Genomic DNA, 139,594 nt, shown 5'->3' with positions numbered 1-139,594 from the left:
GCTCAGCAGGTCCCTCTGTCCCCACAGACCCCAGTGTGGCTCAGGAGGAGCCATTGGACACCCTGCCCTCATTCCCTCTCACCCAGGGCTCAGCAGGTCCCTCTGTCCCCACAGACCCCAGTGTGGCTCAGGGGGACCCCACCAGCCCCAGGCATGGCAGGACAGGAGCCCCACAAAGCCAGAGCTGCCCTGCAGGGACAGGAGTCCCCGTTGCTGCTGCAGAGAGGGCAGCAGCAGCTCCATCCTCACTGGAGTCCATCTGGGTGCCTCTCACAGGGGCATTGGGATCTTTGCTCCCTGGCTTTTTGAGCAGAGCCCAGGTCCCAGGCAGCTGTGCAGGCAGTGCTGGCGTGCTCCTGCAGGAGCTGCAGTCCCAGTGCACGCACAGAGCAGCCTGGAGCAGATGGACACATGATATAATTACAGCTGACAGCTGACAACCACACTAAGAAGGTGTCAGTCCCACAGCAGAGCCCTGTCCTTTGAAAAACACATTGAAAACTTTAGCTGAAAAATCCATAAACATACTCAAACCCCACACTGTTTGAAGTGTTTGTTTTCCTTCCCTGTCCTGCTCTTCCCATTTTCCTGAGACTCCCTGGTTTCTAATGAGCCACTGCCCAAATGTGAGTTATAAATGCTAAAGATACAACCTTAAGGCTGCACTGGAATCAGATTTTTTCAGGTGCCTTTCTCACTACACAGTCCAAATAGAGGTATAAAACATTTATTTTTTCCAACTTTCCTGCATTCTCCTGCTTTCTCCTGACTCTGCTCACATTAATTCAGCAGCAGGTTCCCAGAGAGGAGCTCTGCCCTCGAGCACCGGTGGTGCCTTTCCCTCTACTCCAACAACATACATCAACATTTTATAAAAGCCATAAAATATGCTGCAGTCTGGTTTTATCTTCTCTCTTTGAACATGCAAATAATTTGACTCCATCTTGCCCAACCACTCAATAACCAGTGATAGGATGAGCAGGGTAATTTACTGCCTGCTGCTGCCAGAGGAGGGGAAAAGGGGTGGGTGGAGATGCTTTCCTGTCTGAGGCACTTTGAGTGAACAGTGCTGCTGCTCCAGGAGTCTCACTTCTTCTCAGCCTTTCATCCCTGTGCACTTTTCATCTTCCCCACATCTGAAAGAAATCCTGAGCTCCAGCTCCAGCTCGTCACTGCACTGCTGTGCCCTGCCCGTGCCAGCCCCTGGTGCCAGCCCCTGGTGCCAGCCCCTGGCTCAGAGCCCCTGCCCAGCTCCTGCCGGGCTCAGGGAACTCCACCAGCAATCCTGGCAGAAACTCCTGCAGCAGGGGCAGCTCTGGGACAGCCTGGGAGCAAAACCCCTGGCAGAAACAGCCTGAACCAGGGCACAGCTCTGGGACAGCCTGGGAGCAAAATCCCTGACAGAAACAGCCTGAACCAGGGCACAGCTCTGGGACAGCCTGGGAGAAAAACCCCTGAGAGAAACAGCCTGAACCAGCTCTGGCACAGCCTGGGAGCAAAACCCCTGGCAGAAACAGCCTGAACCAGCTCTGGGACAGCCTGGGAGCAAAACCCCTGGCAGAAACACCTGCAGCAGAGTGTAACACACAGGGAATATCAGCTGTAACACACGGGGAATAACAACCAGCTGCCCTGGCACTCCGAGTGTCCCCAGGGTGTGCCCAGAGCCCCGAGTGTCCCCAGGGTGTGACACCAGAGCCCCGAGTGTCCCCAGGTGTGACACCAGAGCCCCGAGTGTCCCAGCTGACCCTCACCCAGCATCCCCAGCCCCACACAGTTGTGCTGGCAGCCAGACCAGCCAAAGCAGTGGCACAGGGCAGGGAGGGGCTGGCAGGCTGGAGCACCAGCAGCACTCCGGGCTGGTGTTTTCCACAATTCCTGACTCCCATTGAGCCCTCCCAGCCTCGGCAGCTCGGTGAGAGGGAAGCAGGGTGATCACGAGGAGCCCTTTGCTGCTCTCGGGCCAGCTCTCCCAGTTCTGGGCTGCATTCACAGCCTGGCACATCACCACTGCCTCCCAAAGCCTCCCTGCCCTCCTTCCCAGCCAATTTACACCAATCCGTGGTGCCCTGAGTCCCTCTGTAAACAGAATGTCCTCTTACCTTTGTCAGACAAATGAAACCGTTACTGGAGAAACCAGAAATGCCTCTCATGCTGCACAGGAATTGTTCCATGGAGAAACAGCCCCCCAGGCCCTCTCAGCCCCACGGGCACAGCCCAAAGGCTCCTCTGTCCCCCCACAGCCCCCTACAGACACACAGCAACCCCAGCCTCCACTCCCCATCAGCAGAGCTGGGACGGCTTCTCTGCTGCTGCTTGGTGCTCCCATTCCCAAACACCAAAGCTCGGGAATTTTATCTGAATTTTGGCTTCCCTCTCTCTCTAAGGAGGGCTGCAGCCCTGTCAGCTGAGAGAGCAGAAACTCCCTTCTCTCCCCTGCTGCAGGATCCTTTTCCAGCCCCCATGCACGGCACACAAATGGATGTCCTGATCTGTCTGATAATCAGTATTACTGGAATCTGCTCTGGGGTGCTGTGTCTCCTCAGGGCTGTGAAGAGGAGCTGAGGCTGGAGGAAGGCCATGGCCACTCTGAACAGGCAGAAACCACCTAACAGGGCGGGATGGGAAGGAAATGTTCCGGCACATTTGCAGACAATAATGATGCTACAAAGGAACTTAAACTGCTGGTAAAATTGTACTGTTATTATGTGTTATCATTCAATTACCCATAAAAAGTTCTACTTCAAAACATCTAAGAAACAACAAAATACACATTCTGGCAAACACAAAACGCAAAGACCATGCTGATCAAATGTTCACCTTGAGCATTCCTAGTTCCACTGTTAATTTATCTGTAGAGCTGTGAGCTGGGATGGGAGCTGGCACACCCTGGCCGGGCTCTGCAAGGTTTCCCTGCCCTCTCTGCTGCCTGCTCAGGGCACAGGGAGGGAAGGGGCAGCTCTGTCACAGACATCTTTTTATGGAAAATCCTTTCCTTAGGATTTTCCTCCTGAGAAGCTGAGAGGCCTCAGGAACAAAATGGAACCATTGATTATCTGCTGCTGTGGAATGCAACAGGTGCATCTGGGACTGGCCCATGCTGGATGTTTGTAATTAATGGCCAATCACAGCCCAGCTGGCTCGGAGGGAGAGTCAGAGCCAGAGCCTTTGTTATCATTCCTTTCTATTCTTAGCTTACCTAGCCTTCTGATGAAACCTTTTCTTCTATTGTTTTAGTATAGTTTCAATGTAATATAGATCATAAAATAACAAATCAAGCCTTGTGTACCATGGAGTCAGATCTCTGTCTCTCCCCTCATCCGAAAGCACCTGTGCACACGGTCACAGAGCTCAGCCCCTGCTGCTCGAGCAGCAGCATCAGCACAGGCACAGAGCAGCCCCAGCAGGGTGGGAGACAGGAGCTGGGCCAGGGCAGCTCCCCCTGCAGCCACAGCTCGGCACCCGCCTGGCCAAGGGGCGTTTGGAGCCTCCTTTTGAACCCACACCTGAGAGCATTGGAGAAGGGCTGTGGGACAGCAAATTCCCCTCAGTGACGCTCCAACCCCATCTCCTTCCACCCCCAGCTCAGCCTCACCACATGAGCTCTGGTGGGACATTCCCTCAGCTGTAGAATGCTGCTTCTTCCTCTTCTGCCTTCAAATGAAAGGAAATCAAAATCTGAGGCAGAAAAAGGCAGGGATAGGTGGGACACTGGGAGGAAATTCTTGGCTGTGAAGGTGGTGAGGCCCTGGCACAGGTGCCCAGAGCAGCTGGGGCTGCCCCTGCATCCCTGGCAGTGCCCAAGGCCAGGCTGGACATTGGGGCTGGAGCAGCCTGGGACAGTGGGAGGTGTCCCTGCCATGGCAGGGCTGGCACTGGGTGGGATTTAGGGTCCCTTCCAACCCCAACCAGTCTGGGATTTAGTGAAAATTCCGTTACTGCATTAATAAAATACTGAGACATGCACTCATTTGAAGACCCCCAGGAAGGAGCTGTCTCCAAGCACCTCATGCTGAGCAGGAGCAGAGCACGGGAGCTGCCAGGGCTCAGCTCTGAGCTGCTGCTGGCGCACTGAGATCCCTGTCTGGGAGCTTGGGGCACACTCTGCTCCTCCAGAGCACAGAGCTAAGCCAGGAGAGGGAGCAGAGTCCTGCCATCCAGCCCTCACTGCCTCTCATTTTTTGCTCCACTTCACAAGCAATAACTGTGGGATGATAAGGATTTGCAAAACAAACAGAAAGCTGCACAGTGCTTGTGTTTGGAAGCTCTGAGCATGAAAATCCATTTCAGGCCCTATCTCCCCCCTTGCTGAGATAAACCCCTCCTGAGTGTGCTGCTAAATCTCCTACAGAAACAAACAACCCCAAGCCTGTTATTTTCTTGGCACAGCTGCTCTCAGAGCAGGGGCCTGGGCACCCCATCCAGCCTCGTTTTACATTTGCCCAAATTCTCATCCTCCAAGTTTAAAGCAGGGAAATGGAAATTGCCTCCACAGAGCACAAAACCAAGCTGGACTCACCGAGCAGCCTCTCCCAGCAGGACACCATGGGGGGATCCCACTCCATCCCCTTCTCCTGTCCCTCTGCATGGAGATCATTTCCAACATGCAGGGTGAAATGAGGGTCTTGGGCAGCAGGGCTGGACCCCGCCCAGTTACACCCCGAGCTCTTCATCCAACACCAGCACAAAGCTCTGCTCCAGCCCATCTAGCACAGAGCAGTCGGATTTCTGTTAAACAGGAGTAAAGGGAGCTGGGCAAACACAAAGGAGGGAATTCCATCGGGACCCTGAATGCTCTGCAGGTTTAAAGAGCTGAACCCAGCTGGAGGTGTCTGGGGGGCATGGGGGCCCTGGCTCCCCTCTGTGCCACAGCCACTGCTGGGCAGGGCAGGATGGCACACGGGCCACCTCCCCATCCCTGCACATGCCCCGGCCAGCAGGAGAGGACAATAAAGCTGTCTGCCTTCAAAACTTCACTGCAGAGTTTATATTCAGAACAATACGGTCCCACAGGAGGAAGAAGCAATTTTAACTTAAAATTACACCATTCACTCAGTCTTTACCATTTTTAACAAACACATCGCTCTGTCTCTGCCCCACCAATCCTCAGTTCTCCCTCTACATTTCTAATAGTTCTAGCTAATTAATTTCCCACAATAGCACCTCCCAGGGACAGAGAGCTGGGTAATCCTCAGCCCCTCCTGAAGTTAGCTCCTGTGGGGCTGGGCAGCAATCACTGCTCGTTAGTCCCCTGCCACACACAGCCACAACGGGACTGGGAAATCATTCCCTGCCTTCAACATGGGGCCATGGGGCTGGCAGGAGCATCCCTGGGGAGCCCCAGCTCCTGAGCCCAGCTGCAGAGCAGGATTGCAGCTGGAAAAACATCCAGAAAAGCACTCACAGGGTGAGACTGGCAACCAGCGACACGTGGGGCACAAGGCACAGCTGAAATCAAGTGTTCACTCGCCTTAACTTGGGGAATTCATTTCTTCTCTGATGTCCAGCTCTCTTCAAAATTTACATCTGCTGACTGGATTGCAGCCTTTCATGTTCTGTTTTTGAATTATATGTTGCATATGTTACAGCGCAAGAAATTTGACTTTTCAAATGCCAGCAAATGGCTACAAAATTGGCCCCTTGTGAATAACAGCCCAGCAACATTTCCATGCAATTATTTTGCCCGAGAATTTAATTTGCAAGACATGAAAGTTCTGCTGGCTGAAAGAGCAGCACATAATGATCCCTAAGCACGGGCAGAGGCAGCCCTGCTGCAGACCTGGAGCTGCTGGAGCTCCCTGCCAGAAATCCCTGGAGCCCGGGGTGTCCCTGCCATGCTGGGGTGTCCCTGCCACAGCTGGGGTGTCCCTGCAATACCTGGGGTGTCCCTGCAATGCCCGGGGTGTCCCTGCCATGCCTGGGGTGTCCCTGCCATGCCCGGGTGTCCCTGCAATACCCGGGGTGTCCCTGCTATGCCCTGGTGTCCCTGCCATGCCTGGGGTGTCCCTGCCATGCCTGGGGTGTCCCTGCCATGCCCGGGGTGTTCCTGCCATGCTGGGGTGTCCCTGCCATGGTCTGGGGTGTCCCTGCCATGGTCTGGGGTGTCCCTGCAATACCTGGAGTGTCCCTGCCATGCCCAGGGTGTCCCTGCCATGCCCGGGGTGTCCCTGCCATGCCCGGGGGGAGCTTTGGGGGACAGCAGAGGCGTGGGGGACCCACCTCAGCACCCTGCAGTCACAGCACTGGAGCCACCCAGGCACTGCCAACCACCCACACACGGGCACAGCTCTGCTTCAGAAATCCCAAAAATCACAAAATCCCAGCACGCTCTGGGTGGGAAGGGACCTTCAATCTCATCCCTGCCATGGCCAGGGACGCCTCCACCAGACCAAGCTGCTCAGGTTGCCACCTGCTCTTAGGAAACAAAAGATCCTTTTATCACTTTAAAAGGTAAAACACGGAGTGACATCAGACACTACCAAATAAACCCATGGGGAATCACATCCCACAGCCCCAGAGCCAGCCCACGGTGCCTCTGGGCTCAGGACAGGGGGCTGAGCCCCCCTGTGCCCTCCTCAGCCCCAGCCCTGCCTGTGCTCCCAGCTCCTCATCCCAGGGCTCAGCAGCACTGACTGAGCTGAAAGCAGATGGCATTTGAGACATTTCATATCACTCCAGACAAAGTTCTTACATAACTCTGACATTTAGTGTCTCAAACCAGGGAGAAATTCCCCTTTCTTTGTCCTGTACTCTTGTGCCTTTTTTTTTTCATTTTAAAGATTTCAAGTTAAATGTTGATCTTGTCACTGTGGAGCTAAATTAACTCTTGTAGCCATGAGGAGAAGGCACTCAGGGGTAGGACATGGGCTGTGTGATCACCTGTGTGTCTGTCAGGGCAGGACATGGGCTGTGTGATCACCTGTGTGTCACCTGGGGCAGGGCATGGGCTGTGTGATCACCTGTGTGTCACTCATGGCAGGACATGGGCTGTGTGATCACCTGTGTGTCACCTGGGGCAGGACATGGGCTGTGTGATCACCTGTGTGTCTGTCAGGGCAGGACATGGGCTGTGTGATCACCTGTGTGTCTGTCAGGGCAGGACATGGGCTGTGTGATCACCTGTGTGTCTGTCAGGGCAGGACATGGGCTGTGTGATCACCTGTGTGTCACCTGGGGCAGGACATGGGCTGTGTGATCGCCTGTGTGTCTGTCAGGGCAGGACATGGGCTGTGTGATCACCTGTGTGTCACCTGGGGCAGGACATGGGCTGTGTGATCACCTGTGTGTCACTATGGGCAGGGCATGGGCTGTGTGATCGCCTGTGTGTCACTCATGGCAGGACATGGGCTGTGTGATCACCTGTGTGTCACCTGGGGCAGGACATGGGCTGTGTGATCACCTGTGTGTCACCTGAGGCAGGACATGGGCTGTGTGATCACCTGTGTGTCTGTCAGGGCAGGACATGGGCTGTGTGATCACCTGTGTGTCTGTCAGGGCAGGACATGGGCTGTGTGATCACCTGTGTGTCTGTCAGGGCAGGACATGGGCTGTGTGATCACCTGTGTGTCACCTGGGGCAGGACATGGGCTGTGTGATCACCTGTGTGTCACCTGGGGCAGGACATGGGCTGTGTGATCACCTGTGTGTCACTCATGGCAGGACATGGGCTGTGTGATCACCTGTGTGTCTGTCAGGGCAGGACATGGGCTGTGTGATCGCCTGTGTGTCTGTCAGGGCAGGACATGGGCTGTGTGATCACCTGTGTGTCACTCAGGGCAGGACATGGGCTGTGTGATCACCTGTGTGTCACCTGGGGCAGGACATGGGCTGTGTGATCACCTGTGTGTCACTATGGGCAGGACATGGGCTGTGTGATCACCTGTGTGTCACTATGGGCAGGACATGGGCTGTGTGATCACCTGTGTGTCACCTGGGGCAGGACATGGGCTGTGTGATCACCTGTGTGTCACCTGAGGCAGGACATGGGCTGTGTGATCACCTGTGTGTCACTATGGGCAGGACATGGGCTGTGTGATCACCTGTGTGTCACCTGGGGCAGGACAAGGGCTGTGTGATCACCTGTGTGTCACCTGGGGCAGGACATGGGCTGTGTGATCACCTGTGTGTCACTATGGGCAGGACATGGGCTGTGTGATCACCTGTGTGTCACTATGGGCAGGACATGGGCTGTGTGATCACCTGTGTGTCTGTCAGGGCAGGACATGGGCTGTGTGATCACCTGTGTGTCACCTGGGGCAGGACATGGGCTGTGTGATCACCTGTGTGTCACTATGGGCAGGACATGGGCTGTGTGATCACCTGTGTGTCACTATGGGCAGGACATGGGCTGTGTGATCACCTGTGTGTCACTATGGGCAGGACATGGGCTGTGTGATCACCTCTGTCACGTCACCCTAAAGGGCAGAACCTTCACCAGGACACCCTGACTTGGTCTCACCGTCCAGCTCCACCATTCCAACCCCTTCGGGTTCCCACCACGGGCTCCTCCAAGGTGTGGAATCTCTGCTTTGGTTATCCAGCTCTTCCCAGGAAGAATTTCCTTCTTCTCAAAGAAAAAGTGAAAAAGAGAAAGTCTAGATAAAATCTTCCTGGATTTGGAATTGGGGCACATTTCTATCCAGAACAAATTTTATGTAATATTTGTTTTTGTTAAACTAAGCTCAGCAAAGTGCTTTCTCTAAGGATCCACAAAAGCTGTAGAAAGACAGAAGCAAAGACAAATCATGGGATCATAGATGATGTGTAGGAATAGAACACTGATGAGTATTTGGTTAGCAAGATCATACTGAGCCTTATGGGATCCTGAGACTCCTGGCTAAATCCTGATGAACCCAAATATAAAGTACCAGAAATGAAAGCTTAATGCTGAGCTTAATTTTGACATTTTTGCCTTGGAAACCTTCCAAGGTAGGCTGGATAGCCAGAGACAGCAGCCTTGGAAAAGCTGTGAACCTCCATGAGATCTTCATCAACCGATCTGGATGGGAGTGTCTGAAGGAAAATGTAATCCACATGGAAAAACAAACCAGCCACCCTAGAAAATACCAAATGCCCCTTAAACAAGTTCATGTCTTCCATTCCATCGAATACCCAGGAATACATTTTAAACAAGATTTGTCCCTGTCTACTGCAGAATGCTTTGTCCTCTCATCCTGTGTTACAGAGAATCTCAGTAAATTGTTTTTCACAAACAGTTTCATGGCCATGTTAATCTCAAGGCTGTTTGGGCAGCTGGAGGTGCACAGCAGCAGGTTCCAAACTGGCCAGCGAGCCCTGGGCTGCTGAGGGCAGCAGGGCCCTTTGAACATTGTGTGATGTTTGCTGCAGCCTGGGGGCTTCTGCTGCCCCTCGTTTCCCCTGGAGCACGATTTGCAGGCAGATGAAAACTAATTGGAAAATAGATTGATATCAAGGTGACAAAAGGCACTCATTATCCCAGGGAACCTGGAGCTGAGGAATTCAACTCATTCTGCCCTCCCACTGCTGGTGCTCCTCCAGCTTTGAGCACACACCAGGCTGAGCTGGGCTGGGCACAGGGCAAGGCCACGAGTGCTGCCTGCTCTGCAGGACTGCAAAATCCATTATTTGTCATCCCAGGCTCCTTCCAGGAAGGGTCCCAGCAGCTGCTGCTGCCAGAGCTGAGCTGCAGCTCCCTCAGCCCCAGCAGGAGCCCAGGCATCACCCTGCTCCTCCTGCCCAGGACACCCCACAGGCATCACCCTGCTCCTCCTGCCCAGGACACCCCACAGGCATCACCCTGCTCCTCCTGCCCAGGACAGCCCATGGGCATCACCCTGCTCCTCCTGCCCAGGGCACCTCATGGGCATCACCCTGCTCCTCCTGCCCAGGGCACCCCACAGGCATCACCCTGCTCCTCCTGCCCAGGGCACCCCACAGGCATCACCCTGCTCCTCCTGCCCAGGGCAGCCCATGGGCATCACCCTGCTCCTCCTGCCCAGGGCACCCCATGGGCATCACCCTGCTCCTCCTGCCCAGGGCACCCCACGGGCATCACCCTGCTCCTCCTGCCCAGGGCAGCCCATGGGCATCACCCTGCTCCTCCTGCCCAGGGCACCCCACAGGCATCACCCTGCTCCTCCTGCCCAGGGCACCCCACGGGCATCACCCTGCTCCTCCTGCCCAGGACAGCCCACGGGCATCACCCTGCTCCTCCTGCCCAGGGCACCCCACAGGCATCACCCTGCTCCTCCTGCCCAGGGCACCTCATGGCACCACCCTGCTCCTCCTGCCCAGGACAACCCCATGGGCATCACCCTGCTCCTCCTGCCCAGGGCACCCCACGGGCATCACCCTGCTCCTCCTGCCCAGGGCAGCCCATGGGCATCACCCTGCTCCTCCTGCCCAGGGCAGCCCATGGGCATCACCCTGCTCCTCCTGCCCAGGGCACCCCATGGGCATCACCCTGCTCCTCCTGCCCAGGGCACCCACGGGCATCACCCTGCTCCTCCTGCCCAGGGCACCCCATGGGCATCACCCTTCCCATTCCCAGGACAGCCCATGGGCATCACCCTTCCCATTCCCAGGGCAACCCCATGGGCATCACCCTGCTCCTCCTGTCCAGGGCAGCCCATGGGCATCACCCTGCTCCTCCTGCCCAGGACACCCCATGGGCATCACCCTGCTCCTCCTGCCCAGGGCAGCCCATGGGCATCACCCTGCTCCTACTGCCCAGGGCAGCCCATGGGCATCACCCTGCTCCTCCTGCCCAGGGCACCCCATGGGCATCACCCTGCTCCTCCTGCCCAGGGCACCCCATGGGCATCACCCTTCCCATTCCCAGGGCAGCCCATGGGCATCACCCTTCCCATTCCCAGGGCAACCCCATGGGCATCACCCTGCTCCTCCTGCCCAGGGCAGCCCATGGGCATCACCCTGCTCCTCCTGCCCAGGGCAGCCCATGGGCACAGGATGTCCCTGCTGGGCACTGCACACAGGGCTGTGCCCCCACACAGCACAGCACAGGGCTTGGGACCCCTCTGATTGCTTGGGTTAAGCAGCAGTTACACCAAACGGGCGTGAGCTGAAAATGCAAATAGAAGAGGAGCAGTGGGTCTGTTGGAATGATCTTACCCCTCCTGCAGACGGCCCAGGAGCCGTGCCTTGGGCAGAGAATTGCAGTATTAGTCTCTGTAAACCAGCTATGGGCTATTGGCTAATGGGCTCAATTAGTCTCCGTGAAAAATCACCCGTTTGGCTTTATCATAAGCCTTTGGCCACAGGCTCTGAGGAGATAGAGATCCATTAATTAGTGCTCGTTAGTGCTGCCTCGGGTGGCGTTCCTTCCCCCGGAGCTCCAGCAGCTGGATCCCCAGGGAATTATCCCATGGGATGTTCCTGCCCCACGCCAGGGGCTCCCGCAGCCCCCCAAGGCCAGGCAGGTTTCCTGCTGTTATCTAAGGCTCATTAAGGGTCAGTTTGGGCCATTTCAGGGCAGGACCCTTCATTTCCCCCTGCCCTGTGCCAGTCCCAGCCCCAGCCTGGCCTGTCCTGCCCCCTTCCCTGTCCCCTCACACAGTGACCAGGCTCAGGAGCCCATGGGGTCACACCTGTGCCCAGGTGGGCTCAGTCACCCCCAGCCTGTCCTGCCCCCTCCCTTCCCCGTCCCCTCACACAGTGACCGGGCTCAGGAGCCCATGGGGTCACACCTGTGCCCAGGTGGGCTCAGTCTCCCCCAGCCTGGCCTGTCCTGCCCCCTCCCCGTCCCCTCACACAGTGACCGGGCTCAGGATCCTGTAGGGTCACACCTGTGCCCAGGTGGGCTCAGTCTCCCCCAGCCTGGCCTGTCCTGCCCCCTTCCTCATCCCCTCACACAGTGACCGGGCTCAGGATCCTGTAGGGTCACACCTGTGCCCAGGTGGGCTCAGTCACCCCCAGCCTGTCCTGCCCCCTCCCTTCCCCATCCCCTCACACAGTGACCGGGCTCAGGATCCTGTAGGGTCACACCTGTGCCCAGGTGGGCTCAGTCTCCCCCAGCCTGGCCTGTCCTGCCCCCTTCCCTGTCCCCTCACACAGTGACCAGGCTCAGGAGCCCATGGGGTCACACCTGTGCCCAGGTGGGCTCAGTCACCCCCAGGGCCCTGTCCCACAGCTCTGGGTCACCCTGCAGGACAGCTCCTGGCTGCACCCAAATTACCTGCACTGGGGTGGGCCACCCCAAAACAAAGAGCCCCGTGGAGACAGTGACAGCAACAGCCCCAGTCAGAGCTGCTGGGGAGGAGCGAATCATAAGGCTTGGCAATAAAAAGCTTCTTTAGAAGTTCATGGATATTTTCAGGGGAAAAAAAATGTAATATTAATCCTAAGCACTGAGATAAACTGCCATGCTACATTTAAAAGATGCTCTATTTATTCTAGGGATTTTTTTTTTTAATTATAAAATCAATGAAGTGTTAATGATTTTAAGAATTACTTCAGCTCACTCGGAGTTTCAAAACAACTTTTTTTAGTCTATGGCATAAATTCATAAGCTGCTCAGTTTGACCAATTTGTCAAGACAATTTCCATTAGTAAACATGAATATTTAATGAAAAGGAAAAATGGCATGAGCAACTTCACTTAAGCGACTAATGACTTACTGGAAAACAAGTAAGATACATTAATATGCCACTTCTTTAGGTATTTGCAGAGCACAACCACCTAAATATTCAGCAAGCTCCTTATTTTACCTTGTCTTTATTTATCTATGTATCTGTGTGTCTGCCCTTGCCATTGTTTATAGATGTCAGCAAATCCACTCAAAAATAAACCACTTTTTTGTTTAATCCAGTCACTGCTGCTTGTTTCCACGTGGCTTTCACAAGAGGGCCTCAAAGTCCCTTCTCCTCCTTCATTGCTAAATTGGCCAATTTGTTTGTTTAAGGCAAATCCGGAGGCCTGACGACCTCACAGCCCTTGTTAATGAACTGAAGGAGAGAAAATCAGTGCCAGGCTCTGATTGAGCAGCCCCAGCCCCAGGAGCTGTTGCAGATCCCAAAGCACAGCAGGCTGCCAGGAGCAGCTGGCCGACAGCAGCTCAGCCCCAGCCATTCTCTGCTGTGACATTCCCCCGTGGAAACTCCTCGGGCATTTTGGGGAAAACACCACGGGAGGGCAGAGCCGGTGCTGCCGCCGAGCTGGGAGATGTCTCTGTGCGAGGAGACAGGAGAGTGGTGTGGTACAGATCCCTGTTCCTCCCTGCCCTGACCCGCGCAGGCAGCACCAGCGATGCTCTGCCTTTCCCCCTGCTTGTCCTGGGGTGGTGTGGCCGTGCCACGGTGTCCCCAGTGCCAGGGCACATCCCTCCATCCCATGGGGACACTCTGCTGTGCCATGGGGACACCCCACTGTGCTACAGGGACACCCCTCTGTCCCATGGGGACACTGTGCTGTGCCATGGGGACACTGTGCTGTGCCATGGGGACATCCCTCTGCCCCATGGGCACACCCTGCTGTGCCATGGGGACATCCCTCTGTCCCATGGGGACACTGTGCTGTGCCATGGGCACACCTCACTGTGCTATAGGAACATCCCTCTGTGCCATGGGGACATCCCTCCATCCCATGGGGACACTGTGCTGTGCCATGGGGACACTCTGCTGTGCCATGGGGACATCCCTCTGCCCCATGGGCACAGCCCACTGTGCTATAGGAACATCCCTCTGTCCCGTGGGCACATCCTTCTGTGTTACAGGGACAGCCTGCTGTCCCATTGGCACATCCCTCCATCCCATGGGGACACTCTGCTGTGCCATGGGGACATCCCTCTGTTCTAGAGGGACACCCCTCTGTCCCATGGGGACACTCTGCTGTGCCATGGGGACACTGTGCTGTGCCATGGGGACACTGTGCTGTGCCATGGGGACATCCCTCTGTCCCATGGGGACACTCTGCTGTGCCATGGGGACATCCCTCTGTTCTACAGGGACACCCCTCCGTCCCATGGGGACACTCTGCTGTGCCATGGGGACATCCCTCTGTCCCATGGGGACACTCTGCTGTGCCATGGGGACACCCCTCTGTTCTACAGGGACACTGCGCTGTCCCATGGGGACACTGTGCTGTGCCATGGGGACACCCCTCTGCCCCATGGGCACACTCTGCTGTGCCATGGGGACACTCTGCTGTGCCATGGGGACATCTCTCTGTCCCATGGGCACACCCCACTCTCCCACCGGGCGTCAGGGCTGGTCCCAAAGCAGCGGCCCGGCTGCCCTCCGCAGGCAGGTCCGGGATGCCCGCGGGGCTCGGTCCCGGTTGCTGCCCGGGCTCGGTGCCCGGATGCCCGCGGGGCTCGGTCCCCAGTCCCGGTCGCTGCCCGGGCAGCCGCGGGCACACGGGGCTGTAAGGAGCCGCCACGGGCACGGGCACCGTTGCAGCCGGGAAGGAGCCGCCACAGGCACGGGCAGCGTTGCAGCCGGGAAGGAGCCGCCACGGGCACGGGCACAAGGAGCTGTAAGGAGCCGCCACGGGCACGGGCACGGGCACCGTTGCAGCCGGGAAGGAGCCGCCACGGGCACCGTTGCAGCCGTGCGGGGGAAGCGGCGCTCCGCTGGCAGCCGCTCCCCTCCCCGCTGACCTCGCTCCGCCGCAAATCGCTTCTGACAGGCGCTCACAAATCCTAAAGTGAAAAGCTGTTTCCTTTAGTCACTAGCCCCGTAAAATACACTGACTCTCTTAATTACATGCTTAGTTTTTTTCCAAAGGCTCTACCCATGCATGTAGGCAATAACTCGAGCTGAGAGGCAAGGGACCATGTAATGGAGCAAGAGCAGTGCAGCCTGGTGGAAAACATCCCATCCCAGCGCCAGGGGAGCCCGGCGGGGCCAGCACCGGCTCCCGCTCACACCAGCTGAGCTCCGTGCTGGGGATGCTGCTGTCGCTGTCACTGCAGAGGCACAGCTCAGCCCCCAGCCAGCAGGGTCACACACAGCCCTGGCTCCAGTCACCATGGGTACAACCGAGGACCCAGAGCCCAAATTCCTGCCAGCTGCGGCTGTGCTTTGTGTGAGAGAGCAGCTCCCAGCTGCGGGGGCAGCCCCAGGGCACTCTCTGAGGGTCAGAGAGCCCCGGGGCTCGGCACAGCTTTGTGCTGCTGTGCACTGAGCAGGGGGAACACTCTGTGCCCAGCCTGTGCCTGCTGGTGGCTGTTAGAGAGGAAAAATGGGATAAAGGCTCACAGAATGAAGGGATCCCAGTCCCAGCCTGATCCACTGGGCTCTTCCTCTGTGCTACCAGCAGCAAAATCAGCAGCTCCAGAAGCAGCCAGTGGAGCAGGAGCCCCACAGTTCCCACAGAACACCAGAAAAATCATGAAAAAAACAACATTGCCTTAATCCTCCTTTCAAAATGCAAAACGAGAAAAACCATTGCACTCTCCTATTGCTCTTTACTTCAGTGGAGTGATAAGTGAAGGGCTCAGAACACAAAGAGCTGTGTGGCAGCTCCAGCTCACCCAGAGCAGGCTCCTCTCCCCCAGCACACCCAGCACCTCTGCCAGGGAGCAGGAATGGCCCAGTGCCCCTTCCAGAGCCTGTGTGCCCCACCAGAGGCAATGCCCCAGCCTGGCTGGGGATCCCAGCACCAGGGACAGAAATGGCACAGCCAAGGGGGGCAGAGGGGGCTGCCCTTACCCAGGCACACCGAGAGCAAACAGCTGGGCTTGCTCACAGCGGGGCTTGCCCACAGCTGGGCTTGCCCACAGCTGGCTTTGCCCACAGCTGGGCTTGCTCACAGTGGGGCTTGCCCACAGCTGGGCTTTGCCCACAGCTGGCTTTGCCCACAGCAACACCCGACTGACCCACGAATCCTCACAGAAAATCTTTGCTGAGAGCTTTTTGTACCCTAACTCAAGCACATCAAAAGCATTCCAGCCAACCAATTTTATGTGAATTTGATATGGATTTACTCGTGGCAGAGTTTGTTTGAAGTCTGCAACAAGACACCTTTATGCTCTTCCACCCCAAAGCATCCTTCTTCAAGGTAAACTAGCCAAAAAAAAAGAAAAATCAGAAAGGAAACAAACAACCCAAATCCAAAAATTAAGAAGCAATTAAAAGCTATGTCTCTGAAAAGAGGAAATGATAAGAAAATGCAAGTGATAGAGCCCTGCACCTCCCAAGAGAAGCCCTGGCATCATCCAAGCTCACAGATTCACAGCCCCTTTTGCACAGGACGGGCTCTGGAATGCAGGGGAGCCCCGGAGCTGAGCCCTGCACAGCAGCCTGGGAGCGAGCTCCCCCTGCTCCAGGGCACCGAGCTCAGTGGGCACAGCCCCCAGCACACCCTGCTCAGGACACAAAGTGCCGTGCAAGACTTTCCTGAGCTGCAGAATTCCCTGCTGAGTGCCCAGCAGCCACTGAGGCTGGACACAGAACCAAAGGAAATCAGGATGCAGAGAGGAGCACTGGGGGTTCCTGGGAGGAGGAGGAACAAGGAGGGAAGACCAGTTAGACACAGACTGGACTCACAGGTTTGGAATTCTGTGCCTAACTCTGCCAAAAGTTTTTTCGGTTATTTATCCAGCTCTACCGTGGTGTATTCCAAGTCCATCCCCGCTCAAAGCAACAGAAATAACTACATCCTCACAACTTTTCAGAGAGTTCCCTGCAGTTCTCTGAGTCACAGCCAAAATTCTGTCTGGAGCAGTTATTTTGGGTATGACTTTATCACCAGGGAATGAAGGAATTAAAAAATAACTTCTTTTCTGGTCAAGGAGTTTATTGCCACATCTCACATTTCATTCTGAATTTCATTTTTTCAGTGCATTCCTTTTCTGGAGCAACATTGATGGAGATGATATAAGCAGGGTGCTTGGACAGCAGCTTTCCAGTATAGGGACTTTATTTGGAAGTGCATAAAACCCTAAGAACTAATAAAATATTCTTGACTCCCAAGGCAAAGCATGAGCAAGATAAGAAGGGTCAACACTGAATGGATTATAAACACACAAGTTTCTCCAAATTCCCTTCCCCCACCCAGTTTTTAATACAAAATAAGATAAAATACAGAAATAGCTTTAAGCATGCTTGGGAGTTTAATCCCAGAGTGGGGGAGCAGGGCGCGCTGCTGGGCTGCTTTATCACACAGCCTGGCCTGGGTGTGAGATCAGCACCCAGGGAGGATGGGCTCACTGACAGCATCCCCACACACAGGCTGCAAATCCCACTGCCACCCTCACAACGGGAGCAGCACTGCAGGGAGGACTCATCCCCAGGGCAGCCAGGAAAAATACTGCAATTCATTGCACTTACATAGAGAGATTATATAGATATATAATGTATTAAATATATTATATATATTATATATATAAATTGAATTCATTGCACATTATCTATAGAGATAATATATTTTTATATATTATATATATAAATTGAATTCATTGCACATTTTATACATATATAAATTGAATCCATTACACACACATATATATAAATAAGAAAAGCAGAATCCACTCCACTTACATATAAAAGAGAATTCATTGCACATCTATACCCACACAGGCACTTCAATTTAATGTGCACGAGTAAAGCTTTCATTTCCATTAATTTGCACGATAAACATCTTCACTAATTATACACAGTGCTTACACTAATCACCTGCCTGAAGCCATCAGATTTTATGTGGGGCTCCTGTCAGACCTCATAAAGCAGAGAGGGCCGGATCAGATGCTGGGTGAGAAGCCCCTGCACTGCCATGCTAAAATCAGACTGGCTGCAATTCCTCCTCCTGAGGGGGCAGAGAGCAGCTGGGGCTGCCTCCCCCTGCCCACTGGCTGCCTCCAGACACCCCACAGCCAGGCTCGTGGCTTTTCCTCCTTCCTCCCCCTGCCCTGGAACCCCTCTGCTGCCCCCTGGAACTGCAGATCCCTGCTGGGTTTGTCCTTCCAGCTCCCGTGCCCAAGGTGCGCCTCATCCAGACATGGCCTCATTGCAGGGGCAGCTCTGTGCTTTTGTGATGGAGAGAGAATTACTATAACATCCTTCCCTGGCAGGGTGGGCAGGCCTGGCACAGCTGGGGCCGCCCCTGGATCCCTGGCAGTGCCCCAGGCCAGGCTGGACACTGGGGCTGGGAGCCCCTGGGGCAGTGGGAGGTGCCCCTGCCCTGGCACTGGGGGGATTTGGGGTCTCCCCAGCCCAAGCCACGCTGGGGCTCTGGGGCTGGAGCTGGCAGGAGGGTACAGTGCCAGAACAAGCCTCCTGAGGAGCAGAGCCCAGCACAGCTCAGGTGGAACAGAAACCCTGGCCTTCCTCAGACCACCAGCACTTGTGGTCTCTGGAGGTGACACTCACACTCTGCAAAGGACCAGCAAACAGTGGCCAGTGATTGCTGCAGCCCCCAGCTCACACCCAGACAAACACCACAACCACAGCACAGCTTGGCACAAAGCACCACAGGGTCACCACAGAGGCACCAGGGTCACTGCTCACCCTGAGCCCCCCTCACTGAGAGGCAGCAGCAGCAGCAGCCCCATGACCCCAGAGCTGGTGCCAGCATCCAGCCTTCCCCCCCTGCACCTGCCAAAGCTCTGCCTTGGGAGGAGTTTGGAAAATGTTAATTCCAGCTTTTCCCACTGAAAGTGAGGCTCCCCTTCTCCCCTTCTCAAATGCAAAACATTTATTAAAGCAGCATTGATTTCCCATGCTGTGGTCAGCTCCTGCTTGATCTGGAGGCTTAATAAACTCTTCCTGGCACACAGTGAAACATTGCCGGCTGAATTCAGACGAGAGTTTGCGAGCACTGTCTTTGCTAATTAAAATCAAAACGCTTGCATAGGAGAGGACTGTGCTTGGCATGTGCTGCCAGGGCTGGTGGTGAGCCCGTGGAACAGAGCCCCAGGGGCTGCCAGGCTGGGGGGCTGCCATTTATATATATATTATATATATATAATATACCCCATTATAATGCTCAGATTCACCACATCCGTGGGCTAACATGAAAATAACTACTGTGGGAAGAAACCCCAGCCAGGAAAGTGTCAGAAACACAACACACCAGTATGTGTACTGTAGCCAAAGAAAGGTTAAGAAATAGAAAATTCCAATTCAAGGTATATTTATAATTCATTTTCAGTGGAGGAAAAAATTCTCTAACCTATAGTTGAGCTCTAAATGTTTTTTTTGAAAGCAAGCACAAAAGAAACGGGAATGCAGCAAAGCTGAAGCTTGATTTTTAGTTTGAAAATACTTGAGGGAACAATTTTCCTGCTGCAGCTTCAGGTGGGTTATTTTGACATTAGCCCAGGAACTGGTTTGTTGGGTTTTTTAACGCCTGTGATTGTTCAGCAAATTACAGTGTTTGCAGCTGCCATCCCAGACACCCTGGTGCTGATTTCTGGTTCACTGAACACAAAATTCCTTCCACACCCCACAGAGACCCACTCTGAGCTGCTGCACAGTGTGAGGAGAGGCTCCAGAGGGCACCCAGACCCCAGCACGGCCCAGCCCTGAGACCACTGAGCCCCTGCAGATGGGGGTGTCCTACATCCCCCCTACAAACTGGGGGTGTCCCACTGAGCCCCTAGAAATGGCACTGTCCCCACAGCACCCCCACCGACAGCAAACAGGGGGTGTCCCACTGAGCCCCTACAAACTGGGGGTGTTCCCACAGAACCCCTAAAAATGGCACTGTTCCCACAGAGCCCCTACAAACAGCAAACAGGCACCCTACAAACAGGGGGTGTCCCATAGAACCCCTAAAAATGGCACTGTTCCCACAGAGCCCCTACAAACAGGGGGTGTCCCATAGAGCCCCTACAAAGAGCAAACAGGCACCCTGCAAACAGGGGGTGTCCCACAGCAAGTGACAGCAGTGGCAGTGCCAGCAGGGCACGGGGTGCAGTGCCCAAGGGAAGGGCAGTGCCCAAGGGAAGGGCAGTGCCCAAGGGAAGGGCAGTGCCCAGCGGGGTCTCTGGACAGGTGCCTACACGTCCATGGGTCTCCACTTCCCTTTGCCCACATCCTAGTTCCCTTATGTTGAGTCCCTTCCCTGTTCCACATTGAGGACAGGCTCTGGAGCCTTTCCTGCTTCTCAGTGTCAGGGAAGTTTTTGAAGCTTTGCAGAGAAGATGTAAGATGAATATTATGATCTCACCTTTTTATACTTGCTGAATATTTAAAGGGTTTTAGCTCCCTTAAAATAAATCCTTTCCAAGTGGAAGGACAGAGGGCTACTGTTTCCATAACAACCACTCCTCAGAAAATCTCCTTTTGGTAAATACAGCAGAATTAACTGCATAGTTTTAATATTTAATCGTATCCTGTTAGACACGTATGAAAGAAGGTAAACTTTAGTTCACCTTGCCTCTCTCCCACCTGTCTCATTGAGCAAAACCTTCCAGAGAGTAACAGAGGAGCCCTGTGAGCTCATCCTCTGCGCTGCTGAGCAGCTGATGGGCACCCCTGGAAACAAAACAGGACTGGAACTTGCTGATGCATCTTCCATCATTGCCATTTCCACAAGACTGGGACAAGTCACTCCGGATAAAATCCTGGGATACCAGGGCAAGTGTCTGGGCAATAAACATGAAAAGGCATTCTCTGTTCTGTGTGAGGTGGGGACAAAGGGCAATTGAGGCTCCTGGCAGAAACCCAAAATCAAAGTGAGAATCCCCTGATCTGAACGTGGAGAGAGGCAGCTCAAGGGGTCCCACACCCTGTCCAGAGGCAAGAGGAACATCCCCAGCCCTGGCAGTGTCCAGAGCCAGGCTGGACGGGCTTGGAGCACCCAGGGCAGGGGCTTGGAGCAAGATGAGCTTTGGGACCCCTCCAGGCCAAACCCTGGTGGGATCTGTGGGCTGTTCTGTGTCTCTGCACCCCCAGAGCACTCAGAGGAGCACCAGCAGAGCAGACAAACCCTCCTGGGGAGGGACCCTGCCCACCCTCGCAGAGCCAGCCAGAGATCCTGCCCTGCTAATCAGATCAGAACTGCTCACAGCTCAGATTAACTTCCCACGTACGAATGAACTATGAAATTGAAATTCACAGGTTGAAGGTTTTCACACAAAACTCAGTAAACAGTTTCCATCAACTACACTTGAAAAAAAAATCCCATGTCGTAAATTGATATTCAGCTTTTTCCCCATGCTTTAGACAGACAAAGTCCTTATAAATCTCTGCCCATTTTTAATAAGAGCAGCCCAGTAGACACTGCAATACATGGAGCAGGTAGAATATACTTGCCATTTGTAAATACATTGGTTTGGGCTTTTAATAAAATTCATTTCATTGCTATTGTGGTTGTGTTTCTACTACAAAAGAAGTCCAGCTTCAGCCTCAGGAGAGGTGAAAAGCATCTCCCTCCTTTCCAGGCTGAGTACTGCAGAGTGACCCCAAAGAAAGAACATTACAATTCAGCTGATTTTTAACCTTTCAGAATAATAAAATTGGAGATCTGACTTGCAACCACAACTAAAAAGCTTCTTTGAAGCTCTTGATAAAGAAAACATTTCACAAAGGCCATTTGTGCCTGGCAGTGGCTCGGTAGCACTTGCCCAGCCTGAGACACAATTCAGGTTGTGCCACAGCACCCCTGGACGTCCCCCCAGCCCTCCCTCAAGCAGAGGCTGTTTGTATCCCACTCCCATCACCCATCCTGCTTTTTGCTGTGATTATTCCTTGGACTGAAAGCAGAGGACAGACTAAAGCCATGGGACTTAACATCAAGAAATTGCTGCTGTACTGTGGCTATTCAACACAAACATAAGTACCTGTGAGAACCAGGTGAAGACAAAAAGCACAACACACAGAAACTGGCCTGGGTTAAATCTACCCTGGAACTTTGGTACCCAAGAGGTGAAAGTGGGTTTGCATTTTGTTTTCCAGGCAATCACTGGCATTATTTCAGACAGCATGAAGGAGTGAGGATTTCTCTAGACAGGGAGTGTGCAAAGCAAAGGGATGCCACAAACACAGATGAAGGTTTCATTGAAGAAAAGTACCAGTTTTTATCAAAGGTGGACAAAGTCAAGGCTCTACAGGTCTTGCCCTCGGTGTAGGAGGGGGGAGTTGTTTGCTCTGGTTGACACAGGAGCAATTCCCTGACTGCCCCTAACACACACTGAAATGTAAGAGTTGTGTGTAATCTGAGCATTGTTTACCTGCATTGCACACAAAAGAATAAAAGCTGTCTGGAGAGAACAGAAGATGGCAGCTGGTTCAGGGCATTTCCAGCTTTGGCACGTGGCACTGGGCAGGGAGGATGGGCAAAGCAGGGTCAGGTGAGTGCCAGGGGACAGAGGGCTCCTGCCAGCCTGGCACCGAGGGGCACCGAGGGGCTGGGAAAGCTGCAGAACGCACCACAGAGCGGGGAAAGCAGAGGTTACACATGAGGGTCAGGCATGCACAAAGCCATTCTAATGTGGCTGCCTCTCATGTGGGAGCTCTGAGACACAGCAGGAGGGGACACCACCGCACCCAGAGCCTGCCATCAGAGGAACCCACTCTCCATCCTCGAACACGCCTCAAGAATTGGCTTTCTCCACAACTGATTGCCTGCACTGTTCCCCTTTTTTCAACTCATCTGGGAGGGAAAACGCTGAGAAGAATGAAGGTGTCTTTGACCTTCATCTCCTCGGATGGAGATGGCCCTGCTGCCCGTTTCCTGATTTCCATGGCATTGCACTCTCATTTGGGAAACATGAAAAATATGGTTGAGTCAATCCCTCTGAGTTATTCTGGAGGAGTCAGGCTCCTGGTAAGATGGAAGGTGATTGAAATTCTATGGCTCCACTTTCTAAGATATTGGAAACACAAAACTGCCAGCTGCATGAGCCTGAAAACAGCACGGACGCCTGGCAGAATACATCAGAGCCCAGGATTGTGCTGCTGCTATTTATTGTGCATTTTTAACCCTCCACATTCCCACAGCCAGAAACTGCTCTGCATATCCTGGCCTTAACTGCCTTTGGCTTTACCTTTGCAAAGACCCTGGATAGGTGGCAAAGGGACAGGACCACGAAGTCAGGACTAAGAAACAGGAGGAGCAGCTCTGGTGTCCAAAGCCTTCGGTGCCACAACAGCTTTCAGACATTGCAGGAATCAACTGGAAAACAGGGACAGCTTTGATGCACCCCAAAGTTCATCAGACCTCAGGTGGAATTAATGGAAGATGACTCAGTGCTGATAAATTCCAGCCTGTCCCAGTTTTACAATTAAAAGTTGTCAAGGCGAATTACCACAACCAGGTTTCATTCCTTTCCCTGCATTTCAAGGTGGCCAACTGCCCTGTTGGGTGTTTCCAGCGAGCAGGCAAAGCCATTAAAGAGGGGCTGGTGTAAGAAAGCTCACTGACCAGCAGGCCAGCTCCCAGAATTCACACAAACTCTCTAACACATCTTTTGTAAGCAGGGCCCCAGCTCTGAAGTAATTCTCCCTAAGCACCCACAGCAGACAACCACTGCAGCCCAGAGCTCTGTGCTATCCCTGTTACACCTTCCAAAGGAGCTCTGTGCTATCCCTGTTACCCCTTCCACCCAGGGCTCTGTGCTATCCCTGTTACCCCTTCCACCCAGAGCTCTGTGCTATCCCTGTTACACCTTCCAAAGGAGCTCTGTGCTATCCCTGTTACCCCTTCCACCCAGGGCTCTGTGCTATCCCTGTTACCCCTTCCACCCAGGGCTCTGTGCTATCCTGTGTTACCCCTTCCAGCCAGAGCTCTGTGCTATCCCTGTTACCCCTTCCACCCAGGGCTCTGTGCTATCCTGTGTTACACCTTCCAAAGGAGCTCTGTGCTATCCCTGTTACACCTTCCACCCAGAGCTCTGTGCTATCCCTGTTACACCTTCCACCCAGGGCTCTGTGCTATCCCTGTTACCCCTTCCACCCAGAGCTCTGTGCTATCCTGTGTTACACCTTCCAAAGGAGCTCTGTGCTATCCCTGTTACCCCTTCCACCCAGGGCTCTGTGCTATCCCTGTTACACCTTCCACCCAGGGCTCTGTGCTATCCTGTGTTACCCCTTCCACCCAGGGCTCTGTGCTATCCTGTGTTACACCTTCCACCCAGGGCTCTGTGCTATCCCTGTTACCCCTTCCACCCAGAGCTCTGTGCTATCCCTGTTACCCCTTCCACCCAGAGCTCTGTGCTATCCCTGTTACCCCTTCCACCCAGAGCTCTGTGCTACCCCTGTTACCCCTTCCACCCAGGGCTCTGTGCTATCCCTGTTACACCTTCCACCCAAGGCTCTGTGCTATCCCTGTTACCCCTTCCACCCAGGGCTCTGTGCTATCCCTGTTACACCTTCCAAAGGAGCTCTGTGCTATCCCTGTTACACCTGCCAAAGGAGCTCTGTGCTATCCTGTGTTACCCCTTCCACCCAGGGCTCCCCCAGCCCCATGCAGGCTCTGGCTGCTTGCTCAGATAAACCTGAGCCTGACCTTGAGAGCTGCAGGCCAGAGTGAGCTGTTGTGTAAGCAGTGACAGCCCAAATTAAGCAAACACTGCAGAAGGGGCAGACAGACGAGCAGGAAGGAAAGGTCTGTGCCCAGGGTGGAGAGGCAGCGCTCCCCAGGTGAGCTCTGCTCTTGACTCTACAGATTTGCAATTACAAGTACCAGCGATGTTAACAGTGTGGAATTAAAAAAACCTATTTACTCAATTGTAGGGCTGCCCAAATCTCGTTCAGGCAAACACAAGTTAATGCTAAAACACCAGGAGCCAAGCTGAGGCAGCCTGGATAATGAAGATTCCTGGACTGGGATGAGCACATGTGTTTGAATGTGATTTTCAGGGCTGAACCTGCCGTGATTCATCAGCCGCAACCACGTAAAGACAACATGAAAACAAACTTATTAGCGGCGCTTTTCTGGGAGCTGGAAGCGCTGCGTTCTCCAAGTCAGCAGTTTTCCCAGTCTGCAGGATCCTGTTCACTACTGCTCCACTCCCGCCTCGCTGCTCCGACTCACAAATGCTCACAAATCACCTCAAAAGCGCCGGCAGCAGCGACCCGGGCTGCGGGGAGGGGAGGGCTGGGCAGGAGGGAGCCGAGGGTGGAAGCACCGAGACACGGGACCGGGGGTGCCACACGGGGCTGGGGGGCTCCCACACGGGGCTGGGGGCTCCCACACGGGGCCGGGGGGCTCCCACACGGGGCTGGGGGCGCCACATGGGCCTCGGGGGTCCCACACGGGGCTGGGGGGGTCCCACACGGGGCTGGGGGGGGTCCCACACGGGGCTGGGGGCTCCCACACGGGGCCGAGGGTGCCACACGGGGCCGGGGGGCTCCCACACGGGGCCGGGGGCTCCCACACGGGGCTGGGGGGCTCCCACACGGGGCTGGGGGGCTCCCACACGGGGCTGGGGGCGCCACATGGGCCTCGGGGCTCCCACACGGGGCTGGGGGGCTCCCACACGGGGCCGGGGGCTCCCACACGGGGCTGGGGGGCTCCCACACGGGGCTGGGGGGGGGTCCCACACGGGGCTGGGGGGGGGGGTCCCACACGGGGCTGGGGGGGGGCTCCCACACGGGGCCGGGGGCTGCCACACGGGGCTGGGGGGGGTCCCACACGGGGCTGGGGGCTCCCACACGGGGCCGGGGGCTGCCACACGGGGCCGGGGGGCTCCCACACGGGGCTGGGGGCTCCCACACGGGGCTGGGGGCTGCCACACGGGGCCGGGGGGGTCCCACACGGGGCTGGGGGCTGCCACAGCCATCGGGGAAGCTGCGGGACAAATCTCACTGCCCGATACAGCATCCCTGGATGCATCCCCTGCAGCACCCCTGGCTCCCACAGCATCCCTACAGCAGCACCCCTGCATCATCGCAGGCTCCAGCAGCACCCCAGGCTCCAGCAGCACCCCAGCAGCACCCCTGCATCATCGCAGGCTCCAGCAGCACCCCAGGCTCCAGCAGCACCCCAGCAGCACCCCTGCATCATCCCAGGCTCCAGCAGCCCTGCAGCTTCTCGCACCCCCCGGGCACTGCCTGGCCCCGGTTTCTCTGGAGGCTGCTCCTCATTCAAGCCACGTCCAACCAATCCATTGACAACGTGTCATTAAACACTGTCAGAAGTGTCAAAACAGGCGTCCCATCGTTTTCCATTTCCGTGTTTGTTGTTATTTTTAATGCAACAGATTCAGCACAGAAAATATTCCAGCTGATCTTAGATGTTCCAAATTTCATTAAATTGAACATTTAAATGTCAAGCCAAAGCTGCAGGTTTCGGACCCTGTTTGAGACCCTTTTTGGGAGTACCCAGAAACAGAAACCTCAGTAACACCTTCCCCTTCCTTGCTTGGTGCCACCTGTCCTCTCCATGAATCCCTGCCCTGTGCAGACCCAGCCTGCCCTTAGCCTGCCAACACTCTCTTGGTGCAGCTGAGACCTGAAGGAAGGGATTATTTCCATTAAAAAAAACCCAAAAACCTGCACCTGTACAGTAAGATTTTGAACAGCCATAAAGCCAACAATGAAGAAAAAAACCCAAACCAAAGCTACATACAGCCACCAGCCACCCCAGTCCTGCTCCCCGAGCTACACAGTAAGACTGCTTTGGTCACAGAGGCCACACAGGTTCACATCAAGCTTATTCTGTAATGAAGATTAATGTTTCTCTAACTATAGTTCAGCATTAAAAAAAAATTAAAAAGTTTTACTTGGGGAAAAACCTCATGAACTGCACTCTTCCAGCCTGCCCTAAATTAAAGGGACTTTTTCAAGAGCCTGCTTGCACGATTAAAAGAACATTTGAAATATAAACCTTCCTTCCACAGCTCAAAAGCAAGGCAAAAAAAATGATATTCCATTCTCTGCCAGTAATTGCACAAGGGCTCAATATTAACCTGGTCAATGAAATTCAATCAGCTGAAAAGCACAGGTAGCACTGAGCAGGCCAGGCCGTTCCTTCCTGGGGACATTTTCCCGCGAGTGGAGCCAAGGAGGAGCATTTATCCTGCCTGCAGTCCTGGCTGCCCCAGGAGTGGGGCTGGGGCAGCTCCTGGAGCTGCTGCCCTGAGCCCCCTGCCCTGGCAGGGCCAGCTCTCAGCACCCAGCCTGAGCAGGGCTGGACGGTGGGAAGAGGACAGAGGAATTGCTGTCCCAGCTACAGTGACACCAACAAGCACAATATTCAGTGTAGGATTGCAGCAGCGGGCCGGGAAAGCCCTCTCAGAGCAACCATTCCCCAGCCATGCCACCACTGAACCGTGGCCCCAAGTGCCACCTCCACATTCTGCAAAAACCAAAGGGCAGGGACAGCCCCCACTGTGGGCAGCACCCAGTGAGGAGGGCAAGGCAGCTGTCCCAGTTTGTGTGTCACAACCTGTCCCAGTTTGTGTGTCACAAACTAAACTACCTGCCCCAGTTTGTGTGTCACTGCTCCCCGAGCCCACACGGTCCCACACTGGGATGCTGCAGGGGAAGGTGGGGCTGGCCTGGGGACAGCCCAAGGCACAGCACAGGCTGGGGCACGGGGAGCACAAGCTGTGCCACCCTGGGCTGGTTTTAGGGTGCAGCTGAGCAGCAACTCCCCAGCTCTGGGATGGGCTCTCACAAGGATCAGTAGGGCTGCAGGTTCCTGTTTACAGGTTTGCCAGCTGGTGTCAGACACGTGCTGGGAGGCAGCAGAGGCAAAGCTGGGCTCGGCCTTCCTCAAATCCTCCCTTTGTTCACCTTCGGTTTATCTCCAGCTCCAGCACAACGAGCAGCAGTGGTGGCTGAAAACAGTTTCAGAGCAGCCAGCAGACCCCTCAGGCACAGAGCAGCACAAGGAACCTGCAGAGCTGGGCACTCTCCCAAGTGAGAAATGATGCACAAGGGCCTCCACGGTCACCAAAGCAGCCCCACCCCAGCATCTCCTGCCACCAGGTTTGCCCTCCTGCAACAGGTGCCCCATCCCTTTGATTGGGAGGAAGTGCTTGAACCTCGTTTGTCTGAAAAACGCCACTGAACACTGTTGGGACAGCAGCTGATCCCAAAGGAGCTGAGCCAGGGTCAATAACTATCTAAGGTGCAACTGCAGGAAGCCAAGAGCACAGCCCAGCCTGGGCTCCTGCTCCCCTCAGCCCTGATCCAGCTCTCACCCAGGAGCAGCAGGGCCCCAGGCTGGGGACAGTGCCCAGCCTCATGTAAATACTCCATCGATTTTCTTCCTCCCTCCAGATGGTGCAATTCAGAAAAATTGTTTTTAAATGATGCCTTGCAGAAACAGTGAGCAGCACAGCCAATAACAGGCAGATTTCAGGTAAGCACTGACCTCCTTCCCTCCCCAGCCAGCCGAGGCATCCACAGCCCTGAGACCGTTCTGTACAAATCACCTGCAGCCCATGGACTCCAGCAGATGGCCTCTAATTGGAACTGCAGCCCCTCAGCCTCTTCCCACTCCGCGTTTATGCCTCCAGCAGGACTCAAGGATGGCTGTGGAAAACAACTCTGACTCCTTGCCACAGTCAGTTGGATTCTTTTCCTTCCCTCTAAACCCAAATAACCACACACACCCAGGAAAAATTATTGGGACTGATGAGCCCAGCTTGTTACTGCTTCCAAGCGGTCCAAGCCCTGCAGTGACAGAGGAGAGCCAGCCTGGAGGGGATGGCTCAGGGCGGAGGGACTGGCACAGGACAGAGCCAGCCCCACACCCCAGGGCATGGGCACCCGGGGCAGACACAGGCTCTGGGCAGCAGCACTGAGCAGGGTGGGTTTTATTGCCAGGAGCTGCTGGAGAGCTGGGCAGGCTCCAGGCAGCCAAGGCTGCTGCTCTCTGGCTCCCAGGGGACGCCAGGCTCGGGCTGCATTCACCCCATGCTGCTCCTTACACACAGGCAGCAGCGAGGGCCCAGCCTCAGGAAAATTAAGACTTGACTTTTTGGCAGTTTTCCCAGTACTCATAAAAAAAAGCTGTAAAGTAGGTCACTGCACAATATGGAATTTCCCAGATATTTGCACCTTTTAGTAGAAACACTGGAGGGAACAAATTTACACTGTGGGTGAAAATGGGCTCAGGGTCATTTAAAACATGAAATCCAGCTGTGAGCCCCTGGCCTTCAGGAGCCCCCCTGCTCCTGGAGCTGCCCCACCCCAGCCCCAGAGGGCTGCAAGGCCACCTGGAAACCCCCCCGTGCTCACCCCATCCCTCACCAGCACAGGGTGGGACACAGCCCCCAGCCCTGCACCCCCTCCCTGGCCATGGCAGGGAACCTGCCCAGCCCTCCCCAGGCTGTCCCAGAGCAGAGGCTCCTACCTGGAGCTGGGGGCTGCCCGGAGCCCCTGAGACTGGGAGAGCCCAACCTGAGCTCTGCTCCCTCCTGCCAGGGCTGGGCTGTAATGGGACAGCTGCTCCTTTCCAGCCCAGCCCCTGCAGAGGGTTAAATTGGGAGGTGCTGATGGCCACAAAAGAGGCACCTGAGAGCATCAACCACCCACCCAGCACCAGCACTGCCCTGGGAGCCTGCACCAGGAGGGAACAGCACAGGACCCTCTCCCCTGACCTCCAGAGTGTCACTGGGTGTCCCCTGGCCCAGCTCAGTCTGGGGGAGCAGCTGCCCCTTCCTGCCCCTGCTCCAGCCACACAAACACATCCAGCTCCCCTGGAAGTGAGGTTCATTACCATTCCTTCGATTTTCTGTACAGAAATATTTGCAGAGGCTCTTTATCTTTTTCCTCAGAGCTGCATCTCTCTCCCCACATGCCCAGCCAGCCTGCTTTTTCATCATTAGAAAACGCTGCAGGCTTAAAAAGTCAAACCCAACAAGGTGTAGCAAGAGGAGAAGCATGGCTGGCTCAGGATGCAGTGGAAGTGCCCCGTCCCAGCTCCTCTGTGCTCTGCCTGGCTGGGAAGGGAAGGTTTGCCCAATAATTCCTCCCATGCCCCCAGGAATGTGTTTTCTATTTATGGAGCACAGCCAGCACCACCCCAGGCTGACTGGGCTGCCTGGAGCCCATGGTGGAACCAGGGCACGCTGTGAGGCATCCCTGCCTTCCCTCCAAAGCTGGGGACAGCTCTGAGGGTGGCAGCAGTGCCTGGGGACAGCAGTGAGGGTGCAGCAGTGCCAGGGACAGCTCTGAGGGTGCAGCAGCACTGGGGACAGCTCTGAGGGTGCAGCAGTGCCAGGGACAGCTCTGAGGGTGCAGCAGTGCCAGGGACAGCAGTGAGGGTGGCAGCAGTGCCAGGGACAGCAGTGAGGGTGCAGCAGTGCCAGGGACAGCTCTGAGGGTGCAGCAGTGCCAGGGACAGCTCTGAGGGTGCAGCAGTGCTGGGGACAGCAGTGAGGGTGCAGCAGTGCTGGGGACAGCTCTGAGGGTGCAGCAGTGCCAGGGACAGCAGTGAGGGTGCAGCAGTGCCAGGGACAGCTCTGAGGGTGCAGCAGTGCTGGGGACAGCTCTGAGGGTGCAGCAGCACTGGGGACAGCTCTGAGGGTGCAGCAGTGCCAGGGACAGCAGTGAGGGTGCAGCAGTGCCAGGGACAGCAGTGAGGGTGACAGCAGTGCCAGGGACAGCTCTGAGGGTGCAGCAGTGCTGGGGACAGCTCTGAGGGTGCAGCAGTGCCAGGGACAGCTCTGAGGGTGCAGCAGTGCTGGGGACAGCTCTGAGGGTGCAGCAGTGCCAGGGACAGCAGTGAGGGTGCAGCAGTGCTGGGGACAGCTCTGAGGGTGCAGCAGTGCTGGGGACAGCAGTGAGGGTGCAGCAGCACTGGGGACAGCAGTGAGGGTGGCAGCAGTGCCTGGGGACAGCAGTGAGGGTGGCAGCAGTGCCAGGGACAGCTCTGAGGGTGGCAGCAGTGCCTGGGGACAGCAGTGAGGGTGCAGCAGTGCCAGGGACAGCTCTGAGGGTGACAGCAGTGCCGGGGACAGCTCTGAGGGTGCAGCAGTGCTGGGGACAGCTCTGAGGGTGCAGCAGCACTGGGGACAGCTCTGAGGGTGACAGCAGTGCCGGGGACAGCTCTGAGGGTGGCAGCAGTGCCTGGGGACAGCTCTGAGGGTGCAGCAGGCCGTGCAGCCCAGAGCATCCCTCACAGCACATCCCCCTCACGCCAGGGCCACGCAGCGCCCTCGCCCTGGGTTAAAAGCTTTTCCATTAGCAGCTTCACTGGATGCATTTTGTAGGAAGATAAAGCACCATGAGAAAATAAAGCCTTGTCATTTCCCTCTGCAGATAATTCAGGGCTGTAATGAGGAGGAATCAATCAAGGCAGAGCACTTGGGTAGCAAGGTCTCTCCCGTGGTGTCAGTGGGAAGCTCCTGTGAGGCCCTGGCGCTCTCACAGCCCCGGCCTCATCTCTGCACAGGGCTGAGGGCCCCGGCCGTGCCTCTGCTGGTGCTTACAGCAGGTGAGAGCAGAGTCTGGCCCCAGGGCTGCCTGCTGCCCCCTCCCTGACCAGCAGCCACATGCCAGAGGCTCCCAGGCCCAAACCCTGCCATGCCCGGGCCAGCAGACACAGAGCCCAGGCTCCCAGGGCTGGACCCTGCTGTCCCCCTGGCCCCCAGACCCTGTTCCCATCCCCTGCCCAGCAGACACAGAGCCCAGGCTCTCAGGCTGGACCCTGCTGTCCCCCTGGCCCCAGACCCTGTTCCCATCCCCTGGCCTGCAGCCACACATCCCAGGCTCTCAGGCTGGACCCTGCTGTCCCCCTGGCCCCCAGACCCTGTTCCCATCCCCTGCCATCCCCGGGCCAGCAGACACAGAGCCCAGGCTCCCAGGGCTGGACCCTGCTGTCCCCCTGGCCCCCAGACCCTGTTCCCATCCCCGGGCCAGCAGACACAGAGCCCAGGCTCCCAGGGCTGGACCCTGCTGTCCCCCTGGCCCCCAGACCCTGTTCCCATCCCCTGGCCTGCAGCCACACATCCCAGGCTCCCAGGGCTGGACCCTGCTGTCCCCCTGGCCCCCAGACCCTGTTCCCATCCCCGGGCCAGCAGACACAGATCCCAGGCTCCCAGGGCTGGGGCTCCTGGCTCCCAAGGGAACTGGGACTGCAGCTCTCCAGAGCCCTGGCACCACTTCAAATCCAGCAGCTGGTAAACATGAAAGCAGGTAATGCCCCAGTCCTGCCCCTCCTACTGGAATGTTTGTCCCATTAGCGAGACAGACAGAAACGATTTACAAAACAACAAATAAACGCAGCAAAAATCACACAGAGCTGAGAGCAGGGAACAAGGAGTGTAAATGACGGGTTTAGATCACGGCACAGCTCCCCTGAACTGAATTAATTGGTGCACTCGGAGCTGTCAGCTGCTGCCAGGGTGGCAATGAGCAGCAGGGCTGGGCAGGGCAAACCTCCAGCAGGGCTTTGCTGGGACCAGCAGCACTGGCCAGGCCAGGCTCGGCCTCAGACGGGTCCTGGGCACCCACCCAGCTCCTGCTCCTGCCCCGAGCACAGGGGGACCTTGGCTCTGCAGAACAGGATGGATTTACTGAGCTTTTCCTATTCATAAACTCACTCTGGGGCTGGGGGCAGATACAAATGCTTCCTCACCCTAATTGCAAAATCCAGAGTGATGTGAGACTAAAAATGCCAGTCCCAAAATTATACATAGCAGTTCAAATAGAAGCAATTTGATAATTTCCTCAGGCACACAAAGCAGCAACTCAATAAGAATAAATATGCTAATGAATGTATTTAGTCTTGGCCATTACATTTCGTAAATATTTACTGCTCACCATTCAGAGTCCCAATTCACAAGCATCAGGCACCAACCACAGCTACAAGTGCAGGGAAGTGTTGGGCTCTGCTGGGCCCATTTCCTACAGACCCTGCTGGGGCTCACAGGGACCCTCCCTGCCACGAGGGACCCCAGCACAGCCAGGGCTGGGACAGTGCAGGCACCTCCTGACCTGGGGGTGGCACGGCACCACAAACACCTGTACATCACTAACACATACACCTGTACATCACTAACACATACACCTGTACATCACTAACACACACACCTGTACATCACTAACACATACACCTGTACAGCACCAACACCTGTACAGCACCACACACCTGCTCTGAAGGCCACAAGCAGTGCCTGAGTCCCTCAGTCGCACCTGGAGGGGTCCCTGTGTGCAGGAGCAAGCACCCCCTGACAGCAGGGAGGCCTCCCAGGTGTGCCAGGGCAGTCACCCGTGGGTCAGTCACGCTGGCAGGGTGACAGCTGCTCTTTCTTGCATTTCCTCTGACAGTGCTGCAGACTTCCAGGCCAAAGGGTCTCCAGGAGGCAAAGGGGCAGGAGGGGACTCCATTAGTGAATAAAACAGGAAGGGGCAGGTAAGGTCATTACCTGGTGTCTTTTCAGCAAGGAACAACTAAATCAAAGCCTGATCAAGTAAAGTTCAAGCACAGATCTCAGCCCCAGGAGGCCAGGCTTGAGGGAGCTAAATTTACCCTGCTCAGAGGGCAGGGACGCACCTGCAGTGCAGAGCAAGCCTCAGCTGCCCATTGAACTCTGCCCTCCACGGCTAAAAGCTGCCCTGAGGAGGCACTCAGGCCCTGCAGAGCCATCCTGCCACCCGTGTGCCCACCCAGCTGGGACAGCCCACATGGCCTCAGTGCAGCAACAGCTCCAGGTGACCCCCGGAGTGAGGGCTGGCACTGCCCAGGTGAGCCCACAGTGAGGGGCTGGCACTGACACTGCCCAGGGGAGCCCACAGTGAGGGCTGGCACTGCCCAGGGTGGCAGGGGCTCCAGGGGAACTCAGAGCAGCAGCCCCAGCAGCAGTGATGCCCTGAGCAGCCCCGTGTGCAGCTGGAGTCCCTGCCAGGGGCTGGGCTGGCTCCAGGTGACAGGGACAGGAGCAGTGCCCCCCTGTAGCACACCCCACACCTCCTCGGGGAAGCCCCTGTGTGGTTTCAGCTCGGGTTAGGGGGGCTCAGGGCCAGCAGAGCAGCCTGGGCTGGCTGCAGGGAAGGGGCACCGTGGTCACCACACCAGCACCCCCAGGCCAGCAGAGCCTTTTGTGCTCCCTCTGGACACAGCACCCAGCACCTTTCCTTCTCCTTGTAACCAGGACAAGACACTGTTCAGCTCAGCATTCACTGTTTGAGCTCAAACACCACATCCTGCAGTCAGTTGCCTCCTCCATGTGTTCAAGTCAAGCAAAAGGAGCTTGAAAAGGAAAGCAAGTGCAAATGGTAGAAATGTGGGAGCACTTACAGGGGATAAATAACCTCTCAATATAGCAGGAGTTTCCTCCTGCAAAAGCATTCCTTCTGCTGTGGCCTTACCTTGGCTCAGAACTGCTCCCACAGCTTCTCACCTGGCTGCCCCACCTGGCAGGGAGCTCCTGCCCTGGACATCCACAGCTTAACTCAGCCACGTTGTAATCGAGTTTTAAAAACTTCCACACCCAGCCCTGGCTCACCACTGCCCCTCCTGGGCTGGAAACTCTGCCCAGGCTTGGCCTGCAGACCCCAGAGCCCCCTTTGCCCTCAGCAGGGAGTGATGCTCTCACCAGCAGGTCCAGGCTGGGCTCTGCTGGCAGCTGCATTTACTGGCATTTCTGCTCAGACTCACAAATTATTCACAAAGAAAGTTTTTGGCAATAACGAGGGTGCATATCATTCATCAGCACCTTTTCTGAACAAGCAATAAAAAGTAAATATAAATGCTGTAATTTGCACCCAAATGCACTATGACCTATACCAAAAACCCCAAAGTGGGGCAGGACAACTTTTTCTCATGTATTTTTATTCAGAGCAGGAATAAAGTAAGAGAAATATGACAAATATGAGGAGTTGTGAAATGACACTGGCAGTCCATTGGCATTAAAAAACCCTCACCCCACCCACAGATACAGCTCATGTCTCACAAAAATAATGATTAAATAAATCAGTGCCTTTGGTGTCCTTGAAGAGTTTTACAAAGCATAACTTCTATAAAATACAGATATTTAATCTGGACTGTGTAAATACACGAGCTTTATCATAGCCATGCACAACATTTCATATTCATGCAGTACTTTCTCCTGCTCGTCAAGCAGCTCATCCCTGCTCCATTCCTGCCCCTCACTCTGCTGCTTCCCACGGAGCTCTGACTCCCTTATCTCCGAGCTCTCCAGCAGGTGTGGAGCTGCAGGACCCAGGAGACAGGGAGGGATTGGGGCTGGGCTCTGCCAGCAGCCCCCTCCTGTTCCAGCAGCCCCCTCCTGTTCCAGCAGCCCCCTAGGCCAGGTCTGTCACTAGGACAGGCTCCCTGGGTCGGGTCTGTCAATAGGACAGGCTCCTTGGGTCGGGTCTGTCACTAGGACAGGCTCCCTGGGTCGGGTCTATCAATAGGACAGGCTCCCTGGGCCGGGTCTATCAATAGGACAGGCTCCCTGGGCCGGGTCTGTCACTAGGACAGGCTCCCTGGGCCGGGTCTGTCACTAGGACAGGCTCCTTGGGTCGGGTCTGTCACTAGGACAGGCTCCCTGGGTCGGGTCTGTCACTAGGACAGGCTCCCTGGGCCGGGTCTGTCACTAGGACAGGCTCCCTGGGCCGGGTCTGTCACTAGGACAGGCTCCTTGGGTCGGGTCTGTCACTAGGACAGGCTCCCTGGGTCGGGTCTATCAATAGGACAGGCTCCCTGGGCCGGGTCTGTCACTAGGACAGGCTCCCTGGGCCGGGTCTGTCACTAGGACAGGCTCCTTGGGTCGGGTCTGTCACTAGGACAGGCTCCCTGGGTCGGGTCTATCAATAGGACAGGCTCCCTGGGCCAGGTCTGTCACTAGGACAGGCTCCCTGGGCCGGGTCTGTCACTAGGACAGGCTCCTTGGGTCGGGTCTGTCACTAGGACAGGCTCCCTGGGTCGGGTCTATCAATAGGACAGGCTCCCTGGGCCGGGTCTGTCACTAGGACAGGCTCCCTGGGCCGGGTCTGTCACTAGGACAGGCTCCCTGGGCCGGGTCTGTCACTAGGACAGGCTCCCTGGGCCGGGTCTGTCACTAGGACAGGCTCCCTGGGTCGGGTCTATCAATAGGACAGGTTCCCTGGGTCGGGTTTATCAATAGGACAGGCTCCTTGGGCCGGGTTTATCAATAGGACAGGCTCCCTGGGTCGGGTCTGTCACTAGGACAGGCTCCCTGGGTCAGGTTTATCAATAGGACAGGCTCCCTGGGCCAGGTCTGTCACTAGGACAGGCTCCCTGGAAGGAAAGGCTTTGGAATGCTGGCTTGGAGTCCCTTGGAATCCCTTGGAGTCCCTTGGAATCCCTTGCAATCCCTTGGAATGCTGCTCCTTCGGGTGCTGTGCTGGAATTTTTATCCCTGTTCCTAATCCTGACTGAGACACAACTCCTGAAGTGCCAGAGCTGCTGGGGGGAAGTGGCTGGGGCTGCTGTGAAAACCTCCAGCTGCAAAAACCAGCCAGGGCTGGAGAAAGATGATATAAACTCCCAGGGCCTACTTGTGACTATTTCAGTGTAAAGGTGCTATAGAAGCACAAATTGTTATTACAGTATTAGCTGGTACAATGAGGCATTAGGAAGAAGAACTGCCTCAATGCCTGGGGGAAATCAGGAATGGGAATGAATTACAGAAACTGATACAGTTATACATGCCCTCTTCTAAAATGTATTTGAAACAAAATTATTACCATAATAAAAGTAAATCCATTTCTGTTCTGCTTATTCTCTGTAGACAAAAGAAAGGGTCAAACATTCTTTTCATCAATTAAAAGATGTAAAGAATCAGGACTCAAAACATCAATTTAATTTTGAGCACAGATAATCTGGTGATTTGAAAAAAAAAATAGAATTTAATACAGGGAAGAAATTCAAGTAATAAATGACTTACCTTCGTCACACCTTGTTTCCAAAACTGACTGTGCGAGTTTCCAGCACACAGTCTGTGAGGAGCCTGTCCTAAGAAACAGGGACAGAGCAGAGCACCCCTTCCCTTTTCTGCCTGCTCAGTAAAGACTGGGTAAACTCTGAGTTACAGAGTTGGGGTTTGATCCCTGAGCAGGGCATTCCTCTCTTCAGGTATTTTGTGTGACAACCCCAAAGGCAAACACGAGGAGACAGAGGAACATCAGTGCAAGGAGGGGCAGGGATGTCCCCTCCAGGGCCAGCACGGCCCAGGGTCCAGCAGGACTGTCCCCAGAGGGGACACAGTGAGAGAGGGGGGACAGGGCTGAGAGGGGACAGGGCTCAGAGAGAGGGGACACAGTGAGAGGGGACACAGTGAGAGAGGGGGGACAGAGCTGAGAGGGGACATGGCAGTCAGGGGACATGGCTAAGAGGGGGGACAGGGCAGAGAGAGAGGAAACAGGGCTGACAGGGGACACCCCAAGGCCAGGGCAGCTCACAGGGCTCAGGAGGGGCGCAGCTCCCTGAGCCCAGAGGGACAGCAGCCCAGCCCAACCCACCCAGCTCTGCACCAGCTGCCCTGCCAGCAGCTTGTTTGTTTATTTATTTATCCAGTCCTCAGTGCCACCGTGGCAGGGGACAGAGCAGGGAGGCTCAAGGAAGATATTGACCCCAGATTGATCCCCGGGCAGGCAGCTGGCAGGGCCACAGCAGCACAGCACAGGCACAGGGAGAAGTCTATTAATGAGCTCCAACTACTAAATTATTGACTAGTTAAGTACTGCAAATTTGGTCTAATTGTTTTCATGATGGGAGTTTAATTAAAGTGTCTTTTGTGTAAAAAGTCTAGCAATATCCTTGTTCAGATAGTGTCAGGGAGAGTTTCCAAAGCCTGCCCAGCTTTCAAAACCAAATTAAAAGTTACATCCAGTGCAAAGCTCTTCAAAAGAGGGAGCTTTTGTGTGGGAGAGCACTTTCATTCCCAGTGAATTCCCAGCTCCAGCTCACAAGTCCTGCTCCTTTACCACCTCTCCCCATCTCAGGCTGCACCCTCTGTGCTGTGGGACTGCAGCTCCCAGGGCCAGGGAACCAGGGAGGTGCTGGGCAGCAATGGGAATGGGAGGGAATGGAGGCATGCACAATGAAAAGGGAAGGAAGGCTCCCAGGGAGGAGGGGAAAGCAGTCAAACCAAACCAAAACACCAAGGGACATCAAATGACACCAAAAATTGAGATTGCACACAATGCCCCACTGCAGAAAGACAGGTATCACCTGCCCAGACACACAGGAATCTGCCAGGACACAACCTCAGCACAGATCCAGGCACTCACAGCAGAGTTTGGCCACTGACCTTCCCTTCAGTTTGGGGCTGGGAGCTCTTCCCAGACCCCTCCCTGCACCACGGACCTGCCCAGGTGAGCTCGTCCCCAGCACAGCACAGGTGTTCAGGGCACACACGGGTGCATCACCCAGAAGCTGCCCCTCAGGCAGAGCCAGCACCTGCAAGCAGAGGGGAGCAGCTGGCAGGACAGAGCCTGGTTGGAAATGGCAGCCAGGAGCCGCCCAGGCTGCATCCCCACAGCAGCCCTGAGAGCACTGGGGCAGGAGCTCAGCCAAGACAGCAGCACCGGTGCTCCCTGGCCTCCAGAGGCACAGATCTGCCTCATCATGCCCTTGCCATGGCTTATCATTTATTTATGGTAATGTCTACTTGCTATTAGGTATTTCCAGACATTTATATGCCCTGCTTGGAAGCAGAAGAACTCTTTGCTAGAATATGGAGCAGTTGGCAGCACCACATACACATTTATTTAGGACAAAATAACACCTGCCACAAAGAGGAAGAACTGTGCTGTGGTTAAATTGACTGTTTGGGACCAAGCAAGTGTCACTTCAATTGCCCCAGCTGCATCAGGGACAGCAGGAAGGTCGCAGGCTCCCCTCCCTGATTTGCAGTCCTCTGGCTGAAAATAACAAAGGATGTGACTGTCAGCCTTAAACTGGATAAACTCCCCCAGAGCCACGGGCGGGGCTCTGCCCGATGCCACCGGTCCCTGCAGGGGCGGGATTGGCAGCTTGATTTGTCACTGCTTTGGTCTGCAAGGGCCGGAGCACAGCCCCGAGCCGAGGCAGCTTCAGGGGATTCCTGCGGGCACCGGGGCTGCGGCTGCCGGGGACCGGCACAGGGGCGGGCACAGCCCCGGGCACAGAGCCCCAGGGGTGGGCACAGCCCCGGGCACAGCCCCAGGTGTGGGCACAGCCCCGGGCACAGAGCCCCAGGTGTGGGCACAGCCCCGGGCACAGAGCCCCAGGTGTGGGCACAGCCCCAGGCACAGGCAGCGCCGTCAGCTGGGCACACGCCATGCAGTTGTGGTTGCTTGTTCCTCTCCAGTGCCATTGCACAGCCGCGTGCTGCTGATGCCGCACCCCTCCATCCATCCATCCATCCATCCATCCATCCCTCCCTCCATGAGTGTCACTGGGCGTTGCTCCGGGCTGAAATCTCTCCCCTGTTTGTCCTGGATCCAGGTAGCTCCAGGGACTCCTGGGAGGTGACAGCGCTGTGCTGAGCACACCTGGCCATCCTTGAAGCACCTGGGCAGGGCAGGTGAGTGCCCCCGGTGCCCAGGGCAGCTCTGGAGGCAGCTGGGCCCCACAGGTGTGGGAGCTGCAGCCACAGGTGTGGGAGCTGCAGCCACACCCAGAGACCCACGGGGCCTCTGCCCGTCCCCGTGCAGGTGACACCGACAGGACAGGGACAGCACAGCAGGGACAGGGACCTGCCCCACGGGAACACCTTGGACACAGCGTGAGCCTGACCAGCTGCAGGATTCAACATCTCCACACACCAGCCCAGCACTCACAGTGCACTGCAGCTCTGGGAGCCCAGGGAGGACACAGGGTCCCAGCAAACTTCTGAAACAAAGCAGTTTAAAAAGCCAGAGGAGTGTGTCCAGCATCCCAATGTGGGCTCTCAGAAATGCCTGAGCCACAAGGGATTTAATGTTTTCTGAAGTTACTGGGTTTTTTCTTTAATACCCTCAGAGCTTTCTGAAGTCACATGGCCCTTGCAGGACAGCCCTGCCACACTTCCCAGGGAGCAGCACCAGGCAAAGGCAACGACGAATTACAAGAGACACCAGAACAAAGTAGGAATTAATGGGGTTGACATCAGCTGGAAATAATTTTTTTTTTTTTTTTTAAGGACAGTCACATGTCTCACATACCTGCTCATTTCAAAGCTACAGGGATCAGAAATTCCACTCTGATCCTGCCATAAACGTGCATGCAGACATTTCCGTGTTCCCCTCTGCACCAGGCATGATCTCCAGACCCAGCTCACACCTCTGGGGCACAGCAGACACCCACAGAGGAGAGGAAAGGAAAGGGAATGGTTTGGGGAGGAGCACGCTCCCTGCCAAGGGCTGGCAAGCAGCAGGAGCTGATGATTTTTAAGCTTCTGTCCAAGCATCTGCTGGTGGACACGAGAGCACAGCAGAGGCCCTGCCTCACCTGCTGTGCCGAGCAGCAGGCAGCCTGCTCTGGCTGCAGAGCAGCACAGAAAATTAATTACCAGCAATTATTTGTGCCCTGGCCAAAGAACCCGACCTGGTGTGCGAACCAGCCAGGGGAGAGCTCCAGGACACTACAGCTGTGCTGCAAATGATTCGAGGGCCCAAGAAATCTTAATTAAACCCCTCTCACTCCAAGCACTCAAAAAGCAACAAAAAGCCAATTCTGAGGGTCTGGGCCTGCAGCAGCAGCAGCCCTGAGCAGGCACAGGGGCTGCCCAGAGCCCAGCACTGCCCAGGCTGGGGCTCCAGCTCCCTCCCAGCCCCACAGAGTCCTCACTTGCAGGGGACACGTCCTGTGCCCATGTCAGACAGCGAGTTTGCAGAGCTGCATTTCTTTTCTCCTAGGTCAAGATTCTTTTCCCAAGTAGGTGCCAGGTTAGGGTTAGGTTAACAGCCTGATCTGGGGAATGGAAGAATTATAGCTTTAAACCAAACAAACAAAAAAGAGAGGGTAGACTCAGTTCTCAATGTTTGGGCAGCATTACTGGCCCCAGAGGCAGGACTGAGGATTCTGGAGGGCACATCAGCCCAGTTTTCCCAAACGAGAGCACTCAGCCATCCCCAAGGCCACACCAACACCCCAAGGCAGCTGCTCAGCCCCAGGAGCCCTCCCAGACCCTGCAGCTGCCCTCACCCTGGTGTTCCCACCCTGCACGGGCAGCCAGCCCAGCAGGAAGGGTCACTGGAGCCAATGTCAGAGTCACCTGCAGGGCAGCACCACCCACCCCGAGCAGGCAGCAGGGAAGGGCCCCAGCTCCACAGCAGCTTCTCTAATTCCTTAAAAAAGCCATCTGAGGAAATAGCATCCTCTGGAACAAGAGAAACCACAGCAAAGCATGAAGGTTTTACAACTTGACTAAATTACCTCTCTTACAATTTCAGGAATTACATTCTGGCACATTGCAAGTCTCCATAAGTAATCCCCAAATGCAAACCTGATGAGAGGAGAGAATCAGAAGGGAAGAGTCACAGCAGCATATATTACCATTTTTTAAATAAAAACAAAGAATTGGAAGACTTTACAGCACAGCAAATGTACAAGCAGAAATGCTGGCAAATTACAAAGCACTTGGGGAAGATTTCTTTTTTTTTTTTTTTTTTAAGCATAACCCAGGGCTAGTGCTGCTTTGCCAAAGGGCTGTAATGGGGCTGCCACAGGGCTCAGGAGGGCACCTGCACCCAGCACTGCCAGCCAGGGCCTCACACAGCCCAGGGGACACAGGTGGCACTGCCAGCCCGTGGGGACAGGACCCCCACACAGCCCAGGGGACACAGGTGGCACTGCCAGCCCCGTGGGGACAGGACCCTTCCCACAGTGAGGGGACAAAGGTGGCACTGCCAGCCCCGTGGTGCCCCTGGCACTGCAGCAGTGACAGTGCCAGGCTGTGTGGGGACAGGACCCTTCCCACAGTGAGGGGACAAACACAGCACTGACAGCTCCCATGGGGACAGGACCCCCACACAGCCCAGGGGACACAGGTGGCACTGCCAGCCCCATGGGGACAGGACCCTTCCCACAGTGAGGGGACAAAGGTGGCACTGCCAGCCCCGTGGTGCCCCTGGCACTGCAGCAGTGACAGTGCCAGGCTGTGTGGGGACAGGACCCCTCCCACAGTGAGGAGACAAACACAGCACTGCCAGCCCCATGGGGACAGGACCCTTCCCACAGTGAAGGGACACAGGTGGCACTGAGAGCCCCGTGGGGACAGGACCCCTCCCACAGTGAGGGGACAAACACAGCACTGACAGCTCCCATGGGGACAGGACCCCCACACAGCCCAGGGGACACAGGTGGCACTGCCAGCCCCGTGGGGACAGGACCCCCACACAGCCCAGGGGACACAGGTGGCACTGAGAGCCCCCTCCCTCAGCCCGGGCAGGGTCTGGAGGGACCCCTGGAGCCCCCTGCTCCTGGCTGGGGCCAGAAAAGCTCAGGGGCCTGAGTGGCCAGCCCAGCACCCAGACTGAGCTTTGGTTTCATCATGCCCCACACCAGCTGCTGTTCCCAGGCTCATTCTCTCATTCTCCAGGCAGGCAAACACGCTGTGCACTGGATTTACAGAGCACTCCTGTCTCATCACACATTTTTTTCTATTGAGTTGGACTCGGTGACAAGGACAAAACTATCTATTAGGAAACAAATTACAGTTATTTAGTACTTCTAAAAAACGGCTGGCTTTTAGAATCACTTTGCCTTTTAATATTTAATGACCCAGATCAAGAACAGAACGCTCCCGGAGGAGCAGCCAGCTGGCAGGCAGCCCAGGGGAAAGAATTCTCTGGGATCATGGAGCACCTTCTGGAACAGCTGCCTTTGGTGGGGTCTGGCACAGGAAACTTCATGGGGTCTGGATTCTGAACTGGAACAAACACATCCCGTGGGTAGCATGGAGCATCCCCACACGCAGGAGCTGCCAGGAGAGGAGCAGCAGCTCCCTGCCCTGAAGAGAGGGCAGCACCTCACCAACAGCCACAAACAGCACAGACCTGGCACCAGAAACCACCACCAAACCAAAAGGCTTCTCTAAATGCATGGCAAAGAATTTAGGGGCTAAAACTCTGGGGATTACAGCGTTGGGGACTAAAAATATAATGCCTGAGAGTTGCTGTTTCATCCAAAATGAGCATTTGATTGCAGTTCCTGTAGGAGGAAGAAGGTGGGCTGTTTCCCCCCAGGTCCTACAGCACTTGTTTCCCACGTGGTGCCACAACTGTTAATTCATCCTAGACGTGGGATAGGCTGCTGGAGGGCACCATCCTGTGTAAGAAAAGCATGCACACAGCAGGACTTCTGAGGAAGAACTGTGCTTGGGAGGGTACAAAACCCTGGCTAGGAATGAGGCACAGGAGGGACTGGCTCCCCATTGCAAAAGGCAATCAGCATTCACCTGGATGACAAACGGCACTGTAAAGCACAAGATAATTTAGTGATCCCAGATAGTACCAGAACATTACTGTGACTCCCATACTAATACGAGTGCCAGGCTAAAGAAATACTGCCATCAGCCTGGCACGAAAGAAAACACAAAGCTTTAGGGAAATTGCATTTTAAGGCTAACACAGTTACATAGTACAATTATGATGTGAAATCACACGTGCTCCAAAGCTCTGATATAACAAAATTCTGATGTAAAAGGAATCTCGTGTTCTAAGCTAAAAAGGTCGACAACTCCAGAAAAAAACTGTTCAATAAACCTAGCCCTTCTGTTTTTTCCTGCTGCAGAATACAAGTTGATTGAAAAAGCAGGAGGTTTTCAAGGCCTGTTCTATACCAAAATTGGAGGCTTCTCCAGTGCGTGCTGCTTTGAAATGGCAGTAGTGGCATAATTACATTATCGATGTAACTTGCACTCTCCGAGGCCCAATCGTGTGAAACAAAGAGCCATTTACATAAATCTTTCACTAAATAGCAGGTTCTATTACCCAGTATTTAAATAGAAGTAGACTCAATTTCCCACACGTAACTGTGAAAGCAATAGCATTGCAAGCCTGCAAGCAGCTGTAATAGTGACTGGGAGAGGCGAAGATCCCCAGCACCCGAGCGTGCAGCCAGGCACAGCCTCTGCAAGGTCCCGAAACCCGGGGAGGGATGGACTGTCCCAGCAGCCAGGCACAGCCTCTGCAAGGTCCCGAAACCCGGGGAGGGATGGACTGTCCCAGCAGCCAGGCACAGCCTCCCACAAAGTCCCGTTCCCCTGGGGATGGATGGACTGTCCCAGCTGCCAGGCACAGCCTCCACAAGGTCCTGAAACCCGGGGGATGGATGGACTGTCCCAGCAGCCAGGCACAGCTTCCCACAAGGTCCCGTTCCCCGGGGATGGATGGACTGTCCCAGCAGCCAGGCACAGCCTCCCGCACGGTCCCGAAACCCGGGATGGATGGACTGTCCCAGCACCCGAGCGTGCAGCCAGGCACAGCCTCTGCAAGGTCCCGAAACCCGGGGAGGGATGGACTGTCCCAGCAGCCAGGCACAGCTTCCCACAAGGTCCCGTTCCCCGGGGATGGATGGACTGTCCCAGCAGCCAGGCACAGCCTCCCGCACGGTCCCGAAACCCGGGGATGGATGGACTGTCCCAGCAGCCAGGCACAGCCTCCCGCACAGTCCCGAAATCCGGGGGATGGATGGACTGTCCCAGCAGCCAGGCACAGCCTCCACAAGATCCCGTTCCCCTGGGGATGGATGGACTGTCCCAGCAGCCAGGCACAGCCTCCCGCACGGTCCCGTTCCCCGGGGATGGATGGACTGTCCCAGCACCCGAGCGTGCAGCCAGGCACAGCCTCCCTCACGGTCCCGTACCCCCGGGGATGGATGGACTGTCCCAGCAGCCAGGCACAGCCTCCCGCACGGTCCCGAAACCCGGGATGGATGGACTGTCCCAGCACCCGAGCGTGCAGCCAGGCACAGCCTCCCTCACGGTCCCGTTCCCCTGGGGATGGATGGACTGTCCCAGCAGCCAGGCACAGCTTCCCACAAGGTCCCGTTCCCCGGGGATGGATGGACTGTCCCAGCAGCCAGGCACAGCTTCCCACAAGGTCCCGTTCCCTGGGGAGGGATGGACTGTCCCAGCAGCCAGGCACAGCCTCCCGCACGGTCCCGTTCCCCCGGGGATGGATGGACTGTCCCAGCAGCCAGGCACAGCCTCCCGCACGGTCCCGTTCCCCCGGGGATGGATGGACTGTCCCAGCAGCCAGGCACAGCCTCCCGCACGGTCCCGTTCCCCGGGGCTGGGCTGTCCCCGTGGTCCCCCCGGTCCCGGGAGCTGCGGGGGCAGCGCAGCCCCGTCCCTGGCCGGGCACGGGGGCTGGGGCAGCGGGACCGCAGAGCCCCCGGGGCCTGCTCTGCTAACCCCGGCCCGGCCCCCAGCGCTCCGCACCCCCTGGCCCCGGTGTCTCTCGGTGTCCCTCGGTCCCCGTGTCCCCCGTCCCGCTGTCCGTCTGTCCCTCGGTCCCCCGCACCTCCCGGGCAGTGGCGCCACCGTGTGGCCATCCCCAGAGCCCGCGGGGGGACCCGGGGAGAGACACCTGGGGAGGGGGGGAGAGAGAGAGAAACCTGGGGAGGGAGAGAGACACCTGGGGAGATTGAGACACCTGGGGAGGGAAAGATATCCCAGGCTCAGGGACCCCCGGCCCTCAGCTGTGCCCACGCCATCCCTCAGAATGCCCAAGCCCGGCAGGGACAGGTATCCCCACAAAGCGTGCACACTTCTCCTAAAATCGTTAACGAGCTCCTGTAATGAATTTCTTCCCAGAATGATTTGCTTATTTGACCTCCATCACACTGATGGACATAAAGCAACCACAAAACTGACTTTGCCTGCAGCCCACCCATAGGTCCAAATTATTTTTCCCATCCCACTGTTGGCTCTGAGTGTTTCCAGAATCCCTCAGCACCTCAGCCTGGGGGTCCCAGTGGTTCCAGGGCCATCCCTCACATTGCTCCAAGCAGAACCAGCCATTCCCCACTTGCAAAAACCCAGGAAATAAAACTACACTAAGAATTCCTGTGCTCTCACCCATCATCCAGCAAATGCATGGACAGTTTCCCACTAGCAGCACTGAGCAGAATGGGTCACATTGGCCATTATTCTGAATCCAGGGAGTTGAGAGCCCACGTACCTGTGCTGTCTGGAACCTGAGCCATCCTTTCCAGAGGACACCACGGCGTTTCTCAGAAGTTGTTGCAGGGGAATCACTGGGCTGCACAGAGTTCTGCAGCAGAGACATCACTGCAGCTCACATAGAGCAGTTTGTATAAAATCAAAAGATTTCAAAGCAGTGAAGGGCTGGCTTTACACGTAGATCAAATGTAACTCACATAAATCAAAACGACAGCCTCAAAGACTCGCAAAAATAATAATGTTTAAACTCATAAATATTCTGATTCTTTCTTTTTTAACTGCAGGGAAATAAGGCAGTGATATTGCAAATTCAGCTAAAGCTTTCCAGATTCCTCCACTTGTTTTCTGCTTTGGAAGGGTGGTGGCTGTAAATGAACGTAAATTAAAAACCCACTGCACAGATTAGTCACTGTGATAAAGATTGATAAATACAAAACCCTTTCACATATGGACGTGCATTTTTCAAATACAGATCAATTCATCATACCTGAATAAAGTTTTGTTCCCAGGTCATGGACTCACTTTAAAACAACCCCTGCAATCAATTAAAGGCCACCCAAAAATTCCCAAACCCCACAGTGGCGCTTTCCACTGTCCAAGGGACCTCTGTGCTCCATCCCCATGGACCACAAGGTGCAGCTGATACACAAATCCCCCAGCTGAGCCCACACGTGGCATTTCTGTGGGCCAGGAGGTGTCTTGGCACTAACATGACCTTGAAGAACCCCAAGAGCCTTGGCCCTGGTGTCTCTGAGAGCTCGTCTGGTCACACCTTCCCAGCCTGATTTGCAGCACAGCAACATTCCAGGGCTCCACCTGCAGAGTCACAACAGAGAGAGCCAGGCAGGAGCAGGAGTCAGCTTTAACCAAGGCATTTATTAGTAACTCTGGGAATCGCCCCTGCAATGCCACTGTGTTCTGGGCTGGAGCCATGCAGCACCCTGCACCACCCACAAACAGGATTATTTATCCATTTAACCTCCCATTCTGCGCCCTGCTCAGCTCCAGCCGCCCCTCCTGGGTCACACACAAATGTGGAACATGGAAACAATTCCCTTTGCACCCCTGCTCTGGCTCAAACCCTCCACCACCACCAAGAGCACTGACTCTGCTTCTCCCTTCGCCTGGAACTGCCAAGCACTCAGGGAGGTCAGCGAGAGGAGGCCCTGGCTTCTCTCTCCCGAGTTTGCTCCCAGTTTTCCCCCGCCTTGCAGAGCACATCCATCGCTTGGCCATGGTGTGGCAGCCAACAACAGTCAGTGGATGAGGCTGCCTGAGCTGCCAGACACAGCTCTGCAGTTCTGCAGCGGGGCAAGAGAACAAATGGTTGCTTTTTACTCTGCAGTTTGTTTTTTCTTTAGAGAAACCTTTAAATTCCTTTTTGTGTGCTCCCATTCTAAGGCAAAACAAGAACAGCTGTAGAAAGTTAACAAAAAATATGAGAAATAGACTCCAGACTAAGCATCTTTGCCTGTATTTACTGTTCAAAGTCCTGGCAGTTGCAGAGATATTTGGGGTTTTCCTCTGTAAAAGAATATCACATGCAGGACAGTCTGAGTTTTGGTAACCACCACTCCAGGGGTCTGCTTCTATTATTGAGCCATTAAACACCAGAAAAAAACCCAGGTGCTTAATTAAACCAAACCCACATTTTTTAGAGACTCCTGTATTTCCTCCAGCATTCTCATCAGAGACACTTGAGCTGACCCTGCTGGGATCACATGCAGAGGCTGCTGAGTTCAGCCAGTCCCACGTCATCTTTCCAGGCCTTCAGCAAACAGGAAAAACTTGTTATTTTTCAGCAGAAGCGCAACACGTCATCCTCCACTCCTGCCCCGACCCATGAAGTAATCCAGTTTGTAAAGATCTGACAGTTTTTGGTAAAAGGTCACCCAGCAGAACTCTCTGTCCAGCTGCAGCAGGAGCCAGGGGGGCACTGCCCATCACGAGGAGCCCTGGGCACTGCCTCAGCTGTGCCCATCAAGGCTGGCCATGGCCAGAGCCAGGTCTGTGCCACCTGTGCCGCTGAGCTGGTGACAGAGACCGACAGGGCCGCGCTGGGGCTCAGCTTGTGCCCTCCACCCTGTGCCACCAGCCCAGAGGGGAGGGATGGGGGCTCTGAAGGCAGCAGAAATAACAGCAGCAGCAGGTGACAAGCAGCCCATTGCCTCAGCAGTCTGCTCACCAGGATGCTGCAGGAAAGTTCAAACTTCTGCCGGGTGAAATAAGAGCATTTATTGGGCAAATCAAGCCAGTGTATTACCAAAAATGAAAGGAGTACATTGGAAGCTGGGGAGGCAAATCCCTGCTCTGCTTGGTCCCCAGGACACTGGAGCCTGTGGGATAGGACTGAGCAGGGGCAGAGCTCAGCTCCTGGCTGCAGGCATCACCCCTGTGCCATGCCCACATGATGGGAACTGCTGACACAGCCAGGAGGAGTGACAGCGGTTGAGAAACATCATCATTACCAAAGAACAATAAATATTGATTTTATAAGTGCATATTTGTGTCTAGTTTTATTGTAAACACTATCAGGCAATTTTGCCTGGTTACTTTTTTCTTATCTTAGGCCAGCAAACTCTCCAGCAAGCCCAACAAACTGAGATCAAACAGGTTGCATTTGAGGGAAGGGACCTGCCTGACAGCAATTTCTGATTTGGGAAGTCTCACCTGCCCTCAGTGATACCCCAAGGACAACATTTTCTGACATTGCAGGTATGATATGATGAATGAGGCCGATCAGGTATCTCCTGTAGATTGATGCACTTTTAAAAAAAGAGCCCTCAGTACCCACAGCACAATTTCAGCAGAAGACACATGGAAGTGGAGGAGCTAGAACAGTATTATTTTGAATAATTTCAGTATTGCAGAGAAACCTTGTAACCTACCACAGGAGAAGAGAAACTTGGCCATAAATGACCCTGCCTGGGCTTGCAGCCTCAGCGTGAAGCACACGTGAGCAGCCTCTAACTCATCAGGGTCTCAGAGGTATACAGGAGTTAAGGCTGCTCTGACATCACTCCTGAATATAAAAAGTAATAAGTCAATGCTTTAGAGAAAAAACAGCATTTCCCCTGTTTGCCTCAGGCTCCCACTGCACAGCCCCTGTGCTCTGTGTGCCAGTGGCAGCCTGCAAAGGATCCCCATCGTTGCTTCATCTCACTAATTAGAGTTTACCTGCTGCAGATTACAACATGGGATTAGCATTAAGCAAGAGCTGTGCTGCTCACCCTCAGCCTGGTCCTGAGAAGTGCTGAGCAGCATTTTAATTCAGCCCTTCCTTGTAGGGAGGCTAAAACTTCATAACTTCTATTTAAAATAATAAATACACATACTTTTTTTATACCTCCAGGTTTGGGAAGGGTTTTCAATTCCCACCATAAATCAGACCCCAAAGGAACCCCTGTGTCACTGAAGGAGGTGTGAGAGCAGCAAAACCTCGGGAAATGCTTGTGACCCTGCAGGGCACAGAGAGAGAACTGCAACGGCAGTGCCACTGTTGGTGCCCAGCAGGTTAAACCCAGAGAGGCACTGCTGGGACAAACAGACCTGGGCTGGACTCCACTGGTACCAGCACCCCTGGTACCAGCTGGCACCAGTACTGACTGCAGCTGCACTGGTACAGACTGGTCCCAGCACTGACTGCAGCTGCACTGGTATCACCTGCACACCTGCACTGGTACCAGCTGGCACCAGTACTGACTGCAGCTGCACTGGTACAGACTGGTCCCAGCACTGACTGCAGCCACGGGTACCACCTGCACACCTGACAGGCACTGACACTGCCCCTCTCCTGCTCGGAGGTGCAGCTTCACACCCACAGTGAGACGCGTCCAGAGCGCCTTTCCCCATGGACAGTGTTCCCTATGGACAGAGTGCCTTTCCCTACATACAGAGTGTTCCCCGTGTCCAGAGCTCCTTTCCCCGTGTCCAGAGTGCCTTTCCCTATGTACAGAGTGTCCCCCATGTCCAGAGCGTTCCCCGTGTCCCGAGCACCTTTCCCCCACGGACAGCGTTCCCCATGTCCAAAGCACGCCTTTCCCCGTGTCCCGAGCGCCTTCCCCCGGTGTTAACCCCGTCCCCGCCGCGGGCAGGCCGGGCCCGGCCGGCTCAGGCAGCGCACACCCGGCACGGCTGCAGGCCGCTCTCGTCGCACGCCGGACACCGCAGCGCCCGGTAGGACTCCCGGAATCGGTTGGCCAGCATCGAGAACTTGCTCCCGTGGCACAGGGAGCAGGGAGCGCAGCCCGAGCCCTTGCACTGGGAACAGCCGTGCCCAGCATCGCCCTCCTGCAGCAGACACAGAAAAACACTTATTAGTGGGTGGGAGATACCAAAGTCAGGAGCATTCCTGGGAGAGGGAAGTTCTCTCTCCCAGCCTTTGCCATCACGTTGCTCCTGACACACCACTCTGCCCGTGACAATCAGTTCTCCACAGCAAGGACTTGGACAAAAAGGCTCCCACATGCTTGGGGACAATTTGTGGCTGCTGCTAGAAAATGAGCAGCAGAAAATGAGCAGCATACTCCAAACTCATCTTTCTCCTCTGCACAGCTCCACCCATCCTCCTGCCATTTCTTATCACACCATTTCCACTCTGTAGCCTCAGGTTTGAGCCACACTTCATTTCTTCAGGGATTGCTTGTCACCCTCTCTGCCCAAATCCCTCATCACCAGCATGCACGCTTTCTTTTGAGCTGTGCTTTGTGCCTGCCTCTCTCCCACTGTGCCAGGCAGCCTCTTTCAAATCCCACCTTGAAATTCCTGGGAGCAGAAGGACCGCAGTGACCCACGCTCAGTTCCATGAAACTGTATCAGCTCCACATGACAGCATTAGGTTTTGTGGGATCAAATCATGGTCAGACTAATTGGGATTCTGACCAACAAAGACTCCCCCGTGAGAAAGCAAATGTAAGGCACAACCTTATTTCAACTGATGCTAAAATTTTAGCCTGAAGCAGTCTCAGCCACAGAGCAGCTGTGTTTAGCCTTGTCAGGCTGGAGAAACTCTGGCCTGCTCTTATCCCACTGGGAAGGGTGACCAGGGATGGAGCCCAGCCAAGCCCTGTAAATGCCAGCCATCTCCAGGGGAAGAAATCAGTGGGAGACATGAGCACCTGGAGCCAGCATTGTCCCCAGAGCAGCATCTCAGCAGTGTTGGTCGTTATCTCCCGAGGGAAACAGAAAACATTTGCTTCTTATCCAAACTTAGCTGGGAGCCAGATACAGAGAGGGATGGGGCTCGGATGGTTGGACCAGGGTTGTGGGGAAAAAGCACATTCCATTTTCTCTTACCTGCACATACTGGCTGCAAGTGACCATATTCTCCACATCTTTTTTATGCCCGCCACTAAGGCGCTCTTTCTTCTCCCGGTACACGAATGTCCAGTCATTTATTCCCTCTGTCTGGATGATTCTTCTCATGAGCTCCTTCTGGTCCATCGGGGCACGGATGATTTTCAGGTTATTGGTGTAGATGATGATCTTGCCAAAATCTACAGCTGGGGAAGCCTGAAGAAGGAAGTTGCCAGTGTCTCACCAGGATAAATTCACTCTGCAAACACTGGTGGTCCCTTCCGGAAGAGTGTTCCCTGCCCCAGGCCAGCTCCCCTGACCACCCAGCAAACTGGTGGAGGTACAGCCAGCTGGGTGAATTTGTATTTTTTTCTAGTCATTTTAAAGCTAAACTTGGTCCAACATTTCCCTGAGAGCAGCACTTTGCTGACCTGGTCCCTCCTCCCTGGAGTCATATGGAGTTACTGGGGCCTATTGTTTTACACACTCTTCATATTTCACAGGCATTCTAAGTGTCTGTGTCAGGAAGCCGTGCAAAAGGAGACGTTCTCCTACAAATGCCCTGAGTCACATCAGCTGCTGCGGTGGCTGGTGCTCTCCTGGCAGTGGGCACCTGCTCCCTGTGGGGAGGAGCAGACACGGCTCTGCAAGCACCCAGTGCGTGTGGATGCAGCACAAGCTGGTACTGGACAGCATGGTCACTCCAGGTATCTGTGGCTGGGGACACTGGGGAGGAAGAAGAGCATTACCCAAGAATGCAAAACAAATTAAACGGGCTGGATAAGATCACAGCAGGGCACTGCCCTCGGGCAGGAGAGATGCATCGTGGTCTGATGTTTGCAGGCAAACTGCATGTCCAGTGTGTCAAGTATCAGCCATCTGGGCTTCCCACATGCAGCTTTGATGAGCACCAGGAATTAACAGACTTTCAGTGTGTTCAAATCTAGGCCATAAAAATTATTTACACATATTGTGCATGTACTGCCTCTTTATAAGGATTAAAGAAGCAGTTCTCTATCAGTGGCATTAATAACATGTTAAGAAAATAGCCAGTGAAACTAAGCTGGGATTGTCAAAGTAGCCAAAGAGGAATTCTGGCTGCCAGGGGATGCAGACAGTGATGGCAGCGCTGGCTTCCTGCCAGCCAAAGTCACACAACTTTAATATTTTAAATCTATCTCATTAACTTAACATCCTCCTTACATTTGACTGATCTAGATGCAGTAGGATTCCCATGTACAGATAGCAATAGGTAAGGAAATTCTCTTTTACTCTACCCAATGGACAGATGCAGACCAGACCAGGAGAAGCTGGAGCATCGCTGGCAGATGCTGTTCCCTCTTGCAGACCCTGAGGATCCTGCCACATGTGCCATATTCAGCACACAGAATTCCTGGAACAGTGGCTGGAGATTCACAAGCACCCTTTTCAAGTCCTGGCCTGACAGAAGAGTTTCATGTGGATGAGGCTGAGGTGTGAGGCTCCTGTCAGCACGTTCCCCCAAGCAGGATTTAGGCTGGAGCTGAGCCCAGAGGGGGACAGGCAAGGGCAGCCCTTACCCTGCAGGGGCTGGCAGGGGACAGCCATGGGTGAGGGCAGCCCTTACCCTGCACAGGCTGGCAGGGGACAGCACTTACCCCGCAGAGGCTGGCAGAGGACACGATGGGCAGTATTTCCCCGCACAGGCTGGCAGTGGCACAGCCATGGCCATGGGCAGTATTTCCCCACACAGGCTGTCAGGGCACAGCACTCACGCCACACAGGCTGGCAGTGGCACAGCACTCACCCCACACAGGCTGTCAGGGGACACGGTGGGCAGTATTTCCCCTCACAGGCTGTCAGGGCACAGCACTCACCCCACACAGGCTGTCAGGGCACAGCACTCACCCCACACAGGCTGGCAGGGCACAGCACTCACCCCACACAGGCTGGCAGGGGACACCCATGGACAGCACTCACCCCGCACAGGCTGGCAGGGACACGGTGGGCAGTATTTCCCCTCACAGGCTGGCAGGGCACAGCACTCACCCCGCACAGGCTGTCAGGGGACACGGTGGGCAGTATTTCCCCGCACAGGCTGGCAGGGCACACCCAAGGGCAGCACTCACCCCGCACAGGCTGTCAGGGCACAGCACTCACCCCGCACAGGCTGGCAGGGACACGGTGGGCAGTATTTCCCCTCAGGCTGTCAGGGCACAGCACTCACCCCGCACAGGCTGTCAGAGGACACGGTGGGCAGTATTTCCCCTCACAGGCTGTCAGGGCACAGCACTCACCCCGCACAGGCTGTCGGGGACACGGTGGGCAGTATTTCCCCTCAGGCTGTCAGGGCACAGCACTCACCCCTCACAGGCTGGCAGTGCACAGCACTCACCCCGCACAGGCCCGTCCCTGGGCGGCAGTCGCGGAGCAGGCCCGCACTGCCCAGCAGCCGCTGGTGCTGCTCCTCCCGCAGCACGCTGATCCTGCGGGCGGTCAGGGCCGTGGGCCAGCAGAGGCTGTCGCTGCTCCCCGGCGGCTCCCCGGGCCCGCACAGGGGCTCCCCGGGCTCGAAGCTGTGGCGCAGGAAGCGCCGCGAGCGCTCCTTGGCCGGGGGCTCCAGCTCCTGGCCGTCCTCGTAGACCTGCTTGAGCACGCGGCCGCTGCAGGCCGAGGAGATCCTGAACCTCACCCTGCGGGGCCGCCCCTCGAGCTGCTGCTGCTGCTGGGGCTCCTCCATCACCCGGGCCCAGCTGCAGCTCCCGCAGAGCGGCCCCAGGAGCTCCCGGCCCAACAGAAAACACTTCCAGCCTCCCCCCACACATGATGTATAATTCAAGGTTTCTAGTAGTTCCTCTCATCTTACAGCAAAACTGACTCCACTCTATTAAATATTGATAGGAATTCACAAAGAGAAAATATCACTGGTAGTGAAGTCAAAAGCAGGTTGGTGAGTGGGGGCCAGGCTGGACACCACAGCAAGAAAGGAGTTAACCTGGGAGGAGAGAATTAAATGGGAAACTCTACCCCTGTTTCTGAAACCATGGAAATGCTTCTGCCACGTGCTAAGAACTACCCCAAATACATCATCCCAGTAGCTTTTCATAATTTTCTGACAAGGTAAAAAGTTAAAAAGACAAGTTCAGAGAAAAAGCAATCCAGCCTCACAAATTGCAAATTAAAATGAATAATTCCTCTCCCATTCTCACACTGAAACCCTGAGAGAACAAAGCTCAGTTTCATTTAATCGAATGCATTCCTCTACAGGTTGAGAGATCTAATTGAGATATTCTCTCGTTAGTGCTCAATCCCTATTTGTAATTCTTGATGCCTTTTAGGGCCTTTTGGGCCATTCTGGGTTTGGTTTTCATTTTTAGGAGACAGTCACTCATGCAGCCCCAGCTTCCTTTCCCCAGCACTGCCAAACCTCCATCTCCAGGCAGCCTGGGACCCAGACACATCCCAGGACAGCCCATCCTCGGAGATGCCCCTGTCGGCCAGAGTGGGACCTCACTGGCCTGGTCTCTGTCACTGAGGGTTTGGTTCCTGTGCCCATCCCTGCCTGGGCACCTCGAGCTCCTCTGACCTTTCAAGGGGTAAAATAAAGAGCACGTGTGGTACAAACACATCTACCAGGTAACTGCTGTCTGGGCTTCAAACATCTCCCAACACTTACTTGAACCACGTAGGTCCCCAACAGGAGTTATAATCTCTTTTTTGGGTTTTTTTTTTTGCATTCCAAGATTTTAGTACATATCCACCATTACAATCCAGGGGGATTCCGCCTTGGCAGGATGTAGGCAGAGGGCTTCATTTAACTTCTTTCAGCTCAAATCCAGCACTGTTAAAGCTTAATGCTCTCAATAGGTTAATTCATTATCTTTTAAAAGTTTATTAATGAAATCCTAGGATGACACATTAGAAGCTGCCTGCTGATAATTCCACTGCACAGCCCTTCCACCAACCAAACAGCCACCACGAGCAGTTTCTGTCACTACAGACCCGCTCTGAGGGTCCCCTGGGCTGCGGGAAGCCTCAGCACAAGGACGGTAGAAAACGTTTCCTGCCCCAAGAGAGCAGGTCTGAGCACGCCTGCGAGAGCTCCCGGCCCCGGAGCCGCCCTTGGCACGGCTCAGCCCCGCTGCAGCGCTGCTGCCAGGCTCCTTCCCACCCCACACGACACAACCTCGCTTTGTATGAAAATTCGGATTTGCATGGCCTCAGCCCCGCTGCAGCGCTGCTGCCAGGCTCCTTCCCACCCCACTCGGCACAACCTCGCTCTGTATGAAATCTCGGATTTGCATGAGCCGCACCGGGCTCCTGCTGATTCCCTTGGGAAGGCGGATCCACCCCTTCCCCTGCGAACCCACTGAATCCAGCCTCAGAACTGCTGCTCTTCAAAGGGTCCCCAGCGGCCACAACCCGACACAAATCGCACTGTGAGGTACCTCAATTGGAGCTCATTTTCTTTTGATTGAGGGAACAATCAGGCAGGAAAGGCAGTTCAAAGCAGCAATGAGAGAACAGAGCAGGAGCACCACTGCGAGCCGAGCAAAGCCACGGTGGCAGCACAGTTATCCACAGGTGCTGCCCCGGCTCGGATCCAGACCGTGCTGCTGGCACAGCCCCTGCTCGGCGGGACTCAGCCGGGCACGGCCGGCCCGTGCCTCCTGCTGCCCGTGTCACCCCCGGGCCGGGACACAGCTGCCCGTGTCACCCCTCGCTCCTTTGTGCCCGTGCGCTGGTGACTCTTGCGAAGCGAAGTTCCCCAAACGGCCATTCCGCATTTCTGAGCTGTTCTGAACACCCCGAGTCAGTGCTCCCACATTAAATACCCAAACGGGGACTTGCCGGGTGCTGTTTGAGGAGGCCACCCCCAGCGCCACCCGCAACCCCCGGAGCCCGCAAGGTGCGGGGACAGGCGCTCAGCCTGCGGGGCTGGCACGGGACGGGCGGCTGCGGGAGCCCCGGCACGGGATGGAGGAGCCCTGGCAGGGGCGGCTGCGGGATGCGGGAGCCCCGGCACGGGCGGCTGCGGGATGCGGGAGCCCCGGCACGGGCGGCTGCGGGATGCGGGAGCCCCGGCACGGGCGGCTGCGGGATGCGGGAGCCCCGGCACGGGCGGCTGCGGGATGCGGGAGCCCCGGCACGGGCGGCTGCGGGATGCGGGAGCCCCGGCACGGGCGGCTGCGGGATGCGGGAGCCCCGGCACGGGCGGCTGCGGGATGCGGGAGCCCCGGCACGAGATGCGGGAGCCCCGGCACGGGCGGGTGCGGGATGGAGGAGCCCCCGCCGCCCGCACAGCCCCGCAGCTCCCGGGGCCAGCGGGGGTTTGTTTCCCACAGCCCGCACGAGCCTTACTAAAAATGCAACAAAAATAATTTAGCATTCAACAGTGAAGTCATTAAGCTGCACGACCTAGATGATCACAGCACTATATTTGACTTCAGACTCTGTTCCAGTGCATTTTAATGACATCTGTCTCCCGAGCGTGGGGCCCGTGCTCCCCCCGCAGCAGGGGAGGATGGGGCGGCCGGGGGCTCTGCAGAGCACAGAGCCAGCCCCTGCCCTGAGCAGCACAGCAGCAAAGCTGGGCCCAAAGAGAGCCACAGGCAGCTGGACTTTGAAGACATGTTTCCACCTGCAAGCTTTGCTGGAAAAGGCTTTGTTGTGCTGTTCTTCCTCAGAGCAAGCCCTCCTTGCCCTGCACAGGGAGCAGGATGGGGATGAGCACCAGGCTCTCAGCTGCAGCAGAGCCCTGCTCACATCACCACGAGCTCACAGCACCCGGGAGCCAGGTGCCAGCACACCAGGGACGTGTCCCAACAGCCCATGTGACACAAAGAGCATGGGAGGGCATTCACAGAGAGCCTGCACAGCCATCACTCCCTCTGGCCTGGCAGCCTGCACCTGGATTTCATCATTCCTTGTGCCAGGGGATACTGGCATCTGCAGCTAGAAGTGAACCTCAAAAAACACAAGTGTTCTGCTAACTCCTGCTCAGGAGTTTCCCATTCAGCAGCACTGAGACAGTCTCAGCTGGCACTGTTTTTTTCAAACCTGTCCACGTGAGCCAAGGCAAAGGCCTGCTTCCAGCTGTCTCCAATTGATATCTGCCAGCAGCTCAGAACATCTGTAATCTTTTATCTGACATTAAACAACACATTTTTAAATGAACAACTTTTAAAGGGTGTAGAAGTTTTAAAATAGGATCTGCCCCAGCCAGAGCTGACAGGTCATACAGTGCTCAGGGCTGGCTGTGCCCTGTGCAGGGTTTGGTTTGGGATCCCCAGGGGTACCTAATGCAGTCCCCCCCAGTCAGTCTGGTCAGTGTTCCAGCTCCTACCGAGATGCACTGGATTTGTTTGGATTAGCAGAAAACAGGCACAAAAGAGCAGCACACAGGAGCTGCAGTGGGTGGCACCTGCACAAGCAGCCCTGGCACTCACTGCCCTAACACCACTGTTTCCAAAGCAGGGAAACGCTGCAGGATTGGCTCAGGTGTGAGCTCTGATGTTCAGATCAGGAGGCACTACAGTCTGTCTCCAGCAACCTGACCCACACCGAGCATTTTTGGCATTCCTGGCCACCACCATCCTCTGCCAGGAACTTACACAGACGTGCTTGAAGTACTGGCCAGGTGGGTGGTTCCTGCTGTGGGCAGGCACAGATCCTGTGAAAATCCAAGGAGTGAAGCAGGAGTTTTCTTCCCTCCCAGTGAGAGCACAGCCCTGGCTCCTGCAGAGGGAGGGTGGGTAGAGCCCAGCATCTCTGGGCTGGGGGGTTTGGTGTGTCCCACTCCCCCAGAAGCCCTGCAGCCATCAGTGGCGAGCAGAAGCTGATCGCTCACTGTCAGCATGGGCATTCCCAAACATCCCTCCCGTACCCCAATCCTTGCTCCAAAGAGAGCTGAACACGGCACCCCCAGCCTGCCTTCGGGGCTGGGACACGGCGGGAATGGAGCAGCAGTGCCGTGGAGGGCAGCAGCCCCTGCACACATCAGGCACGGCCGGGACAGGCTGGGCTCAGGGCTGAACCTCTGATGCAAACATCCAGCCCCTCCTCGGGAGTCCTGAGCGCCTAATTAGAGCTGAACTAAGGAGTGATGTCATGCTGCATCACCTGCCTCATGAAGGGGCTGACAGGGCTTCCTTTTGTGCTCAGCCTGCTGTTTTCACAAGCTGCCAAAGTCACGGGTTATTTAAAATTCCGGATGCTTTAACACTCCAGTGTTAAAGCTGGATTCACAAGTCACGAGGGTGCACACACACAGAGCTGCACGCACACACCTTCACACCTGCCGGGAGCCCGCGGGACTCCGTGCTCCAGGAGCCGGGAAGCTCGGGAGGTTTCCCCGTGCCGCAGAAGGCAGGGCCGGCCCGCTGCGCATTCCTGCGGGCTGGAGTCAGCGGGAGCGGAGACGCCCAGCACCGCCGGGAGAGCCGGCAGGCCCGGGATGGCAGCCAGCTCACGCTGCACCTGCCTAAGTAAGCACAAAAATCCTCAAGTCACAAAGAAACAAAGGAGAAAACAGGAAAAAGAGCTTCAAAGAGGGAAATTCCCGGGTGCTGAGTTTTGGCTACAGACACAACTCTGCCTGGGCTTCTCCCGAGAGCAGCAGCACAGCCTGGGACCAAGCCCAGAGAATACGTGTGCAGCGGGCAAGGAGCAGCCCAGGCACTGGCCAGGGCAAGGGGCACTGCCCACCCAGAGCACACGGGCAGGGAAACGGCCCTCGCTGGATAAAGCCAGCTGGTGATGGAAGCGAGCCCCCAGAGCACTGCTCTGCCCTGCAGAATGGAAGGACACTGCTCTGCCAGCACAGGGGCACTCCACCACAAGGGCTTGAGCCCCCTGTGCATTCCCAGTGGCTCAGAAGCAGCCTGGTGCTGCTCCAGACCTCCTCCCACAGGCAGCTCTGCTCTGCAAGCAGGAGCTCTGGGAGAAGCCCACTCAAACAGAGCCCCCAGAGCCAGCAGCTGGCCTAGTCAGTCCCCAGCAGTAAAGCAGCAGCAGCACACCTGCAGTGCTTCGGTCAGCGCTCACCTCTCCAAGCTGCCCCTCCTGCTCTGCACCATCCCCTCCTGGAGCTGGGGGCTCAGGGCAGCAGGATTTATAGCCTGCTCCTGCCTGCAGCACTTACTGGTGGCCAGAAGCACCTGGGGGCCTTGCAAGCAGCAGGGCCATTTCCATGGGTTTAATTAGGTAACTGGAGCCTGTTGTTTTCTGCTGTCAAACCTATGTGGAAACCAGCTTCTGGGGGCCTGTGTTCAGGTCTATACTGCTTGGAAACCCTGAAATCTTGTCTTGGAGGATTAAAACTGCATCCCTGCAGGTTCAGCACTGATGGGCAGATCCCAGAGGAGCAGGATGCTGTTCCGTGGTTCTCTCTGCACTGCAGGGAAAAAGAAGCAGTGTAACAGAAGCCCAGAGCTGGTGGGGGGCGCTGGGCACTCTCTGCTGAGGGCCAGGGGCTCACAGGCAGCTCCAGCTCCCAGCAGAGCAGAGGGGCTGCCCACTGCCCCCCTGTCCGTGTGGGGAGGCTCCAGCCCTGGGCCGTGCAGCTCAGAGGTATCAGAGCTGGTTTGTGTCTGCCCCACGGGCTCACAGCTTCAATCGCCCCCATTCCATTCCTGCCAGGTGCAGGGACCAGGCAGCAGGAGGAGGAAGAGGAGGAGGAGCAGAAGCAGGTGGCCTGGGTGACCTCCCCAGTCACAGGAAGGACATGTCCATCCTCTCTCACTGCTGCTCAGCCTGGTTCCACCGCCAACTACTCCTAATGACACTTCAACAAACACACAACAAGCTGTCTTCATGAAAATCAGTGAATAAATTTAATTTAAAAATACTTTTCTATTTCTGGGCAGGCACCACTCTGCTCCAGCTACTTCAGAATCAGCTGAAGCCTGCACAGTGCCCAACAGCCAGACTGCACAAGGCTGTAATGGCAAAACACAGCATTCAGCCCTCTGTGAGCTTAATTAACAGCTCCCCTCACCCCTCCTCTTTATGAAGTGTAGATGGGGTCTCAGTGTTTGGCTTCCACCCTCCAGCTGATGTGTACGTACCTCGTGAAGGGGAAAAAAGGAAAAGAAAGCCTGAGCCGTGCAGCTGCCCCAGGGTTTGTCCCTGTGGGGCCCCTGGGGCTGTGGGGTGGGCATGGAGCAGGGCAGTGGTGCCCGCTGCTGCTGCTTCCCACACCAGGCATTGGTTTGAGAGGTGGAACATTTCAGAGGCTCTTTCTCTGCTGGCTGCAGGTCCCCCCAGTCTGCACATCCCTGCAGAGTCACGCTGGCCTAATTATGTCTTGAGGCAAACACAAGTTATTTACTGAGAGTGCAGGGCTCTGCCTGGGCACCGCCGTGCGCTCAGAGCCCACAGGCAGCGGGCACTGCCCCCAGGAGCGGCCATCCCATGCCAGGAGGGCACTGCCAGCCTGGCCCTGGGGTCTGCAGACACAGGCAGGGCCTGCCGTCTCCCCTGCCAGCAGCAGCGCTGGGCGCCGTGCTTGTGGGTGGGTGGGAGGGTGAGCTGCCAGCTCAGATCTATAATCTGTAGCAGCTTGTAAGAGGCACCCCCTCTCCCTGCCCTCCGGGAGCTAAAAACAGCCTGAAGGTCCCTCTTCCCCCGGGGAGGAGGCATGTGGCATCCACTTGCACGGTGCAGAGTGGCTGAGGTTTTTATCCGCCCTGGAGGTGCTGCCGTGCTGGGCCCTCAGGGCACGCACAGCCCTGGCTGCTGCAGGGCTGCAGAGGCCACTGAACCCCAGCCCTGTGCCCTGAGCTCCTGGGCATGATGAGGACAAAGCTGCTCCGCTTTGCTTTGGGATCCACTGGATCCATTCACAGTTCTGTGTCCTTTCTCATCTAATCAGATGAAAATACAAACTGAGTGCTAATCACGGAGCACAAATAGGGAAGAGTACGTGAAAAAGAAAAACAACCCTCACCATCTTTGTCTTCAGTAAAGTTTAAGTCATTTTGAACCACTGGCAGAGGAGGTGAAGCTGCTTGCAGCATCCCTCATTGCCAGTGTGAGCCCCACCAGCCCAGCACACACCAGCACAGCACAGGCTGCAAAGCAGCACCAAGCACAAGGAAACTGGAGATGAAACACAGTGGGGTCATTGGCTCCTGGCATTATCCTGAAGATGTTTGTCAACATTTTAGTGTAGCCAAATAGCCACTATACTACAGAAATACAGAAATATTTTGTTTTGACATAATCATAATCTGGGGGGGAGAACTTTTGAAAAAACACATTAACCCTTTCCACACTGTACTTCTGAAGAATCCTGAGAGTAGGGCAGGGACAGCTGCAGCCTGCTGGCATTATCTGAGACATCCTTGCATTTACAGTCTTGTTCTCTAACATTTGTAGTACTCTTATGTTGAAAACACAGGGCTGAAATGCAGCAAGGTTTGTAAGGAAAGTGGTCTTGGGCCTTAACTGCCCCTCCTGCTCTGCTTAGGCAATCCATCAGTATGTGCGAGCAGGCAGTCCCGAGATAGGGATTCAGCTGATAAAGGGAATGCAAATTGCAGGTACCGAGGTGATGCCTGGCCTCCCTGGCCAAAGCCAGTGCCTCGTTGGGCAGGAAGGGGCCCCTGGGACCCCTCTGGCTGTGCTGGGCTCAGGTCCCGCTGGGCTGGGCTCGCACACGGACCCTGAGCTGGCCGTGCTCAGCACCCGGCTGTGCCCCCCTTGCCCGGGCACCAGCGCGCTGCCGGCCGGCCCGGAGCTGGGAGCCCTGGCAGTGCTGGAGCTCAGATGCTCAGAGCACCAGAAGGCGCTCAGAGGGTCAGCCCGGCCCCGCTGGCGCAGTCCCGGTGCCCCTGTGCCAGGGGCGGGCCGGGGTGAGCATCCCCCGATCGCGACAGGAGCGATCGCACCGGGCGCAGGCAGCCGGCTCCGGGCTGGTCCGGCACCCGCAGCAGGCCCGTGCCAGCCCGCACAGGGTGCCAGGGGTGCCAGGGGTGCCAGGGGTGCCCCGTGCCCTCGGTGCACCGCGGCTGAGCTGCGGGAGCTGCAGGCCCGGGCTTGAGCCGCGCCGAGCGCGGCCCCGCAGCCGGAGCCGAACAGGTTGGACGGCTCCGGGCCGTGGGAGGAATAATCGCTCGGGGTTGATTCAGCGAGCTGAGGCGGCCAAACCGGGCGGGGATGTCACTGCGGAGCCAGCCGCGGCACGGCCGGCTACCCCCGGCCAGCGGTGCCGACTGAAGGACTTTTTCCAGAGCCGCGGCGGGGCGGCGTGCGGGTGTGCGGGGTGTGCGGCGTGCAGGTGTGCGGCGTGCAGGTGTGCGGAGTGTGCGCGGGGTGTGCGCGGGGTGTGCGGGGTGTGCGCGGGGTGTGCGCGGAGTGTGAGCGCGGTGTGCGGTGTGCGCGGGGTGTGCGCGGGGTGTGCGCGGGGTGTGCGGGGTGTGCGCGGTGCAGGTGCGCGGGGTGTGCGCGGTGTGTGCGGGGTGTGCGCGGGGTGTGCGGCGTGCAGGTGTGCGGAGTGTGCGCGGGGTGTGCGCGGGGTGTGCGGGGTGTGCGCGGGGTGTGCGCGGGGTGCGCGGGGTGTGCGCGGAGTGTGAGCGCGGTGTGCGGTGTGCGCGGGGTGTGCGCGGGGTGTGCGGGGTGTGCGCGGTGCAGGTGCGCGGGGTGTGCGCGGTGTGTGCGGGGTGTGCGCGGGGTGTGCGGGGTGTGCAGGTGCGCGGGGTGTGCGCGGGGTGTGCGCGGGGTGTGTGCAGGTGTGCGCGGGGTGTGCCGGGTGTGCCGGGTGTGCCAGCGAGCGCCGCCGCAGCCGGAGCCCCGCACCGCAGGTCGGGGCTGATGCTTATCACGGCCTCTCATCTCCCGAGCTGTGGATTTTTCCGTGCCGTGTCAGCCCCGCTGCGCGGAGCGGGAGCGCTGCAGCCTGCCCTGCGCTCCGCTGCCCCTGCCCGGCTCCGGGACCCCTGCCCGGCCAGCAGCCCCTGGGCTCCGGCGCTCAGCCCCGGCCGCAGCCCCGAGCCGTCCCCTGGCTGCAGCTGAGTCAGGGGTGACTCATTTGGAGCGGGCTGCGGGCGCAGCGAGTGCGCTCAGATTGGCTGCGAGCGCAGCTCTGGATGTAGGTGGCTGCGTTACACGCTCCGGCAGCAGCGCAGCTCTGCTCCGCGCTCCCTCCTCCTCCTCCTCGCCCTCCGTGCAGGATTGCTGCCTGAGCCCGGGCTCTGCTTCTCGCGGGAGGGCAGCTCAGGCGGCTCCGGTGGATGCGGGCTGCGGACGGCCCCGGCCCCGCTCCTGAAGGGGCTCTGCGCTGAAGATGGATGATTTGGCTCTCCTTGACCTGTTGGAGTGTCCCGTGTGCTTTGAGAAGCTCGACGCCACAGCAAAGGTGCTGCCGTGCCAGCACACGTTCTGCAAGCCTTGTCTGCAGAGGATCCTGAAATCGCAGAAGGAGCTGCGGTGCCCCGAGTGCAGGACCCTCGTCCTGGGCAGCATTGAGCAGCTGCCCTCCAACCTGCTCCTCATTCGCCTCCTGGATGGAGTCAGGTGCGGACAAAGCGTCAGCAGGTTTGGCTCGGTGCAGAGGTCGGGGGTCCTGTCGTCCCCCGCCTCCATCAGGAGAGTCCCCAGGGGGCTGCAGCTGCACCAGCACCGGCTGGCAACCAATCCCCGGATCCACATGGAGGGGGTAAGGAGGCTCTTACTTCTTTCTTCTGCCTATGAGCGTAGAAAGGTTCCTGCTGTGTGCCCAGAGCCAGGAACCTTCTCTGCTAGCAGCGCTGCAGAGTGCTTGAAGTGAGACTGAGTGTTTTGTGTGCACATTTGGCTGCTGTTTCCGTGTGATATTTGACTCTTTCCAGCTCACTACAGCAGAAAGTGACTCCCAGGCTGAGACAAAGCCAGCCTGCCCTTCTTACAGAAACTTCCCAGCAGCTCTTTTCTCCCAGAGTTTTCAGATGCTTCCTGGCTTTTGAGGGCATTTCGGGTGCTTGGACTTTCAGGCAGTACACTGCTTTTGACTGATAGCCATTAAGTCAGTAATTGCAGAGCTGTAACTGTTAGTGGTGGAGAAGGTATTTCCATAGCTGCACCTCAGTTTCCCCGCACTGGAAGAGAAGGGAGGGGGTGCCCAATGCAGCTGCTGTTGTTCAGTCCAAAGTTATTGGAAGTTCACTAGTTAAGGATTTTAAATTTGACTCACTTATGACTGTACCTAGGGATGATTTACTAGGCTAATTTTAAAATTCTAAGTTCTTTCCATCATTTTCTTTAACAATACAAAAGCTTTTCTTGAATAATGAGGACAGGATATTAGACCTGTTAAAAGAGCTTGGCTCAGTTGGAATTTAGGGAAGAGACTTGTGGCTTCACCTTTCCCACATTATATTCCTGGATTTCCATTTCTCTCACCTGAACTGCTCTGTACATTGCCTCTAAAGCTTTTTAATAACACTCAGCAGCTGGGCTGAAAGGGCTGCTGAGCCCCAGAGCCTGCTCAGAGCTCTGCAGGTCTGGAGGCACAGCACAGGTGTTGTGCCCAGGGAGCCGTGCAGGTGCTGCTGTGTCCTGTGGGTGTGAGCTGGCACAGGCAATCTCTGTGGTGTTGGTGAGGGATCTGATGGATCTCACACCAAACCAGGCATCCCTCAGGAGCTCCTGTCCCTGGTGTTCCCTCTGTGCAGCCTGAGCCCAAGGCACCGTCCAGGGAGCACAGGCAGGGACAGGGGCAGGTCCTTGGCTGGGGGCTCCCTCCGCAGGGCCCTGCTCAGGGTCAGACCCTTGCTGGGAGCCCCCAGCCCTCCGGGAGCTGTTGGGGGACAAACCCTGGTGCAGGGGACAAACCCTGCAACAGTGACAGCCTTCAGGCACTGCCACCCGGGCAGCATTGCAGCTGACAAGGAGAAGGTTGTAGATTGTCCAACTGGACTCTCCTGGCCCTGGATAAAAGAGCACAAATACACTTGTCTGGCTTTCTTCTCTCTCACTCATTTCATGTTTCTTTAACTGGTTCTCAGGACAGGTAGGAACTTGCTGCTGGTATATAATGGCAACATCCATCCATCCATCCATAGCTCCCAAAAGCTTTTAAGACCAAACTTAAGACCAAACTCCTGGGAATCAGCAGAGCCAGTGAGCACTGGGGGAGCTGTGGCTGGCTCCCTGGCACTGGGACAGCCCTCTGAGCTCCTGTGCCTCTCTGGGAAGGGATATAAAACACATTACACTGAAATACTCTTAGACTTAATTAGGTACTTAATTATAAAACACTTTGGAATCCTCTGCTGCGAGGTGAAGAATGCAACTATTAGTCACATTTTGGCTTTAGTGGTTTGAAATACCTGCATTCAGGACCAGACATTGCTTTGGGTACTCCAGTGGGATGTTAATGGGTTTGGAGCCTCCCCTGAGCTGGCACTCAGTGACAGCAGCACATCACCCAGCACAGCAGGGACACATTTGAAAGTGCCCATGCAGTGCAAAGATGAGACAGTGCTGAGGGTGACTTGTCACCACCCTACCCCTGGATGCTTGAGTTCCAGGGTCACCTGAAGGAACCTGGGTAAGCAGAGACCTGCAGATGCTCGTGAACCTCAGAGCAGATTCTCTCTGCCAGGAGTCACAGTGAGAGCAGCTGCCCTGCAGTGCTGCTCACCCCACCACAGCTCTCCCTGGGTACTGGAACTGCAGTGTCCATGTGCTGCTGCAGCACAGGGTCACAGCTCCCCAAACAGACTGCCCCAGCCTGCAAGGGCTGCTGATCACCCACCACCAGTGCTACAAAGCAGACACGACTGGTGTGCTCCACACAGCTCTGCAGCCAGAGCCACCACCCAGCCAGGATGGGGGCCAGCCTTGGCAGCTCTATAAATAAACTTCCTTTACTCCCTGGGGCTGAGAACATCGCAAGTTTGATCAAAGTTTCTCTCTCAGCAGAGAGGTTTCCTTGCCAGCTCTTTGCTCTTCATGCTCACGAGCATCCATGAAGGCAAAAATAAAACCAATCCCTCATCACCCAGCGAGCCAAGAGCTCATCTCCCTGTGAGCAGGAGGAGCCAGCAGGCCCCCGTGGAGCTGCTGGGTTAGCGCAAACACAGCCCTGCTTTGCAGGCAGGAATTTCCCAGAGCCAGCTGTTAAAAACCAGGGAATTTTCTAATTGCAGCCCATCCCAAGCGATTTATTTGCTGGCATTTAAATCCCTTTTGAACGCACTTCCTCCGAGCAGCCGTGGTGTGGGCACGTGCTGGCCGTGTGCACGTGGAGCAGTGCGGGTGCGCCAGGGCCCGGCCTGAGCCCGGCTCTGCCCCTGCTGCTCCTGGCCAGGCCTTCAGCTCTCCAACAGCAGTGCGGGGAGGACTTCGGATTTTCCAAATCTCCACATAAGAAACTGTCTGGAATTTAAGAATAAAGGGACTTGCTGGGAGGTGTATGCGTAAATAAGGCACGCTGGAGCCTTTGAACTCCGAGGAGCCGCCCCTGGCATGTGCCAGGTGTGGTCACAGCCTGTGCTGAGCTCCTCTCACCTGGCTGCAGCCCCAGCCGAGCTGGTGAGCAAGCAGAGCGTGTGTGCTGAGGTGTGCACGAGCCTCCCACGCTCTTCAGGGGGGCAGGATGACCCCTGCAAAACCCATCCAGGCACTGAGCAGCTGCTGGGGTGCTGAACCTGGTCATGCAGCAAACATGGGACACTGAGCCAGAGGAAAAAAGTTCCCAGTGTGACAGCTTGCCTTAGGAAAACACGGACCACGCAGATTTAACTGTGACTTGGGCTATTTTCTCTTTGCATGAACTGAGTGCTCAACACCCCCTTCCAGCATTTCATGGGAGATAGACAGATAACACCTCTATTGGGATAAAAATACTCTGCACTCCAACGTCCCACCTTCACACGGACGTCTATAGATAGTGCCTGCGTCTTGGTATTTTCTTCTCCTCCAGAGTCATCTCCAACTCCTTTCTGCCTTTGACAGACAGGACTTGGATTGCTGGAGCTTCTTGTTCAAAGCAAACTCCATGTTTGCACCTGGCAGAGGCAAGCAAGTTTCCTGGCCCCCTCACTGATCCAACCCCCTTCCCACCCTCCCTAGCCCCCAGCAGTTCCTGTGCAGTCCCAGCAATGACCTCAAAGTGTGTGTCCCATGCTCTGGGCTGGCCAGGAGCTCTGAGGTGTCACACACCCGCGGGTGCTGCCCAGGCCTGGGCTCTGCCTGATGTGCTGCTGCTGGCTCCTTTCCCCCAGAGCATCCTCGCAGCCTGGGGTGGGTGGGGTTGTGCCACAGAGCCCCTCAGCTGGGCACCGAGATGCTCCATGTGGCTGCACAATTCTGGGTGGCCTTACAGCCTTTCTGGAGGCAGGATTTGTCCCAGGTCTCCTCCACCACCGTGTCCCATCTGGGTTTGTCTCATTCCAGCAGAGCAAGGAGCTGCTCCCACAGTGCTGGTGGCACCTTGGACCAGGCATTGGTGTGTTCTCTCCCTCTGCATGCAGTTCTAGCACTTTTATCTACTACAAAGAGAGTCAACGTAGGCTGATGGACAATGCACAGCCCAGAAGCTGCATGAGCACCAGAGCCAGCACAGGCACCCCTGGGTGGTACCTCTGGCTCTGGAAACCCAAGGACCTCCACAGCCAACAGCAGGAGCCAGTTTCCCTGGTTTTACAAAATTAGGTACCAAGCTGCAAACACATAAAAGTGTTTTAATTTGTTTCCAAGGCAATGAGTCAGGCTCAGATGGCGAGTCAGGAATAGCACAGCAGGGCTCCTCTGCAGCTCACCTGCACAGTGCTGTGGTCAGGCAGGAGCCCCGAGGTCTGAGCCCCCCCTCACACCCTGCTGCTCACTGGCCACTGTCCCTGTGTCCATGGGGCCGGTCCCTGGCCCGAGTTTGGGTTTTCCCTCTGCAGGGAGGGCTGGGGAGGAGGCACCGTGCTGTGAGCTCTGCAGGCGCAGGGCTGGAGCCCCAGGGTCCCCACTGAGGGACAGGACAGCTGTCCCTGCTGCCAGCACTGGGCCTGCAGAGCGGCCAGGCCCTGTGCCCACTGGCAGAGCTGCCCACGGTGCCAGGGCTGGCAGTGCTGGCTGAGCAGCCACACCAGCCACACTCCCTTTCCCAGCACAGGAGGCACAGAACCAGCAGGGAGAGGGCTGGGGAGCAGCAGCAGGGAGCAGGATGCAGGTTTCCTCCCTGCACAGCAAACAGCCTCTCCTGAGAGGTGCTGCTGAGGCAGAGCATCGTGACTGGGCACGCCGAGGGCTGGCACCGTTTGCTTGGTGCAGCTCACACCCATGACACACAGCCCAAGCACTGCCCGGGCCTGCTGACAGCAGCGGGGCCCATCTGCTCCTGCAGCAGCCAGCCAAGGGCCTGGAGGGCTGGGTGCCCACTCTGCAGCCCCAGCTGCTGGGACCCAGTGCCAGCCCACCCCTGCCACATCCCCTGTGTCCTGTCCCAGAGCTGTCCCTGCTGTCCCCGTGCCTGCAGCTCTGCCCTCGCCCCACCAAGCCACGCTCAGGCCCAGCTCCAGCCCTGGGCACTGCCCCTGCTCACCTGGATGTCCCCCGTGGCCCACGCAGGCCCAGTGCAGCCCTGGGGCATCCCCAGCACGGGGCCAGGCGTTCCCCTGGGCGCTGGGGGCCAGCAGTGCCACCTCAGCACCTCTCACCCTCCCCATCAGAGAAGCTGCTCTGTGTTTTCTTTAATCATTTCTCGCGTTTTCCATGCCACCTTTGCATTCCAAAGCCAGGCCACGTTCAGAAGTGACATGGGCCTTGATGCTGTGGTACCCAGGGCTGTGAGTGGGCACAGGGGGTAGGAGCTCCCAGTCCCTCTGCACTGCCCCAGCCATGGTGCAGATAGAGCAGCACAAAAGCAGCTAAATCCACTCAATTCACATCCCCAGCACCTCCCCGTGATGGCCCAGGAGCAGGTGGCCACCAGCATTGGCCATGGCCAGGGCTGGGCTCCCATTTGGGCAGGCCCAGGGGGAGTGGGGGAGCTCCAGGGCTGACGTGAGCAGGAGGGACTGGCTCTGTTCTCCCTGGTGCTCACAGTCTACGTGTGCTTGGAAGACAGGAACAGTTCTCCTCAGGGAAGAAATAATGCAGAAACCACCCAACTGTCTGAATCCTCAGAATATAATTATGTGAAGAGATTGAAATGACAAGTTCACTTTTGAAGGTTTTGTTCTCTGTGACAAGGCTGAAGTTATCTCCTCTGCCGAAATGCAGAAAAACAGAATTGTAATGGCAATTAATTTACATTCAAATAGCTCTTTTCATCCACCTGGATCCTGCAGAGCCCTGAACGGTGCTAGCTGAGCACACAGGCAGGTGATGGGGCTCATTCATGCCATGGAGACATGGGCAGGCTGGCAGGAGGCTGGAGCAGCTCTCAGGAGTCAGGATGGATGGAGATGTCATTGATCATCTCCATAGGAGGCAGCGTGTGCCCGTCCTGTGGTGTCAGGGCTGGATAACAGCCGGCTCCAGGGCTCAGTGCCAGTCACAGCTCCTCAGGAGCAGGGGCTGTGCCCTCAGGCCTGTGCTGCAGTCACTGGCTGCCCCAGGGGGAGGCATCCCCTGCCCAGGGCTGTCCTGCACAGAGACCCTCCCTGGGGCAGCTCCCATGGCACCCGGACTGGGGCAGTCCCTTGGCATTGACTGGGGACAGGCACGGGGGCAGCTGCCCCAGGGCATTCCCTGCGTGGGGCTGGCAGAGCCAAAGCTGGGAAAGCAGCACTGCAAGCCCATCTGAGGCCATTCCTCTGGAATTCATGAGTGCCCTGCTGCCAGTCCTGAGGAGTTATTTCAGCTCGTTTCAGACAATCACAGGGTGCATTTCTGTGCTAGGAAGAGATGCCCCACATTGCTTCCTCACACACATATACGTATTTTTAATCCTTGTTTGGTGCAGAGGGAGACTCAGAGGCATTGGATGGCTGCCCAGCACAGCTGATGCCAAATGCCAAAAATAGTGAAAAAAATCAAATCTTTTCTCCCTTATTGGCCTCAAATCCACTGAGAATGGGGACAAGGAGTTGAAGTGCATCTGCCATGACCATCCCTGCTGGCAGAGTGGCCAAGGAGAGAGGTGGTGCTGATGAAAGGGGGGTTCTGCCCCACTCCTGGCATTCCCCGCTGCCTTCTCTCCCCAGGGCTGCCCCATGCTCTCTCCAGGCACCCCAAGGCAAGGAGCACCTGGGGCTTGGCCTCTCTGAGAGCCTGATGTGGCTCCTGGGTCTCACTCAGGCATGATGGGGGAGAAAACAGAGGGGAAAATGAGGCAGCATTGGAACAGTAACAGGCACCCCCAAAATGGGTTTCTTTGCTGTAGTTTCTCTCTCTCTGCTGGGCAGCCATGCTGTACACAAACTTGCAGCACCTTCAGCTGAGTTTTCACAAAGTGAAGCTCCCAGAGTTTTCTCTCTGGGCTGCTCAGACAGATGCCAAGGGTGCCCAAGGGACTGGACCATGTGTGCAATCCTGGGCCGAGCATTTTGCTGCCACCCTGCTAAAATGAAAGGCTGCTTTGGGCTGAGGAGAAGCAGCTGGCCACGCTAACGGGAGAAGGCTCCACCAGAAGAGAGCAGGTCCTGCTCCCCTGCCAGGGCCGTGCTCTGGCCTGGACAGCCTCTCCCTCTGCCCTCAGCCACCTCAGGCACTCCTTGTCTTTATCACGGGTTAATTAGCACGCCAGTTTCTGCCTTTGCAATTAACCTACTTTAAATAAAGCACAACAGATCCCTTGCAGAGGATCTGGGGCAGCCGGAGTGGGCAGGAACCAGCCCGAGCTGAGAGAGGAGAGGCTCGGCTCGGCTCAGCTCGGCTCGGCTTGGCTCAACCCAGCCCAGCTCGGCTCAGCTCGGCTCAGCTCAGCTCAGCTCGGCTCAGCTCAGCTCAGCTCGGCTCAGCTCAGCTCAGCCCGGCTCAGCTCAGCTCAGCTCAGCTCAGCTCAACCCAGCTCGGCTTGGCTCAGCTCAGCTCAGCTCGGCTCGGCTCAGCTCAGCTCAGCTCAGCTCAGCTCAGCTCAGCCCGGCTCAGCTCAGCTCGGCTCGGCTCAGCTCAGCTCAGCCCGGCTCAGCTCAGCTCAGCTCAGCTCAGCTCAACCCAGCTCGGCTTGGCTCAGCTCAGCTCAGCTCAGCTCAGCTCGGCTCGGCTCAGCTCGGCTCGGCTTGGCTCAACCCAGCTCAGCTCGGCTCAGCTCAGCTCAGCCCAGCTCAGCCCAGCTCGGCTCGGCTCGGCTCAGCTCGGCTCGGCTCAGCTCGGCTCGGCTCAACCCAGCTCGGCTCGGCTCAGCCCAGCTCGGCTCGGCTCGGCTCAGCCCGGCTCAGCTCAGCTCGGCTCAGCCCGGCTCGGCTCAGCTCGGCTCGGCTCGGCTCAGCTCGGCTCAGCTCGGCTCGGCTCAGCTCAGCTCAGCTCAGCTCAGCTCAGCTCGGCTCAGCTCGGCTCAGCTCAGCTCAGCTCAGCTCAGCTCAGCTCGGCTCAGCTCGGCTCAGCTCAGCTCGGCTCGGCTCAGTTCGGCTCAGCTCAGCTCCACTCAGCCCAGCTCAGCCCAGCTCGGCTCAGCTCGGCTCAGTTCGGCTCAGCTCAGCTCAGCTCAGCCCAGCTCAGCCCAGCTCGGCTCAGCTCAGCTCAGCTCAGCCCAGCTCAGCTCGGCTCAGCTCAGCTCAGCTCGGCTCAGCTCAGCTCAGCTCAGCTCAGCTCAGCTCAGCTCAGCCCAGCTCAGCTCAGCCCAGCTCAGCTCAGCTCAGCTCAGCTCGGCTCGGCTCAGCTCAGCTCAGCTCGGCTCAGCTCAGCCCAGCTCAGCTCAGCTCGGCTCAGCCCAGCTCAGCTCGGCTCAGCTCAGCTCAGCTCAGCTCAGCTCAGCCCAGCTCAGCTCGGCTCGGCTCGGCTCAGCCCAGCTCAGCTCGGCTCAGCTCAGCTCAGCTCAGCTCGGCTCAGCCCGGCTCAGCTCAGCCCAGCTCGGCTCAGCTCGGTTCAGCTCAGCTCAGCTCGGCTCAGAGCTGCAGCCAGGAGGGAGATGCTGGCCCAGGGTGCCCACCCAGGGGCTCTGCTGCCCGCCCCAGCCCCAGCATCATGGCTGGCCCTGCAGGGGGAAGTTGTTCTTTCCTCCACCCTACAAACACATTAAAAAGCAGGGACTCTGCGTGTCCTCCTGAAATCTTCAGCTTGCAGATTTATTTTGTGACAGGGCACATTAGTTGCTCCCTGTGGGTAGGTAAAGGCTTAGTTTGTGTCCTAAATAAAGTTGGGAAATTGATGGGATATTTTTGGCTCGGCATCTGAGAAGCCAAACAGAATTTATTTTAAAAAATTGGAAGTATCAAAACCTACAGACTTTGGAAAAAACTGACTTGGGTTGGGAGATTTGAAAAGGCAGAGAAGTGTGAGGAAAGGGTTAAAGAGGAGGGGAAGAGATGAAGGTTGTGAGTGTGGTTAGAGGAAAAAGGAGCCCATTCATCCAACCGTGCATGAATGCGAGTGGAGGGATGTGTTCAGCCAGAGCTAACACCACAAACGCACCTGTCCTGTCCCACCTGGGTTCTGGGTATTTGTCCCAGTCTACCCTGCTGTCTCATCCCTTTGCCTGCTGAAGAAAGAATATTCCAGACTCTCAGCCCTCTGTTGCTTGCTCCCTGTTCCCTGGTAGCACCAGGTATGCATTTCATTTCAGAGTTTCTCTTCTTTGTAATACATTTCCATAACTCGTTCATGCTGCCTTTAATGCTCTGCTGTATCCTGCCATTCCCTCGCATCCCAGACGCTGCTGCTCCTCCTTCCCAAGCCCTGTTCTCTGCCTTTGTGAAGGTCCCCTTGTTTTCTGGTTGCTCCTGGGGCAGCCCCTGCCCTGTTCTCCTCGTGCCAGTGGTCCCAGCGTGGTTCTGAAGGAGAGCTGCTGTCCCCAGCCTGTTCCCCTCAAGGCATGCCCACCTGCCCAGGTGTGTGTTTGCAGGGAGTCCCCATGGCCCCACAGAGGTTATCCCTGCTTTTCTGATGGAGACAGCACTGGCCCAAGCCTCCCTTCCCCGTTTCCTTTCTCCCAGAGATGTCAGTGTCACTGAGCCAAGCACATGTGTTCACTCTGAGCACAAATTAAGAGAGAGAATGACTTAATTAGAACTAAACATTAAACTAATTGCTTCCCATTTCAAAGACTTTGAAGTAAAAGCAGTACATGAAATTTTTCTCTTCTTGGTTCCTTTTCCCTAGCAGGCATCAAGGTTTGGGGATGCTGGAAGTGCCCTCTTTCCAAAACCTTAACTATTCCCATGGGAAATTTGATCCTTTCCACACTTCTGGAAACCCAGGAAAAGGCTGGGTTAAACCCACAGTCACACGTGTTACAGCAGGGATGGAGCCAGGGGAGCACAGAACCTGCACTCACCTTGCTCTGCTGCCTTCTCCTGGCAGGTGACAGCCACCAGCTGGGCTGGATGATGGCTGTGACCTCCAGTCCTTCTGAAATACAAATATCTGGGCCATTAGAATAGATATTGTGTTGGAGGAGCCCTTATAGCAGGCAATAAGATCCCATGGGAAGAGCAGTTTAAGGCCTTAACTGTTTCTTAATATTCTTAAACAAGTCCAGCCTGCTTTTCATCTTGATACAAACTTAGCATAAGTATTTGGGAGCTTGTCTTCATTAGTAAAAGCCATCAAGGAAGGATGTGGGTAGTTAATCCTAATAAATGCATGCTTGAGCCTTAGACCTCTGCATTTTTTTCTCATTAATTACGAGTGCTTTTGGGGAGCTCTGTGTGTGTGTGACGAACGCAGGGGCTGTTTCTGGTCCCGCAGGTGCCCCGCGCCAGGGCTCTGTACTCGAACCGCGGGCACAACCCCGGCGAGCTGCGCTTCAACAAGGGCGACACCATCGCGCTGCTGCGGCAGCTGGACGACAACTGGTACCTGGGCGAGCTGAACGGCGCCAGCGGCGTCCTCCCGGCCAGCTCCGTGCAGGTCATCAAGCAGCTGCCCCTGCCGCGCCCTCTCTACGGCCTGGAGCTGCGGGGCCGGGACAAGGCGGACGGCAAGGACATCCTGACCTTCCCCAAGGTACCGCCCGGGCCAGCCGGGCCCCGCAGCTCCCCGGAGCTCCGCTCTGAGGCTCCCCCGGCCCCGACACTGCAGCTCCCCTGCCCCGCCATCCCCCGGCCAGGGCACGCAGGGTGCCACGGGTCCGGAGAGGGACGGCGGCCCCGGCCGGCGCCAGCCCCGCGCTCGGGGCCACGGCTCCAGAGACTTCCCAGCCTCCCCTCCCTGGCAGAATTTTCCTCCAGCCTCCCCTCCCTGGCAGAATTTTCCTTCCAGCCTCCCTTCCCTGGCAGAATTTTCCTTCCAGCCTCCCTTCCCTGGCAGAATTTTCCTCCAGCCTCCCTTCCCTGGCAGAATTTTCCTTCCAACCACCCTTCCCTGGCAGAATTTTCCTTCCAGCCACCCTTCCCTGGCAGAATTTTCCTCCAGCCACCCTTCCCTGGCAGAATTTTCCCTCAGCCTCCCTTCCCTGGCAGAATTTTCCCTCAGCCTCCCCTCCCTGGCAGAATTTTCCTTCCAGCCACCCTTCCCTGGCAGAATTCTGTCAGCACTGGTCTAGACATTAATTGTGTTGTGCACTTTAGCTTGAGATGCAGGGTGTACATGGCACCAGCACCAGTTCCTAGAAATAAAATTAATACTTGTAATGCCCATAATTACAGCAAGCTCTGCTTTGTGGCTGTTTTATAGGAGGACGCAAGCAAAACATCTTATTTGGAGTTCTAATATATTTTTTAATGTCTTTTCATTTAATGAAATCATTTTAGCTTCAGTAATGACTTGTTCAAGTCTGGCAGTGAGAGACACAAGTTAGTTAAGGGACACATACAGCCACCAAGGAATTAGAAATTAATTCTAGAGAAGGCAAAGGTAGGGCTACTGTGGGAGACACGAGGCTCTCCTGGCTCTGACATGCAGTTTGTGCCCCATTTTATCATGTCTTCTGGGACTTAGGCAGAAAAACATTTCCAGTTTGCTGACACACAGAAATGACAGGGTGGCCATGGTACATGTGTAGCTACACACACACTGTGGGCTTTAAGCCTTATTTTGGAGAGGGGAAATGAGAAACCAGCCCCTGTTGTAAAATATCAACATCTGAGAGCCACCTGTACCTCCCCTGCCATGGTCTCCCTGTCCATCCCCAGCATCGAGCACATTGCCTGCCACGAGTGGGTGAGAATCCCAAGTTTTGCAATTCATTAATGTCAGCAGTAAATCATGATTAATTCCTGTGGCAGCCATGGTGGTGAAAAACGCTGTCACCACATGCCCTTTGCTACCAACACCCTGATCAGCAGTTTCCAAGAAGTACTGAGTGAACACTGCCCATATGCAAACTCAGGGCCTGCCCCTCCCTCATCAACCCCAGTCCTTGACAAGCCGGGAGTTTTTCAATGGAAGCAGCACCAAGCCATGCCCTCAGCTGCAAGATGCACCCACGTGTGCCAGCACAGACAGGGAAAGGGTGACGAGTCCAAACATCCCTTCTAATTCAGAGTTAGAGTTATTAAGTGCAGCTCTCCCAGCACCTCTGCCAGCCAAAGCTCTGGACGAGGAGTGTGTGGGGGCAGGACTCATCCTCAGTAGCCCCTTGTCTTAGCACAAGTTTTAAAAACCACTTTTAATTTTGCCGTCAGCTTTGAATCGGGAATTTTACACCCCGAGTTTGTCAGTGACACCAGCTGAGAGAAATGACAGAGCCCCAGGATGTTAAAGATAGCTCGGTAAAGGTAACGCCGCCTGAGCCCCGGCTGCCAGAGGGAAGGGAGCAGAGCATTGGGGGCAGTGCCGGCTGTGGCCCTGAACCCGCGTCCCCTGTTGTCTCTTGCAGCCAAGCGCAGCCCAGCAGCTCCTGCAGGCCACCAAGGGCCACTGGTCGCCCCCGCCCCGGGCCGCGTCCCTGCGCCCGGCCAAGGCCCAGGCGGCGGAGCCGGCGGCGCTGCCCAAGGCTCCGGAGGCGCGGAGGAAGAGCTTGCGGCAGTTCTCGCTCACCACGGCCCTCAACACGCTGAACCGCATGGTGCACGCCGAGCGGCCCGCGCTGCACATCAGCCCCCCCGTGCTCATCAGCTCCAGCAACCCCAGCGTGCCCACCCAGAGCTGCGAGAGCGCCGAGCTGCCCTGCGCCGCCCCGCTCCAGGTGAGGCAGCGCAGCCCCAGCCCGGGCTGGTCCTGAGCACGGGGAGCCTGGCGCTGAGCTCCACACCCAGGCTGACCCTCTGGAACTCAGCCACTCCAGTCTCATTCCTTCTTCCCTCTCCGGCTGAAGATCTGAGCACAGAATCTTCACAGATACCTGATATGGGAGAAAAAGGGGGTTTTTACATTTATATGGCATCTTTCATAGTGAAGGTTGCTCCCACCTTTTCTAGAGCAGTCACCCAGCCCCTGGCAGTCCGTGTCCAGGCAGGAACACCCAGCAGACACTTTGTCCTGGGCACCAGCCTGCAGAGAGCTGGGATGTGATATCCCAGGTTACAGAGGGGAAATGAAACAGGAGTTCCATAATTCAGCTGGAACTGTATCTTGTCTCACACCCCAAAAGGATCTCACCCAAAAGTCTCAGTGTGAACTACTGCCAAGAGCAGCAATGAGAGAGGGGACATGTTATGGTTTGGCCTTAGCAGGGTTGGAAATCTCTTGTTTCCAATCAGCAGTGCTGCTCCCAGAGGTTTGCAGGGGAACCAGTGCCATTTCTGGGCCTGCACAGGACGCAGCTTTCCTTTCCCATCTCTGGGTTTCGATGCAGCTTTCCTTTTCCATCTCTGGGTTTGGGCTGCAATGACTGAGCTGCAATGCTGAGACCCCTTCCCAAGCCCAGGTGGGCCCTGTCAGGGTGGCTGGGAGCCGAGGGAGCAGGGGCTGCACCCCAGGACAGCCAGCAGCAGTCCCTGGACAAGGCAGGGCCCAGGGGCCGTGCCAGCTGCAGGGCTCCCGCCGCGGGACCTGGCATTGCCAGCACCAGCAGCAGGTCGGACTCCTCTCGGCCCATAAAAGGGAATTCCCAGCGCTGCCCCAGCCTCCTCCCCCTCGGCTCCCGCTTCCCCTCGGCTGCCAAGCTCAGCTGGAGCCAGAACCGGTCTGCAGGGCTGCGGTGGCCGTGTCTGTGCATGTGCCTCTTGTGCAAGCGGCCGTGGGGGAGGGCAGCGGGGCACCCACGCCCTCCTCTCACCGCTGGAATCTCCTCCCAGCGCAGCCCAGCCGATTCCCTGTGCTGGCAGTCCTGGCTGGCTCTGACCCAGAGCTGCTGCTGAGCCCCGAGCTCGGGGAGCGAGCGGATGGACCCACAGCTGCCCCCAGCACACCCGGCTCTCCTGAGTCACAAATGTGGAGCTGGCAGGGCCCCGTGCCCAGAGCCCCGTGCTGGGATGGGCAGGGCTCCCCTCACCACCAGGACAGTCCCAGTAGGGCCTTGCCTGCGTCAGCAGTGCCGGGGTCACATTGGTGACACGCTGGAAACGGAGATGGAGCAAGAGAGGGGTTTCAGGAGAGGCAGGGAATTAAACCCTTTGTACTTACAAGGGCTTGCAAGGTACTCGTGGGAGATCAGCAAAAGTGAGTGCTGAAATCAGTTGTACGTGACTCGAAAATATTTCTCCCAATCTTTTTTCCCCCCCGCGTGTTGCAAATGCAAAGGCAGCTTTGAGGATGCTCTAAGTGATGGCTGCTCCTAGGGACAGGGAACACAGGGATGAAAAACGTGGAGCTTTCCACCCAGAAGGGGACATTTCAACACAGTTCCATCAGGAAAAACAGCAAAAGGCTGGTTTTTGTTCCAATGCAGAAAAGGCTGGTCATTTTGTTCCAATGCAGAAAAAAAACAAACTCCAAATATCCAAATTTCAAGAATTTTGATTATGGTAATTAATAAAACAAGATTATAATTTCCAGTCAACTTTATGAGCACCTGGTCCAATCCTGCCTGGACTAGAAAATGAGGAATGCAGAGAAGGTTTGAAGCTGACCTGCTACTCCAGGTCCGAGACAGAAGGTGGAATTGCTGGGGTGTTTTAATTAATTTAATTTACTGGAGAGCACCAGGGCGGGTGAGTCACTTTACTTTTTCCCTAGGTCCTTGCCAAGCCAGTGCTCCAGCACCGCATCACAGACATGACCACTAGAAATTAGATTTGAAACGAACATGAGATTAAAGCCCCGGCTTGCATCATTTAGATGCTGTGGTGGCTGCTGGAGAGCGCAGCTGCCGCCACATCCAAGCGCGGCGCGTTCCGCTGCCCGGAGCTTCTCGGGGCGCCGCTGCTGCTGCCACCAGCGCTCGGAGCTCCGTCCTGGACAGGGACCGCGCTGCCGCTGCCACCAGGGCTCGGAGCTCCGTCCTGGACAGGGACCGCGCTGCTGCTGCTGCCCCCAGGGCTCGGAGCTCCGTCCCGGACAGGGACCGCGCTCCTGCTGCCACCAGGGCTCGGAGCTCCGTCCCGGACAGGGACCGCGCTGCTGCCGCTGCCACCAGGGCTCGGAGCTCCGTCCCGGGCAGGGACCGCGCTGCTGCTGCCACCAGGGCTCGGAGCTCCGTCCTGGACAGGGGCCACGCTGCTGCTGCCACCAGGGCTCGGAGCTCCGTCCTGGACAGGGGCCACGCTGCTGCTGCTGCCACCAGGGCTCGGAGCTCCGTCCTGGACAGGGACCGCGCTGCTGCTGCTGCCACCAGGGCTCGGAGTTCCGTCCTGGACAGGGGCCACGCTGCTGCTGCCACAGGGCGCAGGGCGCAGCAGGGCACGGCCAGGCCCCGCCGCGGCGTCGCCTTGAGCGAGGGCCGGGCTGGTCCGGACGGGAAGGAGCCGCTGCTGGCAGCTGCTCACCCGGGGACGCTTTGAGCTGCAGGAGGGACTGCCCGGCAGGAGGGACAGGAGGGACAGAAGGGACAGAAGGGACAGAAGGGACAGCCCGGCAGCAGGGACAGCCCGGCAGGAGGGACAGAAGGGACAGAAGGGACAGAAGGGACATCACCATCAGCCCAGCGGGGAGATGAGGAGGGACAGGGAGTGGGACCAGCCCAGCGCTGCTCGTGGCCTCAGGGGCACAGCAGGGACAAGGAGCCACCCTCCGGCACAGCGCAAGGCACTGGTCAGGCACAGGTAGCTCAGAATCGGGGCTGCAGTTCCTCCCTGGAACACCAGAGACCCCGAGAGAGCCCGGAGGGGACACTGTGGTGGCTGGTGCCACCCTGCAGGTGCAAAATGACAGTGGGGAAAGGACCAGGTGGGGATCCATCACAGGGGCTCGATGATCCTGGAGGTCTTTGCCAGCCTAAACGATTCTGTGATTCTGAGTCTTCCTCTTGTTGCCTGGTCTTTTTCTAAGTCAAATGCTCCAGACTCTTCCATTTCCTGAAATGTCTCTGATGGCTTTTTGAAGGGTGGGTGAAGCCAGTCAAGTGTTACTGTCCTCCAGTGGCTGAAAGCTGATAACCAGATCAATACTTTGTTTTCTCTGTTTCCTTTCTCCCACAGGTCTACCCCACACCAGCAGCACTTGGACCCCCAGCAGCCATCGTGACCCTTCCCCACCTGCAGCACCACGGGCCAGCTTACCTGTACGTAAGGAAACTGGGATGTTTGGGTGCCATTTGCTGTAGCCTCAGCAGGAGCCAGGCAGGAGGTGCAGACAGAGCAGAGCACAGCTGGGATCCAAGGGCAGATCCATGTGGGAATGTCCCTGGCTGGTCCAAGCCAGGGTGGCAGAGGTACCACAGCTGAGTGCATCTTTCTGCCTCACTGCAGGTTCTGTGGAGAAACAGTTCTGCCTGTTTGCCGACAATATATTTTAGGGTTTTTTAAGCGTAAAGAAACTAATTACTCCTTAAGTGCCTCTAGTTATTTATCCTGAAACCCTCATGGCCACTGGTGTTTTGAACAATCCAATTTCTGAAAACTTTCATGAAGTTAAAATTTGCAGATAACGCTCTATGGTGATTACATCAAGGTAAGATTCACCACCCTGGCATTTAGTAAAGCATCTGAAATAACAGCAGCATCACAACACACTGTTTACACAGCACTCAGCACCCCTGGTGCAGGCCAGGCCGTGGGAATGCTGGTGCATTGACCCACACACACCATCATCAGTCAGCCAAGACTCCAGCACACAAATAATCCAAAGGACAAGACAACTCCCAAGACCTTAAAATAATTTGCAGAAGGACGGTGTGAGAGCGTGGCACCAGCTGCCAGGTGTGCACAGGGGCAGCGTCAGAGCAGCCCCTGCAGGGCCTCCCCTCCTGAGGAGCCTGAGCAGCCTGAGCTGGGCAGTTCCTGAGCACACCCAGAGCCCCTGAGCACACCCAGAGCCCCTGAGCTGGGCAGCTCCTGAGCACTCCCAGAGCCCCTGAGCACTCCCAGAGCTCCTGAGCACTCCCAGAGCCCCTGAGCGCACCCGGAGCTCCTGAGCACTCCCAGAGCCCCTGAGCTGGGCAGCTCCTGAGCACACCCAGAGCTCCTGAGCACTCCCAGAGCCCCTGAGCGCACCCTGAGCACACCCAGAGCCCCTGAGCTGGGCAGTTCCTGAGCACTCCCAGAGCCCCTGAGCACTCCCAGAGCCCCTGAGCACTCCCAGAGCTCCTGAGCACACCCAGAGCCCCTGAGCACACCCAGAGCTCCTGAGCTGGGCAGCTCCTGAGCACTCCCAGAGCCCCTGAGCACTCCCAGAGCCCCTGAGCACTCCCAGAGCCCCTGAGCACACCCAGAGCTCCTGAGCACTCCCAGAGCCCCTGAGCGCACCCTGAGCACACCCAGAGCCCCTGAGCTGGGCAGTTCCTGAGCACACCCAGAGCTCCTGAGCACACCCAGAGCCCCTGAGCACACCCAGAGCTCCTGAGCACACCCAGAGCCCCTGAGCACACCCAGAGCTCCTGAGCTGGGCAGCTCCTGAGCACACCCAGAGCCCCTGAGCACACCCAGAGCCCCTGAGCTGGGCAGTTCCTGAGCACTCCCAGAGCCCCTGAGCACACCCAGAGCCCCTGAGCACACCCAGAGCCCCTGAGCTGGGCAGCTCCTGAGCACACCCAGAGCCCCTGAGCACTCCCAGAGCCCCTGAGCTGGGCAGCTCCTGAGCACACCCAGAGCTCCTGAGCACACCCAGAGCCCCCTGGGCTGTGCCAGCCCCAGGAGCCACCCCTCACACACACTGGCCCAGCAGCTCACACCTTCAGAGGCTTGTGCTGAACCGCAGGGAGAGAGAAACCCTTCTGAGAGTTCTGGGGTAGCCCTGGCTATCCCAACAGCCCATCCATTGTTTGTTTTGTAAATAACACCTGATACTTGTGGTGCTGGGCTGTAACTCATTGATTCTTGGAGCAGATCACGTTCCCCTTGAAAAAAACAACAGTGCAATTAAATGTGTTACACTGCAGACAAATTCAAGTTCTTTAAGGAGCAGATAGGGAAAAGTTTTGAAAAATACACCATTTCTTTTGCTGCTGATTTGCTGTGTGCTCACATGTGGGTCAGAGGGAAGAACGAAGCTTCAGCTCCTGGTCCCAGTCCCAGAATCACAAGAGAGGTCTAGGGGGGACTTCAGACTAATTTCTAGTCTCATTTCCTCACTACCCTGGAGTGGAGCCATGTATCTCCTCCTACCTCCTGCTCTGTCCATTCTCCGTGGCCTCCAGTGGCTGCCACTCCTGTCCTTGTGCTCCAGTCAAGGAGAAGGAGGCAGGGAGGCAGGGAGGGAGGAAGGGAGGCAGGGCAAGAGTGGTGCTCTTCCCTGGGCCTCCAACACCTCCTGGTGATGCTCCAGGCAAGCAGATCCAAGGCCTCTGGTTTCAAAGGCAGAGCTGCCTGATGCTATCTTGAACACGCCACCATAACTGTGCTCTTTCAAGAGCTTTGCCTTAGGATAGGTACTTGTCAGGCCCTGATCCGTGTTTCTGGTGGAGCACTGCTGTGTGAGGTGCAGAGCAGCAGTTTCCTCCTCCCCAGCATTTGTCACCCTGGGCTGGCACTTCTGGGACAGAAACCGTCCTCATGAGCTGCTTTGTTCTCTATTCCTGCTGGCCCTTCTCTTGTCCATGTCCCCTTTGGCCTGAGGCTCCTTCCTCCCTGCGAGTTCTCTCCACAAACGCTCGATGCAGCCCTGGCTGAAGGGCTCAGGAACATCCTCCCCCTGCCCGGTTAAACCAGAGCTCCGCGGGGCTCCAGGCACAGCCAGCGGCCTCCTCCCCTGCCTGGTTAAACTGTGGGGTTCCAGGCACAGCCAGCTTCTCCTCCCCTGCCCGGTTAAACTGAGGAGCTCCAGGCACAGCCAGCTTCTCCTCCCCTGCCCGGTTAAGCTGAGGAGCTCCAGGCACAGCCAGCTTCTCCTCCCCTGCCCGGTTAAACTGAGGAGCTCCAGGCACAGCCAGCAGCCTCCTCCCTGCCCGGTTAAACTGAGGAGCTCCGGGATGCCCCAGGCACAGCCAGCTTCTCCTCCTCTGCCCGGTTAAACTGAGGAGCTCCAGGCACAGCCAGCTTCTCCTCCCCTGCCCGGTTAAACTGAGGAGCTCCAGGCACAGCCAGCTTCTCCTCCCTGCCCGGTTAAACTGAGGAGCTCCGGGATGCTCCAGGCACAGCCAGCTTCTCCTCCCTGCCCGGTTAAGCTGAGGAGCTCCAGGCACAGCCAGCTTCTCCTCCCTGCCCGGTTAAACTGAGGAGCTCCAGGCACAGCCAGCTTCTCCTCCCCTGCCCGGTTAAACTGAGGAGCTCCAGGCACAGCCAGCTTCTCCCCTGCCCGGTTAAACTGAGGAGCTCCGGGATGCCCCAGGCACAGCCAGCTTCTCCTCCCTGCCCGGTTAAGCCGCGGGGCTCCGGGTGCTGCAGCCGCCCTGCCCGGGCAGCTCTGCCTCCCCTCACAGCCTCTCTCCCCAGGTGCGTGGCTCTCCACTCGTACGCGGCGCACGGACCGGACGAGCTGGAGCTGCAGAAGGGAGAAGGGGTCCGTGTCTTCGGCAAGGAGCAGGACGGGTGGCTGCGGGGCATGTCCCTGGTCACCGGCAGGGTCGGCCTCTTCCCCAGCAACTACGTCACCCCCCTCTTCAGGTCTGGCACTTCTTACGTGAAAATGAACGGGGAGAGGGAAGGGTCACGTAGAACTTGGGGTTTTCTTGTTTCCACAGAGAACCCATGGCAAGGCATCCCCCCCGTACTGACAAGGGACCCCCCAGAACTGGGCAGGGCCAGGGGTCCCTCGGCAGGTGGGATGGCACCCGGCAGCCCTCGCCCTTCTTTTCCAACAGGAAATCCAGTCTCTCCGACTCGAAGATGCCTTCCCTGTACACCTCATGGACGCTGTCCACGTCCTCGCTGTCCTCGCAGGGGAGCGTGTCCGAGAGCGGCCCGCGGCAGAGCCGAGCGCTGCGGCCGCTGCTGCTGCCCGTGCCCATCCCCTGCCCCGGCCGGGCTCCGGCCCCGCTGCGCCGCGGCCGCGGCAGCACCAGGAGGAGTGAGTGAGGGGGGGAGCGGGGGGAAATGGGGACACATCCCCTGGAGTGAGTGAGGGGGAGCAGAGGGAGTGGGGACACATCCCCTGGAGTGAGGAGTGAGTGAGTGAGTGAGTGAGTGAGAGCGGGGACACATCCCCTGGAGTGAGTGAGGGGGAGATGGGTGGGGAATGGGGGACACATCCCCCAGAGCACACCAGTGCTGCGGTTCATGGACCCTCAGCCCCGCTTGGCCCCGGCTCTGGGGAATTCGGGAATTCCAGGGATGTGACTCAGCATGGAGAAATTCCTGTAAAGCTTTGTGCAGAGCTCGGTGGTTATATTCTCTACCAGGAGGCCGCACGGTTTATCTTCATCCCATACACCCTGTTTTGTAATACACTTCCAGGAGTATTTGGGGAGCCAGGTGTGCGTTCCCAGCTCTGGCAGCAGAGCAGCTCCCGGAGGCAGCAGTGCCGTGGCAGGGGCCACTGTCGGAGCTTTTACAGCCGGAACCGGTGCCGGGGCACAGGGGCGGGCACGGGGTGGTCCCTGGGAGCCGCAGCCCCACAGCCTGCGGTGAGCGGGGCTGTCGGTGGGGGCTGCCCATAACCGCTGCTCTCTCTGCTCGTTTTGGACTCCTGACTAAACGCCTGTCCGTGGTCCTTGCTCCCCAGACGGATCCCTGCAGAGGCCGGGCCAGGCGGGGACCCCCGTGCAGATCACCGGCTCCCTCAGGCGCCCCACGGCCGCGGGCCGAGCTCAGCACTTCCAGCTCTACCCGCACAGCCCCCCCGGCGCTGGCACGGACGAGACAGCGAAGCCAAACTCCTCCTATGAGGCTGCCCCGGCGCTGCTGGTCAGGGCAGGGGAGAGCCGAAGCCCCTCCGTGTGCAGCTCGGTGATCCTGGACGCCAAAGACCCCTCGGTGAAGAGCGAGGCCGCTCCAAAGCCGCCGGCGTCGGCCCCGCCGTCCATCCTGGTGAAACCAGAAACCTCCCGCAACAGCGCCGAGAAGGTACAGAACCCCCTGCCCCAGAGCGTCCCCGCGGAACCCCAGCGGCAGCCAAAAGTAGCCAGAGCCAAACCCCCGAGGGCTTTGCTCCATCCTCACCCATTTCTTCCAGTAGAAATCGGGGCGATTGACACATGCCTTAGGAAATCGGGTATTGGTGCTGCTGAGCAGCTGTTCAGATTAAGCTCTGAAGAAAGGCAGGACTGCAGGGGCTCTGTCCCTGTCACCAAGCTCAGTCGCAAACAAATCTCGAGACGTTTCTGAGGTCATAAATTGGGCAAAAATCTGTGAATTTGGGAGCAATGCCACAGAACTGGTGTCAGGCAGAGGTTTGCAGAACTCCCCCATCTCCCTCATGTGACTTGGGCTGAGGCACTTAGAATGGGAATTTCTTTCCCTTTTGGCAGCCAGAAAGAAATTTCATAAAGGTAAAATCATTCTGAAAATTGCCCTTGTGACAGCTCCCCTCTCCCACTGTACCCAAAGACGCGCCCAAATCGTTCCACATGCCCCCAGAAGCCCAGCCAGCCCCAGAGCTCCCAGGCAGCTCAGCATCAGCAGAGAGAGCCCGCGGCTCTGCGAGGGCAGCAGCTCCCGGTGCCTCCCGCTCCCAGAGCAGCTCCTTGGTCTGGAGGAGCTGCCGGCACTGCTGAGCTGCTCCCCGGGGCTCTCTGCCACCGACGCGCACCACCCTGGGCTGCTCTGCGGGCCCGCTGAGCCCCGCGGGGCCCGGCCGCCCCCCGAGGGCATCCCCCGGTTCCGCAGGGCAGGGCAGGGCAGGGCAGGGCAGGGCAGGGCAGGGCAGGGCAGGGCGGGCTCCGCAGCGCCCACCTGACCCTGGCCCCTTCTCGCTGCAGCAAGTGAAGACGGTGAGGTTCCAGAACCACAGCCCGCCGCCGCCCAAGCGGCACAGCCTGCAGCCCTCGCCGAGGCTGGCCCGCAGCAGGACAGAGCCCGGCCCCGAGGCGCTCCTGCCCGAGCCCCGCCTGGGCCCCGAGCTGCTGGTGCTGTACTCGCCGCGCCTGGGCTCCAGCCCCCTGCACCCGCGCCGGGCGCTGCACCCCAAGGCGCTGTCGCTGGACCTCTCGGGGCAGCTGACCTTCCCCATCAAGAAGAGCTACAGCAGCATCTCGGCAAACTGAGCGGGCAACGCGCGCCTGCTTCCTCCCCGCTCCTGCTCCTCTCCCTCGGCGCCCGGCCCCGCACCCTCTCCCCGGGCAGGGGCCGCTGCTCCCGCACCGCCGGCACCTCGGGAGCTGCGGGCACCTCTGAAGGACCCCGAGCCCCAGGGCTGCCCGAGCGCGGGGAGAGGTGCCCGAGCAGGGGGAGAGGTGCCCGAGCACGGGGAGAGGTGCTCGAACACGGGGAGAGGTGCCCGAGCAGGGGGAGAGGAGGTGCCCGAGCAGGGGAGAGGAGGTGCCCGAGCGCCAGGAAAGGTGCTCGAACACGGGGAGAGGTGCCCGAGCACGGGAGAGGTGCTCGAACACGGGGAGAGGAGGTGCCCGAGCAGGGGGAGAGGAGGTGCCCGAGCAGGGGGAGAGGTGCCCGAGCAGGGGGAGAGGTGCCTGAACACGGGGAGAGGTGCCTGAACGCGGGGAGAGGTGCCCGAGCAGGGGGATAGGAGGTGCCAGCAGGGGGATAGGAGGTGCCCGAACACGGGGATAGGAGGTGCCCAACGCCGGGAAAGGTGCTCGAACACGGGGAGAGGTGCTGGGCTCCGCGGCCCCCGCAGAACCGACGTTCCCCAGGTCGCTGCCCGCGCTGCAGTCCCCGAGCAGAGGCAGGGCAGGAAGCGTGCAGGTATCGGAGGGAGTCACACTTGCTTTGGTCTCCTCAGGGCTGCAGGAAAGCCCAGAGATCAAACACCGGCTCATTACCTGCCTGCCTCAGGATAAAGAAACCATAAATCAGAATCAGTCAGCTCCCGGCTGATGGTTCATGCTGCCTTTGAGGGGAGGGGGTCGCTCAGATTTTTTGTTAGGGTGGTTGCTTGCTTGCTTTTCTCATTGGTTTTAGCCCAGGAACTTTAACACAGAAGCCTAAAAGGTGATTTGGAAGGCAAAGAGCCAATGGAAGGGGCTTTGCCCTCCCTGCAGTCACCCAGGCTCTGCAGTGAGGGCACTGAACCTCCCTTCTCCTCATTGCTTGTTTTCCTCTGGTCACCTGTCAGCTACCTCCTGCCCATGAGCTCCTTCCAGCCCGTTCCCACCACCCTCCCACTCAGATGTGGCTGTTGTAAATATCTTAAGTGGGATTCATGGGTTTCAGATGCATGAAACACTGTCCATGTAACAGAGAGCAGAACTCAGAGCTCACCATGCCCCAGACCCCCTCTGCCCCCCAGCCCCAGCTCTGGTTTGCAGCTCACCCCAGGCCAAGCATTCTCCTGTGAATCCCAGGGAAGCCAGCAGAGCTCTGCTGGCTCACAGCTGTGCCTGCTCTCTGTCAGTCTGCCCAGCAGAGTTTGGTTTTCATGCTTAGTTTCCATCGCTGGTTTATCATCGGCAGTTCCCAGCCCAGCTGCAGGCACCGGCTGCCCTCTCCTGACAGGAGGAGCTGTGCTCCCTCCAAAACTGCCCTGAAATCCCATCCTCGGTTCCCTGCCGACAAACACGGGGAAGGAACTCCACTGGTCAATGGAGACTCCTCAGAGAAGGACATTTTTTCCTAAAACTACACAAAGGGAATGGATAAAACAATTCACTAGACCACAGCCCCCGGACCTTCCCTCTTGCAGACTTCCCGTGTGTGGAGCAGGGAAGCTGGGCCTGCCTGCGGGGTTTCAGTGGCACAGCGAGCTCCAAGGCACAGCCCTGCTCTCACTCTGTGCCCCCTGCCAGAATCCCTGCAGAAACACCCCGCCAGGCTGAAAGCAGGCTCTGTGCCCAGGTGGGAAAGGTGGCGGCAGCTGCAAGATGAGGGCGAGTCCAGCTCTGCCACGGCACCTCAGAGACAGCTGAATGCCTCGGGGGAGACGAGCTGCCTCTGTGCTCAGGGCTCCTGACATCCTTTTTAAACTGAACCAGAAAGCAGCTGGCTCTGAGACACATCCACATATCCCAGCACAGCATGAACAGAAATGCACAGAATTGCACTCAGTCCACCAGCCCCTCGCTCCCTCCGAGAACTAAGAATGCAAGCACTGGCTCCAAAACCTTTTAGCTGGAAACACGAGCAGCCTGGGACTGTGTAAAATCTCACATTTATCATTCTTAGGAGGTTTATTCACTGCCCAACAATCACTGCAGTTAATTTGTGAAATGGGTGTTGGAAGTGTAATCACACCTCTAGACTTCTCAGGTTGTTATAAACTTCAGGATCTGTCCCATTCAAAAAGCAACACTTCCAAATATTAATGAGATCAGTGTTTAGAACCCCAAACTGTCCATGGAGCCCGTGGGAGCTCCCCAGGCTGATCCCTTTGTATTGTTTCCAATGGGAAGCACTGATGGATCCGAGACTGCCTGGGGACAGCACACGAGGGACCCCAGTGCCAGGCTGGGGAGGACTGTAGGGGAATGAAGGGGGAAAAGATCTCCCTGCACCAAAGCTACAGCCAGAACAGAGCCTACGGGCAGAAGGGGCCAGCAACAGTTCCCTAATCCTTTACATGACCAAGCAGGGAGTTCCATTGTCTACTTTCTGCATCCAGCACAGGGAATGCTCCAATTAAAGGTTACAGCCAGGTCACCATCAGTGAGAAAGCATAAATTACTATTTTTACATATATATCTTAGAAACAGTAGGATGTATAACATTTGCTTAGTTGGTGATGGGTAGGAAGAATAAATAATGTTTAGTTTATTGTTCAGAGACACTTGTACAAATTCAGGGATGCTGAATATTTTTTCCATGAAGTGAAGTTCATTTTTTAAAAAGGTTTTTTCAATTCAAGGCACTATTTGGGAGAAAAGTCAATAAACAAGAAGATACTAGTTTCCTGTTTTGTATTAATCCTCAGGCTATTTATTTTGTATTTCTGTAAAAAAAAAAAAGCAATGTTTAAAGATATTTTAAGTTTTCAGAAGTTTATTCATCTAAGTTTATAGCACTAATGCTTAGCTCTGTAGCCTGTAGATAATTAAATTAATTGGGGCCAAATGGATTACAGCCCCTCATGCACTGCAAGCACTGGGGAGTGCACTGGGGAAAATGGGGCTCAGGAAAGATTTGGCACCCACCGTGTGAGACACCAGCCTGTGGGAGCTGCTGTGGCACCATTAAACCTTTTTGCATGAAAGCATGTTTATTTCCACTTTCTTATTTCAGGTTTTGCCTGTTGGGAACAGATGGCAAGGGGAGGGTGGGAGGGTCACTGGCTGTGGGTTTGAACTGGAATAAAAGCATCCTGAGGCAGTAGCCAGGAGAGAATAAACCATGATCAGACCCTAGACATCCAATGTGCCAGAAGGACTTGGAGGCAGCACAGGTGACACCATCCTGGTCCTTGCCTTGTGTCACACCCGTTCCCACCTGCCAGGGCCACCCCTCTGCCCCACCAGGCTCTTCAGTTAAAGCCTTTGGCTGAACCAGCTTTGGAGGCAGCTGAATGCAGCTGAGAAGCAGCACAGCTCCTTGGAGCAAGGAGTGCAATTCTAAGCATGGCATTCAAATTTGTTCCTGAGACCCTGCCCACAGCTGGAAAAGAAGGGTCTCCAGGATAACTTTCTTTTCAAAAGAAGCCAAAGCACCACAGGAAAATAATTTTATTAAATCCCTGTTTAGAAGAGCAGGGGCAACTCACATGTGAACTCAGGTCGGTTTAGGTGGGCTTTATTTTTTTACAGAACAAATTCTCCCCTTTGTTCAATACAAATGCTTCAAGTCCCTCCAGGAACCCTCTCACTGGATACACGGCAGTTCAATGGACCAGGTAGACAATTGTGTCCCCAATGTCCCTTGTCAGGCCGTTCTCAGTGACACAGACGTGCCTCTGGGCCAGGTCAATGTGGAAGATGGCTTGCTCCAGGATCGGAGTTTTCCCTGCTTCCTCTTTGCCAAGCACTGGAACACGGCGGGGCCCAAGCACGGGATCATCAAACCTCATCAGCTTCACTTTAGAGAGATCTGCACAGAGAGAGCAGCTGGTCAGGCCCTGGGAGCTGCACACAGGCCACAGCACCCAGAGTTAATGACCACAGCAATGCTGAACCCTTGGAACGTCACAGCTGCTCCAAGGAAACACGTTCTCATGGGAATACCTGTCGTGCCAAGGTTTACACCAATACAACAATGTCCTTCAGGGGTTACACAGTGAGTTACCAACAGAAATGGGGATAAACCACACAGAAACACCAGCTCCTAATATCACATTCCAAGCACTGAATTTGCTTTATCTGGCTCAGGAAAGGTCTGAGTAACTGAACAGTTATTCCTCATTTTCTGAGGGATGAACAGTAGAGAGCAGGAGGAAGAGGAGGGTGAGAGTTGATTTCAGTACAGTTCCCTATCAAAAGGCAGACTAATAGGACTGCTAAGCTGACCAAGCAGCCTGAGACCCTTCAGCTAAGCCTTCCTGCAAGTGCAGCCTCCCAGCCCTGTGCCCCACAGCACCCTGACAGCTCCTGGGAAGACAGGCAGGGAGTCCCTGTTTCACCTCCCTCATTCCCAAACCTCCAGCCAGGAGCTGGCACTGACTCCCACCCCTGCACACACAGGGCACGTCCCACGTCTGTCACAGCTGTGAGCACCCCCCAGCAGCTGGCACAGCTGTGCCCTGCACTGGAGGCTACCTTTGATGCCCCTGTCCATCTTCATCAGGCGCCTGATGATGGTCTCTCTGTTGTCTCCTTGCCTGATGTCCATTTTTGTGGAGAAGTGGCCGTTGCAGGGCTGAGGGTTCACCAGGAACACAGACACGCCAGGCTGTGAGACACAACACAGACCTTAGGGGAGAACTGTGCATGTGATCCCTCAGGAGAAACATGGAACTAAACCAAAGAAACAGCTGCTGTTCATGAATCTTCCAGAGGGATAAAATCCCTTTAGAACCTGCCTGCCCGTGCTGGATACCAGCACTGCCCCAACTCTAAAATACAGCCCAAAGTGTAACAATTGTTTAAGATGTAATTAGGGAATGACATTTTTACTTTGCAAGTAGAAATATTCATACATGATAAACATTCATGTCTGATCAAAGTTTTTAAATGGCATATTTAAAAAAACCCAGACAAAAGTAAAGTTTCAATTTAAGTTTTTTAATTAAGTTTTCAGACTTTCAATATCTGAATTTCTGATATTACCTCAGTTCTGAATACAGAAAATGGTTTTCCAGGACAGCAGTCTTCTTTGATTTTATCTTCTGCTTCAGAAGCAAACTTCACCTCAATGTGATCCAGCTGGAAAAGAAGAAATGGGGGAGGAGAGAATAAGCAGGAGTTTAATGGCTTTAGAGGGAACAGCAGAGGCTACAGCCCCATCAAACAGCCGGTGCTCCAGCCATCCCAATAAATGGCAAGTAGTAGGTGCCAAGTCTGTACCAACCTCCAGGGAATTTGTCAAATAGACAATGTTCTCCATGAGCACTGCACGCTCATCGAACTCCAGCTCAAGATCAAGAACACGAGAACCATTTTTCTCCAAGTTTTCCTGTGGGGGGGCAGGGAAAAAGTATTAAAACCCTCCAAAGGCTGCAAGTAAAATGGTGCTTCAAAATGGCAAACTATCCACATTAGTCATGAAAAGAATAGGCTTGTAAATCCAAGAGCTCTCTGCTGGCACAACATTAACATTGGAGCAATAATTTTCTTGTAACAGGGCTTCTTCTTCTGCAGGGAGCTGGTGACACTGATGGGAGGAGTAAGAGCAATTAGAACACATTTTTAATATAGAATTGAAAAGGTGTTTGACATTCACAGTTATTTAAATCCCTACTTAATGTGCAGGTTGAGAATTCACAAAATCAGTCAGCATTTCAGTGGTATTTCACAGCAGGAAACTCAGGCTTATGACCCAGTTTAAAATAAAGGACAAGCCCACAACACCTGGACGTGCTCACAGCGAGTTCTCTGCAGGGAAATAACAACCACTTTGTACGTTAACATAAAAGTAACTTAATTAGTCCAGAAAGCCAGCAGCAACAGTCACAAGAGACACAGTATTAAAGGCAGGATAAAAACCACACTTTTTTTTTTTTTAGCTAAAACAGAACTTCCTCTTTGGAGTTTAATCTGTCCCTGCCTGGCTCTCACATGCTGAGCCAGCTGTCTCCTTTGAAGCTCTGCTTTGTCAGCCTCAGCATGGTTGTGGTTTCCTGGTTTCCTCATCAGTTTAATGTGAAAGATTCCCTTTTAGCATGGAACTGCTTCCCTTTGTAAATCACAGAGGCACTCCTACATTTCAGCCTCCTCTGATGAGGAGGAAGCACAAGCAGAGATGTTCCTTGTACCCTGGAATTGATTAATAATTGGTTTCAGAGAAAGACACTGCTCAGGGGAGTCCGAGCTCAGGTGTTTCCATGTCTCTGTGGGAAACAGGCTGCTGCTCTTTGGAAGCAAAAAGCTGGGTTTGAGGTAAGCCTCAGCTCCTTCCCCACTCGCCCCAGGATCGCTCACTGCTGCCAGACTAAAGACACCAGAACACAGCAATGTTTCAGCCCTACCTCTGAGGACTGAGAGCTTGTCTGACCTTTCCCAGCTGCATCAGAGGATCTAACACATCCTACTGTTCTTACAAACTTAGACAGGGAGCTCCAGAACTGCTCTGTGCTCTCTGCTCCTCTGAGGATTTCCAAGCTCCCATGAAAAGGAACAATCAGAACAACCCCACAGAGAGAGCAAAGAACAGTTCCACTCCTCATGACAAAGCTTACAAAGAGAAGTAATTATTATGTGCATTTCAAAAATCAAGCTAAAGCTTAAGAACAAAAAGTAATTTTTTTTTACACTCATTAAGATTTTTTTCCATTACTAATCCCTCTCAATTTCTACAGATCATGAAAAGTCATTAAAAAGGTTTTAAATCATACACTGCAACCCCCACCCCTCATTTTTAAAAAAATTTGTTAATTCTTTGTTTCTTGGCTCTCCCTAGTTGCATTGAATTTTCATCTGCAACAGCAAACACAAGAAAGTTTCTTTAAAGAAATGGAAGCCAAGATTTTCATAGACTTGCATGACTCAGGGAAAATAATGGACTAACAGCATATTGAGTGATAAGCATTAATAATTACACACAAATTTCAAATTTCCATTCAAGGCTCAGAACAGTCTGTTGTTTCCTCCCTTCCACATACTGCTATCAATCAACTCTTGGCCTTACTCTCAGCTTCCAGTTTCTATGTCTCCAAAGCAACACTCGACTCATTTCAGCATGAAAAACTGGAGAAGTCAAATAGGACACATTTCAAATACAGAGGGATCCAGCTATGTTTGAAGTACAGATTGCATCATCCACAAAACACAGAAAGCACCAAGCCCCAACCAGCTCCAGAGCTCACCTGGGCTAATTCACACAGAGACATTTTTATTATGTAGCTCTTCTAGAGATGTAGAAGATGTTTCTAAACAAACTCTTGAAGATACCAAATAAGCACAGGGCAAGGGGAAGCCACTGCATTCACAAAAGCCTTTCCTGTAGCAGAACTGTCCCTCTGACACTTACCTTAACCATGGCAACAAAGGGCATCACCTTCTTCATATACTTCTTCAGCTCTGGCAAGGTGTTCAGCTCACTGGCAATTACTTTATTATCTGGCAGCTGACCTCCACTGCCCTAAACAGGGATGAACAAACATTAAGGAGAACAGCTATAATGAAAAACTTGCCTTTCAATACCATGTACCTTTCCTGCTTTCCCATAAATACCAGCAAGGTTTGTCAGCATCATTGATTCCACAGACAGTTTTCTCATCCTTCTGAAACCCAAACAGCATTTAACACTAATACAGAAAAAAAGCCTATACAATGCCCAAAGGTGAAAATACCCCCAGGAACAAATCCCACACAAGGAATTCCACAAATTCCACAAGCTGGAATAGTCAGGACTCCCAAATCTATCAGCTACAACCCTGGTGTGTTCAAGCTGAGGATGGTCCATTGGGATCCCAAAAGCCACTCTCAGCAGTTTCCCCATGTCAGAAACATAATCCTTCTGTTTTCTTAATATATTTCTTCTTATACTCACTTATTCCATTTCAGCTATTTCTTGTGACACTGCTGAGTGGTTTACACTTACTCAAGGACTAGAACAAAGCTTTTAGGCCCACTTGTGGAGTAAGGCAGCAGTAGTCTGTCAGTCAACCATGTTTCCTCAAAAACATACTTGTAAAGAATATTTAAAAGCTCACCACTTACAATTGGAAGAAACAACAGAGCACAGGCATGTTTTTTACTCAGATTGTCAAAACCAATGAAATGCAACTGTCAAATCAATGACAGTCCTTGGGACATTTTCATTAAGCATCAAAACTTACTGGACAGTTGTAAAAGCATGAAGAGAATTAATCTACTGAGATAATTTGATAACGAGGTGCAGCTTATAAACTTTCTACAGATGAGCCCCCAGAGAGCTGGCAAGCAGCTGGGGGGCAGAGGAGGGGAGGAGCACCTGGAAGTGCTTGCGCAGGACGGACAGGGTGGTGTGCTGCCAGGGTGGGTAGCTCTTTGCCACGTAGATGGTACAGTGAGAAGGCTTCTGGGAAGGCTCCTTTGTTCCTTTCTGAGGAAATAAAAAAGCCCATCAGGAAGGGGTCCCTAGGCAACACAGACCTATCACAGGTGCACACAAACAGCAGCCTCACCTTTCCCTTCGCAGGGGCCATGTAGCTCTTGAGGCGCAGGCGGAGGTCGTGAGCCGCCTCCATCAGGTACTGGGAGGAGCGGATCAGCACCTCATCCACGGGCCCTGCTGCTGGCCACGAGGCCCTCATGATGGAGTCAGCCTTGGGGCAGAGCAAGACAGCAATGCACTGAGGGACACACCTCAGCTGGGCTCCCAACCAGTACAGCTTCATTGGAAAAGGGAGCTCAGCCAGTCTGGGCCCAGTGAGCCCCTACCCATAACCACCCAAAGGAGGGGGCACACAAACGAGAAGCACTGCGAGTGTGTTCAGGACTACACACACAATCACAACTACCATGTGCCTATGGAATGCCACCTACAAGCAGAGGGCTTAAAAAACATCAAAACCAAGCTTTATGCAGAAGTGTAAGACTACTGCATTGTTACACTAAATTTCAGATCACCTCTTTGTAAGCAGACAATGACAGTGACTGGTACTACTCTTGCACATATCATCACAGCAACAGGCCAGCTCCCTGCAGTCACTGTCCCAGGGACAATGAGCCAGTATGACTTCTTGTGCTCTGACATGTCCTTTCTACTTGTACACAAATATCTGTAACCTGACGTGGGTGTTACTGAAATCCATAAAGCGCAGATGCGAATCAACGACAGAACTGAAACGTCGGTACCTTCCCCAGCAGGGACCAGATGTGCTCACACAGGTGGGGGCAGATGGGAGCCAGCAGCAGAGTCTGCACCTCGATGAACTGGAACACCAGCTCCCTGTGCATGCCCTCGATGGCCAGCTCCCGGTACTTGTCCTTGGCTGCCTGGAACAGGAGCACAGCCATCAGCCCTTGCTGCCAGGGACAAACACACACACACCCCTGCAGGCTCCAACATGCCTTCAGAATGAGAGCAACTTGTCATAATCCATTATTGAGTTCTAGGAACTGTATTTTCCTGAAGCACCCACATGTGAACCTGCCAGTCGGCCACTGGATTTTTGCATTTATGTGGTACTTTAAAAAACTGTTTATTGGCACAAACATAAAAGACAAAAACATCCACAGCTGCATATCAGGTGCTGTCATCCCAAATAACTTACATACTAATAAGAACTAAGAAAAAGGCAATGAATATGATCTATCATTACACATAATTCAGCCTATTTAACCCTGCTCCTGAGTATCTCAAAGCAGCCACATGAAGGAGTGTGTGTAATTCATTAAATGGAGCAGCATGGCTCTGCAGACACTCTGGAGACATGGTTTATGGAGGATATCAAAAAGCACTATGCTTCCAAACAATTTTGTTGATGCATTTTCTGGCTTTCTTAAGAAGAGTCCTTTATCATGAAAGATATAAAGGCAACACTATTTTTAATAGTGTCTTTTTTAAAGCAGCTTCTTGCTCATATTAGATATCAGGACTATTTTGCAGAATTGCGTTTGCTTTCCTCTGGACCTTTGTAAACTGACACAAGCACATTTCTACGATTCCACATTTATTCCCTTGAAGTACTCTGTTTTCTTGACACAATTCTGATTCCAATTCAGCTGTATGATTAAGGATCAGAGACAGAAGGATTAAAAGAAATCCACTAATAACAAATACTAGGTGTCATTTTCTTACATCTCCTACCTGAAACTCAAAGAAGCCAGTTTTCAGAGCTTCCTTAAACATCATCTTCTCATAATTTTGGTCTGTCTTCATTATGCCTGCATTCATCTCACTGGGGAGGGAAGGGAAGTGACAACATCAACACTGCATAGTCTGCCCCATGTAATGGCAACTTTGTAAAACTGTCACCAAGGCAGCCAAACCCCATAACCTAGTCTGGAATGAGATCTGTTTTATGAAATTCATTAATTTTTAGAAAAAAAAATAACTACAGGCTTCCTCCTTGCAAGGAAAAACTTGGTCCAAACTGTATTATTAACCTTCGTACCACACCTGGCAAAGACTCTGTCATTGAAGGTGCTGGCTGGGCCACTCCTCAGGCTGTCTCTGTTTGCAATCATCTCCTTCACCCACTCCACCCACGTGTAGAGACGAAGAATACCAGCATCTGCCATGGCTTCCACAAAGTTGGCATCTTCAACAGTGTCTCCAGCATCAGCCAAGGCCAAACGCATGCCTGAAGAACAGGGATCAGCTGCCAGGGCTGGGTGCCAGCAGGCTGGGTGCCAGCAGCTGCCAATGCCCAGGCGTGCTGTGCCTCCTGCCCCCGTGACAGCTCCCTTCAGCTGCAGCTGACAAATGCCAAGCCAGGTACAAACTGCCTGGCCAGCCAGAGGTGCCTCAAAGGAGGCACTTCCCTGGGAGAGGAGCACTGCCCTCCCTGGGAGGGCACCAGAGACACACCAGAACCAGGAGCCAGCACGGTCCCTGCCCAAAACACAGGAGCATGGCACACATGGATACACAAGGCACACACATGTACACAGCCCAAGCACACCAACAGCATGTCCTGTGCTCTGATCTCTTTAGTGGATGTAGAGAGCCCAAGCAGGCTGCTCCTGGAGAGCTCAGCCCCAGGAGCAGCTCCTGGCTGAACCAGGTGTGCTAACACACATCCCAATCTTCCATGTGGAGTTCAGCTTTTCCACAAGAACAGGTGGTAAGTGGCAGATTTATTGCCATTCAATACTCCAATAAACTTCTTTGAGAGCAAAACACTAATTTTAGTCATTTTGGCATAATTGACAATCAGATGCAGGTCAGAATGCACTCACCATCTGCAGAAAACTTGTCAACAGCTTGAGTGAGGGTGAGGAAGTTGCCTGTCGATTTAGACATCTGAAAGAAAGATAAGAGTGTTTGTTTTCTCACACATCCCCTGTGTTGGTGGATAAGCAAGACAGACCCAGCAAGGATTTGGGCAAACAATTTTCTCATGAATCACAGCAAAAAGCATTTTGGTAAATCTGAATGAGGTCTCACAGTAAAAGCAGACTGAACTCATCTAGGATTATATTTTGTCGCTGCGTGCATGCAATTCCCTAAATTAAACTTAAATACCACTTTAAAACTGGTAGCTTCAGATCACCATGTATTGATTTTTCAAGAGGAACTCCACTAGGGTTTATTTTGGGTTTTTTTGATTAATATCAGACAGTCCCCAAGGCCTAATTCCTGGGTTCACACACTTGAATTCAGTGTCAGAACTTGCACATATTAGCAAGCTATTGCCCCAAACTTTTTCCTCTCATTGCACCTACTCCAATGCTCTAAAAATATAAACTTTACTTAAATAAATAAATATTCTATATTACCCTAAAACTTAACAGAAATCTTCACTGAACTTTTCACTAAAGTGGTGAGACCACACAAGAACTGACTTAAGAGAAAGTGCTACATAAAGTCACACACAAGGCAGGTCTTTACCTCTAATGAATGAAAAACTGGAGGGGAACTAATGAAGAAATGTCACTATTTCCCCTGCTTACATGCCAAGAAGAAGTTTCCAGTCTGGCTAGCAAGTGCCTGTTTTGACAACACAAAAGCCTGTCACACAAAACCTCACCGTACCTTTTCAGAATTGAGCAGCAGATGTCCATTGGCTCTCACAGCTACTGGCCATTTTTCCCTGTTCAAAGGCAAGATAGAAATCTTTTGGCCAAGAAAATACATTTTCTCTTTTTAAAAATAGGAACAAGCACTTTATATTCCAGTTTGAGATGAATGCCTTGAGTGGAATCTTAAAAAAAATACCTAAGGGTTGTCTTAAATATATTAAGGAGTGTCTCTGAAGATGAAAAGAACTACAGTATAAAGGCTAAGGATTATCATTGCTGAAACACAGGGCAGGGAGCAGTGCACCTGCAATTATAGTTCTTTTACATCACCCTCCTCTGGTCAGATATTTTTAATTTAAAGGCCAGTGATTGGCACTGCCCAAGAGCTGGGTCCACATTTCTACCCATGAATAAGGAGATATTGAATTATCCACAATCATCTTTACTATACATCAGAAACACTTTTCCTATGTACAGTTTTATACAACCCCTAAACCAAAATTCAAGGGAATGCAAACAATATCTTCACCATAAAAGCATCATGCAATGGGCAAAGATTCTCAACCAGTCCTGCACAGCCCATGGGAGTACACATGGCTCTTTTAACCATCCTTGAGAAGGAATTAAGGAGACTTAATAATAATGCCAAATAAATTCCAGTGCAGGAATGCAACTCAACACTGGGAAATCCATAGGAGGAGATCATGCAGAAAAACCAGGGGAAATACTGGTAAAAACCCTTTCCATTTCAATCACTTCTGCTATAGACAACTGTATTAAAGCTGCAATATCAAAGAATACATTTTCAACACAATTCTAAATGTTGCACAGTCCAAAGGCCATTAGCAAATGTAACAGAACTGCAGTCTCCAGCTTTACCTGCCCCACATCCCAACTCACCTTTGCTCTGACCACATGGCCACATGATTGTAGAGGTAGTACGACAGGTGATTTGGAACAAGATCCTTGCCAGAAACTCTGAGATCCACAGGATACCAAAATTCAAACTCCTCCTTCAGCTTATCCAACTTCTCCTTTGGAATCTCAGTTTTAGGGAACGGGGCTGTCTTGAAAAAGATGTAATCCCAAACCTCTTTGCTCATTTGATGTGGCCTGCACAGAATCAGTCCCACATTGCACAGTCAGCAAAAGCTCCTCACATTCTAGCACTTTCTGTAAAGCAGCTTAAACCTGTGGCTCCATTCTCACAGCACAGTCCACCTGATAACAAACACAGAGAGAGTGCCCACGGCCTTTATCACCTGAGTTCAGGTGATAGCTCTGTGCTATGCAGAGAGGAAACGCATTCTGGACCCCAAACACTTCCAGTACACATTAAAAAACACCTCAGATGGTGACCTGTACTACCAGTCCAGAAAAAATCCTAGAGGCACAGGCTTGCTGGTTTGGTTCTGGCAGTTCTTGTTCCATGCTCTAAATTCCTGTGCTGTGACTGGGCTTGTGTTTGGTGCCAAATTCATTGTAACTGAAGGTGACTGAAAGGATGGGTCATAAATCCCCTTTTTCTTCACACCACAGAACAAGTATCAGTAAAAAGCATTTTCCAAGGCTTCTAGATGTTATCTACTTGCATAGGAGAGCATTCTAATTGTGCATGCTCAATTACATCAAATCTGTAATTCAGGGACCAGGATGCTCACTTCAAAGCTTGTTTCTAGACACGACTAGCTCGTGCATAGCTTCTCTGTAATTAGAGAGGTTTGAGCCCAAATGACAGCCTTGCCCAGTCTCAGAGGTATTTCTGTAAGAATCAGAATATTTGCTTTGGAAATGGTTTTCAGATTAGTTATAACATAAAGTAAGAAAAGTTTCCATTCCAATATGTAAGCTACTCCAGAAATTAGTCCATAAACCACACAGAATTAGATGATTCAAGGCACAATCTGAAGTGTTTTCTCAACTCCAGACTGAGCTGTACTATCTCATCTCTCTGACCCCTATCACCACACTTCAAAAGCCCCTCCAACCAAGAGGTCACATGCCTCCTCCCCCTTGCTCTGAAGACTTCCACAGACAAGCTGTGGATAAAAGATGGTTCTGAGCTTCCAGGAGAGTGACAGTGACAAAAACCAAGAGCTAAATCCTACTCCCTCTGTACACTGGAGCCTCCAATTTATTGTGGTGCACAGCAGTCTCAGCAAGCAGACACCCAAGCAGCCAATCACCCAAAAACCTGCCAAGGTCCATTTCAAGGCAAGTCAAACAAGTATTGAAAAAGGTGATTTACTCTCCACACAGTTCTTTCAGAGGTGCTTTCAGAAGCATTTTTCCACTCTCTCTTCCTCTCACTGCCTGTCACACTCCTCTCTTTCCTTACCGCCCCTCTGTAAACTGTTCTAACTGAGCTCATGGCAGGTTAAGTTTAATAAAGATGCTTTTTATACAGAAAAGCAAAGACTCAGCCTCCTTGGCAAGTCTTTCTGCAGAGCAATTCAGGAGATAAGCACACCTAATTAAACAAGAGAATTTAATGGTTCACTCTCCTTACCTGATGCCCAGAGGAGACTCTCCTTGGCCCCTGAGGTTCCCCCCCTGCAGCAGGTGAGCCACGGTGTAATAGGCCATGTAGATGGTGGAGTCAGAGAGAGACTCAATCAGCCACTGCTCATCCCAGGGTAAGCGGGTCCCTGCAGGGGAAGGCGGGGTCAGGCACCCAGCACCACCCTGACCCCTCACAGAGCTGCTGATGGTGATTTCATGTGGAACACATACATACATACATCAGGGGAAGGCTGTGTCAGGCACCCAGCACCACCCTGACCCCTCACACACAGCAGCTGATGGTGATTTCATGTGGAACACATACATACATACATACATACATACATACATCAGGGGAAGGCTGTGTCAGGCACCCAGCACCACCCTGAACCCACACACACACAGCAGCTGATGGTGATTTCACGTGGAACACATACACATACATTAGTACTCATGCTAATGGGTTTAAAAAATATTTGGTTTAAAAATTAAACTATGCATTTGAAAATTTTACTCAAGGGTAAACAGTTGCTGATTTTCAACCTATTTCCTGGCACAGCTCAGCTGCAGAACATCTGCTGTGGGTTACAGTGCACATTTAGCAGCTGGCCCATGTCAGGCTACACAAGATGAAGGCTAATCAGGATTCCAGGAAATGGTATAAGCTCCCTTTTCTTTCAAATCAATGGCCCAGCAGAAAGCTACTAAGATGCTACAAGGACTACCTGTAGTAACACAAACATTACCAGCCCCATGCACTTCCAACAAAGCACACCTTCTCTGGGATGCTGGGCCAAGATACAATTGGACAATGCTGCTCCCACACTTCCTGTATCACTGGGGATGTTATATAGCACTTCAGCCTTCCAAAGGAATGAGGAGTACCATCCTTACAAAGAACCAACTGAGAAAGGAATGTTTTGCCTACCTAAGCCATACGTCCTGGAGCACGCATGCTCTTGTAGCCAACCTAAGGTAGCTTCAAAATTTCTCCTAGTCTCTTCACAGAACCTGTAAGAAAGAAGCTCTTACTGCCTTCAGCCCTCTCAGACCCCACCAAGAGCAGCAAAGTCACCCTCCTTTACAGGCACATTCATAACTCACGTCTCCAGATGTTGCAAGCACTCTGACGTCTGTTTCTTCCAGCTCACTTCACCATAATCTAAATACCTACAGCCAGGAGAGGTTTATTGTAATAAAGCAATCCAGAAGTAGTGTACAATTGGAGCAACTTTGTAACTGCAGCTTTGTTTCACTCACCACTGGTCACAAAGGGCCACAACACACTCATCAGCAGATCTCGATATAACTTGTTTCTCAGGCTCCATATAAATCATGGCTTCACCCTAAGATTGAAAGGGCAATGGAAGCTGAGATTTAAGTACTTACCAAAGTACTGAAAATCCTGACAACTTACTAAAAAGCATCCCCTCCATTCTAATTTGGTTTATAGCATTTACTGCACAGCTCTCACCACTGCTGAAGCTCTCTGCCTCAGTATTCCCTCAGGTAAAATGAGGCAAGGCTTGACTCTGTAACTTCTCTAAGGTACCAGCTCACAGCACTTTGTACAAAATGCATGAGGAAAAGGAGGACATAAGCACAAAATATTCCCCACCAACTATGCCCCTGACTGAAACAGCTCCTAGGAAACTCTGGAGGACAGAGGGAGGGGGAAAGGCAAAGGAAAATGGGATGCTGAGCTTCAAATCTACTGCACACATGATGCGTGCTGATGCATTATAATCTGGCCATAACAGTGCCACAACAACAAGGGAATGATGACTAAATGCCTGAAGCCTCCTCTCACTCCCAGTCCTCATCAGGGAGTCTCATTAGAGGGATGCCACAGTCATTGATTGTTTACTGCTGTTTTCTGAAACGGGAGCCCAGCAAGGGGGCATTTGCACATCACACATCTCTTCACTGGCTTGAAAGAGACCTGACAGCCCAGCTCCTACACTTCAGCACCCTCCCAGCTATGCTAAAGAATCAATTGGACAACCAGAACATGTCCTAGGGAGGGTGACAGAATAAGGCAGGGAACAAGAGAACTCTAATGAAGCTGCTCAGCCCACTCAGCCCAAGAACACCAGGTCCCTCTCTCTGCAGCGACCCACAGCACCCCGAGGGCTGCAGAACCACACCAGGGGTGTCTCTGGTGACTCAGCCCTGTGAAAAGGACAAAGCAGACAGTTCAGAAGCAGCTGTGTGCACACTGCCACTTACCTTATCCAACATCAGCTTCTGAATGCGTTTCTTGACATCTTGAACTTTCTGTCCTTTGAATTCATCCACCAGCATCACCTGCAAAGATGGGTCACAGAAGATAATTTTGTTCAAAATTCAGCAAGAAATAGGTGCCATAGGTGTTCAAATCAATATAAGGAAATAGCAGGTGCTGCAATCTTTGACATGCAAAAAATAGGAGTACAGGTATTAGGTTTTTTTCATTATGTGCAGTCATCTTTACCCAAAAACAGTTTGTACACATGTCAGCATCCACACAGATGACAGACTGCAAAGAGTCAGAAATAAAAACTATTGCTTGCTTACAAAAGAACAGCTGAGAAATACACATGGTAAGCTACTGAGGTAAAGACAGGAGAAAAAAAGAAAAAACATAACAAAACAAAACAAACATCAAAAAAACAAAACAACAAAAAACCCCCAACCCAAAAACAACAACAACAACAAAACCTGCAAATAATAACACCTTCTCATTTCATATCAGTTTCCCTATCTATACTTGCAACAAAATGGATCAGCTCCCTAGAAGGTGGTCACTTGTTCAGAGACCAGGTTATAATGCTCAGAAAACACAGCAATGTGTGAGTGCAAACTTTCTCCAATGCTACATCACTCCTTCAACTGCAGAACCCTACTGCAGGAAAAGTCTAAATGAAAAGTCCTTTGGGACTTTTTTGGGAAAACAGGACACTGTCCCTCTTTCTTGAGATTTTTTTTTTTTTAATTCTTTACCAGCCTATTTTTTCTCCTAGTTGAACTCACCAAGAAACCACTTACCAAAATCTTGTATTACTTACTCCTTCATAGAATCCTTTCAGGTACACTCTCTCCTTGGCCTCTGCAAGCTTCTCTCTGTCATTCTGGCTCTGGATTTTGAGCTCATCACAGACAGATGGAGCACAAAGGCTGCCATAGCCTGGGATTTCAATGATGGGCACCTGAGAATTAACAGAGGGCTGTCAAACCCCTCCTGCACCCCAGTACTCACTCCATACATTCACAGCATCCAACACAAGTTACACAGGGCTTACAACAGATTGCTGCAATTGCACTCGTGGCCCAGAAGTCCTGGCAGCCCCCAGGGGGACTCCTGAGCTGCCCAGGTGTGTCCCATGACATGGCACCACCCAGAGCTGTGCCAGGACTGGAGCTGGCCTGTGGAACCAAGGGTACTGCAGAATTCTGGGATGGCTTCACCTGTAACCTGCATTTCCTAATGAACACTGCCTCTGCCTCGAGGCTGTGCTAACAGAGAGGCACTTCAGCTTTTTGCATTGAACAGATACCCTCCTCATCTGGCCATCAGGGCACAAAGTTTTCATCAGCCAACAGGTTATTAGGATAATGATGCATTCCATTTCCCAAAACCATAACTCCTATAAAAATTGATGCTTTCCTTTCTCTCTGAAACATAGCATACAACAACAAATCTTGGATGCAACCCTTAACAGACCAAATGTGACAACTACAGGAAAGGATGAAAACTTTACGTTTTTCAGCTTTCAGCTGAGCAGGACTTTAAAGAGAAACTCTGGCAGAGGTGGCACAGCTCCTGCTTTGTTTCTCATCAGTGAACATAAGATCCTGTGCTCAGTAGATGGACACGTCTGGGTGCACTCACCGGCTCAAACGGCAGGACCATTTCATCTCTGATGCCATACTTCACCCTCAAAGCCTTGAAAGTTGGAAGAAAAAAATCAATAGATAGAAGTCTTCTAGATGTAAAGGTTTTTATCCATTCATAGTGGGGTTTTTTTACATAATGCTTTATTACAAATCAGACAAAGCCACTTCCCTGCCTTCTCACCATTTCTGACACCTGAGCTCAATCTCCATCTCATTTCCAGGTGATTCCTTGCCATAATTGTCTACATTTTTTAAAAGGGCAAAAATTGATATTGCTCTACCCTGAAATGAGTGGGCAAAAATTCAGTAGCCAGGGATAGCTGTTCAGACACTGAGGTACTCCTGCAGTTAGTAACAATCACTTCCAGTCTCATTTGAAATTCATAGAGAATCTTAATCTCATTTTTGGAAGTCATTTCCACAACAGGAATTCATTTCTGTTTCCCTGGTGCTCTTCTCTACCTTACCATGCAGCACAAGTTACATGATTCTCGTCCAAAACTCAGACCTGAAGTCTGGAAAAAACCCATCTGTCCTAGCCCAGTTGGTTTAAACTTCATTTATTTTTAAGTGCTTTGATTTCAAGTTAGAGACGGCAGAATGCCAATTAAAGCAAGTTTCATTTTTCTCACTGGATATTCACTTTTGACCCTTTTCACTAGGAAAAGGAAACAGAAACAATTCAGTTAACAGACTGACCTGCTTCTTTTTCAAGTCTCTCAGTGCTGCAAAGTCATCTGGAGAGTCAGAGGGAACACTTGTCACCACTCCAGTTCCTTGGCAAAGGAGAAGATAAACAGATGAAAGGATTAGTCCCCCATACTACATGCCAGTGCCCATCCAAGAGGCTCTGCTGCAGAATTACCTTTATCCTCCTTGATGGTGAGCATGGGCAGGGCATATATGACCTTGTAGGTGCTGAGGGGTGCTGAAAGTGCAGCACCAAGAATCTCCTGAGCAGGACAAAGGAACAGCATTACAGTAAATCAGGGGCTTTCAGCCTAGTAGAGTAAGCTCTCCTGGCTGATATTCTTCCAATTTTCTGTAAATTTTCCCGACACATTACAAACAAACTAAATACATTTTATGTACAGATGGATAAGGAGGAAGTACATATGAAAACGTGTGGTACTATTTGAGACAGGATATAGGTTATATAATGGTAGGAAAGTCAAATACCAAGAAACTTAAACTACAAGGATGTAGAATTGGGAAAGCATAGGAAGCAGAAGGACAGTTTGCTTCCAAGTATCTGAAGCACAGCAGCACTGAGGCAAAAGTGGCTTAGGAAGCCAGTGTCAAAAGTGACATTAAACAAAGCATATTGTCAAGATAGCCACACACTGACAGGAGGCAGGCAAGATCTAGCAGCTGTCTTCTACCTCACTAATTTGCTTGAATTCACATCATGTCTACTAACAAAGGAAAAAAACACATATTTTCTACTTCATTCTTCAAGGCAAGATCAAGAAAGATGGTGACAAGTTGTAGTGAATGGAGATCAAGGGATGCAAACAGCTGAAGGTGCTTTGTATCAGGATGAATAAACACCACTGATGACACTTGCACAAAGCACACAAGTTAAGGACAGCAAACCCCAAAACCACTGACATTCACTACTCAGCTAAGAAAGCTTCATTCACACAGATGTACTGGAAATGTCAGTACCAACAAAAGCCTTTTCCACATAACCCTTTCTAGCTATTGCTTTTCCCCCTCCCTTTCCATTTAGTCTTCCCAGCAAGAAGAAAAGCTTTACTTAACACTATCCTTTCACCACATCATGCTGAGGGAATAGGAATGCATCTGTCCCCAGCTAAGTGCACGAGGTTATTCTCCCAGCAGCAGCTCTGGCTTGGCTGCCACAGAAGCTGCCTGCTGCTGGCATTGTTTGTCACTGAGGATTTCAGTCACTCCAATGTTCCTGTAATCCCTCCTGTATTTTCTTGCCCATTAGAACTGCACCATCCCTCACCCTTGTGAGCCGCAAGGGGCAGCAGGGCGGGCTGCAGGCTGCTCACCTCTCCCATCAGCTCTAAGGATTTCAGTCACTCCAATGTTCCTGTAATCCCTCCTGTATTTTCTTGCCCATTAGAACTGCACCATCCCTCACCCCTGTGAGCCGCAAGGGGCAGCAGGGCGGGCCGCAGGCTGCTCACCTCTCCCATCAGCTCTAAGGATTTCAGTCACTCCAATGTTCCTGTAATCCCTCCTGTACTTTCCGTCCCATTAGAACTGCACCATCCCTCACCCCTGTGAGCCGCAAGGGGCAGCAGGGCGGGCCGCAGGCTGCTCACCTCTGCCATCAGCTCTAAGGATTTCAGTCACTCCAATGTTCCTGTAATCCCTCCTGTATTTTCTTGCCCATTAGAACTGCACCATCCCTCACCCTTGTGAGCCGCAAGGGGCAGCAGAGGCGAGGCTGCAGGGTGCAGGGTGCTCACCTCTCCCATCAGCTCTAAGGATTTCAGTCACTCCAATGTTCCTGTAATCCCTCCTGTATTTTCCTTCCCATTAGAACTGCACCATCCCTCACCCCTGTGAGCCGCAAGGGGCAGCAGGGCGGGCTGCAGGCTGCTCACCTCTGCCATCAGCTCTAAGGATTTCAGTCACTCCAATGTTCCTGTAATCCCTCCTGTACTTTCCGTCCCATTAGAACTGCACCATCCCTCACCCCTGTGAGCCGCAAGGGGCAGCAGGGCGGGCTGCAGGCTGCTCACCTCTCCCATCAGCTCTAAGGATTTCAGTCACTCCAATGTTCCTGTAATCCCTCCTGTATTTTCTTGCCCATTAGAACTGCACCATCCCTCACCCCTGTGAGCCACAAGGGGCAGCAGGGCAGGCTGCAGGCTGCTCACCTCTCCCATCAGCTCCTTGACCACGGGCAGCACGCCGCTGTCCCTGCTGAAGCCCTGGTAGGACATGTTGCGGGCGGCGCGCTGCGTGCAGATGAAGATGTCCCCGCTGCCCGTCTCGAAGCCGATGTACTTCATGTCCGGCCGCAGCCAGCAGTTGGTCTGCCCAAACATGGTCTCTGGCCTCAGCGTGGCAGCCACCAGGAAGATGTTCTTCCCTCTCAAGCCACTGGGGGGAAAAAGTACTGGGTAAGTTAGCAAAATAAAATCATCATGGCTCACACAGAACAGGCTTTTACACTAACATCAACTTCCAAGCAACATTTCCTAAGAGACAGAAGTGGGTCACTAGTTCATTGTGGGTTTTCCTTTTTTTTCCTTTTTTTTTAATGCTATCTTGAGGTCCACGCAGACACAGCAAATAGAGCAGGTCAAAATTCTGACTAGGTCTTTGAAGTGATGGAAATAAGCAGGTGAAATTAAATTCTGCACTAGGCAAAACACACTGTTTAATTCAATGGCCAGTTCTGGCCAGGAGATAGAGCCCATCTGCCACTAAAAAGTCAAGACTTACCTCAATTTTGCAGGGTAAGGATCCAACACCTTCATTTTTATCAGTGTGTATTCTTGAGGCCCAACACCCTGCAAGTCCCACAGGCAATGCAACAATCAATAAGTGAAACTCACTTGAGCAGGAAAGAAAACAAATCCTAATCTGTAGGAGCCTAATCCAAACACTATTTAAGGTACTGATGCTTTCCTCAAAGTAAATCCTATTTCCATTAATATGAAAGGCTGTTCACTAAACTGCAGACTGCAGAGAGGTTATACTGTGCTCCTACAGCCAAAAACTTACTAGTCCCAGACACTGCCTCAGCAGCATCTAAGTTAACAACAGCTTGTTTATTTAGCTTCAACAGCTAACAACACAATGGAGTAATGCTGCTGGCACAGATTGCCAAACAATCACAGAAACCAGATACAATGTAAAATACTATCCATAGTTCCAGACAAATCTGCTCAAGAGAAGAGTTCATTCAATTTTCACATGCACTGACAGCTGAGAGCCAGTGACTCTGCACATCCAAACTATGTTTTGCTCTAAGATACAACTTACTTTCCATTTAGTATTTAAGATCATAAGCAATGCATGAAAATGTCAAGTTAAAACATTACCTCTCCTGTTTGCCTGTCATGATCCATGCAAGGCTGTCCATCTTTAGGAGAATAAATTGTATATCTAGAAAAAGATTTTCATTTAGCAGTGAGTAAAATAGTGTATAGATCAAGAAAAAAAGTATAGCTCTCTGGGAAAAAAAGACCTCTTAATGGTATTTTCAAATTTTGTTTGGATCTGTTTCCATCAGTGCTAATGTTCAGTTTTCACAAGAGCTTTCAGAATTGCCTGTTTTTTGCTTGGAGTTGGTACCCGAGGAAAAACTAAACCTGGAAGACAAATCTCACGTGCTTTGCTGGCACAACAACTACACTTCACTGCATCAGGCAGAGCAGCAGCAAGGAACAAGTCCATTTTCTGGTGAGTTAAAAGCACACTCTAGAGATGTGTCACAGGGCTCTGTCTCTGGTACAGCTGAGCTTATCCACTCTCCCAAAACCTCAGAGCCGAGTGGCAGCTTACCGTTTGCCAAACTTAATCTTATTTCTTTCCTTTAGAGTAAGGAACTGCCATCGCACAAAGGAATCATAGTAGGGATTGACATTGGTTGTAATGAAGGAACGCCTCCAGTCCACCTGAAAACGGGCAAGAGGCTCCAGTAAGTAAGCACAATCAAGAAATCAAAGGAATCTCACAATACCATAACTATTGCCTTAAAAATAAAAACAGCTTTCTCTCCAAAAAGACAATGCAAGACATGTCCCATAAAGGGTGTAAACTTAAATACACATCTGTGCCTGCTCTCTGAGCAGACATGTCAAAGACTTGAGGTCCCTCCACTGACTGAGAAATTCAGAGGTTTTGTAGTAGTTTAAACCAACCATTTGAGCTGCATTTCAGCACTGCCCTGTTTCATCACCTTTATTTCTCTCCATTTACAAAAATCTGCTGTCAGCGGGACAAGTACTTTTAGGAAGAAGAATGATGAGATGTCAAATAGAACTACTGTCAATACTGACTACTGACAAGTTATCTCACATGGGAGCCAAAAGTCATAATGTCTTTATTGGACTCATTTCTAGCTGTGACCACTGTACAGGGTACAAGCTCTATATAAGAAAGCACTTAATTATCACCCAAGACCTTAAATGTTAAATGACTAATTCCATAGATAGCAGAAACATTCCTGGAATTATGCTGGTATTAGTCAGAAAATCTCACAGGGAAGCAGTACATTCACCAACACAGTAACAATACAGGTATGGCTGCCTGCATAACTGAGGCTGGGATCACCCAGAGTCACCTTCAATCCCATGCTCTTCAGATCCTGGACAGCAAGGGGAGGGAAATAATCCAGCCAGTGCTCAGCTTCAGAAAAACTGACCACTTCTTCATCAGACAGACCCAAAGACTTCATGATCCCCCACTGGTACTTGGAAGAGCCAGTCTTGGCAGCAGCCTTGCTCTGAAAGAACAGTTGGGATTAGGAAGAAGTCCACAGGCTTGTCACAAGAGCATTTACCTCTGTTTATGTTATGGTTTCTGATTCCAGATACACAAGTTAATACAAATACATCCTCCCTCTAAGAATGAGGGTAATTGATTAGAGTTTCCATTCTACACCCTGTATTCCCAGAGTTTCCATTCTACCATACCTTGCATTTACTGTTCATTCCCTAACCCTCCTCTTCCCAACTGCCCCATGCCAATGTCCAAAAAACTGCAGAGGCTCTGCCACAACAGCCTGGCAAGGAATTGCCTGTTGTCAAGGCCCTGCTCAATCCCATGGGTTTTTGCACCACAGAAGGGTGGATAGCCTTGCACCCCTGTGCCAAAAACCTTTGCTGCTGTCACTTTGCTCATGGTACTTTTCCCAGCTGTTGTCCCTTGAGAATCTCCTGGCTCTCCCCAGCAGTGACCCAGGCAAGGTCACACCTTCTGTCCTGTAGAGCAGCCAGAACCCCAAACCCAGCAGCTCCAGTGGGACAATCTCTTGAGCACAGATAAACAACATACAGTGCATCTCGAAGAGTCTTTTCCCAGACTTGATTCTTTGCCTTGCTTTGGAATACTCCCAAAATCCTAAATCTCACTTAAAAACCTGGTAAGTGAAAATAGTTTGGATGATTTTACTGAGCCTATCTAGACAGAACTGGCTAGACACCAACTTAAAAAACAGTAACTAGAACAGCAGGAATACACATGCTTTACCTCTGAGAAAGCAGGGCTATTTCCTACAACCTGCTTAGGAATGTTCCATGAATGGATTAAAAAAAAGAGAAAAAATGAGAGTATTACTCCGGATTCTTTCTCAGAAAACTATGAGGCAGCACATTAGCTTACCAATAAGGGCTCATGCATTAACATGGTATCTCTAGAACCATGCAGCCAATGCATTTTTCCAAGTCCCCCCTAAAGGTAACTCAGCTACCTTGGAAAAAACAAAAAAATCTTTGTATTGAGATTTCTGTGAGCCCAAAGGAGGAAAAGCCTACAATGTGCACACTGAAGTTTTGACAGCACAGCTCTCAGTCCAGGAAGGCTTGGTTTAAACTTTACCTTTTTGCCTTTTGCTTTGTCTTTGATGATAATTTCTTCCCCTTTTTTACCAGAATTTTCTTCCTCTTCCTCTTCCTCATCAGGAAATTCTGGTGGGCAACCATACAACTCCATTTCTCTTTTCAGCTTATCTGCACAAGCCTGAACAGAGTTATTGGGAGTGTGTCAGCCAGGGCACCAGCTGCAGCCACAGCCAAAGACAGGGTTTTACTGATAACATTTTGCATTCCACACTTTAAACTTTTTTTGGACCTTGCATTAAGATCTAGGAGATCCTGCCACTTCCAGAACACCTTCCAGGGCAAGAAGAGGTTTACTGTAAGGATTTTCTTGCAAAGGAAAACATACTACAGGTAAAATGCAGTTTTCCAGCACTTTGTCTTTTAAAGTGATGTTATAGCTCAAGCACAACACAGGTTTATTACAAATTCAGGCTCCAAATCACACTGTCTTGGTGAGCTGTTAAATAAACTAAGGTGCTGTTGGGGATGGACAGTAAGCAAGGCCCCGAGCAGCTTAGGGATAAAAACCCCATCAGAAACAACCCCCCAGCAACTGCCAAGCTCTCACCTTGATGGGCATCCCTGTGCAGTGCAGCCCAAAGGGAAACAGGCAGCTCTTCCCCTTCAGCCTCTGGTACCCGACCGCGAACTGCAGGCAGGGAAAAGGGAACAGCTGAGACGGGAACAGCCAGGCTGGGCCAGCTCCTGCTCAAACACAGCTGGGCCTCCTTCTGCAGCACAGCCAGGGCAGCTGACAGAGCTGGGGGCAGCCCTGGCACAGAGGGGAAGCCCTGTTTGTGTCCAGGCCTGCCCTCGTGGCTGCCCAGGCACAGGCATGGCTGCACCAGAGACCCACAGGTGCACAGGGGGCTGCTCTGGAATTCTAGCACCCAAAACCTGCTCCCACACAGAGCACAGCAACCACAAACTAAAGGGACAGGTCTCTTGTGAAGTTTGAGCCGTTTAGCAGCATCTCCTAAAAATCTCATTTCAAAGAACAAACAGGGGAAACGCCTGCAGCCCCATCTCATCAAATTAAAAATTACATTAATGGAATTTCCCTTTAGTTAGCAATATTCCTACTGAAAATGTGGGGAAAAAGGAAAGTTTTAATAAGTCGTTACTAAAGCTATAAAGGAATTGACATGGCATCCTATTAGCTCAAAATTGGACTACAAAATCAGCATTTGTTCTAGAATAGTATTTAAAGGTATCAGCAAAGGAGAATTTTTACCTCACATTTAGATAAGGAAAACGTGTGTCCCAGATGCAGGCGACCATTCATGTAAGGGTAAGGAAAGGTAACAAAGTACTTCCCTTTGCTGAGAAGAAAGTCAAAGGATTAAAACACATAATGAGCTTTGTAAATGACCATCAGACAATACACAGCAAAACAGGTAACTGGGATGTTCAGCTATTATCTGCCCACAGTGATGGTAAAATATTTTCCTCACCAGTAACATGAGTATTTGATTTTAAAGAGCTGATGCACTAACAGGCTTTATCATCTTAAAAAATAAACACAAAAGAAAAACCCACAGAGGACTGGCATCACACAGAAACATTGAAATAGATACAGCATGCTCCCAAAGGTAACAAATTTAATCCTGCTTCTGTAAATTAATTACAGCAAAGTCTTAAAGTCATTTATTTAATCTCCCACTGTGTGAGTTCAGATTTTAAGGGCACACCGCTAGCAATCACTCCTTTCACAGGGATATATTGTTGCAGGGTGTTTCAACCATGCATTAAGTTGTTGGAACCCGAGCTCTCAAAGCAGCTAAGAAAATATTTACATTTAGAACACTGAATTTCTACCTCCACCTTGTACTTCACGCCTTGTCTCTCCCCTTCACACACTCCCTCGGTCCATTACCATGAAGGAATAAAGGCCAAGTCATTTGTTTGCCTGCAAAATCTACAAGTTAAGAACCTGACACCTGTTACACCACTTCAGTTATTATCTTGGTTTAGTCTGACTTTCCCACACACCAAGTATTAACCTCATCGTGCCAAGGTCAGTGCTTTTCCAGCCAGAAAACCACAGGATTAATGCAGCTCCCCCAGACAGCCCTCCACAGCTGTGAGGAGCATGGATCCCACCAATTCCAGAGGAACTGTGCTTCCAGGCACGCTCCTCCTTTATTCCCAGAGGATAAACAAGTTTCTCAGGGTTTACTCTGGGGCAGAAATGAGAGCAAGAGTCCCATGGTCATCCCCAGAGTGCAGAGCACTCCCTGCACCTGCACAAGGCTCTCCCTCCCCGCAGCTCTCTCCATGCCCTGGGGCTGGGGCTGCAGCCAGTGGTGACCAAAGGGGCCCACCCAGGACCCTGCCCTCCCCCAGCTCCACACAAGGACAAGAGGCTGCCCCACAGCAGGACCTGGGCTTCTGCTGTGCCCTGTGAGGCAGAGCAGGACACACCTTCCCTCAGAGTGAAACCTCCCCAGGGGGAGGGCTCAGGCACCCACCGCAGAGCCTCCTCCATGTCAAAGGGTACAGGTCACCAAAGAGAACTGGTTTTCAGCCCACAGAGGGTAACTGACACTGCCAGGCAATGAAAAAGCTTCTCTCATCCTGCTGGAACTCAGCTACACACGTACCCAGCTTTATGTCATCAGCTACAGAAATGCCAACAACGTGTGAGCAAGTCCCTGCAGCTCAGCCATGAATACTGCTCATTACAAAGGGGCCACTTTTCCCCCCAGCAGATCTCGAATGAAAAGACATTTCAAGCAGTGAAAAACCAAGTACAACCATACCTCCTCTGGTCCTTCCTGTCTGCAGCATTGACCTCAAACACTCGATCACGCTCCCACTTCTGCTGGACCTCTCTTTCAATCTTCTTCAGGAAATCCACCTTCGCTGTTCCTTTACGCTCCTGTTCAGCGGAGAAAGGAAGAGAGGTCTGGCTGAGCAGGGTAAGAAAGAACTGTAACCCATCACAGCCCACCCTGATCTCCATGGGCAGGGGCAAGCACTGCCCCCGGTCCCTGCAGCAGCGGTGGCTCTGCCAGCCTGAGATCCAGCCCTCTGCAACTGGAGCCAAGATCTGCAAGGAAAGCACCAACAACCATTTTCTACAGCAAAGGACTCTACAGTAGCCAGGACACACACACACACTGACCATCTTGCCAATAAAACAGAGGTCTCTGAACTGGGGAGGTAGAAGAGAATATAAATCATAAGTGAAAACTCCTATAGAATTCTGGTTTTATTCCAGGCTCTCCATAAACCCACGTGATGCGTCCCCCTCTTGAAGTACATAAAGTGGGTACAGCATTCCCTATGCCAGGAAGAGGGCAGGTAGCAGCTCTGAGTGTAGTTCACGGAGCTCCTCAGGTAAAGCATTCCAAGCGATTTTAATTAAATCAGTGCTCAGCAGCCTTTCCTCTCATTCTTTTATCACATAACATATGGCAAGTATTAAAGGATCTTATTATTTCACCGTATAACACACAGGAATTGTTAAAGGACACACGCATTACGGACACACGCATTCTGCACTCATAAAGGCTGAGGATGTATTTTTTGCCCATCAAAACCAAGACACGCCTAAGACCTTTACACCAAGGGGCCGCAGCCGCGGCCAAAGGCCCCGCGCATGCCGCTATAGGACCCTCGTCCCGGAGAGCGCGGCAGCGAAGAGTGACCCTGAGGAGCGGGTGAGGAGCCTCAGGAGCGCCCCGAGCCCCCGCAGAGCCCCCAAGCCGGAGCCCCGGCCCGGCTCCTGAACTCACCGCCATGTTGCCGCGCCTGACGGGGCCCGTACGGGCCGTGCCAACAGCGGCAGCGCGCGGGGGAGCCCAGGCCGTACCAAGGCAGCGGGCGGGGGGACACCGGGCACTTTTTAGAGTGCAGGGAGGGGAGAGAAGGAGAGCGGCAGGAAGAGCGAGCGGAGCGGTCGCTGCGGGCACTCGTCCTGGCCTGGGAGCGGGGACCGAGCCCGGTGCGCCGGGCCGAGGGGTGCGCCCGCCGGCACGCTGTCCCTTTAAGAGAGCCCCCCCCAAGATGTCGCCGCCGGTTCATGTGCTCGCTCTACCGAACTTGCTGGTTCTCCCTGACCCTCGGCTCGGGCTCTGGGCGGCTGCCATTGGTTGGCAGCGCGGAGCGGCAGCTTCTGGTTGGTGGTGTCGCGCGGCCCCGCCCCGGCCATGCCCAGCAGGCTGCGCTGCGGGCGGTGCCGGGCAGGTCGCGGCGATGGCGGCGGCAGTGTAGCTGGGAGCGGGCGGCGCGGGGCCACCATGATCATCGAGAGTGTAGACGCGCTCAAGTCCTGGCTCGCCAAGCTGCTGGAGCCCATGTGAGTGCGGGCGGGCGGGCCGGGCGGAGCGGCGGACAGCGCTTCCCGCGGGCCGGGCCCGGCCCAGGCGTTACGGCCCTGCCCCCGGCCCGGGCCCGGCGCGCCCGGAGTGCGGGACAGCCCGGGCCCGGGGAGCTGCCGGCGGCCTTCTGTCCTACAGCGTGCAGCGGAGCTGGAGAACGGCTTGGAGCACAAGTCTGATGAGGAGCAGCTAGGAAAGGGGCTCAGCCTGGAGAAAGGGAGGCTCAGGGGGGACCTTGTGGCTCTGCACAGCTCCTGCCAGGAGGGCACAGCCGGGGGGGCCGGGCTGTGCTCCCAGGGAACAGGGACAGGAGCAGAGGGAACGGCCTCAGGCTGGGCCAGGGCAGCTCAGGGTGGGCACAGCAGGAATTTCCCCATGGAGAGGGGGCTCAGGTGCTGGGAGTGTTCATCCCTGGAGGTGTCCAAGGAAGGACTGGCCGTGGCACTCAGTGCTCTGGGCTGGGGACAAGGTGGGGTAGATTGAATTTGGTGGTATGGGAGTGCTTTTCCAATCTATGTGATTGTGTGTGCTCCCAGCTGCTGCCCCGGCTGTGCTGTCGATTTCAGTCCCAGCTCTGTCATCTCAGAGCAGAGCCAGGGGCTGCTGCAGGAGCTGACAAAACCAGGAATAACGCTGAAACTGTGGGAACTCTGCATTTACGTCCTGCTGCTGCTTGCACTGGGAGTGGGACTGGGATGGAGTCAGCATGGGTCCCCGTTGTGTCGTGCATTTTGTGGGTTCTGGTAACTGGCTGCAGAGGGGCTGGTTTGTGCTGGTCCCGAGCTCTGCAGTGCCTGAGCACAGCTGGTGCTGGTGGCACAGGCACAGCGAGGGGTCAGCAGGTCTCACCAGGGGAAGCTGCTTGTCAGTGCCTGGCCAGGCTTGGGTCTCCCATGGAGTACAGCTGAGGCCTGTGGGAAGAGTTTTAAATAGGCCTTAGGTCTGCTCCGTTGCCATCATTAAGTATTGGGCTTTTAGAAGTTCTTCACAACTTTCTTTTTCCCTTGTTACAGTCACGGGTTTCTCTGGTGTTTGGTCAAACCCTGCTGAAAGTCTCTAGGCTGGAGCACAACTCCTGCTCCTGCACTTTCCCTGCCAACTCCAGTCGGTGTCGAGCGTTCCTTGGCATTTCAGCTGCGCTGTGCAGTGGGAGGCAGGAAATCAAGGAATTGGCCAGTGGGCCCCGACAGTCACAGACTCTGTAGTGGCACCAGTGTGACAATACAGACTGGCTTGCCTGCAGGAGGGCACTCACCTTGTGTGCCCCTGTACCCCATGATGGGATGGGATGGGGTGCTTGGGAGGGTCTGACCTATGGAGGAAGGAAAGGTAATGGTTGTGAAGTGAGGGGTAACTTCTTCTATTTGAAATTGAACATTTATAGTCAGTGGGTGAGGGCCCCAGTACATCACACACAGTGAATGGATCACATGCAGGTTATTTCTCTGTGTGTGTAAGAATTGTAAAATCTGTTAATTTGTGGTTTCTTTGTTCTTAATTGCTCCATTTACCCTGGCTTTCATTGGAGGTTGGATGTTGTTGGAGGCTATATGAGAGCAGAACTACTTGATTGCTGCTCATTGAGGATTTTTATTTCTTTCACCTGTTGCCCTCTGTTTGGCTTTTTGCCTTTTGCTTGTTTTCTGGATCTTTTTCTTACTTGAGATTATTTTGAGGTATATATATGTCAGAATTTTCCTTTCTATTTCCAGAGTTACTGTTCTCAGAAAATACACAATCATCTCTTTAAATGTTAATTTAAAAAAAAAAAGGTCTTTTGAGTATTTTAGGTTTCTGCCCCCACCTGATATCTGCCATCTGCACACTCTGAGAGGCCAAACAAGGAGCTGTAATTTAGTCACACTGTTACTCTATTTCATACCTGGGGTGTTCCTAGTAGCTGAATAATGGGATCTAAAGCAATATCCAGTTAAAAGATCAGTGGTGTGAAGTATCACTGCACACAGTTGGTGACTTTGGTCTTTGTGGACCAGATGCAGGTGAGGGAGTGTGAGGAGGGAACCTGGGTCAGTAATTGCTCCCGTTTAGATGTTGTACCAGCACTAAAAGGTTGCTGTGAAATCTGGCATGGAAGTGTCCTCGAGGAGGAAACCCCAGGACAGTCACTGAAGCTGTGCAGAATGTGTCTGTGTGTGTATTGAAAATGGACCTCTGTGACCTCTTCTGCACTCCTTTACAACAGTGTTTTAATTTTTAAACACATGTTAATCAGTCCTTCTGAGCCCTTGTGCAGTGCCTGCCCTGGCCCGTGCTGTGCTGTGCTGTGGAGCCATTGGGGGTGTGCTTGCTGGGCCAGGAGGAGGTTCAGCAGCAGCAGTGGGTCTGTCTGGGCAGAAGAGAGGTGCTTTTCTTTCAGCAGAGCTCAGGAGGAGCAGGGAAGAGGGGCCTTGGCCAGGTGTGGCTGGGGGTTCTCAAGGCACTGAAATAATGGGCTGTGGTTGCAGAGAGCCCTTTGCAGGCTCCATGGCCCCAGTGCAGCTGTGCTGGTGCTGCATGTGAGCCCAGCAGTGCAGGGGTGTTGCAGGAGCTCCGGGGGGCTCTGCAGTGCCTGTGCCCCCACGGTGCAGCAGCCAAGCACAGTTCTCTCTCTCTCTCTCTCTCTCTCTTACTAGATGTGATGCTGACCCCTCAGCCTTGGCCAACTATGTCGTGGCGTTAGTCAAGAAAGACAAGCCCGAGAAGGAGCTGAAAGCTTTCTGTGCTGACCAGCTGGATGTGTTCTTGCAGAAAGGTGTGGTGGCCACAGCTGGCTGGGGGCTTGGGCTCTGCATGGGAGGAGGGAGGGTGGTGCACCACTACTGCCTTCAAAATCTTTCTTGGTAGCCATGAATATTCCATACAGAGCTTGAAGGAATTGTGTGATTAAAAAAATAATAATCATAAGATGAAGTCATGTAACTTGGACTTTTCACAGTGGGTGGGAAGAAATGTTCTTAAATAAACGCAATTTAATTAAAAGTGTCAGTCGTGTTGCCAGAAGTTTCTCTGACAGGTGTTTGGTAACTTTTGAAAACCTGGTCCACAGTAGTCCTCCAGACTGCTGGGACCTTCACATGTGGCAATTTGCTTCATAGTCAAGGGTTTAAACACCTGAAGGTCTGACACTCACTGGGAAGGTTATTGTGCATTTCTTGTGATGTTGAACTGCTGGTGAGGGTGTTGAAAATTATTTACTCTCATAAAAATTGCCCTTGAGAGGCTGCTGAGTGTTGCTGATGGAACTTGTGGATAGCTGTGGACTTGCTCCTTGATCACAGGCACCAATCATGCTTGCCCCTTGGAACAGAAGAGTCTCTGTTGCTGTCTGTGATATACCCAAGGAATTTCTTTCTCTAAATGAACAGCCTCAAGTGCCACAAATGTAATGGCAGCTCCTTCAGTGGAGCTAATGCTCATTATTCTGAGGTGCTGCTGCTGCAAACAGCCCACCTGGCTGACTGTTTTCAGGGTCTTCTCTAGTAAATGTAAGCATGCACTTAAATGCATATGTAACAGTATTTTTATGTGTTCTGTATCCTCAGAAACTTCAGGGTTTGTAGATAAACTCTTTGAAAGTTTGTACACCAAAAGTTATCTTCCTTCTGCTGAGCCCACAAAGGCAGAGGCAAAGCCTGCAGGACAAGAGAAAGAAGAAGTCAAGGAGGAGGTAATGTTATTTATTCTGCCTGCCTTTTATTTTCAAATTAGCTCTCCTACATTTGTGAGGCAAAATGTGACAGAAAATGTACTCTGTTGTGACTAATGATCTCTGTGCCAAAGAACCATGGAAGGTGACTATTCAGACAAGAACATTTTACATCCCTTTGTAGAGTCTACCTTTGATTAAGCGCTCAGAAATCCTGTTCACAGCTCTGGTAATACCAGTGGATGATTACTTGCAAGAGTTTGAGAGGGAGAAGCAGCAAAAACATTTCCAATTTTGTATATTCTGTGAGGAATGAAAACTACTTAAAATGTTTTCTGTGATGCTTAAAATCATTGAAAGATGTCAGCCTCTGTATTGTAATAATTACTTTGGAAAGTCAGGTAGGGTTGGTTTGCAAAGAGTTTTACCTTAAGTTCTGTTGGCAAAATTGAAAGCAATCAAACTTTTCAGAGGTGACAAATAATTGCAGAAATTGTCAGTCAGTGAAAACCAGTCAGTGAAGCCCAAACAAGTGCAGGTCCATATTTAGCTGACTGTGGTTCATCAACTGATTTAGATTAAAGTTGCTTTTTACTTTATTTTTCCTTTTCTCTGATGTCCTTTTTTACCTGAGGATGTGATGCAGAGTTATGACAATTTATGGAAGTAGCTTTGCTTATGGCAGTTCATAATTTGAACAAGATTTTCACTGTGAGAGCTTTCCCCTCTGTTCTCAAAGCACTGCCATAGTCTATAGACAGTCCCATAGAACTACCTTCAGTTGACTTTACCAGTGCTCTGGTGGGGCCAGAGGAGGAGGTTTGAGGGGCTGGAGGGGAGTGGCAATAAGCCAAAGAAGATATCTAGGACAGCTTTATGGGACAACGTTACAGAATTCAGGACATTAATTAGTTACTTCGACATCAGCAAGGCCTTCACGGTGTGTCATGAAGCTCAGTGTATGGTGTGATTCCTGCACACAGGCCATGAAATAAACCACACATGGAATCTCAGTGAGGTCAGAGCTGGAGGGGACCCCAGGGGCTGTGTGATACACCTTGTGCTGGGAGCAGGACGGCAGGTGGAGCTCTCCAGAGCCAAGTCTTGAGTATTTCTGCCAGTTCTCCCCAGATAATCCTGTTTTAGAAGGATGCAGGTAGCCTTCCTTTTGGTTTCAATTGGTAAAAAAAGTCTATTAAAAATTAGTGCATGTAAACTTTTTCCACCAAAATTTACAGTAACTTGTAAGCAGTGTGAAATGGCAGCAGAAATGCAGAATGTGGCAGTGGTTTGCAGTAGTGGTACAGCTGGCAGACTTCTGAACCTGCTGTAGTGGAGGCCAGCAAGAAATGTGACAAGTTCCTCCATGGAAGCAGGTTTTTGCCTTGAAGCAGTTATGTAAAATGTCAGCTAGTGACTTCCCTACCTGGAGAGGTGACTGCAGACTTTGTTTAAAGGTTCAGGAAATACCTCACTTGTAGAATTGCTTATGCTAAATAAGGAAGTAGAGTGGAGAGAGATCTTGTCCTTCATGAATCCTGTTTAGAGACAAAACATCAAAGTGGTTTTATTTAGGGGCATCTCTTCTGCAGAAAAAAAGACAAACTCTTCAACAGACTCTAGTGCTTGATTACTTGTAGTGCTTCAGTACTCTGGGCAAGTAATACTTATATATTGTTTTCTTTGTGTTGCTGTCTGTAACTTGAACTACATTTTGCTGTCATTTTCTTACTTTAAAAAAGTGATTCTCGTCCTTGTTTGGTAGTTGTGTGTTAAACAGAATTTTCAAGAGTCTGTTGAAGAAGAGCGGGAGAGCAGGAAGAAGAAGTATTCCAGTCCCCAGAGGAGTCGTGCAGATTCCAGTGAGCAAAGGTTAGCTTTGAGCCACAATGTTAAGAAATTTTTACTGTATTTTTTGTCAATCTTTGACTGTGTTTTTTTTACCTTGTAGGTAGTGATTTTTGTGAAAAATAGGGATTTTCTCCTTCCTTTGACTGTGATACGTTGTACGTATGCTGATCACGTACATGAGAAGTCTCCACAAAAAGTAGCCTCTTGCACAAGAGGCCAAATATTCTTCAAATTAAAATTCCTAGGAATGTCATCAGTTCCATTGTTTCCTTGTTATATAAATGAAGAACATTTTTGGGGCCTGTAGTTTCTGGGGGCAGTTGTTCACACTGTGTCAGCATCACTTTTAAAGCCTGTTCTGGTTTGAGCATCATAACTGTCTCACCTTGCCAGTTCCTAGCCCTGCTTTCTACAGAGCAGTGAATCAGCTTAAAGATTCTGTACTTCCCTGTGTAATTTGTGAAATTCTGACTGGAGTGTTTCACTGCCCAAATGGATGGGAAGGGTGAACAGTATCTCTCTATGTCGCAAGCTTCTTTTTTAATTTTGTTTCTCTTTTCATTGACATGGTCTACATCTGTCTTTCCTAGAACCAGAGAGAAGAAGCGGGATGATGGGAAGTGGAGGGACTATGACAGGTACTATGATAGGAGTGACTTGTACAGGGAGAAGTCTGGCTGGCGCCGGGGCAGGAGTAAAAGCCGCAGCAAAAGCAGAGGGCTGAGTCGGAGCCGCAGCCGCAGCAGGGGCCGCAGCAAGGACCGGGACGGCAGCAGGAGCGGTGAGTACCTGGGGTGCTGCTTCAGGACAGCCTCCCACTGCAGTGACAGCTGGGACTTGCACATTCTGGATGATCTAGCAGGCAGGAGATGCCCTTGACAAGTTGGAGCAAATTCTGGTAGCTTTGTGTTCTTGAAATCATTAATTAAGATGCTGTTCTTCAGAGTAGAACAATTAAGGGGTTTGTTTTCTTCTTTGCTAACCTCTTAATTTATCCACAGGTGTATTCCTGTGGATAGCAGTAGCTCATATTTTGAACAGTAGCTCATATATCCTCTTTGTGCTGTGTGTTCTGACAAAGCTGTTGATTTTATTATTTTTCCCTCTTAAGGACTGAACTTTTTGCAAAGCAGTGTTTCCCTCTTTCGTTTTGTTACTGTGTATTTTCTAGAGAAGGCTTCTTTGCAGTTGCAGGTGGTTACCATATGATTGTTCTTTTAGGGCTAGTTCAGGTCTGTCGGAAAAGTAAGTCGCACAGATTACAGCATTCTACGCACCTTGAGACCGCGTTAGTTAAGGGCAGAGGTAGGTTTGTTGTTTCAGGCTTTTGCCCTTCTTTCTCCTTTAAAAGAGAGCTGTAAGCTAGAGTGAAATAAGTAGTAGAGGAATGAATGTGCATTTTGCAAAGAAAACTTGGATATTTCTGAAGTTAAACCCCTGTTTACATTATATTTAGTTATTACTCCATTGGTAAGACCAAGCTCCTTCAAGAACAGTTCAATGTGAAGAATGCTGAGTATTTCAGAGAATGTATTATGTCTCTTGCTCATGGCTCTGATGTACAGAGCAAAACATGAAGGCTTTACTCAGCTTTATTTTTTTTAAACAGAGCACCGAGAGAGAGAGAGATCAAAATACAAGAGTGAAAAAAATGATGTTGAAAGCTCATATAATCCGGTGTCTGCATCTCCCAGTAAATCCTCTGAACAGTATTCCTCTGCACAAGCTATCCCCAGTGCTGTAACTGTAGTTGCACCTGCGCACCACCTTGAAGGCACCACAGAGAGCTGGTCAAATTACTTCAACAATCACAGCAATCCCAGTTCATTTGGCAGAAACCCTCCCCCTAAAAGAAGATGTCAAGACTATGATGGTAACTGTTCCTTAGTTTTCAGTTTCATGCCATATTTCAATGTTTATGTGACTTTTTTTTTAGGTATTCACTGAATGTGAGCAGCAAGTGATGTGTACCTTGTATGTAACAGATGCAGAGATGCCCTTTGTTGTACTGGAGAAATAACCAATCTTACCGCAAGCAGTTTGCATGTGCTGTGGTAGTTGCTGGATAGGAACATATGGAGTTTTTTCACAGTTCTCTATGTGCTAGACAAATACCTCAACCACTGGCAGTCCTGGTGCAGATTGCAGTGTGTGGATGTTTAAAATAAACCGCAGTACTTCTGATTTTTTTCCACGGCTTTTATGATGAATGCGTGTACGTTTGTGTGCTTTTATGAAAGCTTGTTCTAATTATTATTTTGTGAAACCTTACCTTACAATGTAATAATGTATCAGTGGATGCATGTTTTCTTTAGTAAGAAACTCTGTGAAAACCTGAAATGTTACAAGTGACTGAGAACTACTGCTGTGTGTTTTGTAACCTGAGGTGAAATGTCCTGTTTTGCAGAGCGAGGCTATTGTGTCCTTGGTGATCTCTGCCAGTTTGATCATGGAAACGATCCTTTGGTGGTAGATGAAGTCTCCTTGCCCAGCATGATCCCGTTCCCGCCGCCGCCGCCGGGGCTGCCGCCGCCGCCGGGACTGCTGCTGCCGCCGCTGCCGGGGCCGGTGCGCGGGCTGCGCCTGCCGGTGCCGCAGCCGCACCCGCAGCCCCCGCCGCCCGTCGTGCTGCCCGTCCCGCGTGAGTCACAGCAGGGGATGCGCCGCTGCTCCCTGGTGGGCAGAGTGCGGTCCAGAGCTGCAGCTCCTTGGTGGGCAGAGTGCGGTCCAGAGCTGCAGCTCCTTGGCTGGCAGAGTGCTGTCCAGAGCTGCAGCTCCTTGGCTGGCAGAGTGCTGTCCAGAGCTGCAGCTCCCTGGCTGGCAGAGTGCTGTCCAGAGCTGCTGCTCCCTGGCTGGCAGAGTGCTGTCCAGAGCCGCTGCTCCTTGGTGGGCAGAGTGCGGTCCAGAGCTGCAGCTCCTTGGTGGGCAGAGTGCGGTCCAGAGCTGCAGCTCCCTGGCTGGCAGTGTGCGGTCCAGAGCTGCAGCTCCTTGGTGGGCAGAGTGCGGTCCAGAGCTGCAGCTACTTGGCTGGCAGAGTGCTGTCCAAAGCTCCAAAGCTGCAGCTCCCTGGCTGGCAGAGTGCGGTCCAGAGCTGCAGCTCCCTGGCTGGCAGAGTGCGGTCCAGAGCTGCAGAGCTGCAGCTCCCTGGCTGGCAGAGTGCGGTCCAGAGCTGCAGCTCCTTGGCTGGCAGAGTGTGGTCCAGAGCTGCAGAGCTGCAGCTCCCTGGCTGGCAGAGTGCTGTCCAGAGCTGCAGCTCCCTGGCTGGCAGAGTGCTGTCCAGAGCTGCAGCTCCTTGGCTGGCAGTGTGCTGTCCAAAGCTGCAGCTCCCTGGCTGGCAGAGTGCTGTCCAAAGCTCCAGAGCTGCAGCTCCCTGGCTGGCAGAGTGCTGTCCAGAGCTGCAGCTCCCTGGCTGGCAGAGTGCTGTCCAGAGCTGCTGCTCCTTGGCTGGCAGAGTGCTGTCCAGAGCTGCAGCTCCCTGGCTGGCAGAGTGCGGTCCAGAGCTGCAGCTCCCTGGCTGGCAGAGTGCTGTCCAGAGCTGCAGCTCCTTGGCTGGCAGAGTGCTGTCCAGAGCTGCAGTTCCTTGGCTGGCAGCATGCTGTCCGGAACAGTGCCCAAAAAATTCTGAATATTCAGCTGGTAAACCATGATGTTCCAAGCACTGCAAACTGAATTAAATTGGGCGGGGGAGTGGAGCTGGAGATCTTTCAGCTCACCTCAGTGGTAGTTGGTGGTGATTGGATTGGTCACTGACACTTACTAGCCAGGTTTTTCCTTGCTGTGTAATGCAAGAAATGTTGCAATTCAGTCTCTTAGAGGTTCTAATTAAGATTTGGTGTTGGTGCTACATTATCTACCACTAGAAGGCAATACATTATTGACACATTTAAGAGCTTTCTTAGCTCTCAGTGATCTGAGATGTTAAGCCTTTTGTGTTACCCTACTGCATCTTATGAATGCTATGAAGAAATAGCATATTAGGGGCATGCTTACTCTGTTTCAGTGTCTATTCCAGGAACAAAATAAATGCTGTGATAATTGTGTCCAATATCAGCAATTTTGGGATGAGGAATAATTTGATACAGGATTAACCCTAAACTTTGCATGAACCCTTTAGCAGGCAGAAGTGACCTGCTGTGAGAGAACAGACAGTGCTCAGGATGGGCTGTGTAGTGTCACTCGGGGTCCTTTTTGATCATACAGTCAGTAGGAATGTCCGTATGGTACACGGGGAAACCAAAGCACAGCCAGCTAGAGAAATTCCTTGTCTGGGAATGCCTCTTGCCCTGCAGTTCTTATTTCAGAGCTGCAGTCTGAATGCTGCTGAAGTGATCTCTTGCTCTGAGCAAGCCAGAGTAGCTTACCTGAACAGGTTTCTCAGTTTACTGTTACTGTGGTGCAATTGGACATATTTACAACCCTGACCTTGCTCGAAGCAAGGCATGAGCAGAGCACTGAATTGTTTGCACGTTCAGCTTTGAGCTGTCAGTGTGTGATGTGTTGTGTGGTGTTGTTGCAGGCCCACCTTTAACACAGTCCAGCTTGATCAACAGTCGTGACCAGCCGGGGACAAGCGCGGTGCCCAGTCTTGCACCCGTGGGAGCAAGGCTGCCTCCTCCTCTGCCTCAGAACCTGCTCTATACAGTGTCAGAACGTAAGCAAATGCCTTTGGTTTCAATCTGTTCAATGGAAACATTTCCAATTTTCTCTGTTGTTGTGTGATTAGAAATTATGATCTGTCTTCCTCCAATATATACAAATCTAAAAAGAAGTCTGATGGCTCTCCCTGGCTCAGCCCATCATCCATTCTGGGATGGAGTGGCAGCAGTGCTCTGCCCTGGTCTCAGGAGGAACACTGTGGGGAGCTCTGGGTTTCATGTGCTTGCAGCAATCCAATTGTTGTATAAGAAATGTTCTTTTCATCTTCAAGCCATTCAGTAGGGTATTAGTAGGTGAAAGATGGATCTGCAAACCTGTAATTGCTTTTTAACTTAGGTTTTATTCCTCTTCACTTTGGACTAATACAGATGAGAGCTTTTTTTTCCAGCTGTATGTCACAGTAGTCTGTACAGTCTTCATAGACATCAGTGCTTTTTCTATTCTTTTTCCAGAATCACCCTGATTCTAGCTTTCTAAAGGTTGTTAGCTTCCACTGGACACATCCCTCTTCCTTAACAGAGCTCAAAATTTTTAAAAGTATGTTTTTACAGGGAAAAATAGCAAAATACCTGGAAAGTCCTAGATTGCTCAATTTAAATACAACAAAATTACTTTCTATGATAATTAAAGGATTAATGGCATTCCCATATTCTCTGTGACCAAAATAGATAATTAAATGTCAGTGTTTTATAATATTCTCATCTGGGGTTTTTTAACATAAATATTCTGAATTTTATTCAAAGAGGGGATCTAGTTCAGTTCATGATCCATGTCATTTTATTTGTAACTTCCGTGCTTTTCAGAACTTGAGACACTCAGATTTCTTATTAGATAACCTGTTCAGTTATCCCCAAGTCCTGTTGGGTGTTCAGGTGTCACCATCTGATCCTTCCAGCTCCAGAACTTCTAATGGGTGATTCTGCCTGTTGGAGCTCACAGGGCTTCACAGTAATTCTGTTCTCCAGGACCTCTGTGGAGATTCTCATGTCCTGTTCTTGGACTGTTGTGGTAACAGCTGCTGGTTGCCCTCTTGCAGTCAATCATGTTCTAAATAAGGGAAGAGGAGCTTGTGGTTCTGCTCCTTCGAGGTTAGAGAAAGTTCTTGTTTTACAGTGTCAGGTTCTGCTATCAGTGTGGATATTGTGGAGCATCTGATTTTAACTGTAGAGTTGTCTTTGCTGCTGCAGAATAAGGAGCTGAGATTTTGGAGCCATTCATGTTTGTCAGGTTCCCTTGTACAGGCATTTGTTCTGTTCATGTGGAGGCTCTTCACAGTCTTCATTCATTCTAGTTCTTGTACAGCTTTTTCCTTTTTAAGGTTAAAAAAATGTGTTATCCTCAATTTGGACCTTGGGATGGAGGAGCAATAGGAGTCAATTGTCATCTTGTATTCTTGCAGTGACCACTTCTAATGGAAATAATCATTAGTACCTTACCTAAGCTAGGCAGCTGATCTCACTCTTACATAAAGAGAGTTCAGTAGGTAAGTATTGGTTCCATTACCTCATTTCTCAGCTTTCTTTGATTGAAATAATTTAAGAATGTTCTTCACCTAAAATTCTTCTCTGAAGAGACCCAGACTGTTGGGCAGCAAAGGCTGAAAATCTCTTTGCATCTTAGACTCTACAGTATAAATGCTGAAACCAAAACCTGTGGTTTTGCCCTTAAAACACTGCCAGATGTTGTGCACGCTGTCACACAGACACCTCAGGCTTTCCAGGCATACTCTGTATTGTGACCTGTGTGCTTTGGACAAACAGTACCAAATAAAAACCAAAAGAGAATGTGTCTAGATAGGCTAGGCCTGGAATGCAGGTGAGGGTTTGAAATGGCTGCACAGGTTGGCTGTACCACCTCTTCCCTTCATCCAAGACAGCTTCTGACTCTTGGACATCCGTGCACTTCCTTGAAGGAAAACTAACCCCGAGTCTTAAACTCACTTGAAAAATTCTGTCGTTTCTCTCCTTTTTTTGTAGATACATATGAGCCAGATGGCTATAACCCTGAAGCTCCTAGTATTACCAGTGCTGGTAGATCTCAGTATCGGCAGTTCTTTACAAGAGCACAAATGCAGCGTCCAAATCTAATTGGCCTAACATCTGGGGAGATGGATACAAACCCTCGAGGTAGGAAGGGTTCTGGTCATTGCTGTTGCTATTTTTGTCCAAGACCGTCAACACTTTTCCCTCTTTTCAGGCTGAAAGCACTAGTTTTTCTCACTGATCTAGTGTTTCAGAGCTTTTTTTTTGGCATTTCTACCTTTTTTAAGTGCTAACATGCCCATATTAAAGTCAAAGCAGCCTTTTTGATTAAAAATAACCACTTGCTTGGGAATGCTACAAGGGTTTTGTTGGTTGGTTGGGGTTTTATTCCTCTTAAGCCTGTGGAGGTATTTTCCAGGTACTGGTAGCTCCTAGAAAGAAAAATGGTGCCTAAAGGTGGATTTAGCAGCACAGTCTGCAGACTGCTTTTGATCAGCCGAGGGCACAGAGGTGATGATCCAAGCTCCTGGCCTTGGCTGTTGTGATGATAGTGAAGAAGGGAGCTGCCATGGCATGTTTTGGTGCTTCATGCTCTGACTCTGTCAGCCAGTTGTTCTCTCTGAAATGAACATCACAGGTATCATTCCAATTTCCCAGCTGATGGGAATCCCAGTCTGCACTTACATAATTCCTAGCCCCTGCCTGAATGGATGTGGCTGCTGTCTCTTAGTGGTGATGTGCACAAAGCATCTTTTAGGGAAGGGCACAGGTCAAGTCTCTTCAAAGTTTAGTTGTAGTAGCAAAACTTTCTCTCCCCCTTGTGTTTTCCTGCCCTGATTCTTAAAACCAAAGATGTTAAGTTTTGGGTTTTATTATTCTACTTCAGTATTTCTTACTCAGTAGATAACAAAGTTTGGTTTTTTTCAGTATTCCCTTCCAATGATTCATCTTATAAGGAATATGGCTAAATATTATTGTAGAAATTGCTGTTGCTGTTTGCATCTTAATGACTGTCACAGAGGCAGGGTTGGGGCTTCATTGAGAGCCCCTCCCAGGGGTAAGGCAGGGATGAGTGCTCGGTGGTAGGGCCTCACTAAACACGTTTTACTGTCTTTATCACAGGTGTGAAAGGTTTGCTCTCAGATCATCCTTCAAAGTGAGGATGCCATGCCCAGAAATGCCCAGTCTCTGTTCTCACCAGTGTAACCAGCAGAGCCCTGGCTTATATAAAAGCCATAGAAATTGCTGTGTAGCTCAGACTTCTTTTTAGGGGTTGAATATTTGGCATTCACAGGAGACTAACACAAAGGCCATAATCTTGAAAAGGTTGCAAATAAATTTCTAGCAAACTTTGTGTTGGTAGAATTTGCTTCAAGCTTTAAATCTAATGTCTTAAAAGAGTGTAATAGTTATGCTTAGTTAACAGTTTGTTGCTGAAACCTGTCTGGGTGGCTGGCAGTGGGATAGTAGTGGAAAGAATGGGTTTTTGGTTGCTTTTGCTCTGTCAAGGGTTCCTACAGGGCAAGCTGGTTGTTAATTCAGCCTCTGCCCATTGCAGAGCTGTGACTTAAAACCTGGGGATCCACCCATGGGTTCTTTTCCTCCTTTTCTGTTTCATTGGGATTTGGAGTTTTGTTTTTTCTGTCTGTCCCTTTCCCACAGAATCTGAGTTTTTAATACCTGAAAAATGAAGTTTTAGCTTTGTTTCTTCAAGCTAGTACCAGCCTTAAAGGTCAAAACCCATCCCTCCCAGCTGGACCATGTGTGTTTCTCTCAGGATGTTTAGTTAGGCTAGGGAATGATCTGAATGATTTTGTTCGGAAACAAAACTGACCAATTTGATAAAGTCATCCTAATGTTTATGTTTTTTAATCTCAGTTCTGTTTTGCTGTGTGAAAGCTTTTCCATGTGTGATGGAATAACACAGGCTTTTTTCCTTCCCTCCAGCTGCCAACATTATCATCCAAACGGAACCTCCCATTCCCATTACAAATAACAGCAGCAATGTCACTAGAGTTGTCCTGGAACCAGACAGCAGGAAGAGATCTCCAAGCAGCATGGAGTGTCCACCATTGAAGAAACCCTGGTTGGGAAAGTAAGAGTTAGCTACAGATGTTAATTCAAATGTACTCGATTGCTGTCAGTGCTGTGAGCATTGCTACTCACCAGTCTCTGTCATTTGGGATGGTTGGGTCACAAAGTCTGTGTCCCCATAATATGGAGACTAAGCATGGGGTTAGGGGAAGCTCTCTTTTGTTAGTGGCTAGAGGGAGTACTTTTTAAAGGAAAAATGCAATTCGGATGTATGTTAACATTAGCTGCTTTAACTGGGCACTTACATACTTACCTGAACTCTTCCTGTTCTCCTTTTCTCTAGGCAAGTGAACAACAGCCAGAATAAGCCGGGGTTTTTGAAAAAGAATCAGTACACTAATACAAAATTAGAAGTTCGAAAAATTCCACCAGAACTGAACAATATTACACAACTCAACGAACACTTCAGCAAATTTGGAACTATTGTAAACATTCAGGTAAAAAAGCCAAAGTCAGTTTTATGTCTATGTGTGGGTATTTTATTTTCCCTGAAACCTGCTTGAATACTGCATAGTTTCTTTGAGAAGTCTTAGAGGAGACAAACTGGGAGAGAGGTAATCAAGTTCAGAGAAACCTTTGCTTGGTCTACTGTGTATTATTATCTTAATACTGTAAAACATATTGGTTTCAGCCTTCATGATGACTGCGTTTGAAAGGCTGGCAGGTTTAACAGTGTCTAACCAACTCAGGGTTTTGAGCAACTTGTGTATAACTTTTGAAGGAGATGATCTGACAGTTTGTCTTATATGATAGTCATTCATCTGTTTATTTGAATGTGTATAGACTTTGGTGCAAGTACATGTAAAGTTTGCCAAAAGCTACTTTGCTTTAATTACATCGTGTTTTACCAGTGTTTGGAGCTGTCAATACACTGGATACTCAGCTCATCATTGCACATTATTTGTAGGTGGGGTGCTAATGATTGCAATGTTTTCTTCCTTGAGAAATGAAGCATTTGTGAACTCTTGCTTTAGGTGGCTTTCCAGAACGATCCCGAAGCTGCTCTCATTCAGTACTTGACCAACGACGAGGCGAGGAAGGCGATTTCCAGCACGGAGGCAGTGCTGAGCAATCGCTTTATCCGGGTGCTGTGGCACAGGGAGAGCGAGCAGCAGCCCCCGGCGCTGCAGCAGCAGCAGCCGCCGCCCGCCCCGCAGGCGCTGCAGCACCTGCAGCAGCAGCAGGCGCTGGCCGCGCCGCCCGCCGTCACCGTGCACAGCAGCCTGGCCAAGGTGCGTGTGTCAGGGGCTCAGCCGCGCTCCCAGGGGCTGCTGCTGCAGAGGGGGACAGCGTCTAACCTCGATGTTTTCAAATCTGTGCACACACAGGTGATGAACAAGCCCCTGGCGTCTGGTGCCTATGTCCTTAACAAAGTCCCAGTGAAAAGGCGCCTTGGAGCAGCGGGCGGCGGCCAGCCTGAGCTCAGCCAGCCCGGGGCTGGGGTGGAGGAGTCTCAGGTATGTTCAGGGTGGACCATGGTCATGCTCTGAGGTACAGCTTTAGTTTGTCAGCCAGGAAAGAACAAGCAGAGAGAACTTGTGCGTTGTTCCCTCTTGGTTCTGTTCCTTTTCAGTAATGTTTTGTGCAGCCATGGTCAGTCACTTCTTCCTCGTTTCATCAACTGTTTATATGGAATAGGGACAATGATTTTAGGAACTATCAACTACAACACTATCAGTCTTGTAAATAGCATAAAATATTTTTAGCAGTGCTTGATAGTAAATAAGTCTGACAACCTGAATGTGATACCAGCCTTTTGTTGACAAATCTAATGGCTCTCCCAGTAATTTTTGTGCTTTAACAGCCGTGCTAGAAGCTTAGAGAGTATTTGTACCCAGAGTTCAAGCCAATAAGTGTTCAATTCACACTGATACCATAGTGCAGCATGTGTTCTGGGCCATGGGGAAGTTCTTTTAAGAAAGGAAGCTTGGAGTGGATTTTGCTGCCTTACTTGATCAGAAATTGGGATGTTGGGTTGTGACTGAAACTAAGGCATGGGCTGCTCATCACCTTCAGTGGTGTCCTGGTGGGAATCAGGATGCAACAGGAGTCTGCCATGGAGCAGGAAAGGATTTATTTTTCAGAAATCCTTTTAACTGTACTGATGTCTTTATCCATATGTTTTAATTGCCTTGGTCTTTCTGCCTCTTTGCACAAATCTGAACATCTGAGCTGAGGTTTCAGGGAACATGATCTGCTGAAGTTCCCTGCTGGTATGTCATGGTCACTTTGAAACATTCCATATTTTACTGGGTGCTTTTTACTATTTCAGATATTTCCTACTTCTACAAGCCACTCAAAAATGGTTTACAGTTCTCCAAACTTGAAGACAACTCTGAAGTCTGGTGCAGGGTCTAAGCCTCATGATGTGCAAGAAGCCCTTAAAAAAAAACAGGTACTTAATGCTTGATGGCTGCCTGACAGTGTAAGGAGCAAAGTGCTTTAAATGCAAGGTTTGATGGGCACCTGAAACCTCAGGTACCCATCAAAAGCCACTCCTTTACAGCTTTATATGTGGGTGTGGAGCTGGTCCTTGTTATGGGGTGGTCTTGCAAACACACCTGGGGTAATCATGTGTGGAGTGTCCTTTTGGGGTGTCTTACTTGATGCTCTTGGCCGTGTTGGGTTTTCTGGGTTTGCTTGGGGTTTTCTGGATCTAATCTCTGCAGGTATGAGACACTTGCAGGACAGTGCACACAGTATGTTTCTTAAGAGGTATCTGAAAGGGGCAAAATGTTAGTAAAGTACCATGCAGCAGAAAATGAGGATTTTATTTGTTTTTTTATTTATTGAATCAGTTGCACTTCATACTTGTGCTTTTTGCAGACAGTACTTTTGGTTGTGGATTTCACTTCCATAGCTTGAAGGGGACAATATGATCCCTTTGAGTACATACATGATCTCTATGAGTACATACAATGCTAGACTGCTTTTTACTGATGGAAAGAATTTTCTCCTCTTATAGGAGGCAATGAAACTCCAGCAAGATATGAGGAAAAAGAAGCAGGAGATGTTAGAAAAACAAATAGAATGCCAGAAGGTAAGTCTGAGATGTGGCTAGTAAATACATTCTGATTTTGTACATACCTGTCTGTTGAGGGCTGTTTTTCCTGGAATTTTATGTTCCTGTTCTTTTATTATTGTATAGATGTTGATATCCAAGCTGGAGAAAAACAAGGCCATGAAACCAGAAGAGAGAGCAGAAATTATGAAGACTTTAAAAGAACTAACAGGAAAAATATCTCAGTTAAAGGATGAATTAAAAACTTCATCTACAACCTCCACACCATCCAAATTGAAGTCCAAGACAGAGGTATTTCTTGTGCAACACACTTGCCTCCTTGGTTTTTTATTTCTATTAATGTGTCTTAAAAATGCAACAGCATTAGATCAAAACACTTGCAAGCAGCGTTTTAATGTGAGTGATAACCATGGACAAACAAGCCATGGTTGAAGGAACTCCATGACCTAGTTTTGCCTGTAGCTCATTCATGTTTGTTCCAGTTCTAAAGCAGCGAATTCTGGGTCCTTCAAAAAATGGGGGGGACCACACACACACACAGAGGCAATTAAAACAAAACTGAATTTAGAGAAAAGCATGGCTATTGTGTCCTGATCTGTCTGTATCATTTGCATGAATGTACTGCTGAAGTGGAATAAAACATTACGAGTGTGCCTTACAGTTCTGCCCTTTCCTTCTGTTTTCTGTTCCTCTTTTTCTGCCAGGCACAGAAGGAACTGTTGGATGCAGAGCTGGACTTCCATAAGAGACTGTCCTCTGGAGAGGACACAACTGAGCTGCGGAAGAAGCTCAATCAGTTACAGGTGGAGGTGAGCCGCTCTGACTGCTGCTGTTAGTGAGTTTGGGAGTGCTGGCTGTTTCAGCTCCTCTCACGGGGCCCTGGCTGTGTTCCTTCCCCAGGCTGCCCGCTTAGGCATCCTGCCTGCCGGTCGAGGGAAGGCGGCGGCAGCCCCGGGCCGGGGCCGGGGCCGGGGCCGTGGGGGCAGAGGCCGGGCCATGCTGAACCACATGGTGGTGGATCATCGGCCCAAGGCTCTCGCCGTGGGAGGCTTCGTTGAAGAGGAGAAGGATGAATTGTTACAGCACTTCTCTGTAAGTGTGGCCTGGAAATTAATACAGGTTTCCTTTACTGCTGTAAAATCAAGCTTGTCTTACAATAGCGATAAATCTGAGCTTTTGCCCAAAAATACAAGTACTACAATAGTGATGGCTGATGCAGCTGGGAGTCCTCTGGCTCTCACTTTTCTGTCCAAAAAATCAGATTTCAGTACACTACAATTGTACCATGATTATGGAAGTGGAGGAGAACATTACTGCTGATCCTAATGAACTTTTCCTCACAGAAATTTGGAGATATCGAAGATCTTCAGGAAGAGGATTCCCCATTAAGTGTTGTTGTAACTTTTAAGTCCCGCTCAGAAGCTGAGAATGTAAGTAGAATCATGGATATATTTTTTCACATATCTAAAATAAGAGTTTTTAACTACTTGCATCTACCTTTGTATTTTAAAATTTCAGAGGCTTTGATCCCCCGGTTTGAGCTTGATAGTGCTTGGTGCTGCTGAATGGGAAGTACCTCCTGGTGGTCTGAGCAGTGGCACAGGGCTTTCCCTGATAAAGCTGCCTGTCCCTGGCAGTTCAGAGCTCTGCTCATCCTCTCAGTGCTGGGGCACGAGCAGGATTTGGCAGATTTGGGTGTGGCTGAAGTTGTTCTTGGAACACTGAAGTGGGTGATTGTGGTTTATATATCTGAGATCTTGTGGTTTATATATCTGAGATCTTCAAACATGCCTCTGTACCACATGCTGTGGGTCTGGCTGTTGCTGATGTTAGAAGTTCTTTGCTGTTTGGTCCTCTCTGAAAATCTGTCCATTTAAACCCGACTCAGGCTGCTAACCAGGGATCCCGCTTCAAGGACCGGCGGCTCCAGATCTCGTGGCACAAACCCAAGGTACCCTCTGTGTCCACAGAAGTCGAGGAAGAGGAGCCCAAGGAAGAGGTATGGAAATCTCTTAATAACCTGATCATTCTTACTGGAATCTAATAGCTGAGAGCTCTTAGCATACAGTTTCCTGTGTGCTGAAGAAACTTCAAAAAAGATGTTTTTACAAACCAGGAGCTGAACTGGTTTTGAATAGTCAGGTACACTTCCCACATTTTAAAACAGAGAAAATGGGGAGAAGAAAAGACACTTTGTGGATGGGCTGTTAATTTGTCAGTGATGTAAACAAGCCTCAGGTTCTGTATGTGCAGGCTGCAAAGCCTTTTACTTCTCACTCTTCGTGCTCTACTCTAGGAGAAGTTGTGTGTTCTTCCCTATAATTCACCTTAACACCTTAAGCTTTTAAAGGTTATTTTGTTGTAGCATTTAACAGAAACCTTGTTTGGGAGAGGGTGAGTGGTGGTTTATTCCTGCTTCCTCTGAAGCTTTGCTCTCTCTTTCCTGACATGAGGCTGCTGTTCTTCCCCTAAACTGTTTGGATGTAACTGTGTGAGTTTGAGAGAGACGCGCTGACACCTGCACCAGTGCAGGCACCAGTGCAGGCACCAGTGCAGACACCAGTGCAGCTGCTGCTGTGAGCTGGGGTGTGTCCCTGGGCAGAGCTTGGAACTTGCATCTGAAAGTTCATTTTTTTTCTTCCTCCAGGAGACTGAAACCTCAGATTTATTTTTGCACGAAGATGATGATGATGATGATGAAGATGAGGATGAATCCCGTTCTTGGAGAAGATGAAACTTGATGTTTGAAATGTATAATTTTAGGAATATAGTTCAAACTACATCTTTTAAACGTTTATTTAAGGAAGTTGATGAGCCAAAAAGAGCTTTACTTTCTTTTCAAACCACAAAATTTACCATGAGCAGTTTGGTATGAAAACATTTGGGACACAGAGCTGTGAGACTGAGCTAGCCAAAGGCCCAGGAACTTCTTACAGGATTATCAAGCTCACCAGGGTGGTGATTTTTTTCTATTTAAGAAGGATAAAAAGGGGGGAGGGGGTTGGAAATCAGTATTTTCTTGTCCTCTTTTTGTGTCACCTGTATTACCTTGTTTTGGGTTTTTTATAATGTGATTGGTTTGTTAGTTTATAATTGAAAAGATATTACAGGTTTTATTTAGCAATATTATGAGGTTAGGGGAAAGACAAACTTTCATTAAATATTATGAAAGAAAAACTGGCCTCATTTGCTCGTTGAAAAAAGAGGGAGCATTTTATTTCCTGTGGAGTCTCATGTTGTAGGAATTATTTGTGGTTAGATTCTTAAATCATTTACTTCAGTATGTATGACAGCCACACTATCTCTGTGTTGTGCTGCTTTTTGTGAGAGGAGGTGGAAGAAACAATTTAACAGGATATTGTTACAACATTGTCCAGTTCACTCTGTTTCTCCAAATTCTGCTTCACAGAAAACATCAGCAGGAGCACACAACAGAGTGGATTTTCACTCCTTCTTGATTTCCTTCTGTCATTTCAGTGTAAGGCTCAGCGTAGGTCAGGCTGTTTATTGCATTTCAGTATTTGTGAGCAAGAATGGAAGGAGTTCCAGTCTTCCTCAAAAGCAGCTGCACTGGCCCCTGTCTATCAGCCAGGAGCAGCTCTCCTCTGGCTCTTCCCAGCTGTGTTCCAGGCAGAGCCCTGGGGTTCAGAGCAGGGTGGGTTAGAGCAGGGTGGGGTTCAGCCCCCAGGACTGGGGTGTCCTGCTTAGCCAGGGGTCCTTCAGCAGGGTCCAGTGTCCCAGGACTGCTCAGGGCTGTGCAGTGGGTGTCCCTGTGTCCCCTTCCCAGTTCCTCTCTGCTGTGCCAGGGCTGTGCAGTGGGTGTCCCTGTGTCCCCTTCCCAGTGCCTCTCTGCTGTCCCTGTGACCCAGCAGGGCGTGTGCTGGGCTGGCTCTGGGCTCTGTGCCTTGTGGCTGGGGCACCCAGCAGCACCTGCCCTGACTGCCCCCTTGCCCTGGCCACTCCTCAACCCCTCTTTTGTGCATTTCCACACAAAATCAGCACCGTGGCCATGCACAGCACTCCTCTCTCTTGAATGGCTGCCAGTGCAGGCCCCAGTAACTCCTGACTGAGGGACAGCATCTACCAAACCCTTTGTCTTCCTGTGGCTCTGAGTGTGGCCAGGGCAGGTGCTGAGCACCCTTTGGGCTCACAGCCCTGCTGACTCTGTCCTTGTGCTGTGGTGAGGTACCCAACTTGTGTCATGTCCTGTTTCTTGTCAACTGAAGGGGATGTCTCCAGTATTCTGTCTCTTTCCAAACTCTTCCTAGAATTAGGACTGTCCTGCTAATGCTGAGACTAAATTCCAGGCATGAAGAATTGGAGGAGAAACCCACCCCATGAACTTACAAGAATGTCTTGCTCTTCTCCCATCACCTCCAGGGGTTTTAATGTCTGTGGCACAGTGTGTATCTTGAGAAGTCCATTGCAGCAAACATGTCCGAGTCCTGACAACTTAAAAAAGGAGAGAGGGATCAAAAGGATTTATATATTTTTTTGTACAGAGTTTTTTCTTAAACTGTATAATTTTGTAAATATTTTGCTTTTTTGTGTACTAAAATTACCGGCGTATAGATTTCAATAAGAATTGTTGTATTTTTGTATTTGGAAAATGAAAATTACGGTGGATTAATTAAGCTGTAAGAGAAATTGCGGTAGCCTTCGACACACACAGAATGGATTCCTTTTCATATGGTTTTAGCTCTGAGTGACACTGGGGTGGCACCTATGTCTGGTGAGGGAGGGGGGCCTCTCTGAGAGCTGCATCCCATTGCAGTTGGCCCTCCCAGTGCCCCTGGCAGTGCCACAGTGCCCGGTGCCACCCCAGGGCGGGCAGTGCCCCAGCCTGGCTGCACCAGGGGCAGAGGAGGAGAGGAGAGGAGCTCTGTGACCCTGGCCTGCCTTCTGCCAAAGCTTATGCACCCCCCTGCATTTCAGGGCATGCTGGGCCTGTCTTGGGGTGTTTGGCTTGGATTTCTGTGTTTCCAGAGGCAGCAGGGCAGGAGAGCTGAGTTCATTTCATGGTGATGCTTTACTGGGAAATTCACCTGTACCTTGGGCAAAACAGCCCTGCAGGGAACCTGTGTGCCCAGCCACGTGTACCAGCCTGAGCTGGGGGCCAGACACCGAAGGATGAGGGGATGGGGAAAGGAAGTCACTGCAAAGAATTCCCTCCCTTTCTGTGCTGAATTAACCTGAGCAAAAATAAACAAAACCACCTCAAATACAAAACCAGGCACCTGCTTAGGAAAGCACCACTTAGCAAAATCATGTGAAAAGGAACAAAGCTCCTCTTGGTGTATAGTAACCTTGTACTATAGTTTTTACAGATTGTGAACTTGTGTAATAGGATAATAGCAGATATTGTTGAATTTCTAATTGTTTACACATTAAAATTCATATATGTAATGTTTGTTTTATTGATTACAAGCCAAATTTCTAAGATGCATGTTGACTTTTTTTGCAATAAAGTTATAGTATGGAATGGTTCAAGATTTAGAAGAGACAAAATTCTAACTGAAATAAATTGGAAGGAGAACCATTCAAAAAAATGACAACTCTCAGAAAAAGAGCATTATCGCTTCTTTTGGGGGAAGTGAGTTTGTGAAGGGATTTATGTGGGTGTAATGTGTGTGCAGGTTTGGTGTAGGTCAGAGCTGAGAGAGAAATCTTCCAAGTGCTCTGGAACAGAATGCGTTAGGACAGGTAAATGGATGTGGGAGGAGATGGGCTGGGGGAGGCCAGTAAAGGCTTGGAAGGATGCACAGGAGCTATTTGAAGGGAACAGCCACATGAAGGTACATTGTTGGTGTAACTGTCAGGCCAAGAATCTCTTTGTTGTCTCCAGCTGAGGCTGTATGGAATGCAGCACTAACTTCTGGAGAGGGTTCCCAAAGGTGACAATCTAATTTTAACTCAGCTCTGGAAACAGGGGACCCAGTTCTGTCCTCTGGAGCAGGTTGTGTAACATGTCTGGGCCTTTACTGATGAGATCACTGATACAAGGGGCTTTCAAAAGGGAAAAATAAGTTTGTCTGATGTTTCTCTGGAGGTTTTTGTGTGCTGCCACCACTTTATTCCATGACAGACTTACAACAGTGATGATCAAAACCTAAATTCATAAACTAGAGCACTTTCTTTCTTGCCAGGATCATTCCACAGCCAATTTCCAGTGGCAGTCTCAGGCTGGTCCCTGTGGGGTGCTGAGGTGGGCAGGGCTGGGTGGGGCAAGGCCCCTGTGCCGTGCTGCCAGATGCCTCCTTTACCTGGAGCTTCCCCCTTTTTCCTACCAAAAAATCCAGGTTTTTTCACTACTTTTTAATGGCATCTGGAAAACACATTTTTCATCAGAGACATCTCTTGGATTTGAAGTTCAAAAATACATGTTATGTGATCAAGAGGCTTCAGCCCAAAGAGAGCCGTGAGAGCCCTGTTGGGTGCCTCCAGCGGGGCAGAGGCGCCTGGCCAAGGCCAGAGGGGCCCGGCAGGAGCAGGGACCCCGCCAGCAGAGCCGGTCCCCGGCCCTGTGCCAGCTGGGGGGGTCGGGGACAAGAGCCTGCACCGGGGCCGCTTTTCCACGATGCTCTGCTAATGCCAAGGGCTCTGGGAGCCGGGGCAGCTCCGGGGGACGCCTGAGCCCTGGCCCAGACCCCGGGGACAGCCCCAGATCCCGGGAGCACCGGCACCGCCCCGGGCCGGGCTGTCACTGCTCTGCTGTCATTCATCTCATTTTTAGGAGCCGATTCCTTTCGTGCCGCGTCCCTCCGAGCCTCGCGGTGTCGCGGGGCGCTGCCGGAGCAGCCTGCGCTCCGTGACGTGCGAGTTAATTATAGCCCGTCCTGCGCCGGCAACCTTAAAGCACTGCTGCCAGTGATTTATTTAAACACTGATAAATTATACATTTCTTTAGTAATTCATGTGAAAATTATTTGAAGTCGACTCAACATCACGTACCTCTCTCCGTGTGCTCTCTCGTGGTGAAGGCTCTGTCAGACAACACTTCCATCCGCCGTTCCTTCAGCTGCTTCTCGTGGCTCTGGGTTATTACCTGCGGGTCGAGGGGAGTGCGGGGGCTCCCGAACACTCCCCGCTGCTGCTGTGGGCGCTCAGAGGGAGCTGTCTCTGCTTTAACCAGCCTGGGCTGTCCCTGGCCTCGGGAGCAGACTGCCCCTGCCCTCCGTCCCTGCTCCCCGGGACACCCCCGGCCAAACCCGCCCGTGTCCCGGCTGCAGGAGCAGCTGTGAGCATGAGAGG

General features: G+C 52.8%; 4 protein-coding genes across 21 annotated transcripts; 2 read left to right on the top strand and 2 right to left on the bottom strand.

The window, feature by feature from the left end:
- Positions 1 to 50,014: 50,014 nt before the first annotated feature.
- GRXCR2 (glutaredoxin and cysteine rich domain containing 2) lies at positions 50,015 to 53,918 on the bottom strand. The gene is made up of 3 exons (XM_077186633.1): positions 53,574 to 53,918; positions 51,200 to 51,415; positions 50,015 to 50,194 (listed from the first exon to the last, which is right to left on the bottom strand). Exons 1-3 carry the CDS (start codon positions 53,916 to 53,918, stop codon positions 50,015 to 50,017), a joined length of 741 nt encoding a protein of 246 aa, XP_077042748.1.
- An 8,988-nt stretch (positions 53,919 to 62,906) lies between these two features.
- SH3RF2 (SH3 domain containing ring finger 2) lies at positions 62,907 to 88,623 on the top strand. 16 transcript variants are annotated; one of them, XM_077186543.1, is made up of 11 exons: positions 62,907 to 63,836; positions 73,946 to 74,203; positions 76,017 to 76,325; positions 79,657 to 79,739; positions 83,047 to 83,217; positions 83,415 to 83,620; positions 84,275 to 84,615; positions 85,470 to 85,963; positions 86,007 to 86,028; positions 86,069 to 86,173; positions 86,255 to 88,623. In XM_077186543.1, exons 1-8 carry the CDS (start codon positions 63,465 to 63,467, stop codon positions 85,752 to 85,754), a joined length of 2,025 nt encoding a protein of 674 aa, XP_077042658.1. In that variant the 5' UTR covers positions 62,907 to 63,464; the 3' UTR covers positions 85,755 to 85,963; positions 86,007 to 86,028; positions 86,069 to 86,173; positions 86,255 to 88,623. The 16 variants fall into 16 exon arrangements, with proteins under 16 accessions (XP_077042658.1, XP_077042664.1, XP_077042653.1 ...); XM_077186549.1 differs by lacking the exons at positions 86,007 to 86,028; positions 86,069 to 86,173 and adding an exon at positions 86,214 to 86,236 and having other exon boundaries at positions 85,470 to 85,943; positions 86,281 to 88,623; XM_077186538.1 differs by having other exon boundaries at positions 85,470 to 85,943; positions 86,004 to 86,173.
- Positions 88,624 to 89,303: 680 nt separating this feature from the next.
- On the bottom strand, positions 89,304 to 114,730 carry LARS1 (leucyl-tRNA synthetase 1). Its single transcript, XM_054643008.2, has 32 exons — positions 114,508 to 114,730; positions 113,530 to 113,648; positions 112,002 to 112,089; positions 111,336 to 111,416; positions 110,766 to 110,906; positions 109,510 to 109,671; positions 108,729 to 108,841; positions 108,266 to 108,329; positions 107,664 to 107,731; positions 107,093 to 107,318; positions 105,100 to 105,187; positions 104,934 to 105,010; positions 104,230 to 104,283; positions 103,406 to 103,546; positions 102,588 to 102,665; positions 101,619 to 101,704; positions 101,463 to 101,528; positions 101,287 to 101,369; positions 100,366 to 100,504; positions 98,757 to 98,969; positions 97,870 to 97,927; positions 97,074 to 97,137; positions 96,292 to 96,475; positions 95,980 to 96,070; positions 95,025 to 95,165; positions 94,352 to 94,492; positions 94,159 to 94,269; positions 93,214 to 93,324; positions 91,096 to 91,200; positions 90,855 to 90,950; positions 90,345 to 90,477; positions 89,304 to 89,679 (listed from the first exon to the last, which is right to left on the bottom strand). The coding sequence occupies exons 1-32, from the start codon at positions 114,511 to 114,513 to the stop codon at positions 89,474 to 89,476; spliced, it is 3,534 nt and encodes a 1,177-aa protein (XP_054498983.2). The 5' UTR covers positions 114,514 to 114,730; the 3' UTR covers positions 89,304 to 89,473.
- Positions 114,731 to 114,913: 183 nt separating this feature from the next.
- Positions 114,914 to 137,783, top strand: RBM27 (RNA binding motif protein 27). Of its 3 annotated transcripts, XM_054642818.2 has the most exons (22): positions 114,914 to 115,070; positions 117,726 to 117,844; positions 118,635 to 118,759; positions 120,504 to 120,610; positions 121,180 to 121,370; positions 121,811 to 121,894; positions 122,199 to 122,462; positions 122,997 to 123,230; positions 125,106 to 125,240; positions 127,222 to 127,371; positions 129,175 to 129,322; positions 129,605 to 129,758; positions 130,296 to 130,553; positions 130,650 to 130,778; positions 131,594 to 131,716; positions 132,287 to 132,361; positions 132,470 to 132,634; positions 133,048 to 133,152; positions 133,244 to 133,435; positions 133,687 to 133,773; positions 134,232 to 134,342; positions 134,991 to 137,783. In XM_054642818.2, exons 1-22 carry the CDS (start codon positions 114,922 to 114,924, stop codon positions 135,075 to 135,077), a joined length of 3,192 nt encoding a protein of 1,063 aa, XP_054498793.2. In that variant the 5' UTR covers positions 114,914 to 114,921; the 3' UTR covers positions 135,078 to 137,783. The 3 variants fall into 3 exon arrangements, with proteins under 3 accessions (XP_054498793.2, XP_054498794.2, XP_054498795.2); XM_054642819.2 differs by lacking the exon at positions 121,811 to 121,894; XM_054642820.2 differs by lacking the exon at positions 127,222 to 127,371.
- The last annotated feature ends 1,811 nt before the right edge of the window (positions 137,784 to 139,594 follow it).

This window comes from Agelaius phoeniceus, chromosome 15, assembly GCF_051311805.1.
Source record: "Agelaius phoeniceus isolate bAgePho1 chromosome 15, bAgePho1.hap1, whole genome shotgun sequence".
NCBI lineage: Eukaryota > Metazoa > Chordata > Aves > Passeriformes > Icteridae > Agelaius > Agelaius phoeniceus.
This window is presented reverse-complemented; position numbering and strand designations above follow the sequence as displayed.

Bases quoted from the DNA above. Each gene is read 5' to 3' on its own strand.
- GRXCR2 (XM_077186633.1), bottom strand. From the start codon at position 53,918: ATGGAGGAGCCCCAGCAGCAGCAGCAGCTCGAGGGGCGGCCCCGCAGG. The intron at 51,416-53,573 runs GTGAGTGCTGTG...TTCCTTCTTCAG, and splicing joins CAGGGACGGGCCTGTGCGGG to GCTTCCCCAGCTGTAGATTT. The intron at 50,195-51,199 runs GTAAGAGAAAAT...TGTCTGCTGCAG, and splicing joins CTTGCAGCCAGTATGTGCAG to GAGGGCGATGCTGGGCACGG.
- SH3RF2 (XM_077186546.1), top strand. From the start codon at position 63,465: ATGGATGATTTGGCTCTCCTTGACCTGTTGGAGTGTCCCGTGTGCTTT. The intron at 76,326-79,656 runs GTGAGGCAGCGC...TTTCTCCCACAG, and splicing joins CCTGCGCCGCCCCGCTCCAG to GTCTACCCCACACCAGCAGC. The intron at 83,621-84,274 runs GTGAGTGAGGGG...CTTGCTCCCCAG, and splicing joins CCGCGGCAGCACCAGGAGGA to ACGGATCCCTGCAGAGGCCG.
- LARS1 (XM_054643008.2), bottom strand. The intron at 110,907-111,335 runs GTGAGAGCTTGG...AACTCTGTTCAG, and splicing joins GCACAGGGATGCCCATCAAG to GCTTGTGCAGATAAGCTGAA. The intron at 101,370-101,462 runs GTGAGTTATGAA...TCTTTCTTACAG, and splicing joins TGCTTGCAACATCTGGAGAC to GTTCTGTGAAGAGACTAGGA.
- RBM27 (XM_054642818.2), top strand. From the start codon at position 114,922: ATGCCCAGCAGGCTGCGCTGCGGGCGGTGCCGGGCAGGTCGCGGCGAT. The intron at 120,611-121,179 runs GTTAGCTTTGAG...TGTCTTTCCTAG, and splicing joins GCAGATTCCAGTGAGCAAAG to AACCAGAGAGAAGAAGCGGG. The intron at 133,774-134,231 runs GTAAGTAGAATC...AACCCGACTCAG, and splicing joins CCCGCTCAGAAGCTGAGAAT to GCTGCTAACCAGGGATCCCG.